Source organism: Equus quagga, chromosome 3, assembly GCF_021613505.1.
Source record: "Equus quagga isolate Etosha38 chromosome 3, UCLA_HA_Equagga_1.0, whole genome shotgun sequence".
NCBI lineage: Eukaryota > Metazoa > Chordata > Mammalia > Perissodactyla > Equidae > Equus > Equus quagga.
Window position 1 is genome coordinate 73,166,158 of NC_060269.1, and position 110,704 is coordinate 73,276,861.

The 110,704-nt window shown below is 37.6% G+C and overlaps 2 protein-coding genes across 5 annotated transcripts in view; both read left to right on the forward strand.

The window, feature by feature from the left end:
- Positions 1–4,845: 4,845 nt before the first annotated feature.
- SLC9B1 (solute carrier family 9 member B1) lies at positions 4,846–72,227 on the forward strand. The gene is made up of 13 exons (XM_046656837.1): positions 4,846–4,907; positions 21,391–21,480; positions 22,081–22,150; positions 23,798–23,936; positions 43,774–43,944; positions 45,104–45,246; positions 46,363–46,490; positions 61,358–61,533; positions 65,171–65,277; positions 66,114–66,263; positions 69,782–69,890; positions 70,426–70,562; positions 71,947–72,227. Exons 3-13 carry the CDS (start codon positions 22,082–22,084, stop codon positions 72,157–72,159), a joined length of 1,542 nt encoding a protein of 513 aa, XP_046512793.1. The 5' UTR covers positions 4,846–4,907; positions 21,391–21,480; position 22,081; the 3' UTR covers positions 72,160–72,227.
- Positions 72,228–106,682: 34,455 nt separating this feature from the next.
- Positions 106,683–110,704, forward strand: part of LOC124237121 (atherin-like) — a 28,358-nt gene continuing 24,336 nt past the window's right edge. For all 4 annotated transcript variants that reach the window (XM_046656423.1, XM_046656424.1, XM_046656425.1 and 1 more), the window contains exon 1: positions 106,683–110,489. In XM_046656423.1, the coding sequence (XP_046512379.1) occupies positions 109,950–110,489 (540 nt within the window). In that variant the 5' untranslated portion in view covers positions 106,683–109,949. The remainder of the gene's footprint in view (positions 110,490–110,704) is intronic.

Sequence of the window (110,704 nt, forward strand, 5' to 3'; positions counted from 1 at the left end):
TGCCACTTACCCTTCTAGTTAATATAAAAATAAAAAAGTAATTGTGGCCTGATTTTTTTTGGTCCATATATCCAAATTCTAGACTTCATAGGCTGGTGCTTCTGTCTCTCTTGTCCCTTTAATATTTACTTGTTAAATTTTTTGGCTTGGTTTTCCTGGTGTTGTGGGGTGTTTTTTTTTTAACCATTTCCATCAATATGTGTTTATTAAAGTACAGAAGCCTACCTCTTAAATGATAAAGGGAAGGTGAAGGATGAGATTTGGAAATCTCGTTGCCTGTAGAGCTGGGATGACCAGTGACAGGGAGGCCTGATCTGTGTTCACTCTAATAACAATCGTAATAATGGCATTTGGATAGCCCTTTACATTTTGTGCTATGCTTTTATTTTCTCATATCTCATTTGACTTTGTAACTAACTTTTTCAGATGAGGAAACTGAGGCTCAGAGGGGTTAAGGCTCTTGGCCATGGACACAGCCTAGTAAGCGGCAGCATTATTACACTGTTCTGATACTGAGGCTCACGTTTTTCACTGCAGAAGTTTGCCTAAGTGTTTACACTCCATTATATCCAAAGTGATATCAAAGAAAAACTCTGCTAGGTAGAAAGTAATGGCTGGGTGCAGTCCTCTTACAATGCAAAAATTGTTTGTATATGTTTAAAATCCAACAGTTAATGAGATTAGATATTTATCTACCATCCACTGTGTTAGGTAATTCAAAGAACTCGGAAATGATTATGAAATTTAATCTGGTAGGGAAATAGATGGAAATGCAAGTCATTAAGAGACATTTCTTGGACCGTCTCCCACATACCTTATGTGCTTACACAATACCCTGAATTGACTAAATTCTATATGCAGAGGAGAATGCAGTACCAGTGACATAGCGGACTCTCAGTGAATATTTGTCAAATAAAAGAATGATAATAGTTAAACAAGCAATTACAGTAGTAAGGTGGATGCTGTGAGAAGGGGTAGATGCTATGATAAGGATGCATCCTGGGGGCCGGCCAGGTGGCATAATGCTTAAGTTTGCACACTCCCCTTCGGTGGCCTGGGGTTCACAAGTTCGGATCCCAGGCATGGACCTATACACTGCTCATCAAACCATGGTGTGGCAGCATCCCAGATACAAAATACAGGAAGACTGGCACAGATGTTAGCTCAGTGGCAATCTTCCTCAAGCAAAAAGAGGAAGATTGGCAACAGATATTGGCTCAGGGCCAATCTTCCTCACCCCAAAAAAAAAAAAAAAAAAAAAAGAATGCAAAGTGAAGAGAGCTTCCACAAGAAGGACTTCTTACACTGACATAGAGTTTGCTGAGCAAAAAGCAGGGGTGTGGGGTTAGAAGGCAGCATACAGAATGTAAAGTCTCAGAGATGTGATGCATGGCAAGTTTGAAGAACTGAAATTTCATATGCCTGAAGTTTAGAATGTCAAGTGAAGAATGAAGAGATAGGCAGGGACAAGGTTAGCCCTTATTACAGAGGGCTCTGTAAGCTATGTTTAAGGAATTTGGACATTTTTCTTCTATGGGAAGCCATTGATGAATATTAAGCAGGAAGTTCTCATAATTGCCCTACATTTTAGAAGATTACTCTGGATTGTGGAAATTACACTGGGGAGGACCAAGACTGGAGGCCCTTATGGTGTTTTGGGGGAAAGGTGCTTATGGCCTGGACTGAAATAATGGCAATTTATATGGAGAGAGATGGACAAAGTTTTTAAATATTTAGGAGCCTGATTTAACATGATCGAGTAACTCAGTGGATGTCAGCAAGGAGGGGTAGTGCATAGAAGGAATGACTCCTCGGTTTCTAGTTTGAGCAACTAGGTAGATGGTGGCTCCAATCTCTAAGACAGGAAATTCTCTGAAGAAGGAATAGGTTTGGTGGGGAAAGGTCTTGAATTCAGTTGTGCGTATGTTGAGCTTAAGATACTTGTAAAGACAATCAGGTAGAGATATCCAATGAATAGTTAAATATGCTAGTCAGAATCTCAAGAGAGCTTCTCTAGGCCAGGCTCATTAGCATACTGGTCACCATTAGAGCCACAGGAGTGAAATACATTGCTTAAGAAATGTATGGAGAGCAAGAAGAGAAGAGGGCATAGGGCAGAATGCCGAGGAAGTCTAACATTTCAGTGCGCATTGAGGAATGGACAGAGGAAAAGAAGCCTGTAAAGAAGACCAAGAAGGGACAAGCAGAGGGAGAAGGAAGACAGAGCAAGTGACAGAATGATGTAAGAATTCCAAAGGGGAAGACGACTGCCAGTTTGGTGGTACACCTGCAGGAAGCTTTCCTTGGAGTGACCCTCAAGCGATAGACAGATATCATTTACAAAGAAGAGATGCGGTGGGAAGGTATTCCGAGCAAATAAAAGAAAACAAATAATGCGTGGGAGAACATGTAACAGTTTAATTGACTGAAATGCAGGGTCCAGAGAACTCAAGAGAAAGCTGACAAGATAGTTTGTGCCATGTTGTGGAAAACAGATTCTGGGTAAGTTGTTGGCAACTGTTCTATAGGTGAGAAAAACCAATGTGTTTGGTGCTAAGGGAAAGAGAATAATATAAAGCATACTCTGAACCGTGGAATGCCATTTTATTGTGGAAACAAGATCTAGGCACTTGAAAAGAATATAAATTCAAGATAATATCTGATTATTGAGAACAAACACCAAATACTATAGGAATTTTAACAGTAGCAAAGTCTATTTGAATTGGAATAGTAGTTTTGCCCAGAGTTGTATTTTTCTGATTGAACAATAATGCCAGCTAGTCATTATCTTAAAAAAGAAAAAATAGATCTAGTTTGAATGCTCTTTATAAAGAATATTCTGTTTGTGGGTATGACTCTCAAATTCATTTGTTAAAAGATTTATACTGTAGTTGTTTTTAGTTGATGACCTTTGATGTAAACTCAGACTTGTCTGAAAGACAGCAACAGTTCCAAAGACTTCAAAGGAATACAGCCTCACAAACACAGAATTGATGCACATGTTTACCGAACATTCATTTAATAAATATATGTTAAATGACTATTATGTGTCAGCGATGTATAGTGGCTGAGGACGTGAACTACACATTGAAACACACCTGAACTCCAAACCCAGTTCTACCACTCTCAATGGGAGGAAAAAAGTTGCAGTCTCACTTAGAATAGTTTCTTTTTTTTTTTTCCCAAGGAAGATTAGCCCTCAGCTAACTGCTGCTAATCCTCCTCTGTTTGCAGAGGAAGGCTGGCCCTGAGCTAACATCCATGCCCATCTTCCTCTATTTTATGTGTGGGACACCTACCACAGCACGGCTTGTCAAGCGGTGCCATGTCCACACCCGGGATCCGAACCAGTGAACCCCGGGCCGCCGAGGCAGAACGTGCACACTTAACCACTGCACCACCGGGCTGGCCCCAAGAATGGTTTCTACTTAGTGCTGTACGCATTATGATTTTTTGAAGGAAATTTCAGTTATTATGTATCCAATTAGTAGTGCTACTGCCAAATTTAATTGGTATTTCTTAAATCTATAGGAGGGAGAGATGAGGAATGATTTTAAAGTGTTTAGCTAAGCCTCAAAGAGAATCCACTTTTAGAGAGCTAAAAATTGGCCATAAATTTTTGCTGAATGATATGTGGCATAGTCACTAGATGTCACTATTGCACAACATTGCTCCAAAAAGATAAGCCCAAAGTACAGTATATAGTACAACACACCAGGGAAAGAAAGAAGTTGTTTTTATCAAGTGATATACATGTATACATACATGACGTTTACATAAGATGTGACGTTCCCACACAGCATATATTGGAATGCTCTTACCCTGTTTCTTTACTGTAAGAGAATAGAAGCATGGACTTAAAACTGATAAAGCCCTTAGGTCACCTACCATCCTCCCTCCCTATCGCTTTTTATAGCTGTGAAACTGAGGTACAAGGAGGTGAACTGGCAAGAAACTCAATCAATACTATGTGGCAAGTTAAAAGCAGAGAGCTTAATTGCCCAACTCTTTTGACAATACCACAGTATCCATTATTAATATGTACAAAGAGCCTTTCTAATAAAACCAGGTGAAAACAGGACCTCTAAATCTATCAAAATTTTACACTACTTTACAAGCAAAACTTAGCAATATGATAACAGTACATATTTCTAATAAAAATGACCAATTGAGGACCATAGCTTTTGCTATGGTCTGTACAATCATCTTACTTTACCCCCATAATAACACGATATGTAGTATGTATTTATACTCTACCTCATTCCAAAAAGGATTTTAAGAAGCTTATTGAGGGGCCGGCCCTGTGGCCGAATGGTTAAGTTCACGCGCTCCACTTCGGCGGCCCAGGGTTTTGCCAGTTCAGATTCTGGGCGCGGACATGGCACCGCTCATCAGGCCACGCTGAGGCGGCATCCCACATGCCACAACTAGAAGGACCGACAACTAAAATATACAACTACATAGTTGGGGGACTTGGGGGGCAGGGAGCAGAAAAAAAAAGAAGCTTATTGAAATAAATATAGCGTAAAATAAAATTCAAAAACTGAGGTGATCATAAATGTAAGGTACTGGAATATAAATCACTCTGAAGTCTCCTTTTTGTTAGCATACAAGTAGACTGCCATGATGTCCAGTAAACTCACACTTGGTTGGCTGTCCTCAAATTTAATTCTGCTTTCTCTAGCTGTGAGTACAAAATAAGAAACATAGGTAGTACTGTGCCCACTAAAAGATGATGATGGATGATAATGTACCCGAGATCATGCAACTAGTATATTTCTGATTTCAAAACCCTCATTCTTTCCATTATGACAACTATCTAGACATATAGTGAGACGTCTCCTAACAGGATACTGTCACTGGAACCCTTAGACATCTGGATTACCAGTTACTTCTGAGTTATACAGGTAGGCTTTTGCTTATATCAAATTTCTCTCAAATAATTGCATAGAGCTATTGATAAGATGTTTTTCTATCAATTTTTTTCTATCAAAAATTGACCCCTAAAAAAACCCAGTTATTAAGAGACAGGTAAAATTCATGAGTTTATCTACCTTTTAAATTACAAAATTTATACTATATTAAGGAAATAGGCATTTTAAAAATTGGTCAGAGAAGAAAGTGGACAGGCACAGTATTAAAGAAGAGAGAAAGGGGCAATGGGGAGAGAGCTAAGGCCGATATATCCTGTCCATCCTGCTTCTGACCCCACATCACTCAAGTGTCTGGCTTTTCTTCTTCAACTTCCTCCATTAAAGTGGTACCAAAATTCTACCCTAGCCAGGGTCCTAGTTCTTCAAAACTTCCACTCCTAAGTTTTTGTTCTATAAGAGTAGAACCTTTTCCTAAGTTGTCCTGTTGATTCCTTATCTGTCTTTACAGCATAATCATTAAAGATCTTAGTCTTTCCATAATTTGCTTTCTTTTTCTTGATGTATTTGAAAAGCCTATTCTTGGTGTTAGAATCTCTTACTCTTCTGCCAAATATGCCTTTCTTGTTAACTATGCAGAGTGTTTTTTATTTTTGTTGTCATTTCAAGCATCTGGCACTTTTTTATTCTCGGTTCACTCAATGTTTATTCCACATATATGTATTAAGTGCCTACCATCTGCTAAGTACTATCTAGATAAAGGGTAAAACCAGATATGGTCCCTCCTCTCATGGAGCACACAGCCTTCCAGTGTTGGAATAGGCCCACTATGACCTCTTTTCCACTGCTTGCAACCAAAAACTCTTGATAAAATGCAAAGGGAACTACCTGAAGACTCTGAAAAGTAAACAGCAGCAGGTGGATTGTGAAGAAAAGTCAAAACCACAAGGGTGAATTTTTCTTGCTCTTGCATCTTTGACCTGAAGGCAGACCCCAGTCATGCAACTGTGCAAGGACAGCAGAGGAGGCCAAAACTATAATAGAAAACCTGTTTTTATGGCCTGAAGGTCTGGGAAAATAGACCCTACAGTCTAAAGAGAGTGTGAGGAATCCTTATTGTTGTTTTTTTTCTCTGTAGCAGCTTTTCCCCAAGGGAAGCCACATTTATGGCATTATGGGCAGCTAAATGCAGAGAAAAACCTCATTTTCTGATTAGCGAAAGCAGGAAAAATGACCTTGAGAAATAGAGTATGTGTCAGAGGTTGGGGAGGCATGGATTCAAGACAAGAGAAAGCTAGGGAATGGAGCTCCTTAATTCTATGTATGAATCCATCCAAGTATCTTTAGGTCACCTCCAGCTGTGCGTGCATCAGACAGGCCAAAATCAGCATAGCAATGGCTTTACGAACTGAAGTAAATGTAGAAAAGAACCATTGCCCCAGTCACAGACTAACCCCTGAGTGACTCATGCATGGGGCAGACCAAAGGCAACATAGCAAAGGCTTTTGAAACAACTGAGGTTAGGACCATTGCCTACAGAAAATAAGAGAGAGTTTATGGTCTGCATCTAACCAAGTTGATTGCCTGCTAAAACAAACAAAAAATGTTTAAATATTCCTAGAGGATTTTAATAGGATCCAGAGTCTACACAACAAAATGTCCAAGATTACTCAGAAGTACTTGACATATGAAGAATCAGGAAATTATTGTCTTACGGGGAAAGAAAATCAACAGATGCCAAGCCAAAGTGACACAGATGTTGGAATTATCAGACAAAGATGTTAAAGCAGCCATTATAACTACATTTCACGTGCTAAAGATAGGCATAGTTGTAATGAGTGGGAAGATACTCATTCACAACAGAAAAATAGAAACAGTGAAAAAGAAGCAAGTCAGAGTGACGTCAGCATCATGGCAGAGTGAAATGTTCCCTTAGTCTCCCTTCTAAGTTACAACCAACGAACATTCATTAACCAACAGAAGATTCCATATAAAGTCCAAGAGGACCCCTGAGAGATATATACAGCCATACATCTGTAGATGGGGGTACTGGATCCCTGGGAAGCAGTGGAAGGAGGTGAGCAGATCCCCTTTCCCTCCCCAGTGGCAGTGATCTAGGTTGTGGGTCCTCACACAGCAGCCAGTGCATAACTGTAAGAGGAGTGGGGGAGCAGGCAGGCCTGCATGCAAACACTCTTGCTTTTAGAGTTGCAGCCCAGCCTTTGGGAATGCTCCACAACAAGTGGTTTGGCTCAGCCACTAAGCACAGCAGCCCAGGCAAAATGCCCGTGAGTGCAGAGTGGGTCCACATGTGTAAAAGAAAGAGCCCTTCTCCTCCCCTCCCCCTAGTGCAACAGCTCAGCTGGACTCCGGCCCAGGCAGTGGTTCCACACCACAGTGCCTGCACGTGCATGTGTGACCCACTAAGTGGCTGCAACCAGCAGGCAAACACAGAAGACTCCTATCGGCACAACTTCCAGCAGACTTGGCAGGTTTATAAAACACAGCTTCTGCCCCGCCAGGGGTGGCAAGTGGAATCCAGCAAAGGATCACATCATCAAATACCATGAAGAACTACAGTAACACTCCAGAGCAGAAGGAAAATGACAAGTCTCCAGAAACCAATCTTGAACTCACAGAAATTTACAATCTAAATGACAGGGAATTCAAAATAGTTGTCATAAAGAAGCTCAACAAGTTATAAGAAAACTCAGAAAGATCAATGAACTCAGAAATAAAATTAATGAGCAGAAAGAATTCTTCACCAAAGAGATTGAAACTCTAAGGAAAAAATCAAACAAATTCTGGAGAGGAAGAACTCAATGAGATGAAAAAACAATCTACAAACATTAAAATACAGATCTGACATTATGGAGGAAAGAATTAGTAATTTAGAGGACAGAAATATAGAAATGGTTTGGGTGAAGGAGAAGAGAGAACTAAGATTTAAAAAAAAGAAGAAACTCTTTGAGAAATATCCAACTCAATTCGGAAATGCAACATAAGGATTATAGGTATTCCAGTGGGAGAAGAGAGGGAGAAAGGAGCAGAAAGCTTGTTCAAAGAAATAATAGCTGAGAATTCCCCAAACCTGGGGAAAGAACTGGACTTATGAGTATATGAAGTCAATAGAACTCCCAATTACATCAATGCAAAACGACCTTCTCCAAGGCATATAATAGTAAAACTGGCAAAAGTCAATGACAAAAAATATTAAGAGCAGCAAGAGAGAAGAAAATAACATACAAAGGAACCCCCACCAGGTTTTCAGTGGATTTATTAGCAGAAGCCTTACAGTCTAAGAGAGATTGGAATGATATATTAAAAATACTGAAAGACCAAAACTTTCAGCCAAGAATACTCTATCCAGTGAAATTATCCTTCAGATATGATGGAGAAATAAAAGCTTTCCCAGGTAAATGAAAGCTGAGGGAGTTCATTGCCACTAGACATCCCTTACAAGAAATGGTCAAGGATGCCCTCATACCTGAAACAAAAAGGCAAAGGTTTACAAAGCCTCGAGCAAGGAGATAAATAGAGAAAATCAGAAAATTGCAGCTATCAAAACAGGTTAGCAAAGTCTTAATTATAACATAAGAAATAAATAGAAGGAAAGCACCAAAAATAACTATAAACACTTCACTTTAATCACAAACCCACAACACAAAACAGAATAATTTATGACAACAATAACTTAGAAGGGGAAGTGGAACGGGTTGGAACCTACTTAGGCTAATGGAGATAAGAGGCTATCAGAAAATGGACTATCTTATCTACAAGGTCTTTTATACAAACTTCATGGTAACCACTAAACAAAAACTCAGAGCAGAGACACAAATCATAAATAAAGAGAAAACTAAGAAAACCATCACAGAAAACCACCAAACTGAAATGGCAGTCAGAAACACTAGGGAAGAGAAACAAGGGAAATATAGAACAACCAGAAAACAGAGATAAAATGGCAATATTAAGCCCTCGTATATCAATAATCATTCTAAATGTAAATGGATTGAATTCTCCAATCAAAAGACACAGAGTGGATGGATGGATTAAAGAACAAGACTCAACAATATGCTGCCTCCAGGAAACACATCTCAGCTCTAAAGACAAACACAGGCTCAGAGTGGAGGGATAGAAGATAATACTCCAAGCAAATGGCTATCAAAAGAAAGCAGGTGTTGCCATACTTAGACAAAGTAGACTTGAAGATAAAAAAGACAATGAGAGAGAAAGAGGGACAGTATATAATGATAAACAGGACATTCCACCAAGAGAACATAACACTTATGAATATATATGCATCTAACACAGGAGCACCAAAGTATATAAAGCAACTATTAACAGACCTAAAGGGAGAAATTAACAGCAACACAATAAAAGTAGGGGACCTCAACACCCAATTTACATCAACGTATAGATCATCCAGACAGAAATTCAACAAAGAAATAGTGAACTTAAGTGAAACACTAGACCAGACGGACTTGACAGAAATGTATTGAACAGTCCATCCAAAAACAGCAGAATACACATTCTTCTCAAGTGCACATGGAACATTTTCAAAGATAGACCACATATTGGGAAACAAGGCAAGCCTCAATTAATTTAAGAAGATTGAAATCATATCAAGCATCTTTTCCAGCTACAATGCTATGAAACCAGAAATCAACTACAAGAAAATAGCTGGGAAAGTCACAAATACATGGAGACTAAATAACATGCTACTGTACAACAATTTGATCAATGAAGAAATCAAAAAATACCTGGAGACAAATGAAAGAGAAAATACATTGTACCAACCCTTATCGGTTGTGGCGAAAGCAGTTCTAAGAGGGAAATTCATAGCAAAACAAGCTCAACTCAACAAATCAGAGAAATCTCAAATAAGTAATCTTAAACTATACCTAACAGAACTAGAAAGAGAAAAACAAAGCCCAAAGGCAGGAAAAGGAGAGAAATAATAAAAATTAGAGCAGCAATCAATGAAATAGAGGCCAAAAAGCAGTATAAAGGATCAATGAAGTTAAGAGCTGATTCTTTGAGAAGATAAACAAAATTGACAAACCCTCAGCCAGACTAAGAAAAAAAGAGAGAAGGCTCAAACCAATAAAATTAGAAACGAAAGAGGAGAAATTATAACAGATACCACAGAAATGCAAAGGATTATAAGAGAATACTATGAAAAACTATATGCCAACAAATTGGACAATCTGGAAGAAATGGATAAATTGTTAGACTCAAACAAGATCCCAAAACTGAATCAAGAAGAAATAGAGAATCTGAATAGACCAATCACAAGTAAAGAGATTGAAACAATAATCAAAAACCTCCCCCAAAAAACAGAAGTCCAGGACCAGATGGCTTCTCTAGAGAATTCTACCAAACATTCAGAGAAGATTTAGTACCTGTCCTTCTCAAACTATTCCAAAGAATTGAAGAAGATGGAAGGCTTCCTAACTCATTCTATGAGGCCAACATCACCCTGATCCCAAAGCCAGACAAGGACAACACACAGAAGGAAAATGACAGGCAAATATCACTGATGAACATAGATGCAGAAATCCTCAACAAAATATTGGCAAACCAAATACAGCAATACATTAAAAAGGATCATTCACAATGATCATGTGGGATTTATTCCAGGGATGCAGGGATGGTTCAACATCTGCAAATCAATCAGTGTGATGCACCACATTAACAAAATGAGAAATAAAAATCACGTGATCATCTCAATAAATGCACAGAAAGTATTTGACAAGATCCAACATCATTTATGATAAAAACTCTCAATAAAATTGGTATAGAAGGAAAGTACATAATAACATAATACAGGCCACCTATGACACACCCACAGCCAAGGTCATAGTCAAAGGATAAAAACTGAAAGCCATCCTTCTGAGAACAGGAACAAGACAAAGCTGCCCACTCTTGCCACTCCTATTCAACATAGTACTAGAGGTTTTGGCCAGAGAAATTAGGCAAGAGAAAGAAATAACAAGTATCCAAATTGGGAAGGAAGAAGTGAAACTCTTGCTGTTCGTGGATGACATGATCCTATGTATAGAAAACCTAAGGAATCTACCAGAAAGCTATTAGAGATAATCAACAATTACAGCAAAGTTGCAGGGTACAAAATCAACTTACAAAAATCACTTGCATTTCTATACACTAATAATGAAGTAGCAGAAAAAGAACTCAAGAACACATCCCATTCACAATTGCAACAAAAAGAATAAAATGTGTAGGAATAAGTTTAATTAAGGAGATGAAAGATCCAGACACTTAAAACTACAAGACATTGTTAAAGAATTTGAGATGATATAAAAAAATGGTAGGATATTCCATGCTCATGGATTGGAAGAATAAACATAGTTAAAATGTCCATATTACCTAAAGCAATCTCAAGATTCAATGCAATTCTAACCAGAATCCCAATGACATTCTTCACAGAAGTACAACAAAGAATCCAAAAATTTATATGGAACAACAAAAGACCCCCAACAGCCAAAGCAATCCTGGGAAGAAAGAACAAACCTGTAGCTATCACAATCCCTGACTTTAAAATATAGTACAAAGTTATAGCAATCAAAACAGCATGGTACTGGCACAAAAACAGATACATAGATCAATGGAATAGAATTGAAAGCCCAGGAATAAAACCACACATCTACAGACAGCTAATCTTCAACAAAGGAGCCAAGAACATACAATGGAGACAGGAAAATATCTTCAATAAATAGTGTTGGGAAAAAAGGGACAGCCACATGCAAAAGAATGAAAGTAGACCATTACCTTACACCATACAGAAAATCAACTCCAAATGGATTAAAGGCTTGACTGTAAGACCTAAAGCCATAAAACTCCTGGAAGAAAATATAAGCAGTATACTCTTTGACATCAGTCTTAGCAGTATCTTTTTGCATACTGTGTCTACTCAGGCATGGGAAACAAAAGAAAAAATAAACAAATGTGACTGCATCAGACTAAAAACCTTCTTCAAGGCAAAGGAAACCATGAACAAAACAAAAAGACAACCCACCAACTGGGAGAAAGTATTTAGAAATCATACATCTGACAAGGGGTTAATTTCCAAAATATTTAAAGAACTCATACAACTCAACAAGAAAAAAATGAACAATCCAATAAAAAAATGGGCAGAGGATATAAACAGACATTTCTGCAAGGAGGATATACAGATGGCCAACAAGCACATGAAAAGATATTCAACATCACTACTTATTAGGGAAATGCAAATCAAAACTACAATGAGATATATCACCTCACACCTGTCAGAATGGCTATAATTATCAAGACAAAAAAAAAATGTTGGAGCAGATGTGGAGAAAAGGGAACCCTCATACACTGCTTGTGGGAATGCAAACTGGTACAGCAACTATGGAAAAGAGCATGGAGATTTCTCAAAAAATTAAGAATAGAAATACCATATGATCCAGCTATCCCACTATTGGGTATTTATCCAAAGAACTTGAAACAACAAAGAGATTTATGCACCCCTATGTTCGTTGCAGCATTATTCACAATAGCCAAGACGTGGAAGCAACCCAAGTGCCCATCAATGGATGAATAAAGATGTGGTGTATATACACACACACACACACACACACATATATATATACACACAGGAATACTACTCAGCCATAAAAAAAAAAAAAGACAAAGTTGTCCCATTTGCAACGACATGGATGGATCTTGAGGGTATTATGTTAAGCAAAATAAGCCAGACATAGAAAGAAAAACACTGCATGATTTCACTCATAGGTGAAAGATAAACAAACACGTGGATAAAGACAACAGATTAGTGGTTACCAGAGGGGAAGGGGGTAGGGGGGTGGGCAAAAGGGGTGAAGGAGCATATATATATGGTGATGGGTAAAAATGACACTACTTTTGGTGAGAACGATGCAATCTATATAGAAACTGATTAATGATAATGTACACCTGAAATTAGACAATGTTGTAAACCACTATGACCACAATAAAATATTTTTTAATCTATAAATAACTTATACAACAGGGAAATGGTTAAGTATATTAGAAAACAATCTGAATGAATTTCATGTAACTACTAAAACAACTGTGATTAGAACATAGGAGATATAGTATTATAAAATTTGAGTCAAAAGAATGTTTACCATGAAAAAAAGAATCACTGTTGAAATTCAACACATCATGATAGTTTTGATGTTTCCAGAAAAATAGAACTCCTTGACACTCTGTAACTGGTTTGGTAAAAGTCTCTGCCTGTGAGGAAACGCCTTCCAGCCCCATTTACCATTAGCTCCCACATTCTTGGGATATCATTCATTGAGGTTAACATTAGAATATTTTCATTGTAGTTATGCCAAGACAGACTAAACACTTAGCTGGGTAAATTCTATGACTTTTAGTTCCAGGATCTTTATGGTGTTTCCCAACTATATGTCAAAGCCCTCATTTCTTTTTCTTTTTTTCTTTTCTTTCTTTTGTTGTTTTTTTTTTTTTTTTTTTGCCAAGATGTTTTACAGTAATCACAGCGTGCAAAATATGCTTGGTCATCCCAGTGAGTTTCCATAAGTAAATGCTCATAAATAACTGCTACACTGTAGATATTCAGAAGAGTATTTTGTATAAACCAAAACTTAGTAATAAGGTTAAGTGCTAAGAATAATCTCTTAAATAAATGCATCTGTTTGGGTCTATAAAAGCTCTATAAAGCTCAAGATTTTTGGTTTGTTTCATTTTCATATAACTAGTTCCTTTCCCAGAGAGGTGAAGAAACAGGCAATAAGAAATTTATTGCAGAGCTCTATTTCAGCATGATCCTAATTATCCCTTAAAACCTGCTGCTACTTTGTATACTTCCATGTGTTCTTCTTTGTGGTTTCTGAGTGATGATATATCAAGCCATATACATAAAGAAACCCCATAATCCTTACTGGGGAAATTTAGAATTATTTATCAGGGCTTTTATAATAGCTATACAAAAATTACTTATGAGTAAATTATGTTTGAATGATGTTAACCTTTGAAATGTGTAGTTTCTCATGTAAGAATAAAAGAGCCTTTGTGTTTAAACTTAAGTATAAAAAAAGAAGGGAGTAAAAAATTTTGAACTAAAAAAATACAGTAATTAAAAAATTCATTGGATAGACTCAAAAGCAGAATGGCAATGAATGAGGAAAGAATCCATGAACTTGACGATAGATAAATAGAAATTGTCGAATCTGAAGAAGAGAGTGAAAAGAGATTGAAAAATGAAATAGCTCCTCAAGGACACTATTATGGAGTCTACAGCCTAATGAGGCAAACGCATTAATCAATCACTCTAATAAAGGCATAATTACAAACTGAGATCAATGTTCTGAAGAAAATGATCAAGGTACCCTAAGAGTGTATAAAGACTGGACCTGACTTCACCTGGGTGCAGAGGTGATGTAATAGATATTTCTCGGAGGACGTGGTCCTTGAGCTGAGCGATGGAAAAGGGTTAACCAAATGAGGGGGAGATTGGTGGTGAACAGAGTTTCAATTAGAGAGGAAAAGCAAGTGTTAAGGCCCTGCAGAAGGAACGTGGCAATTTCAAGGAAGTGAAAGAAAGAATGGCTAGGAATTAAAAAAAAAAATGGTTGAAGAATGGTATGAAGTTAGCCTAGAGAGGGAGCCAGGGACTACATTGTGCAGAATTCTTTAGGTCATCGCAAGGGACTGAATGCTTGTGTCTCCCCCATTTTCATATGTTGACATCTTAACTCCCAATTTGATGGTATTTGGAGGTGAGGCCTTTGGGAGGTAATTAGGTCATGAGGGTAGAATCTATATAAAGAGATTAGTGCTCTTATAAAAGCGATGCCAGAGGGCACTCTGGCTCTCTTTTTGCCACATGAGGATACAACAAGAAGCTGGCAGTCTGCAATCTGGAAGAGAGCTTTCCCCAGAACCCAACCATACTGGGGCCCTGACCTCAAAAGTCCACCCTCCAGAACTGTGAGGAAAAAATTTCTGTTGTTTATAAGCCACCGAGTCTATGGTACTGTGGTAGAGTAGTCAAACTCAGTCATGCTGAACATTTTTGTCTTTATCCTAAAGCCAGTGAGGAGTATTGGGACTCTCAGGTAGAGAGCTGGTAGAGGATTGAGGCACAGAACCTTCAGGATCCCCAACTTTTAGCAGCCGAGCAGAGAAGGATGAGCCTAGAAAGGAGACAGAGAAGGAATCAGAAGAAAGATAGAGGGGAAATGAGAGAGTGATTTAACAAGAGCCAAAAGTAGAATGTTCCATCATGTCATATGGTCACTTGTAGATTATTTGTGACCTTAGCTGGATTTATTTTGTGGAGTGAAAGGAGTAGAACCTCAACTGGAGAACACTGAGAATGAGTGATTCATGGGGAAAAGGACACTGTGGTGAGAATCAGCAGCTCTCCAAAAACTTTATTGGTAAAGGGAAGAGGACAGATGGGGCAGTAGCTAAATGAGGATATGGCTTCTGGGAGGCTTTATTAAGATGAACTCATTTAAAAGTCATTGGGAAGGATCTAGTTGAAAGGACGTGGCAGAGGAGGATTAGTTGATACAGGCAGGGAAGGATCCTTTACCGTATGAAATTCTTGAGAATACAGGAAGTAATATAATCCAAAATACAAGTGGTCTTATTGCCTTAGATAGGAGGAAGGACACTTCCTTTACCGTAAGAAGAGAGAAGGAGAGGAAGATAGGTTTGTAGATGGAAATTGGAGGTAAGGCTATCTACTGAGAATGATGGGGAATATGTGGGAGATCCGTGGTTTGAGAAGAATAGAAAAGGTTTGGCATAGTCGCTAGGGAAAGTGAGTTGACAGAGAATGTGTGTGTTAGGATTGGTACATTTTAAAGGCCCACTTGAGGCTGTTAGTTATGAATTTATGGTGATTCCAGGTTACTCTAGTATAGCTTTCTATAGCAGTATCCAGATGTTCAGTTAAGTAAATGGTGAAATGGCATAATAGAGTTGGTGCAGAGTTGAGATTTTTCTAGAAAGGTGTGACAACAAAACAACAACAAACATATTTCAACGGAGTTTGGGATATTGGTGTTGTTTTGGGGATGATGGATCATAGATATTGAATACAAAAGGAAGTGATGAACAGAAAGGGCTAAAAGTCTCATTGCACTGCACATCCTGATAAGGCTGAAGAAGAATTGGAGATGAAGTGAATGTAATTGAACAAGCAAACTGAAAGAAGTTAAGGTAGTATTCAGAGAGGTGGATGCTTCAAGTCATGATTATTGATAATAGAACATTTCAGATGGAAGGATCCAGCATGGCCTTTCCTTTATGGAAGGGAAGTAGAGAGCTGAGGAACCAAGGTAGTTGATGAATTATCCATGTATAGTTAAGACTCACAAGATTACAAATTTTGGGGTGAGGTGCTCATATCTTTGGTGAATAATGGAAAGGGACCAAGATGAGGTCAGTAAATAACAGTGACTAGAAGAGGGAGAAGGGGGTATTGTCAAATTACACAAGCTTCAAAGAAGTAAAATTTTAAAAACTAGTGTTTAGAAATAGCAGTGAGTTGTCAGAATGAGTTAAGCAAATCAACAGCTATTATGTAAGAGGACTGTGGGGGAAAAAGTGCTTTCAGATAGGACACAGAATTTGAGAGAATGCCCTGAGAAGAGGTTGAGAGTTTGTAATTGTCTAGCAGAAGTTCCAGAGTGCTCAGTAAAAAGGGTTGGATAAGAGGCTATGAAATGATAGCCAGAGTTCTTAACACCTTTGTAAATGATTTCCAATGAGCTATTTCTAATTAATTTTTGCCTTCTATGACTTATTCGTTATTTATACTCTATTTTCTTTTTTCTTTTTTTTCCTTTTTTGAGGAAGATTAGCCCTGAGCTAACTGCTACCAATCCTCCTCTTTTTGCTGAGGAAGACTGGCCCTGAGCTAACATCCATGCCCATCTTCTTCTACTTTATATGCGGGACGCCTCCCATAGCATGACGTGCCAAGCTGTGCCATGTCTGCACCCGGGATCCGAACCGGTGAACCCCGGGCTGAGGAAACGGAACATGTGAACTTAACTGCTGCGTCACCGGACCGGCCCCTATACTCTATTTTCAAGTTTATCCTAAGGCCCTTATTTTTTTTTATTGAGTTCATAATAGTTTATATCGATGTGAGATTTCAGTTGTACATTATTTCTTGTCTGTTCACCACATATGTGCTCCCCTTCACCTCCTGTGTACATCCTCCACCCCCTTCCCCTGGTAACCACTGAACTGTTTTCTTTGTCCACGTGTTTGTTTATATTCCACATGTGAGTGAAATCATCTGGTGTTTGTCTTTCTCAGGCTGGCCTATTTTGCTTAGCATAATTCCCTCCAGGTCCACCCATATTATTGCAAATGGATGAATCTGTCTTTTTTTATGTCTGAGTAGTATTCCATTGTATCTATATAGCACGTCTTCTTTATCCAGTCATCAATCGATGGGCACTTGGGTTGCTTCCATGTCTTGCCTATTGTGAATAGTGCTACAATGAACACAGGGGTGCATATGTTACTTTGGATCGTTGATTTCAAGTTGTGTGGGTAGATACCCAGTAATGGGATAGCTGGGTCATATGGTAGTTCTATTTTTAGTTTTCTGAGGAATCTCCATACTGTTTTCCATAGTGGTTGCACCAGTTTGCATTCCCACCAGCAGTGTGTGAGGGTTCCCTTCTCTCCAAACCCTCTCCAACATTTGTTATTTTTAGTCTTAGTGATCATAGCCATTTTAACAGGAATAAGGTGGTATCTTAGTGTAGTTTTGATTTGCGTTTCCCTGATGATTAATGATGTTGAACATCCTTTCATGTGTTTACTGGCCATCTGTATATCTTCTTTGGGAAAATGTCTGTTCATATCTTCTGCCCATTTTTTGATCCAGTTTTTTTATTGTTCAGTTGTGTGAGTTCCTTATATATTAGGAAATTAACCCTTTGTCAAATAGATGATTAGCAAATATTTTCTCCCAGTTGGTGGGTTGTCTCTTTGTTTTGATTCTGGTTTCCTTTGCCTTGCAGAAGCTCTTTAGTCTGATGAACTCCCACTTGTTTATTTTTTCTTTTGTTTCCCTTGTCTGAGAAGACACGGTATTAAAAAAGATCCTTTTTGGTTCGATGTCAAAGAGGGTACTACCTATTGTGTCTTCCAGGAGTTTTATAGTTTCAGGACTTATCTTCAAGTCTTTGATCCATTTTGAGTTTATTTTTGTGTATGGTGCGCCATAATGGTCTACCTTCATTCTTTTGCATGTGGCTGACCAGTTTTCCCAACACCATTTATTGAAGAGACTATCTTTTCTCCATTGTATGTCCTTGGCACTTTTCTCAAAGATTAGCTGTCCATAGATGTGTGGTTTTATTTCTGGGCTTTCAGTTCTGTTCCATTGATCTATGTGTCTGTTTTTGTACCAGTACCATGTCATTTTTGATCATTATGGCTTTGTACTACATTTTGAAGTCAGGGATTGTGATACCTCCAGCTTTGTTCTTTTTTACCAGGATTGCCTTAGCAATTCAGGGTCTTTGGTTGCCCCATATAAGTTTTAGGATTCTTTGCTCTATTTCCATGAAGAATGCCATTGGCATTCTGGTCGGGACTGCATTGAATCTGTAGATTGCTTTGGGTAGTATCGACATTTTAACTATGTTTATTCTTCTAAAGCCCTTGTCTTTAATAGTTCCTTTTCTAAAATATAAAAGCCAAAAAGTGAGATAGATATTTGATAGATTTTTTTCTCTTTTTAAAAATAGATTTAATTTATTATAGCCATTTTCTAAATTTTAGCATCTAAACCTGTGAGAGCTTTGGTCTATGTCCGGCACAGTGTCTGACATATTGTAGGCACTTTAGTTTTAAGTGTGGGCTCTGGAGCCAGTCTGCCTGATTTGGGCCCCTACTCCTTTTTTTATAGCTATGTGACCTTGGAAATGACAGGAAAGCATGGACAATAGGAGTGAGCCAAGGGGAAATGGTAAGGTATCCCTGATCTGGAAAAACAAGTGAGGCTACCATAATTTATTGGGGACATCATCTAAGGCAAAATCTCTGGAGAACTATTCCATAGGAACCAGCACAAACTGAGGCAAAACTGAGTCTTACGAAGCAGTCTCAGCTGAGCTCAGTCTCTGGTTTGCTTAATGGGATTAGCACTCCCTCCCTCCACTCCACATAGTCCTCTCTGGAGGAAGCTATCATCTGGACTCTGTAACAAAGCTTTTATACACAATATCAAGCTTTCAATAAAAATTATTGGCCATGCCAGTTAATAGACAATAAAAGCCAAGATAGGAGATAGAAAATAGATTCTTCAAATAAAGTGAATTTATCAAGACCTGGGTACAAAGAAAATAAACCAAAATTACTTATATTTCTGTATACCAGAAAAAAACAAATAATGAATTTTTTAAATGATACTATTTTGGTAACATCCAAATAAACATCAATACCTAGAAAGAATCCTACCTAGAAATGAGCCTAATGAAAGATGTGCAAGTCCTCTACACTAAAAATTACAGAACATTTTTAAGACAAAGAATATCTCAATGAATGGAGAGATATACAATGTTTAAGGATTGGAAAACTCAATACTGCTAAGACATCAGTTCTCACCAATAGTAGATTCACTGAATTGTAGAGTCAGTGCAATTTCAGTCAAAATTCCAGCAGAGAGAGAGTGTGTGTGTGTGGGGGGGGGGGGGGCTGAATTGACAGCTTGATTCTAAAATTTATGTAGAAATACAAAGAGCCAAAGAGTCAATCCAACTCTGAGGAAAAACGAAACTGGAGAATTTACAGCACCCGATCTCAGTACCTATTATATGAGCACAAAGGTAGTACTGGCGTAAGGACAGAAAAATAGGCCAGTTGTGCAGAATAGAATCCAAAAATAAATTCACATAGATGTGGTCACTTGATTTACAACAAAGGTGACACTGCAGTGCAATGGGTAAAGAATGATCTTTTTAACAAATGGTGCTGAGTCAATTAGATATCAATCTGGGAAAAAGTGAATTTTCATCTCTTCCTCATGCTGTACGTAAAAGTCAATTCCAAATGGATCATAGACCTAAATGTGAAAGGCAAAACACTAATGCTTCTAGAAGAATATATAGAATATCTTTATGATCTCAGGGTTGGCAAAGATTTCTAAAACAATAAAAGCTCTAACCATAGAGGAAGGAAAGGTTACACTGGACTACATTAAAATAAAAACTTCTGTTCATTCAAAGACATCATCAGAGCGAAAAGACAAGCCACAGAGTGGGAGATGATACTGGCTACTTATATATCCAATAAAAGATCCATTTCTAGAATACAGAAATAAAGAACTCCAACAAGTCAGTAAGAAAAAGATAGCAAATACGTTTAGAAAAATGGGCAAGTTGGGGCCAGCCTGGTGGTGTAGCAGTTAAGTTTGTGTGCTCCACTTCAAGGGCCAGGGGTTTGCTGGTTCAGATCCTGGGTGTGCACCTACACACTGCTTATCAAGCCACATTATGGCAGGCATCCCACATAAAACAGAAGAAGATGGGCACGGATGCACAAAGACTGCTTGACACAGTGTCAAGCTTCTCTGTAGCTGCTCACCATCTAGGTTTTGGAGCTCTGATGCATGGCCTGCTTGCTTTTATTCCAAGTCCTCTAATTATGACATCGTCGCAGATCTTAAAATATGGTGCCTGGTGCCTTGATGTTGCTGCTTATATGATTCTTGGTGTTATATCTGCCTGCTCCTAGTCCATCTGCCTACTTATATCTCACAGTTTCTCCTCTTTCAGATGTCACCGTGCTCACTGTAACATCATCTTGTTTACTTTCATCAGTACTTAATCACAATCTGAAAATATTGTTTTTTGTCTTCCCCTTTCCCCCCACAAGAATATAAGCTCTGTGAGCAGAACCTATTTTTTGCTGCGACTTCAGAACACAGAAGAGTAGGCATTCAAAAAGTACTGAGTGGATGTGCTTTGAAACCTGACCTCATGACTCCCATGTGCAGGAGCTCACAGTTTTTAATGGCACTAACTCTCAGCCCATCGTTTCAGAACTTGACACTGCTGAGGTGGCTCTGCCACCCTCCTTGTTCACCGAGCTGTCACTTAGCTCCTGCACTAACAGTTAATGACAGGCATTCTTACAAGGTCATAATTTTGCTATTTCCTTTAACTAAAATGGAATTTTACTTTAATGGAACTTAGAGATCTAATTTTTTTCATGAAATTTTTAAAGTAAATGTTATTTTCTGTTTTAATGTCCTAAGTTCAGTTATGATCCCTTATAAGATTTTCCACACTAATATTTTCTTCATTAAAGTGAGACAATATGTGTAAAGCTCTTAGCACATGCTGGGTACTCCCGTGTTAATGATCTTTTTCATTATTAAAATTGTTTGCCTTTTTAAAAAAGTATAGATACTTGTAACCCTAGGAGACTTGATTTTATTGAGTACCTAAAAATTAAAACTTAAAATCTTTAATTCTGTCTTCAACAGTAACTCAAGAATTGAAAGATATTTTTAAGGCAAAGATACTCTCCTGACACTCAAAGGCAGCAAAATTCACAGAGAACGTAGAAATAACAGGTATTTTAAAATAAAAGTTTCCAGACCTAACCCTTCTCTTGATGTGGTTCTAGTTCATTCTTTTTTGTTTTTCTAGTTCATTTTATTCAAAATAAAAGCTATTTTATTTTGTTTAAATGTTGGGCCTACAGACCTTTCAAATGGACCACATATGAAGACAGCATGTATCAGTAACTTATAAATGTAGGTATTGATATAGTTAATCGTATTTAATTTTAAATTTTCTTGGAGTTTCTTGTGCAGGAGTGTGAGTAAAGACAGAGTAAATCAGTGGTGGAAATTCTCTCAAACATACAAGTTCAGTACATGAAATAAATAACTGAGTTTTCTGATATGTGCTTTTAAGATGTGGCCCAACATTATGAACTATTGAGAAGTATTAAATTTCTGTGTGCTAATAGTTTTCAAAACCTATGCACATGACTTTGGTTAATTTAAAATGAATATTTGGAGCTGTTTTGACTATAAAGATATCTGACCTATGATACAACTTTATGATTAAAAAAGTCATTAAAAATTAATCTCACTTAACCATGTTTGTTTTCAGATGGATTTATACTTTTGTTTTTTCTTTCAAATTATTTTTCTTTTAAATATTAGCATGTACACCACAGAATCAAAAAATGAACATTTGGAGGATAAAAACATCCATTCATCTACAACTCCTCAGGTAAAAACTTAAAACTGCATTGTAATATGTAACATAAAAATCAATCTTATCTTAAAATTTATCTGTAAGTATACTTATTAGGTTTCTTTTATATATCTGGTTAAAAAATGAGAAGTGATCATTTTAAAATAGCTAGTTTTAAAAAAGTCCTAAGAAATGAGCAAAAGGAATGCAAAGATGGGAAGGGGTGACTACAGATCGTTTTAGAGGTCAGAGGGCAGATTTTAGGAATAATGGAAATATGGTTTATTATTTCTTGCCATGTCCATGAAAAACTCAGTAATTTAGACTAAAGGAGGTAAAGACAAATCTGAATTAATTAAAATGTTGTGCTGTATATTTGAGGAGACCCAAATTTTTACTTTTGCAAGTATACCAAATAATTCATTAGACCTCTTGTGGATCTAGTTTTACTAAATAATAATTACTCAGAATTATAAATTGCTTATTTTTAAAAATAGAGGTTTCTATAGTTCTTAAGGGCCCAAAACTCCTTTTAAATATTTAAATCGATTCTAATTCTATTGATTCTAATTATTTTATATATCTATAAAGACTTCATCCTAGTCTGTCAATTTATTATAAATTCTAAAATAATATGGCTTTTCTGTATCTGACCTTTCACCCACTCTGATCAAAATCCACCTTTGTGTCTTTACCTTGGCCCTTTTGTATAGTGACAGACTTTCAAAAAAAAGTCTCTACACTAGAACTCCACCAGACATGATCAGGTTTACAGAACTTTGATGTTGAAGAGCTACATAATGCTTAGGCCAGCAGCTGTGGTGCTCCCTAGTGATTACATGCTTCCTCTTCCCTTCCTTAATCTGTCCATGCTCTCTAGCCTTTGTTACTATGTCTTGTGACAATGTGATATTCTCTCTCCACTGCACTCGAAGTATCATCGATACACTCGAAGTGCGGGCCCGTGTGTGTGCCCATACATGCACGCACGCACACCCCCCCCCCCCCCAAAATTTGAAATGTCATTTCCAGGGCTAACTCAACTCTATTTTGTTTTTGACCTTGGGAGAAGCCTCACAATATTCTCACAAACTCAAGATGTCTTGTTTTTCTAAATCAGCACTTTTATAACTACACTACCTACCATTAAAAGCCTGGAAGATTGAGGCACACCCATGAACTATGTAAACATGTTATCTGTAAGTAATAGTGGAAGCATGAATTTTTAATTTCTGAAGGACAGGTCTGTTTTTCTCATTTTTCTTTCAGTTATATAATTTTTCAAATGTAATGAGTCCAAGTAAAATTATATTTTACCTCCTTTCCAGTTTAGTTGTATTTTCATTCCAGAAACGTTTTGTTGAGTAATCTTCAGGAGTTAGACAGAGGAGAAAGACTGTTACTTCTTCTCCCCACTATGGGCTCACTTCTTTGGTGTGCATAAATCACAAACGAAAACAGCAGGGCCGCAGGTCTGCAGAGGGCTGGTCCGGGCGCCCTGAAGTGCGCGCTGCTGCGACGTCCTCGCCTGCGTGCTGATCCCGAGCAGGGATGTTCTTTTGTGTGTGTAATTCTGCATGGTGAGAGTAGTACATGAATTTAATTATGAGATTTTGTGGTTTCGTACATTCATAAAATTGTGTGGAAAGCAGATTTTTTAGAAGATTTCCTGTTTTACTTCAGATCCCAAACGACAGTAATGCTAGTGAACGTCAAGAAACTAAGGACACTGTCTTGCCAGAAATAGAGGGAGCAAAACCACAGATGGAGAAGGAGAGTTCTTGTCCTCCACGAGGAGCAACGAATAAAATTATTACACAAGGTATGTGAAATAAGAAATGCAAATGGAGAGGCAATGAGAAATATAGTTGATAAATATTAAAACACAAGCTAGCAAAGATGCTGCTTAATCTATACACTCCAGATCAGATGATCAGCTCTAGTATAAGCAATATGTGGACAAGAAAAAATATTTCCTTGAATCTGCTGAAAATAGTAATAATAATTGCTTAACATATCTATATTTTAATGGTTCTCATGACTTTAAATGTTAAATTTTAGGTATTAGAAACAATATTTATTAAAGATTTTTATTTAAAATCTACCTTTGACATTTAGTTTTGAATTAGCTAGAAGGAACATTATACTTCTGGCAATATTAAGGTTCTTATTAAAATTAGGCCCCAAATTTTAAAATAGCTGCTGCCTTGTAAAGACGTGTACAAAGCTTACTTTCTCACTACAATTTGAAAGCATCTCATTGTCACCAAATATTTATAAGAGATTTTCTTGATTTTTTCTAGATATTCTATGTGATTAAACTTGAGAGATTTTGACCTCCAGACGTGCAGAACCTATAGAAAACAAAAATTAGATTAAAATATGATGCAAGATATATAATTGAAGTTTTAAAATTTTATTTTCTTATGTGCTTCTTGCTAACTTTAAACTTTTGAAAGCAAATTTTATTGTTTTTTCAATTAATAAAAAGTAAGTAAAGGTTGCTTTTTAATTGACATCAGTATTTTTAAGGCCCTGAATCTAAACTTAACTTGAGCCTCTGCCAATCTTCCTTGTGATTGGACCCCTTTGTAAATACAACTTCTGCATATAGGTCTTACATGCACGTTCCCATGACCTCTCATGGCGGTTTCTGTAGAGCAGTTGTTAGGAGTAGGGCTTGTGGAAGAGAGGAAAGTGCATTGGTCACCAAAGATTACCCATTGAGGTTGAGGGCTGCAGTTTGCTCAGGCACTGACTAAGGAGTTTATAGCACCAGTATTGAAGATGCAAACTTAGATACTTAGATCTATAACCCATTTCCCCTTTTGTTTTCTTTCACTTTTGATGCTGCAATTTTAGAGAAATTTATGGGAAAAGGAGCTTCCATGTTTCTCTCCTGAGAGTATATATTCTTATACTCTTTTTCAATCTGTCCCTGTCTCTTTCACACATGCACCCAACGTTCATGCTGAAGAAACCCTTAGGGGCTGGCCTGGTGACACAGTGGTTAAGTTCACACGTTCCACTTCTTGGCAGCCTGGGGTTCGCCGGTTCAGATCCCGGGTGCAGACATGGCACCACTTGGCAAAAGCCATGCTGTGGTAGGCATCCTACATATAAAGTAGAGGAAGATGGGCATGGATATTAGTTCAGGGCCAGTCTTCCTCAGCAAAAAGAGGAGGATTGGCAGTAGTTAGCTCAGGGCTAATCATCCTAAAAAAAAACAGAAACAAAAACAAAAAAACTTTCCCAGATAAACAAAAGCTAAGGGAGTTCATCGCCACAAGACCCCTTTCCCCTTTTAAGAAATGCTCAAGGGGCCAGCCCGGTTGCATAGTGGTTAAGTTTGCATGTTCCACTTTGGCAGCCTGAGGTTCACCAGTTCAGATCCTGGGCATGGACCTACACACTGCTTATCAAGCCATTCTGTGGCTGGTATCCTACATATAAAGTAGAGGAAGATGGGCACAGATGTTAGCCCAGGGCCAAGCTTCCTCAGCAAAAAGAGGAGGATTGGTGGCAGATGTTAGCTCAGAGCCAATCTTCTTCTTCAAAAAAAGAAATACTCAAGAAGGCCCTCATACCTGAAAAAAAAAAAGAAAGAGTTTACAAAGCCTCGAGAAAGGAGATTAATAGGCAGACAAAATCAGAAAATTGCAGTTATCAGAACAGGTTAGCAAATAATTATAACATTAAAGATAAAGGGGAGGAAAACATAAAAAATAAATATAGTCTCATCATTTTAGCCACAAATTCAGAACACAAGACAGAATAAGTTGTGACAATTATAACTAAGAAGGGGCAGGGGGAAGGGATGGAATTGACTTAGACTAAGGAAATAAGAGGCTATCAGAAAATGGACTATCTCATCTATGAGATTTTTTAAGCAGACCTCATGGGAACAACTAAACAAGCAATCAGAACAGAGACACAAATGATAAATATGAGAAAACCATCATATAGAACTACCAAACTGAATTTGTAGTCCAAAATACATGGGATGAGAAACAAGGCAAATATGGAACAACTGGAAAATGTGTGATAAAGTGGCAGCATTAAGCCCTCATATATCAATAATCACTCTAAATGTAAACGATTGAATTCTCCAGTCAAAAGACACAGGGTTGCAGGATGGATTAAAAAACAAGACCCAACAATGCACTGCCTCCAGAAAAACACATCTCAGCTCTAAAGACAAACACAGGCTCAGAGTGAAGGGATGGAAGATGATACTCCAAGCTAATGGCAAATAAAAGAAAGCAGATGTTGCCATACTTATATCGAAGTACACTTCAAGATAAAACAGGCAATGAGAGACAAAGAGGGTCAGTATATAATGATAAAAGGGACACAAGAATACATAACACTTATAAATATATTTGCACCCAACACAAGAGCACCAGAGTACATAAAGCAACTATTAACAAACCTAAAAGGAGATATTAACAACAACACAATAATAGTATGAGACCTTAATACCCCACTTACATCAATGGATAAGTCATCCAGACAAAAAATCAACAAGGAAATAGTGGAGTTAAATGAAAAACTAGACCATATGGACTTAATAGATATATAGAGAACACTCTATCCCAAAACAGCAGAATACACATTCTTCTCAAGTGCATGGAACATTCTCAAGGATAGAACACATGTTGTAAAACAAAGCAAGCCTCAATAAATTTAAGAAGATTGAGATCATATTAAGCATCTTTTCTGACCATGATGCTATGAAACTAGAAATCAACTATAAGAAACTATAAGAAAATAGCTGGGAAAGTGACAAATATGTGGAGACTAAACAACATGCTACTGAACAACCAGTGGGTCACTGAAGAAATTAAAGGAGAAACCAAAAAATAACTGGAAACAAATGAAAATGAAAATACAACATACCAACTCATATGGGATCAGCAAAAGTGGTCCTAAGAGGGAAATTCATAGCAATATAGGCTCACCTTAACGAACAAGAAAAACCTCAAATAAGAAATCTTAAATTACACCTAAAGAATTAGAAAAACAAGAACCAACAAAACCCAAAGTCATCAAAAGGAGAGAAATTTTAAAAAATTAGAGCAGAAATAAATGAAATTGAAACCAAAAAACCAGTAGAAAGGATCAATGAAAGTAAGAGCTGGTTCTTTCAGAAGATAAACAAAATTGACAAACCCTTAGCCAGATGCACTAAGAAAAAAACAAGGCTCAAATCAATAAAATTAGAAATGAAAGAGGAGAAATTACAACAGATACCACAGAAATGGAAAAGATTATAAGAGAATCCTATGAAAAACTATATGCCAACAAATTGGACAATCTGGAAGGAATAAATAAATTCTTTTTTTTTTTTAAAGCTTGGCACCTGAGCTAACAACTGTTGCCAATCTTCTTTTTTTTTTTTTTCCTGATTTTTCTTCCCAAATCCCCCCTGTACATAGTTGTATATTTTAGCTGTGGGTCCTTCTAGTTGTGGCATGTGGGACGCCACATCAGCATGGCCTGACAAGCGGTGCCATGTCCACACCCAGGATCAAAATCAGCAAAACCCTGGGCCACCAAAGCAGAGTGCATGAAGTTAACCACTTGGCCATGGGGGCGGCCCCCTGAATACATAAATTCTTAGACTCATACAACCTCCCAAACTAAACCAAGAAGAAATAGAGAATCTGAATAGACCAATCACATGTAAAGAGATTGAAACAGTAATCAAAAACCTCCCAAAAAACAGGAGTCCAGAACCAGATGGCTTCTCTGGAGAATTCTACCAAACATTCAAAGAAGATTTAATACCTATCCTTCTCAAACTATTCAAAAAAATTGAAGAAGACAGAATGCTTCCTAACTCATTCTATGAGGTCAACATCACCCTGATCCCAAAGCCAGACAAGGATAAAACAAAGAAGGAAAATGACAGGCCAATCTTGCTGATGAGGATAGATGCAAAAATCTTCAACAAAACATTGGCAAATCAAATACAGCAATACATTAAAAGGATCATACACCACAATCAAGTGGGATTTACTCCAGGGATGCAGGGATGGTTCAACATCTGCAACTCAATCAGTATGATGCACCACATTAACAAAATGAGGAATAAAAATCACATGATCAACTCAATAGATGCAGAGAAAGCATTTGACAAGATCCAACATCGATTTATGATAAAAAAAAAAACTCTCAATAAAATGGTTATAGAAGGAAAGCATCTCAACATAATAAAGGCCATATATGACAAACCCACAGCCAACATCATACTCAATAGGGAAAAACTGAAAGCCATCCCTCTGAGAACAGGAAGAAGACAAGAGTGCCCACTCTCACCACTCTTATTCCACATATTACTGGAGGTTTTGGCCAGAGCAGTTAGGCAAGAAAAAGAAATAAACGGAATCTAAATAGGCAATGAAGAAGTGAAACTCTTGCTGTTTGCAGATGACATGAGTTTATGTATATAAAACCCTAAAGAATCCATTGGAAAACTATTACAAATAATCAAAGGCTACATCAAAGTTGCAAGGTATAAAGTCAATTTACAAAAATCAGTTGCATTTTTATGCTCCAATAATGAGCCAACAAGGAGAACTCAAGAATAAATCCCATTTACAATCACAACAAAAAGAATAAAATATCCAGGAATAAACTTAACCAAGGAAGTGAAAGACCTATACAATGGAAACTATAAGACATTACTGAAAGAAATCAATGATGACATAAAGAAATGGAAAAATATTCCATGCACATGGATTGGAAGGATAAATATGGTTAAAATGTCCATACTACCTAAATCAATCTACAGATTCAATGCAATCCCAATGACATTCTTCATAGAAATAGAAGTTTGATGCAGTCCCACTTGTTTATTTTTGCTTTTGTTGCTTTTGCTTTTGCTGTCAAATACAAAAAATTGTCACCAAGAGCAAAGTCAAGGAGCTAACTGCCTATATTTTCTTCTAGAATTTTTGTGGTTTCAGGTCTTATGTTCAAGTCTTTAATCCATTTTGAGTTAACTTTTATGTATGATGTAGATAAAGGTCCAGTTTCATTCTTTTGCATGTGGCTGTCCAGTTTTCCCAACACCATTTATTGAAGAGATTGTCCTTTTCCCACTGTATATTTTTGGCTCCTTTGCATATATGAATTGATGGGTTTATTTTGGGGCTCTCTATTCCATTCCATGGATCTGTGTGTCAGTTTTTGTATCAACACCATACTGTTTTGATTACTATAGCTTTGAAATATAGTTTGAAAACAGGGAGTATGATGCCTCCAGATTTTTTCTTCTTTCTAGCCTTTATTTTTGAAGGATATCTTTGGCTAGCAAGAAGAAGTGTATCTTGTTGGCTATAGACTTCATGTTCACAGGCTTTTTTCCCTTTAAGCTTTTGAAAGATGTTCTTTCATTGTCTTCTGGCTTCCTTTATTTCTAATGACAAGTCAGCATAATTCTTATTGTTGTTCCCCTGAACATAATATGACTATATTTTCTGGATGATTTGAAGTTTTCTCTTTTATTTTTGATTTCTACAGCTTAATTATAATGTAAGTAGGTATAGTCTTCCTTGTATTTATCCTGCTTGGGGTTCACTAGGCTTTTTAGATCTGTGTATTGTCTTTCATTAATTTTGGAAAATGTTTAGTCATTCTCTCTTTAAATATTTATTCTGCCCCACTCTCTCTCTTCTCTCCTTCTGGAACTTCAATTATGCATATGTCACACATTTCATATTGTTTCATCGGGTTTTTTTCTTTTTAAATTAATAGACTTTGTTTTTTTAAGTAGTTTTTTTAGGTCTACAGAAAAATTGAGTGGGAAGTACAGAGTTCCCATTTAACCCCTCACCACCACCCCACCCCACTCCACCCACACACAATTTCCCCTATTATTAACATCTTGCAGTAGTGTGGTACATTTGTTACCCAAAGTATACATTATTATTGAACCCATTGATGAGCCCATATTATGCATTATTATTAAAGTCTATAAATTACATTAGGATTCACTCTTTGTGTTATACATTCTGTGGGTTTTGACATATGTATAATGACATGCGTCTACCACTACAGTATCATACAGAATAGTTTCACTGCCCTAAAAATCTCCTGTGCTCTTCATATTCACCCCCCCTCCCTCTGGAATCCCCTGGCAACCACTCATCTTTTTATTGTTTTCATAGGTTCATAAACTTTTAAAAATCTCTCTTTATTCCTAGAGAGTCTCTCATCAAAGACCTCCATCTTCCTGCTTCTACCTAATGTGGTTGCTTTCCAGGTCTGTGAAGGACTGTCATTCTAGGGCTTCCTTTCAGTGCTCTCCTGGTTTGGAGTCAGTTTCCAAGATAAAAATCCTTCATCTTTCCTGGTTTCCTCCTGGCTTTGCTAGCAAACATGCTCAAGTAACTGCCTTAAAAAAGAATACAGGAGAGTTAAACTTTCAGAGACCTCACATAGATGAAAATGTTTTTATTCTGCCCTCACACCTGATTGGTTGGAAATATAATTCTAGATTAGAAATAATTTTTCTTAGAACTTTGAGAGAGTTCATCTATTATCTTCTAGTATCTAGAGTGGCTACTAAGAAATAGTTTGCAAATCTGTTTATGATTCCTTTGGAAATGGCTTTTTTTTAAACTATCTAGAAGATTTTAGGATCTCCTCTATATCCTTATGTTACAGCATTTCACAGTGATAAGTGTAGTTATAGATCTTTTCATGCTTTGTGTTGGGCACTTAATTGACTCTTTCAATCTGAACACTGAGAAATGTGCATATTATTTCCTTGACGGTTTTCTCCTCTCCCCTTTTTTTCTTTGTTCAGTCTTCTAGTCAGATATGGGACATCCTGGATTAGTTTTCTCTCATATTTACCACCACCTTACTTTTATATTCCTCTCTGTTCTAGGAGATTCCCTTTACTTCGTTTTCAGTCTTTCATTTTTCCAGTTTTTCATTTCAGCAATCATACTTCCTTTTTGTCCAAGAATTTTTCTTATTCTCTAATTGTTCCTTTCATATGGTATTCTATTCTTATTTTTTGTATATTCTCAAATCTCTGAGAGTGTAATTTTAAAATTTTGTTTTATTGTATTCTTGTCCTTGAATTATCTGTTTCTTCTGAGGTCAGTTTTCAGTTTGTTTTACTTGAATTTTCACCTTCATGCTGCTCATTGTCTTTTTATGCTGGTGATCCTTAGCTGTCTAATTTAAGAAGAAAGTCTCAAGGGCTTACATGGATATACAGTGCTGTTCTGAAGGTAGGACTGTTTTCTTGTGGAGTCCCTCCTCTGAGACAGTCTTCTGCCTAGAACAAGACAGGACGAAGCTTTATTGACTGATGGGCTTTGGTTTGTGATGAATGGACATGGAGCTGACTATGAGGATGTGAGCTTTCCACATGCCAAGACGAGATCTTCTCACTCTGGAACTGCAACAATCATTCTTGAAGCTTTAGATCTCCCTTGAATAATCCACTCAATTATTTACAGTATGATAAATGCTACCAGTCTCTTAAGCACAGGAATGGAAAGAGGAGCAGAGTTGCTGACTGGTGTGTTGTGTCATTTACAAACCCTTGATTAATTTCCCTCTTGTGAGCTCCTTTACTCACTCCTGCCTTTAGCTGTATACTATCTCTAAGCCCAGGGATTCTTTCACTTTCCATTGTCAGATGGATTTCTGTAGCTACCTCACATATTCAAGACTGCACCTTTCTCCACCTATTTCCATCCTTCAACCTGGCTTTATCTGTTTTCACCTCCCAGAACTGTGTGACAACCACTCTCTCTCTCCTCCAATTCTCTTCATGGTGATATGTTTATACCTTGTTGTATTTCTATGCTTTTATTTTGGTTAAGTCTTGTGTGCCCTCTCTGCCATCTTGAACTAGCTTAGTTTTGTTCTTATTTCCTTCTCTCCCTTCACCCCATCTTTTTCACTTAATCAAAACTTCCATTCATTTGGTTTATCTGCTCTCAGCTTGCTATTGGGCAAGACAGCAAATAGATTAATTTTAAAGGAGGTTCTTGTTTATTCAAATAAATATCTAGTTAGTAAAATTCCAGGAAATATGACTAACTATAAGAAAAAGTATATGGGGCAGAGAAAAATTTTATAGCCTTGCTGAAAGAATGACATTAGGAAGAATGGAACCGAAGGAATCTTCATAGGGCCCTCACGGTAATTTTCTGCCCGAAACAGCCTCCTCTTCACTTATAACCAGGTGTAATCTTCTATTTCAGCTGTTAGAATGGGATCTGAGAAACTACAGCCCATGGACCAAATCCAGTCCCCTACTTGTTTTATAAAGTTATATTGCATAAAAATGGCAAAGTTGAGGAGTTGTATCAGAGACCATATGATTCACAATGTCAAAAATATTTACTATCTGGCCTTTTACTGATAAAATTTTCTGACCCTTCTCCTAGGAGATCATTCCTGTACCATGCCTTCTCTTTATTTCTTCATTCAAGAATTGAGCTGTAATTTTATAAGTAACCTTAGGGTCCCAATTTTTCATCACCTCAGAAATAACTTGGGTGGACATCATCAGATCAGAGACTCTTTGGACCTTAAATCAGCTGAATTCCATCTTACTCCACTCCCTCACCCAAGAACATAGTAACTAAGCTTGTTTCATATACTCTCATTTTTAAAATAGCAAACACTTGATATTCGTCAATTTGGATTTTTCCTTTCTTCTTGAATTAGTTTTGGTAATTTGTACTTTCTATAAATTATTTCATGTAAGTTTTCTAATTTTTTGGCTTGAAGTTATTTATAATATTTCCTTGGCATTCCCTTAGTTTCTGTAGGATCTGTAGTGATGCTTTCTCTTTAATTCCTGATTTTGGTAATTTGTATCTTCTCTCTTTTTTCTTGGTCAGTCTAGCTAAAGATTTATCCATTTTGTTGACTTCTCAAATAATCAATTTATTTCATTGATTTTTCTAATGTTTTTCTGTTTCCTATTTAATTATTTTCCACTCTGATCTTTTTTGTTTCATATATCCTATTTACTTTTGGTTTGGTTTACTTATCCTTTTCTAACTTCTTCAGGTGGAAGTTTTGATTGTCAATTTTAGATTATTCTTTCTAATATGTTTTTAAAGCTATACATTTCCCTCTACATATGTTGCATTCCATTAATATTAATATGTTGTGTTTTAATTTTTATTCACTTTAAGGTATGTTGAAATTACCCTTGTGTTTACTTCTTTGACTCATGATTATTGTTTGCATGCTAAATCTTTTCCATACTTTGGCATTTAGCCTGTTTGTTTCACTTGAAGTCCGTTTCTTGGAGACACTGTATAGTTGGATTTTGCCTTTTTTTTTAAATCCAATATGACAATCTTTGCCTTTTGATTTTAGTCAATTCACATTTAATATAGCTACTGATGTGGTTGGAGTTATGTCTACCATTTTGTTATTTGTGTTCTATACATATCATGTCTTGTTTTTGTATTCTTACTTTACTGGTTCTTTTGTGTTAACCAAATATTTTTAGTGCACTATTTCAATTTCTCTGTTGATTTTTTAGCTATATTTTAGAGGTCTTAGGTTTAGTGGTTTCTCTGGGGATTATAATAATTGTCTTCAACTTTCACAATCTACTTCAATTTAATGTTAACTTAATTCCAGTATTATATAGCAACTTTGAGCCAATATACCTCTATATGCTATAAACTCAACAATATTTTCTTATACTTATTGCTCTTAATAATCATGTTTTTTAAAAAAATTAAGGACAAAATAAGAATATATATATATATATATACACAATCTTTTATACTTAGAGATTTACTTACCATTTTCAGTGCCCTTTATTCCTTCTTGTTGGTCCAAATTACCATCTTGTGTCATTTCTTTTCAACTTAAAGCAATTTCTTTAGTATTTCTTTAGCAAGGATAAATTCTCTCTATTTTCGTTTGGGAGTATCTTTATTTGAGCTTCATCTTAAAGTATAGTTTTACTGGATATGGAATTCTTGATTAACAGTTATTTTTTTCTGCACTTTTGAAGTGTCACTCCACTGCCTTCTGGCCTTCTTTTTTAATGAAAATGCTGCTATTAATCATATTATTGTTCCCCTGTACATTAGGAGTAATTCTTTTGCTACTTCCAAGATTTTCGCTTTGTCTTTGGTTGTCAGCAATTTGAGGATCATGTCTCTAGGTGTGGATCTCTTTATTCTTATCTCACTTGGTATTTGTTGAGCTTCTTATATCTGTACATTAATGTTTTTTAATTAAATTTGGGAAGTTTTCAGACATTATATTTTCAAATATTTTTCTCCCCCTTCAATCTCTCTTCTCCTCCTGGGACTCCCCTTATGCATATGTTAGCACTCTTGATGGTATCCCATAGATGTCTGAGGCTCTGTTCACTTTTCTTCATTCCTTTTTTCTTTTTGTTCTTCAGATTGATTAATCTCTACTGATCTAGTTTCACGTTTGCTGATATTCTATTTCACAAGCCCAAATTCACTTTTGAGCATCTCTAGCAAATTTTTCATTTCAATCACTATACGTTTCAATTCCAGATTTCCATTCTTAAGTAAATTTTATCTCCGTAGTGATATTCTCCAATAAATTGTACGTTGTTGTCATATTTTCATTACTTGAACATATTTATGATAGCTGTTTTGAAAACTTTGTCTGTAAATCTAATATCTGGACTCATTCACTCAGTGTTTATCGACGGCTTTTCTTCCTGAGTATGGGTCATACTATCCTATTTCTTTGCACATCTAGTAAGTTTTGATGAAAATTAAAGATTTTAATTACACATTATTGCAACTTTGGATTCAGTTTTATTTTTTAAGGTTTTTATAACTTGCTTGTACTTCAACTGTGGAATCTTTCTGCCCCATGGCTTGCAGCAGCTGATGTCTCTGAGTAGTTTTTGTTTGTTTGTAGCCTATCTTCCTAGGAGTTTTCCATTTGTCTGCATAGCTTAGTAGTCACCTAATGATTTGGGGGAGACATCATATTCAAGCAATAAAGTTTCCGCCCTCTGCCAAGTATTCTGTCAGTGAGTTGAAGAATGCATTCAAAGTTGCTACTAGAACTCAAGTCTCCTATCATTTTTTACTTTTTGTCATACTCTCTTGAGTCTTCCCTGCATTTGCATACTTTCCCAATCAGCCATGGATATGTGGAGAATTTATCTCAACCTTTCTATGACTCTCTTATATCCAAGATCTCCCAGTTAAATTTTGGTTAATCTGCCACTTGCCTGAACTTGGACAGGAACCTCAAACTAGCAAAACTTTATGTTTTCTCTGTCCATTCCCAAACTAGTCTACCACTTTTAGCCAGCAAAGTCATGAGTTATCTCCCTCCACTCCACATCAAACCCACCCAGCCTCCTCTGGTAGCAAAGCTGCTGATTTTTACATTCAGATTCATGCTGATAAATCTAGAGTTTTTCCCAACTGAGCTGGAGGTGGAGAGAAGGAGGGGAGTAATGGTAGCAATCCCAGGCAGGAAGGCTTCAGATTCTCACTGATCCTACCAGACATCTAGCATTTTTTTTCAAGAATAAATACTTCTCAATTTGATAACTGTAGTTTCTCAACATTGTGTCTAAGTATCTATTCATTTTTATTTAATCCTGCTGAGAACTCATTTTGCTTCCTGTGTCCAAATCAATACAGAATTAGTTATGGTTTTAATCAGTTTGTAAATTTTTAAGCCAGCTATCATCTCAAAAATTATCTTTTTTTCATTCTTTCAATTCTGGTTTTGGAACTACTATTAGATGTATTTCACACCTTTTCCAAAATCTAAATATCTCGTGTTTTCTATCTCACTTTTCATTTTATCCTATACTCTAGGTAATTTTTTCATATCTAGCAGGTTGCCGTATTTCTCTCTTTAGCTGTATGTAGACTGCTGTTTAAGATTTCTAGTGATTATTTAAATTTTGGTAATTTTTAAAGTTTCTTTCTAGATGTTCTATTTGATTATTTTACAATACTTGGAAGTATTTCTTTTCTTATGTCTTTATTCCTTTTAGATTGCCTTGAGTTTCTTTGAAAATACATATTTTATAGTGGCTATCTAGTAGTTCTATTAGCTGAGGTTTTTGGATATCTAATCTCGTTCTTTATTGTATCCATCATCTTTTGCTCACAGAACATTACTTCTTATTTTGTAAGTTTTTATTTTAAGTTCAGATTCAGTGGAGATTTATCTTTGGGACTTTATGCAGTAGGGCATCAGGAGTGTCTATTAGGGATATTTTGAACTAGCATCTGCTAAGTATCCTAAAGATAGTTCCATGAGATGACACTTTTCACACTAGGTTTATGGTTTTGGGGTTCCCAAACCATGCAAATCATATAAATCTGAGCCCCTAGCCATAATTCAATTGAGGCTTATTTTATGCATGAATTCACAAATTATTTTATGTGTGAATTGCCACCCAGAGACCAGCTAAGACAAACAAACTGCCTTGTCTTCTCTCTTTGTCAATAGAATCACATTTTCTGGTCCATTCTTTTAGTAAGAGTTCAGTCCTTCAAGTGTTCTAGTTTTGTGCAGTGGCAGTAGTCAGAGGGGAGGAGACAAGAATCTTAGTTCTAACCTCTAGGCTTGAGTTTGTCGAAATCCTCTTTTACCCTTGACAGTTCTATGCAGCCAAAAAGGGGTCACAGCTTAAGAATGCACTTAAGCTGTTTTAAGAACCTGAGAAAGCATTAGAAGTTGTGATTCATAGTAAATGAAGGTAGCCATTTAAGTTGCAGATGGCAATTTACAGGGCAACCATCTACCCTTTACAGAAACCTATGGATTCCCCTGTAAATTGGCCTTTCCTTAGCATCCAATTGCCAGAAACAGGATGTCTACTACCTTGTGCTTACTCACCTTGTCCACCCCCACTTCCTACACATAATCTAAGATACTTTATATTTTCCCAAAGACCAGGGTTACTTTTTTTTCCAGCACTTATTCCCTTTAATAATTTATACCAAATATCAACTGAATTATTTTTCAATACAAAGATTTAGTCTACTTGTGTTAAAAAATTTGGCACCCTGTCACTGTGATCTTCAATAAATTTGCGACTTCTTATCACAACCAGCCATCCTTTTATTCGTGATAGAAAACCTGTTTAAAATATAAAATGAAGTCAATATCATCATATTGCCATGACATTTTTAAAATGTCACATATTATGAGAAACATTTGGCACTTTAAAGGATTCACATATACTTTATTTTTTTAATTCTTTATTGAGTTAATGATAGGTTACAATCTTGTGAAATTTCAGTTGTACATTATTGTCTGTCAGTCTTGTTGTAGGTGCACCCCTTCACCCTTTGTGCCCACCCCCCCCCTTTCCCCTGGTAGCCACTAAACTGTTCTCTTTGTCTACATTTTTTAATTCCTCATATGAGTGGAGTCATACAGAGATCATCCTTCTCTATCTGGCTTATTTCACTTAACATAATTCCCTCAAGGTCCATCCATGTTGTTGCAAATGGAATGATTTTGTTCTTTTTATGGCTGAGTAGTATTTCATCGCATATATATACCACATCTTCTTTATCCAATCATCTGTTGATGGGCACTTAGGTTGCTTCCACATCTTGGCTATTGTAAATAATGCTGCAATGAACATTTGGGTGCATAGGACTTTTGGGATTGCTGACTTCAAGCTCTTTGGATAGATACCCAGTAGTGGGATAGCTGGATTGTATGGTAGTTCTATTTTTAATTTTTTGAGGAATCTCCATACTGTTTTCCATAGGGGCTGCACCAGTTTGCATTCCCACCAGCAGTGTATGAGGGTTCCTTTTTCTCCACAACCTCTCCAACATTTGTTACTATTTGTTTTAGTTATTTTTGTCATTCTAATGGGTATAAGGTGATATCTTCGTGTAGTTTTGATTTGCATTCCCCTGATGGTCAGCGATGACGAATATCTTTTCATGTGCCTATTGGCCATCCGTATATCTTCTTTGGAGAAATGTCTGTTCATGTCTCCTGCCCATTTTTTGATTGGGTTGTTTGAATTTTTGTTGTTGAGTTGTGTGAGTTCTTCATATATTAAGCCGTTGTCGGATGTATGACTTGCAAATATTTTTTCCCAGTTAGTGGGTTGTTCTTTTGTTTCAATCCTGTTTTCATTTGCCGTGAAGAAGCTCTTTAGTCTGATGAAGTCCCATTTGTTTATTCTTTCTATTGTTTCCCTTCTCTGAGAAGACATGGTGTCCAAAAATATCCTTTTAATACTGATGTCAAAGAGTGTACTGCCTACATTTTCTTCTAGAAGCCTTATGGTTTCCGGTCGCACCTTTAGGTCTTTAATCCATTTTGAGTTTATTTTGGTGAATGGTGAAAAAGAATGGTCAATTTTCATTCTCTTACATGTGGCTTTCTAGTTTTCCCAGCACCATTTGTTGAAAAAACTTTCTTTTCTCCGTTGTATGCCCTCAGCTCCTTTGTCGAATATTAGCTGTCCATAGATGTGTGGTTTTATTTCTGGGCTTTCAATTCTGTTCCATTGATCTGTGCACCTGTTTTTGTACCAGTACCATGCTGTTTTGATTACTGTAGCTTTGTAGTATGTTTTGAAGTCAGGGAATGTGATGCCTCCAGCTGTGTTCTTTTTTCTCAGGATTGCTTTAGCAATTCAGGGTCTTTTGTTGCCCCATATGAACTTTAGGATTCTTTGTTCTATTTCTGTAAAGAATGTCACTGGGATTCTGATTGGGATGGCATTGAATCTGTAGATTGCTTTAGGTAGAATGGATATTTTAACTATGTTTATTCTTCCAATCCATGTACATTGAATGTCTTTCCATCTCTTTATGTCATCATCCATTTCTTTCAGAAAAGCCTTGTAATTTTCGTTGTATAAGTCTTTCACTTCCTTAGTTAAATTCACTCTGAGGTATTTTATTCTTTTTGTTGCGATTGTGAATGGTATTGTGTTCTTAAGTTGTTTTTATGTTAGTTCGTTATTAGAGTATAGAAATGCTACTGATTTATGTAAATTGATTTTATACCCTGCAACTTTGCTGTAGTTGTTGATTACTTCTAAAAGTTTTCCAATGGATTCTTTGGGGTTTTCTATATGTAAGATCATGTCATCTGCAAAGAGCGAGAGTTTCACTTCTTCCTTCCCTATTTGGATTCCTTGTATTCCTTTTCCCTGCCTAATTGTTCTGGCCAAAACCACCAGTACTATGTTAAATAAGAGTGGTGATAGAGGGCATCCTTGTCTCGTTCCTGTTTTCAGGGGGATGATGCTCAGTTTTTGCCCATTGAGTATGATGTTGGCTATGGGTTTGTCATATATGGCCTTTATTATGTTGGGGTAGTTCCCTTCTATCCCCATTTTGTTCAGAGTTTTTATCATAAATGACTGTTGGATCTTATCAAATGCTTTCTCTGCATCTATTGAGATAATCATGTGGTTTTTATTCCTCAGTTTGTTGATGTGGTGTATCACATTGATTGATTTGCAGATGTTGAACCATCCCTGTGTCCCTGGTATGAATCCCACCTGATCATCATGTATGATCCTTTTGATGAATTGCTGAATTCGGGTTGCCAAACTTTTGTTGAGAATTTTTGCATCTATGTTCATCAGCGATATTGACCTGTAGTTCTCCTTTTTCATGCTGTCCTTGTCAGGCTTTGGTATCAGTGTGATGTTGGCCTCATAGAATGTGTTAGGAAGTGTTCCATCCTCCCTAATTTTTTGGAATAGCTTGAAAAAGGTAGGTATTAAATCCTCTCTGAAAGTTTGGTAGAATTCCCCAGGAAAGCCATCTGGTCCTGGGGTTTTATTCTTTAGGATACTTTTGATTGCTGTTTCAATCTCTTTCCTTGTGATTGGTCTGTTCAAATTGTCTGCTTCTTCTTGACTAAGCTTTGGGAGATTGTAGGAGTCCAAGAATTTATCCATTTCCTCTAGGTTATCCATTTTGCTGGCATATAGTTTTTCATAGTATTCTCCTATAATCCATCATATTTCTGCAGAGTCTGTTGTTATTTCTCCTCTTTATTTCTGATTTTGTTTATTTGAGCTTTCTCTCTTTTTTTCTTTATAAGTCTGGCTAGGGGTTTGTCAATTTTATTTATCTTCTCAAAGAACCAGCTCTTTGTTTCATTGATCCTTTCTACTGCCTTTTTTGTTTCCATAGCATTTATTTCTGTTCTGATTTTTATTATTTCTCTCCTTCTGCTGACTTTGGGCTTTGTTTGTTCTTCTGTCTCTAATTCAGTTAGGTGTAGTTTAAGATTGCTTATTTGGGATTTTTCTTGTTTGTTAAGATGTGCCTGTATTGTGGTGAATTTTCCTCTTAATACAGCTTTTGCTGTATCTCATATGAGTTGGTATGGCATATTATCATTTTCATTTGTCTCCAGGTATTTTTTGATTTCTTCTTTAACTTCTTCAATGATCCATTGCTTGTTCAGTAGCAATGTTTAGTCTCCACATACTTGTGCCTTTCTCAACTTTTTTCTTGTAATTAATTTCTAGCTTTATAGCATTATGATCAGAGAAGATGCTTGTTATTATTTCAATTTTTTAAAATTTGTAGAGGCTGGCCTTGTTTCCCAGCATGTGGTCTATCCTTGAGAATATTCCATGTGCACTTGAGAAGAATGTGTATTCTGCTGTTTCTGGATGGAGTGTTCTATATGTGTCTCTTAAGTCCAACTGTTTTAGCTTTTCATTTAATTCCACTGTTTCTTTGTTGATATTCTGTCTGGATGATCTGTCCATTGATGTGAGAGGGGTGTTGAGGTCCCCTACTATTATTGTGTTAGTTTTGATATCTTCTTTTAGGTTTGTTAATAGTTGCTTTATGAACTTTGGTGCTCCTGTGTTGGGTGCATAGATATTTATAAGCATTATTTCTTCTTGATTAAGTGTCCCTTTGATCATTATATATTGACCCTCTATGTCTCTCTTTACCTGCCTTATCTTGAAGTCTGTTTTGTCTGATGTAAGTATTGCGACACCCACTGTCTTTGGTTTGCTATTAGCTTGGAGTATTGTCTTCCACCCCTTCACTCTGAGCCTGTGTTTGTCCTTGGAACAGAGGTGTGTTTCCTGGAGGCAACAAATTGTTGGATCTTGTTCTTTAATCCATTTTGCCACTCTGTCTTTTTATTGGAGAGTTCAATGCATTTACATTGAGGGTGAGTATTGATGCATGAGGGCTTAATGTTGTCATGCTGTTGCTTGTTTTCCGGTTTTCCTGTGTTTCCTTTGTCTCTCATCCTGTGTGTTTTAGCCTACCCATTGACTTCTGCAATTTCTTATTCTGTGCTTCTTAGATTTTTCCTTATTTATGTTTTGTGTCTCTGTTCTGTTTTTTAGTTTAGTGGCTACCCTGAAGTTTGTATTCAGAATCTCGTGTATAACATGGTCCATTTTCTGGTGGTCTCTTACTTCCTTAGCCTAGACTGATTCAGTCCCTTTCCTCCTACCCTCCTAAATTATTGTTTTCATCTCTTTTTCCAACTTGTGTAGTGAGTTTGTGATTAGAGTGATAAGATTGTCTTTGCTTTGGTGATGTCCTTCCCTTTATCCTAATGCTATAGTTGAATATTTGCTATCCTATTCAGATTCTATCCATTTGTCTCCCTACTCTGTGTTTTGTGACCCCCTTCTCCCTTTTTTTCTTTTTTCAGATATGAGAGCCTTCTTGAGGATTTCTTGTACTGGAGGTCTTGTGGCTATGAAGTCCGTTAGCTTTTGTTTGGAAAAGATTTAATTTCTCCCTCATATCTGAAGGATATTTTTGTTGGATAGAGTATTCTTGGCTGAAGATTTTTATCCTTTAAAGTTTGAATATGTCATTCCAATCTCTCCTAGCTAGTAAGGTTTCTCTAGAGAAATCCGCTGAAAGTCTGCTAGGGGTGACTTTGTAGGTTATTTTCTTCTGCCTTGCTGCCCTGAGTACTCTTTCTTTGTCATTCATTTTTTTTTTTAAAGATTTTATTTTTTCCTTTTTCTCCCCAAAGCCCTCTGGTACATAGTTGTATATTCTTCATTGTGGGTCCTTCTAGTTGTGGCATGTGAGACGCCGCCTCAGCGTGGTCTGATGAGCAGTGCCATGTCCGTGCCCAGGATTCGAACCAACGAAACACTGGGCCACCTGCAGTGGAGCGCGCGAACTTAACCACTCGGCCACGGGGCCAGCCCCTCTTTGTCATTCATTTTTGCCATTTTTGCTACTATGTGCCTTGCGGTAGGTCTTTTTACATTGGCAAATCTAGGAGATCTGAAAGATTCCTCTGCACACATTTCTCTCTCAATCCCTAGATTTTGGAAGTTCTCTTGTATTATTTTGTTGAGCACACTTTCTGCTCCATTTTCCTTTTCCACGCCCTCAGGAATTCTGATTATTCTTAAGTTGCATTTTCTCACTGAGTCAGCTATTTCTCAGAGATTTTCTTCATTTTTTAAAATTCTTAGTTCTCTTTCTTCCTCTGTCTGGAGCCATTCAGCTTGTCTATCTTCAGTTATGCTAACTTGCTCCTCTATGGTGTCTACACGGGCATTCAGGGAATCCGTATTCTGTTTTATCTGATCCACTGTATTTTTCTTCTCTAGTATTTCTGATTGATTCTTCTTTATAGTTTCAATCTCTTTTGTGAAGTAACTCCAGAACTCATTGACTCAATTCTCTATATTTCCCTTTACCTCACTGAGTATTTTGATGATAGCTACTCTGAACTCATTTTCACTTGGTTTACCTATTTCCAAGTCCTCAGGACATACTTCTGTGTTTTTATTGTTTTCTTTTTGGATGGAGCTTTATAAATTGCTGGATGGTAGAGGAGCGGTTTTTGTGCATGGTGCTATTCTTTGGTTGCAGTTACAGCCTGTCGCCATTAGATGGAGATTGAGAGTGACATGTTCTGAGCCCTCTGCCTTCAGCCGTGATGGTGGCGTGCAGCGTGGGTTGGGGGAGGATGGGCACTTTCTCTTGTGTGCAGACCTGGATTTTGTTCAGCTCTTGCTCTCTGGTTTCCTGGGGCCTTGGCTTGATGGTGTCCCCCCACGTGCAAGCTTTCCCTGTTAGAGGGTTTCCACTGCCCCAGCAGTGGGAGTCCTGGACAATCCCGTGGACACGCGGCCCCTTCCCCGCTCCTTCCCTCCCCGGTGGCAGTGATCCCAGTCTCTAGGGGAGGGAGTGAAGTTCTCTCTTATGCCATTCCAGCTCCTCTGAGGGTGGCTCCAGCCTCTCTGCCTTCCATCGTTTGACTGCTGTGGGTCTCTGATGATTTCTGTTATTAGGATATTTTTTTTGTTGGAAAACAGTTGCTCTTTTTGGTTGTAATTTGGAGGGGAGAGAGTCCTGGGTGAGCTCACTCTGCCATGTCACTGATGTCACTCCTAGTTTAAATTATTTTTTAAAATAAAAATGCTTTGATTAAAACTTGTCCCATAAATTGACAGAGATTTTGGAATATATGTTATACAGATATTTCTTCAATCATACTAGCATGCAACATAAGCCTATGCTATGTATCATTGTATATGATACATAGTATTATGGCTAGTAATATATTTGATATTAATATGACATTAAGTAATAAGGCAGTTGATAAAATAGAATTTATCTGTTATATGTATATATCTATGTCTATATAGATGTATAGATATGTGCTTTTTTATATTTCAGGAGTTATACTTTTTATGATGTGGTGTATAACCTGGTCACTCTCAGGCCCTGAAGTTCTCCCTGGTGGAAATTTATTTGGAGTGCTAATTATCTTTTATGGTGCCATCATTGGGGGGAAACTTTTGGAACTCATTAGAGTACCTTCTGTGCCTCAACTTCCACCTCTTCTTGGTAAGTGTATAATTAGCTCTTATTTCTTTGTTATTGACTATATGTAAATTATCAACATATTCTATTCAGAGTAGATATAATTTAGAAATATTTCAATGTAATATGACCCATATACCTTTTTATATATGTATTTACTATATATGTGTATATATGGCTCTTTTGTAGAGTATTTATTCTCTCTATACACAAACATATTTTTTTCTGAAATATATTTTAAAGGATTTAAATATACTCAATAAATTATTCTTTTTGCTGTATTATTTAGCAAGATTTTTTTAATTAATTTTATGTATTATAGAAAAGGAAAAATTTAGAAATGACTGAATTTTTCTGTAGATAACCTAACTCAAATACAGTTACAAGATATAAATATTATAATGACTAGGACAGCAAAAGGTCCTGTAGGTTTTGGGCATCTCCACTATGCATATTCATGGGTTCATCCTCTGGCTAACCAGAATTGTGCTCTATTTCTTCATTGCCTTTATTATATAAGTCTCCAGCTGGACAGAGGAAAATTAGTGGAAGAACTTCCATCAGAGGTGTCTCCTGTCTTCTAAGTATTGAGTACATCCAAATATTCAGTACATTGTCAATAGAGATAATTTCTCCACCTTATTTCCAACACCCTTTCTATGTCCATACCACTCTTTCAGCACCTCCTAAGTATTCATTGAATCTTTTTTCCTCCTCTCCAAAACTTCTACTGTTGCCCTGGCTTAGGCTGTTTCTGCATATTCCATGGACTATGGCAGAGCCTTCTAATTAGTTTCTCCTCCAGTTTTATGTCTATCTAATTCACCAAGACCATCACATAGAAAATTCAAGGTTCATTGTGTCATTTCCCACCTAAAACTTGGCCATGGTGCCTTCTGCTGCCAGAGCAGGGGTGGGGTATCTTTCTGCAGTCTGGCCCCTCCTGCCCATTCTCCCCGCCTGTCCTCACCCTTTACATTCCAGCAACACTGAATTACTTGTACCCTATTGAGAAATGTCATTTCTTACCTCTCTTCCTTTCTTTATGCTGCCTCCTCTACTTGTATGTAACCTGTCCTTCTATAGAGACATAGTGTGTTTGAAGAGGGGAAATTAAACATTTCTGTTTTCTCTCTTGGAAAAATGAACTGAATCAGATATGCTTTGTTTTCTTTCTTTTCAGGGATGTTACTGGCTGGCTTTACCATCAGGAATGTTCCATTCATCAGTAAGCACGTCCATATTAGTAACATGTGGTCTTCAACTTTAAGAAACACTGCCCTTACCGTTATCCTAATACGAGCTGGGCTTGGACTCGATCCACAGGTAGATTTTCAGTTATACCTTGAGTAAAGCTATTTTAAATATTAAAAGCTGGTGGAAAATAAAAAGAGGCAGAATTTTTATTATGGCTGTTCCAAGTGGAGTCTGTAAACAAAACTAAAATAAAGAACAAAAATTTTGCAGAAATATTGGCACCTTAATTTCTGCTTCTGGTCATATTATTACTGATCAAAAGAGAAACCACTGTCCGTCTGATGCCTGTTGGAGATAGTCTTTAATTACTTGTGCAAAGACAAACATCCCTATGCATCATTTGTCTTATTTGGGAGTTGTGGCTTTTCTATGGAGAACTACTTCTCAGTTAACAAAGGACAAGGTCATCCCATAAAAAGTTTTTGCTTTTATTTTGTTTTATTTTTTCAGAGAGATTAAGAATTTCAATGATATTTTTGTTTTATGATTTTTTCTCACAGAAGTACATTCGTGATTATCTTTGCATTATTGTAAAAGCTAATCTTTAAAAATATTTATTAAAATACTACTATAAATCTATTTGGACTTTAAAAAGATAACTATTCATGAATATAACAGCTACTCAGATAAATGTGGCAAATGTTTAAGTGTAGTGGAAATATCTCAAGAGCATAAATAATTATAGACAATGATAATCTACTATATTCTCCATTAGAAAATTTGAAACAATGAGAAAATTTTAAAGTTCTCCATTTTAGTTAATTATGTAGTTTTTAAGTGATTTTCTCTTTTGGCATGTTGATATTTTCTATTTGTAATTATTAAGTTAATTAAACAGTTCATCTTTAAAATTTGACTGATGGAAATAAACCTGTAGGATACTTTCATTATGCTATTTACTAAGAAGATTAAGGAAGGTAGAAATAGTTGTTTAATCACAGAGAATTTGATCTTTTTTAATAATTAAAATATCTTTTATAAAATATGAAAATAGTTTATATTCTGATCTATGATGACATATAAAATGAGCTGTATTAGCATTTCAAGCCCAGTGGGACCATTTGGGAGATTTAGTTTAGTAAAAGCTTATTACTCAAAAAAGACTGTATATTTCAATATAGGCTTAAATAATTTTCTAGTTGGCCATTATAAATTTGTCTAAATGTGACTGTGTTTGTATTTCAGGCTTTGAAGCATTCAAAGGGACTTTGTTTAAGAATGTCTATGGGTCCATGCCTTATGGAGGCATGTGCAGCTGCTGTTATTTCCCACTTCCTTATGAATTTTCCCTGGCAGTGGGGATTTCTATTAGGGTAACTTTTTCTCATTTTTCCCTATGAAAATATTCAGTTAAGGATGCCTGGTTTAAAATTATTGAAATATTCAGAATATTGTGTAGAAAAGTTTCTCATTAAAATTCTTTTCACAGTGGTAGAAAACCTTGGAAATCAATTGGTCAGAACCAGAGCCAGGTCCTAAATCTACCATATCCTTGACAAACATGCCTAGTCCCTAAATGTTTAATGCCAAGATAATTCACTTCATCAGTTTATTTCTTCTCCCCTACATTGTAATCAGTCTCTATTCCTTGACCTGATGGCCTCTTCCTTATACACTATATGTATTATATATATGAGAGATATTTTATATAGATACAAGTTCAGTTTTTAAATTTTTAAGTTCAGTTTTTAAAATTCTTTAAAGCAGCTAGAATTTATTATGTGTTGGAATCTAGATACATTTTTTTCCACATGAACAGGTAGTAGTCTCAACACCAATTGTAGAAAAGTCCTTTCTTCTCCCACTGATTTGAAATGTCAATTTTATCATGTAACAAATCCCATAGATTTGTTTCTATGCTTCGTATTCTATTTTCTTCCAATCTATTTTGTCTATTTTTATGTCACTATCACACAGTTTTAACTATTTTACCTTAACAAAGCAGTGTCTTTTACATTAACTTGGTTTTTCATTCTAAGCTCTTATTCTCCCAAATGAATTTTAAAATCACCTAGTCAAGTTTAATGGAAGTCTTGAGAGATTTTAATTGGCACAGCGCTGAGTTAATAAATTAACTTGGGAGACAGATGACTTCTTTATAATATTTGGGCTTTTCATCCACAAATGTGAAACGTCTCTACAATTATTCAGCTGTTATCTTAAGTACTACAATGTTTATAATTTTTTAAAGGTCTAGACTATCTTCATAGTTTTTTTCTTAGGTATTTTGTGTTTTTTATTGATTAGTGAGTGGAATTTTTTTCATAACATTTTCTAATTAGTTTTAGTTTTTGCAGATAGACAAGAAAGCTACTGATTTTTTAAATTACTTTTGTTGAGGTATAGTTTATGTACAATAAAAAGAGCACTCATTTTTAGTGAACATTTCAATGAGTTTTGACAAATTTTTATATCCATGTAACCACCAGCACAACTGAAATGCAGAATATTTTCATTACCTCCCAAAATTCTCTTGTGTCCCACCCTAGTCTATTTCCACATTGGCCCCAGGCAACCCTTCATCTTTCTTCTGTCACAACAGATTAGATTTTTTTAGAGTTTTAAATAAATGTAATTATACAGTGCACACTCTTTTGTTTTTGGCTTCTTTTGGTCAGCAAGTTGTTTTGAGATGCAGCCATATTATGACTAGTAGTTCATTCCATTTTATTGCAGAGTAGTATTTCATTGTATGAATATACTACCGACTTTATCCATTCACTCATTGATGGATATTTGGATTGTGTCCAGTTTGGGGCTATTACAAATAAAACAGCTATGAATAATGCATTCAAGTCTTTGTGTGGACATTTGTTTTCATTTCTTAGGGAGATAACTGGGAGTAGAATTGCTGGTTAGACAATGTTTAATTTTATTAAGAAACTGTCAAACAGTTTTCCAAAGTATTATAGTATTTTATATTCCCACCAGCAATGTATGAAATTCCAGGCCATCTGTATCCTCTACAATACTCCATAGTGTCTGTCTATTTAATTTTAGCATTTTTTACTGGATGTGTAGTGGTATCAGGTTGTAGTTTTATGGTTATTCATCAAATTTGGAAATTTTTCAGGCATTATTTCTTAAATATTTTGTCCCCCATTTCTTTCTTCTTTTTCTGGAACTACAATTACAGATGTGTTGACTGCTTGATATTATTCTGTAGGTCCCTGATACACTGTTAATTTTTTTTTTGGTAACTCTGTGCTCTGTGCTTCATTTTGGATATATTCTATTGCTATGTCTTCAAGTTCACTGATCTTTTCTTCTGCAGCATTCAATCTTCTGTTAGTCTTATCATGTGAAATTTTCAATTCATGTATTGCATACTTTTAATTGTTACAAGCCATCAGACATTTTTATTTTTTCCAGCTTTATTGAGATATAATTGACGTATAACATTATGTAAGTTTAAGGCATAAAATGTGTTAACTTGATACACATATATTGCAAAATGATTACCAACATAGCATTAGCTAGCACCCCCATCTCATTACATAATTATCATTTCCTTTTTGTGATGAGAACATTTAAGATATATTCTCTTAGCAACTTTCAAGTATATAATACAGCTATATATATAGCTAATATAATAGTGCTCTGGTAGCACTATTAGCTATAATCACCATGCCACACATTAGATCCCCAAAACTTATTCATCTTATAAATACATATATGTATGTATATGTACCATATCATCTTTTTTTTAAAAAAAAGATTTTATTTTTTTCCTTTTTCTTCCCAAAGCCCCTCAGTACATAGTTGTATATTCTTCGTTGTGGATCCTTCTAGTTGTGGCATGTGGGACCCTGCCTCAGTGTGGTTTGATGAGCAGTGCCATGTCTGCGCCCAGGATTCGAACCAACGAAACACTGGGCCGCCTGCAGCGGAGCACACGAACTTAACCACTCAGCCACGGGGCCAGCCCCCCCATATCATCTTTATTCACTCATCCATTGACAGGCACTTAGGTTGTTCCCTTTAATTAATTTTTGTGCATGGTATCAGATACACAAAAGTTTCATTCTTTTGCATGTGGCTGTCCAGTTTTCCCAACATAATTTATTGAAGAGACCTTCTTTTCTCCATTGTATATTCTTGGCTCCTTTGTCGAAGATTAACTGTCCATAGATGTGTAGCTTTGTTTCTGGGCTGTCAGTTCTGTTCCATTGATCTGTGAGTCTGTTTTTTCTGCCAGTATCATGAGGTTTTAGTTGCTGTAGCTTTGTACTATATTTTGACATCCGGGAGTTGAAATCAACTTTGTTCTTTTTTTCTCAGGATTGCTTTGGCTATTTGGGGTCTCCTATGGTTCCATATAAATTTTAGAATTCTTTGTTCTATTTCTGTGAAAAATGTTGGGATTTTGATAGGGTTTGCACAGAATCTGTAGATTGCTTTAGGAAGTATGGACATTTTAACTATGTTAATTCTTCCAATCCAAGAGCATGGAATATCTTTTCATTTGTGTCTTCTTCAATTTCTTTCAATTTCTAGTTTTCGTTATAAAGGTCTTTCACCTCCTTCATTACATTTATAGGTATTTTATCCTTTTTGCTTGGATTGTAAGTGGGATTGTTTTCTTAAGTTATTTAATAGTTTGTCATTAGTGTAAAGAAATGCACCAGATTTTTGTGTATTGACTTTAGATTTTGCAACTTTACTGAATTTGTTTATTAGTTCTAACAGTTTTTTGATGGAGTCTTTAGAGTTTTCTATGTGTAATATCATGTCATCTGTAAATAGTGACAGTTTTACTTCTTCCTTTCCCATTTGTATGCCTTTTATTTCTTTTTCTTTTTCTTTTTGCCTAATTGCTCTGGGTAGGACTTCTGATACTATGTTGAATGAGAGTGGCAAGAGTGGGCATCCTTGTCTTGTTTCTGTTCTTAGAGGGATATCTTTCAGTTTTTCACCATTGAGTATGATATTGGCTTTGTGTTTGTCATATATGGCCTTTATTATGTTAAGGTACTTTCCTTCTCTACCCATTTTATTGAGAGTTATTATCATAAATGGATGCTAAATCTTGTCAAATGCTTTCTCTGCATCTATTGAGATGATTCTATGATTTTTGTTCCTTATTTTGTTAACGTGATGTATCATGTTGATTGATTTGCAGATGTTGAACCATCCTTACATCCCTGGAATAAATCCCACATGATTGTGCTGTGTGATCCTTTTAATGTATTGTTGTATTATGTTTGCTTGTATTTTTTTGAGGATTCTTGCATCTATGTTCATCAGCGATATTGGTCTGTAGTTTTTGTTTGTGTGTGTTGTCCTTGTCTGGTTCTGGTATCAGGGTGACGTTGGCCTTGTAAGATGTGTTAAGAAACATCCCCACTTCTTCAATTTTTTTGAAGAGTTTGAGAAGGATAGGTGTTAAATCTTTGAATGTTTGATAGAATTGAGCAGAGAAGCTATCAGGTCCTGGGCTTATGTTTTGGGGGAGGCTTTTGATTACTGTTTCAATCTCCTTACTAGTCTATTCAGATTCTCTAGTTCTTCTTGATTCAGTTTTGGAATGTTGTATGATTCTAAGAATTTATCCATTTCTTCTAGGTTAGCCAATGTGTTGGTGTATAGCTTTTCATAATATTCTCTTATAATCTTTTGTATTTCTGAGGTGTCCATTGTAATTTGTCCCCTTTCATTTCTGATTTTATTTATTTGAGCTTTCTCTTTTTCTTAGGGAGTCTAGCTAAAGGTTTTTCAATTTTGTTTATCTTTCAAAGAACCAGCTCTTAGAATCTTTGATCTTTTCTCTTGTCTTTTTAGTCCCTGTTTTATTTATTTCTGTTCTGATTTTTATTATTTCCTTCCTTTTACTGACTTTGGGCTTTGTTTGTTCATCTTTTTCTAGTTCCTTTAAGAATAATATTAGATTGTTTATTTCAGGTTTTTCTTGTTTGCTGAGGTAGGCCTGTATTGCTATAAATTTCCCTCTTAGTACTGCTTTTGCTGTGTCGCACATATTTTGGCATGTTGTATTTTTGTTTTCAAGTGTCTCCAGATATTTTTTGACTTCTCCTTTGACTTCTTCATTTATCCAATGGTTTTTCAGTAGCATGTTGTTTACTCTCCACATATTTATGACTTTTCCAGCTTTCTTCCTGTAGTTGATTTCTAGTTTCATACTGTTGTGGTGAAAAAATGTTTGATATAATTTCAACCTTCTTAAATTTATTGAGGCTTCCCTTGTTTCCCAATATATGGTCTATCCTTGAGAATGTTTCATGTGCACTTGAGAAGAATGTGTGTTCTGCTGCTTTTATTTTTTATTTTTTTTAAAGATTGGTACTTGAGCCAACAACTGTTGCCAATCTTTTTTTTTTCCTGCTTTTTCTCCCCAAATCCCCCCAGTACATAGTTGTATATTATAGTTGTGGGTTCTTCTAGTTGTGTATTCTGCTGCTTTTAGATGGAATGTTCTATATATATCTATTAAGTCCAACTGGTCTAATGCTTCATTTAAGGCCAGTGTTTCCTTGTTGACTATCTGTCTGGGTGATCTATCCATTGATGTAAGTGGGGTATTAAAGTCCCTTACTATTATTGTGTCAATTTCTTCCTTTAAGTCTGTTAATAATTGCTTCATATACTTTGGTGCTCCTTTGTTAGGTGCATGTATATTGATAAATGTTAGGTTTTCTTGATGGATTGTCCCCTTAGTATTAGATAATGTCCATCTTTGTCTCTTGTTATTTTTTTGTCTTAAAGTCTATTTTGTCTGATATAAGTAGGGCTATACCTGCTTTCTTTTGGTTGCCATTTTCTTGGAGTATCATCTTCCATCCTTTCACTTTGAATGTATGTTTGTCTTTGGAGCTGAGATGAGTCTCATGAAGGCAGCATATTGTTGGGTCTTGTTTTTTAATCCACCCAGCTACTCTGTGTCCTTTGGTTGGTGAATTCAACTCATTTACATTCAGGATGATTATTGATATAGAGGACTTAATACTGCCATTTTATCTTTTGTTTTCTCATTGCTCTGTATTTCCACTGTTTCTTTTTCCTTGTGTTTCTGTCTTCCATTTTACTTTGGTGGTTTACTGTGATATTTTTCTCAGTTTTCTGTGTTTTTTATGTTTTCTGTCTCTGTTCTGAATTTTTGATTCGTGGTTAACATGAGGTTTCCATAGAAGGTCTCATATATAGGATAGTCCTTTTTCTGCTGATAGCATCTTATCTCCATTTGTCTATACAGGTTTTCTCCTTTTCTTCTTCCCCTTCTATGTTTTTGTTGGTACAAATTATCCCTTTTTATATTGTGAGTGCATCACCAAATTGAAGTGGTTATAGTTATTTTTAAAGCTTCCTTTTCTGTTTTAACTTTTATGTTATAATTAAGTGCTTATTAATCTATTCTAACATAGAGTTGTGTTTTTCTGATTCTATTTATGACCTTGCTCAAAGTTTTGTACACCTTTGTCTTTTCAGTTCAGGTAGGAGAGCTCCTTGTAACATTTATTGTATGGCAGGTCTAGTGGCAATGAACTCCCTCAGCTTATGTTTGTCTGAGAAGTCCTTTATTTCTCCTTCATATCTGAAGGATAACTTTGCTGGATAGAGTAGTCTTGGCTGACAGTTTTTATTTTTCAATATTTTGAATATATCGTTCCACTCTCTCCAGGCCTGTAGAATTTCTGATGAGAAATCTACTGATTGCCTAATGGGGATTCCCTTGTAGGTTTTTGGTTATTTTTTCCTCTGGCTGCCTTTAATCTTCTTTTTTTGTCATTGACTTTTGACAGTTTCTTCATCATGTATCTTGGAGAAGGTCTTTTTGTGTTGAGATAATTGGGTGTTATATTAGCTTCATAGATTTGTACATCCAGTCCTTTACCAGGTTTGGGAAGATCTCAGCTATTATTTCTTTAAATAAGCTCTCTGCTCCTTTCTCCCTCTCTTCTCCTTCTGGGATGCTCATTATGTTGCCCTTTCTAATGTAGTCAGATAATTCTCATAGAATTTCTACATTTTTTAAAATCTTAGTTCTCTCTCTTTTTCCACCTGAATCATTTCTAGATTCCTGTCTTCAAGTTCACCAATTCTCTCTTCCATATGGTCTGTTCTATTTCCAGTGCTTTTTATGGGTCTGTTTCTGGACTGTCTCTTCTTACCCAGTGGCCTATTTGTCATCTTCTGTGTTAATTACTGTAGCTTTATAATAAGTCTTGATATCTTATAGAACAAAACACTCACTTTTATTATCTTCCTCAAAAGTGTTTTCATTCTTCATAACCCTTTATATTTCCATGTAAATTTAGAATCACTTTGTAAATCTCCACCAAAAATTAACATTTTGATTGAAATTATATTGAATCTATAGATCAATTAGGAGACAAATGATACATTTACAATATTGAGTTATTCAATCCACGCTCATGGTCTGCCCCTCTATTGATTTATTTATTCTCTAATTTTTCTTAATCAGGTTTTTTTCCCCCTGCACAGAGGTCCTGCATATGTTTAATTAGATTTATTCCTAGGCATTTGATAGTTTTCAAAGATATTATAAATAGTACCTTTATTTTTTTACATTTTTATGATTTGTTGCTCATATTTATTTATTAATTAATATTTCATTAATATAAATAAATAAACATTAATTTATTTATTTTCCATATTGCTTTTGTCTCCAGCAACCTTGGTATACTCATTAACTCAAATTTTATCTGTAGGTTGCTTTGGCTTTTCTACATGTACAGCCATATTATCTATGGATAATGACAGCTTTACTTCTTCTTTTCCAATATATATAGACAATCTATTTTTCTTTCCTTATGGCACTGATTAGGACCTTCAATATAATGTTGATTAGAAGTGGTGATAGTAGGCATCTTTGTCTCAATCCTATATTTGTTATAAGTATTTTGTAGCTTCCCTTTATTAGATTATGGGTTCCCTTATATCCTTAGTTTGCTGAAAGTTTTTATTGTAAATAGGTGTAGAATTTTATCAAATGATTGTTTTGCTTCTATTGAGATGATATGAGTTTTCTCATTTATTCTATTATAGTGAATTATGTTCATTAACTTTCTAATGTAAGCCAAACTTTCATTCATAAAATGGATCCAATTTGGTCATCATACTTATAATTTTCAACTTTCCTGTACCATTTTGTTTTAGATGTATACCTTACTAACAACTCAGAGCTGAACTTTTTCAGTCCAGTCAGAGAGGCTCTGTCTTAAACAGATCCATCCATCTAATTCATTAGAGATCAATTTAATGCTTTCATTTTACTTATTAAAATATACTTTCTTATGATTTTCATTCTTTTTCACTTTTCCTACCTTTCATTGGATTAACAGCATTTTCTTTGTTTCACTTTTGTTTATTCCTTTACTATTTAGAAATTAGAAAGTCATTCCCCTAGTGATTACCTATAATTTTGGAAAACATGCACTTAAATTTATAGCATGTTTTTACTTTTCTCCACTCCCTCATATATTCTCTCAACAGTTGATGTAATCTAGAGCCTTAGTCTGAGATTATTTTTAAGTTTTCTTTACAATAAACACTTTTATAGATTTATCAATGCTTTGCTGCTCATCATTGTTTCTTGCAACGATAATCATAATAATTATAGTAGTAGCAAACATTTATATAATGCTTGCCATGTGCCAGGAACTTTGTGAAGTGCTTGACAATTAGTAACTTATTTAATCCTCATAACAGCCCTGTGAAGTGTTCCAAATTTTTTTGTATGTAAACTGAGACAAAGAGATGATACCTGGTTCTCCTAAGGTCGGACAACTAATGGGTGGATCCAGAACTTTAGTTTTAGAGGCTTTATTCTTAATGTCCATACAATCCTGCCTATATCCTTTTATTTCTGATCTCCTTTCTTTTCTACTAAGTTGTTTTCCCGGTGAGTTGATCTTCTAGTTCTTTTAAAACTGATCAGTGGATGATAAACTGCATCACTGAATGTCTGAAAATGACTTCCATATTTCTTAGTATTAAATTTTAGGTTCAAAATTATTTTCCCTCAATACTTTAAACATATCATTGTTATCTATTTGCATTAATTTGCTCATGGGGATTTTCTTATCAAACTAATTCTTAATTCCTTTTTTAGGTAGTCTAATCTAATTTTTTTCTCTTTGGAAGCTTGGTTTTCTGAATTTTTCCTATAAAGAATTTCTTGCTATGCAAAGTATGTTCCTCAGCCGGAAACACTAGTATCACCTAAAAACTTGTTAGAAATGCAGAATCTTGGGCCCCACCCCAGAACTTTGAAATAGAGTCTGCATTTTAATGAGATCCTAATGTAATTTTGTTTGTGTATTAAAGTTTGAAGAACACTCTCAGATAGGTCTTTTTTCTGAGTGAAATTGTTCAAACATGAAACAGAGTAGAGAGAATAATATAATGAACACCTAAATACCCTTAACTTAAACTTAACAATCCCTAATTAATATTAAAGTAAATTACAGACATGATGATATTGCACTCCTGTATCCTGCAGTATGCATTTCTAAAAGGTAAAGGCATTTTTTAAAACTAAATTAAAAACAATTCCTTTATATCCTTTGGTGGGTCTTTTTATTTTTTTATTTATTTTATTTATTTTATTTCAGTAACATTGGATTATAACATTATATAGTTTTCAGATGTACATCGTAATATATTTAGAATTCTGTGTAGATTACAGCATGTTCACCACCCAAAAACTAATTAGAGTCCATCACCACACGTGAGCCTAATCACCCCTTTTACCCTCCCCCCTCCCCCCTTCCCCTATGGTAACCACCAATCCAATCTACATTGCTATGTGTTTGTTTATTGTTGTTTTTATCTTCTACTTATGAGTGAGATCATATGGTATTTGACTTTCTCCCTCTGACTTATTTCACTTAGCATAATACCCTCAAGGTCCATCCATGTTGTTTTAAAATTTATTTTACTCAATATTTGATGAGATCTTTCAATCAGAGGATTGTGTGTTTTTTCACCAAGTCTTGGATATATCTTTGGTCTCTCCTCAGTTGTCTTTTATTAAGTCCTTTTGTAATTCCCTCCTCCATATCTATTTTTTCCTTAGACTCTTCACCTCTTGTCTTTTTGCAGTACACACTGGAAAATTTTCTCTAGTTATTAACTCACTCTTCAGCTATGTTTGTATCACCTATTTCTTTCTTTAATTTTTGCATTGATTAATTTCTAAGAGCTATAGCTGAAATGTTATGGATTGATGCACTATACTTTCATGATTCTGAGGATATTTACAGTTATTCTGAAGTCATGGTCTGGTTTCTCTCTTTCTAGTATATCTCTTTCCTCAGGGATAAATTTTTCCCATTTAATGAACATAGTATCTCAATTCAAAGTGTTGGCTTTTCCCAAATATTTGGTGATACTTTAACAGGTGCTCATTTTTGTATTTGAAACTCCCTATTAACTTGTGATTTCTTTATCTATTTGCTATTGCCCTCTTTCAGGGAACAGGCCAGTCACATTGCCAAGCAAGGTACCTTAGAAGCTCAGGCTGAGATTAAGATTCTTATGCAAGTGATTTATTGAGGGGGCTCTCAGTAGAAACGTCTAAGTGAAGGAAGCCAGATAAGACTGTGGGAAAAGTTAGTGGTTCCCAAACTTTGCTATGCATTAAAATCACCTGGGGAGCTTTTGAAAATCCCGAGATTAAGAGGAATGATGTCAGCAAGATAGCAGAATATGAAGCCCCAGGCTCTCCTTCCCCCACAGAGACACTGACTTAACAATATAAGGACCAGGTTACCTTTGTGAGAACTCCAGAAACCACTTGAGAGGTTACAGCATCCCATGTAAACACAAGGCCAAGAAGAGGCACACTGAAGCAATTTGGACATTTCATTGCACTTACTCACCTTACCCTATACCCCTTCCTGCACAGCAAGGGGCAATCAGGAGAAAACTCCCAACTCAGGACTTCCCCCTCATGAAGGAAAGAAAAAGCTGGAACATGTGTCCTACATGCTAGCTTTTTGAGGGGCTACCCAAAGGACTGGTTTCTGTCTTACCTGACACCGAGCACTGACAGAAAAGTGAGTGGCACACTTTGGATGCCTGAGGTCCACTGAAAACAAAGGTGAGTCCTATGGGTTGTTACAGTTCCAGAGATATTGCATTACTTCAGATAGACATCCAAGGGTGCTCCAGAGTAGAAAACAGCAAAACTCTTCAGCTGGAGATAACACACCCGAGCCCAGAGAAGACACATCCCAGAAAGGTTTGAGAGGTCAATAGATTCTCTAGATAGTCTTATTGGTGAAGACATTTCCCTAGTGAAAACAATCCATAAAGACTGGGAGAGGTAGCCGTTTTTTCAAATAAGAAATTTAACAAAAAATAATAAGGCATACAAAGAAACAGGGAATCATGGATCAATCAAAGGAATAAAATGAATCTCCAGAATCCTACCTTAAACAAATGGAAATGTATGAATTACTCAACAAATAATGCAAAGTAACCATTGTAAAGATACTCAAAGAGCTAAAAGAAATCAGGAAAATGATGCATCAACAAAATGAGAATACCAACATAGATATAGAAACTGTAAAAAAAAGAAGAGCCAGAAATAAATTCTGGAGCTGCAGAATACAATAACTAAGTTGAAAAATTGACTAGAGGAGATCAACATCAGACTGGATCAAGCAGAAGAATTGGTGAACTCAAAGACAGGTCATTTGAAATTATTGAGTCAGAGGAGCAAAAAGAAAAACAAACACAAAAAAGTAAGGGGATCCTAAAGGACTTATGGGATACCGTTAAATGGACAAGTCTATGCATTATGGGAGTTCCAGGAGGAAAAGAGAGAGATAAATGGTCAGAAAGCCCATTTGAAGTAATAATGGCCAGAAACTTCCAAATTTGAGGAAGGAAATGTACATACAAATTCAAGAAGCTGAAAGAATCCCCACTAAGATAAAACTGAAGAGACCTACACTGAGACACATATTCAAGCTGTCAAAAGTCACAGAAAGAGAGAATCTTGAAAGCAGCAAGAGCTCCCACAAGATAACAATTGGATTTCTCAGCAGAAACCTTGCAGGTCAGAAGAGAATGGTGTGATATATTCAAAATACTGGGGGAAAAAACCTGCCAACCAGGAATATTACAACCAGCAAACCACACGTAAAAGCTTCATGACATTGAATTTGGCAATGATTTCTTGGATATAACACTAAAAGCACAGGCAACAAAAGCAAAAACAGACAGATAGGACTGCATAAAATTTAAAAACTTCTGCACAGCAAAGGCAACAATTAACAAAGTGAAAAGACGACACACAGAATGGGAGAAAATAATTGCAAACCATATATCCGAAAAGATCAATATTCAGAATATATAAAGAACTACAACTCAACAATTAAAAAAAAGAAACCTTGACTAAATAGTGGGCAAAGGACTTGAATAGACATTTCTCCAAAGAACATATACAAATGGCCAACAAGCACATGAAAGTGCTCAACATCTATAATCACTAGAGAATGCAAAGCAAAACTACAATGAGGGGGCCAGCCCCTTGGCCAAGTGGTTAAGTTCATGTGCTCCTCTTCGGTGGCCCAGGGTTTTTCCAGTTCGGGGCCTGGGGGTGGACATGACACCAGTCATCAACCCATGCTGAGGGGGCATCCCACATAGCACAACCAGGAGGACCTACAACTAGAATATACAGCTATGTACTGGCAGGCTTTGGGGAGAAGAAGAAGGAAAAAAAATAACTATAATAACTATAATGAGATATCACCTCAAACCCATTAGGTTGGCCACTACCAAAAAAAAAAAAAAAACCAGAAAATAACAAGTGTTGACACAAATGTAGAGAAACTGGAACACTTGTGCACTGCTGTTTGGAATATAAAATGGGCAGCTGCTATGCAAAACAGCTTGGAGTTTCCTCAAAAAACTAAAAATAGCATTACCATATAATCCATTAATCTCACTTCTGGGTATATATCCAAAAGAATTGAAAGCAGGATCTCAGCAAGGTATTTGCACATCCACGTTCATTGCAGCATTTTTCACAATAGCCAAGAGGTAGAAGCAGCCCAAATATCCATTGACAGATGAATAGATAAAGAAAATGTGGTGTATATGTACAATGGAATATTATTCAGCTGTAAAAAAGAAGGAAATCTTGTCACATTCTACGACATGGATGAACCTTGAGGAATTTATGCTGAATGAAATAAGCCAGGACAAAAACTACTAGAGTCGTCAAAATCTTGGTAACAGAAAGTAGAATAGTGGTTTCCAGGGCTTTGGATGAGGGGGACAAGGGTCATTGTTCAATGGGTATAGAGTTTCAATTTTGCAAGATGAAAAAGTTCTAGAGATCTGTTACACAACAATATGAATACAGTTAACACTACCGAACCGTACACTTAAAAATGGTTGAGAGTAAATTTTATATTATGTCTTTTTAAAAAACTTTTTAAAAATTCCAGTACTCTAGTCGAATTCCATCCTAAATCAGGTCAGAATGTCTTGAAACGGGAGCCAGGCGTTAGTACTTTTCAAAGGTCTCCAAGTACACAGTAGGCAACCTCTAGGACGGCTCCCACTGACCCCTGCTTTCTGATATTTACACTTCTGTGTAATACCCTCTTCTTGACTGTGGGCTGGACTTATTGACTTGCTTCTAACGGACAGAATGGAGCAGAAGTGATAGGATGTACTTGTAAGATTAGGTTTGAGAAGACCATGGCTTCTAGCTTGCATGTTCTCTCTTGCATTCTCTTTGATTGCTTCTCTGAGTGGGAGCCGGCTGCCATGTCGTGAGCAGCCCTGAGGAGAAGTCCCCATGGCAAGAGACTGAAAGCCTGCCAGCAGCCATGTGAATAAACTTGGAAGCAGGTCTTCACCCACCCACCTCGTGAGAGACCTTGAGCCAGAGGCATACAGCTAAGCCACACCCAGATTCCTGACCCACAGAAGTTGTGAGATAATAAATGTTTGTTGTTTTAAGCTGCTAAATTTGGGGATGATTTGTTATACAGCAACAGATAAAAAATACACCAGGTCATTCCAATGTGCAGTAAAGTTCAGGAACCACTGAAGTAGGCAAATATGTGTTTTCAGAGAATTCTAGACTCTTCTTGAGTACACAGGGCAATCTTGAGCGTAAAATGTACCAGAGAGGTTGTACAGCCAGGGGAAAAGGCGCTAACCTGTAAGACCCTCACATCAGTCAGTCATTGGCAGGAGCTATCCGGAAGGAGGGTAGGAGGGTAGGGGTGGGGAAACCTAGGCATCCCCAAGTAAGCTCTTGTCATGGGGGGAGGCTCCTGGAAAGCTGCAGGTGTCAGTAGTCAGCAGCCAACAAGCAGCAGCTGGGGGATGTATGCACTGGCCTGGTAAATGGGCTCTGGTGGGGCCCCAAGAGCATCTTTCCATGGGGTACACCTCAGCCTTTATAAATTGAATGTGGAAAAGATGAGGCAAGGTTCTGGATGAGATATACTGACAGAAGGTATTCTGGGCAGGAGTTTCCCTATTCCTCATGGATGTCATCAACCACTCCAGGAATTTTCTCACTCGCCTTCATAACTTAGGTGCCCACAGTCACTATTCGTTCTTTGGGGCAGACACCTCTGTCCCTTATTGGCTTGTTCAAGAGGTAGGAATGGTAGAGAGTACACTTGTCTGGCCATCTTACAGTGGTACTCCAAATAATCACCCATTTGATTTCCTCAGAGGTCCCTCCTGCTCCCAGCATCTGCCGTTTCTGGGCTTGGAGCATTTTTAGAAGTACACCATATCTTTGTAGCAATCTTTACTTATGCACATTTTGGCTTATGGTTTCCTTTTTCGATCCTAAACTCTCTGTCTCTTATCTTCCTGGGATACACGTAGCTTCTTGTCCCTTGAGGACTCCTCTCTTTTCTCCAGTTAGGTTATGGATTTTTCTATTACTTTTCTATCTTTATCTCAGAGGATTTAGGGATGGCAGCAGAGGCTGCAACTGTGCTCAGCCCAACATCTTGGATGAAATCTCTATAAAATTTTAGCCAGCACTAAAAAATACGTGAAAAGTTTTACCACCATTAAATGACATTCACTCAAAAGCAGAATTGTTCCATTTGAAGTTGCTGTAAAGGTTAACATACTTGTAAAATTTAATATAAAACACTATTTGGTTAAAAGGATGTTTTAAAATTGGTTTTCAAAGTCTTTCTCTCAGTTTTGTACTAGGCGCTGTCTCTCCTGCTGTTGTCGTCCCTTCCATGCTGGTTTTGCAAGAAAAAGGATATGGTATTGAGAAAGGCATTCCAACCTTACTAATAGCTGCTAGCAGTTTGGAAGACATCCTGGCTATCACTGGATTCAATACATGCTTGAGCATCGTCTTTTCCACAGGTGAACAAGAAAATACAGCAGCTGCCGTAGCGTCATAGCTCTTTCTGCGTTAGTTCTTCAAACAAGGTTTCCAGCTTTACTGCTCCATTTATAAACCATGACTTATTTACGTTTAACATCTTTTATTCTTTGTAGAAAGCTCATTCTAGACCAGGGAAGAAATTTCAATGGGTTAAGAAACCACTGCTTAACACAAATGATTTCATTTTAATAATCATATATTTCAATTAATTTTATAACCTATATTATTACCATTTATCTGATCATATTACTTTGGAATGTTATCACAGTTTTTGATAGAAAATTTTAAGCAGCAATATTATTAGTACTACTAATATATTTAGTAGATGTTTTTGAAATGTACCTTTTTGGCCATCATTATAAATAACTGGTTGCTCTATTATTAAGACAACTTAAGTATACAGGGCGTGGACAATTGTGTGCCTTTTTGGTAGTGGTGGGACAATATCCTGCACCAATTCTGAATCCAAAGGTGATATTTAGTCTTGAATATCACTCTGCAGAAATTGTGAAAGTAAACATTTCCAAATTTAGTAATGTTTTAATTATCTGCAATGTTTGAAATTGTCTTCTGTATTATTGAAGCACCAAAATATTTTTAAGTTGAAGAGTAGTATATATAGTTTCTCTTAAAATCATAAGATGTAAATACATAAGAAGGAAAAAAAGGAAAAGATAAAAACAAAATATGCAATACTCGTGACCCCAAGAATAATAATTCTGAATATTTTGATGTAAATCCACCCAGACTTCTCCCTCTTTCCTTCTCTCTTTCCCTCACACTCTCTTTCTCTTCTCTCTCAATATTCTTATGAAATTATTGAACATGGACCATGTTTTCTTGTAACCTGAGTTTTTTTGCACTTAACTTTATATCACAAACACATTTCTTTTCAGTAAATATATTTCTATGACATTTTTAATGGTTGCATATTATTTGATTGGCTGCATCATAATTACTTAAGCCGTTGAAAATTGAATTTGACTCCAATATTTCCTATTAAAATAATGCCTGGTTGAACATCTTGTAGCTAAATAGTTGTACCTACTTAATATTTTCTTAATCTTAAAAGTGGAATTGTTGAGCTAAAAAGTATATAGAGTTATAAGCTTTTTAAAACATATTGTCACAATATCATTTCCTACCAGGGTGCACAGACTTACCACTTTCTCTTCATTTTCTTCAAAATAGGTATACTAGTCTTTCTTACCTCTGCTAATTGGAGAGGTGGAAGATGAGGCCTCTTCAAATGGGAGGTTTTATAAATTGCTTTTCTTGAAATCTTTTGCCTGTTATCTTATAGATGTATTCATCTTTTGTTCTTTTAGATTTGTCAGGATTCTGCATAAAATTAAGAATTATAACCCTTTGTTTTATATCCTATAGTTTTTCCAATTTGTAATTTGCCTTTTAACTTTATCTCTTTTTTTGCCATTCAGAAGTTCTAAATTTTTTATTGTCTAATCTGGCAGTCTTTTCCTACGTGACTGGTATCAGTCATTATGTCAAAAAATATTTTTTGTGCTGCTCTTCCATTGTGCCAAACACTGTGCCAAACTCTGAGGATAAACAGTGAACAACAGTATCGGCTTTTATTGAGTAATTGCTCGGTACTTGCTCCAAGTTCCATAGATGTCCCCACTCATTTAATAGTCACAATAGCTCTATGCTTATTTTACAGATAAGAAAACTGAGGAACAGAATTAAGTAACTTGCTCAAAATCACAGATCCAATGAGTAGAGGAGCCAAGATGTGAATCTGGCAGTCTGACCCCAGACCCGCACTTCTAAGCTCCACCCTGTACTGCCCGCTGACACAGCAGACACAGAAGACCCATGTGGCCGTGTTCTCCAGGAGTTTATATTAAACAGATAATTACAAAGGTGATGAATATCACGTAGGATAGGATGCTATGGGAACATGCTACAGGAGACCAAACCTAATTTGAGGAGAACCAAAAAAGTGAAAAACCCAGCAGGTAGATGCTCAGAAAATCCTCTCCCACCTCCTGACCATATAAACTGTCACTGAAAATTTCACGGACTTTCAAGGTTTTACACAATAGATCTCCAATACGTGTATATTTTGGAATATGGCGAATGTTGAGATCTAACCTTGTCTTCTGAGTCAACTGGCGTTTTTGTCATTGTATAATGTCCTTCTTTATCTCTTGTGGCAGTATTTAATTTAACATCTTTTTTGTCTGATATAAGTATGACCACTCCTGCTTTTTTGGTTACTATTCGCATGGAGTATCTTTTTCCATTCTTATAGTTATAACAATCTATTCTAAAGTGGTAACAACTGAACTTCATCCTCCTCGCTTTATGTTATCAACACCACAAATTATATTTTTATGTTGTGTATCCGCTAACATAATTTTATGGTTAGTTATTTTTTACGCTTTTATCTTAAATTTTATAACAAAATTAAAAGTGATTTACTCGCCACTGTTACAGTATTGCAGAATTCTGAATTCATCGACATACTTACCTGTACCAGAGGTTTATATTTGTCTGCTTTTGTGTTGCTATCGAAGGTCCTTTTATTTCCACTTGAAGGATTCCCTTTAACATTCCTGGTAATGCAAGGCCAGTGGTGATGAACTCCCTCAGCTTTTGTTTATCTGGGGAAGTTTTCATTTCTCCTTCATTTTGAAGGACAATTTTGTGGAATACTACTCTTGGTTGGCAGGTTTTTTCTTTCAACACTTTGAGTATACCATCCCACCCTCTTCTGGCCTGTAAGGTTTCCACTGTGAAATACCCTGGTAATCTTATAAGTGCTCCTGTGGATATGATGACTCACTTTTCTCTTGCTGCAACTTCTTAGTTGGTTTGTAGACTGTCATAAAGGCTTTCGGACTGTATATTGTTAAGTTGGTGTCTCTGTGGGGGATCGAGGTTCTGGGGCTTCCCATTCCACCATTTTGCTGTTGTCACCCCTTATTTTTATTGTTTTTAATGAAAAAATATTTCTAAAATACATATATTTACATGCTGCCTTGACCTAAATTCACAGAGCATAACTGAACTTTTTTGTGACCCAGGATCATTTTTTTAAGCTTATTATAATAAGCTACAGATATGCATACATAAAATATACTGGAAACTCAATTGACCCTTGAATATTCCTAGGATTGACCCTGGAATAAATCTTTTTTATGTTGTTGTTTTATTGTTCTTTTTATGTTTAAATCATTTGTATCTTTGTCTTAATAGTACATCAGAGAAGAAACATTACCAGCCAGGTGCTAGGTGCCAGAGGTGCTCCTTTGTCGGTCTCTGTCCGTTCTTCTACCTCACCTGGTGCTTCAGGTTGGGTGTGTAAGGGGACTACTTTGTGGCTTATCACTTCTTTGTTTTCTGGCCTATTTATTCAATGAACATTTCCCAGTTGTGTATAAATATAAATTATTTGAGAGTCCATATTTAATTTATCAAATAAATCTGTGTATATTTTCACATATGTAAATATTAAAAGTCTATTTTTGTATATTTGTTCTATAAAATATGTGCCTTTCTTCAAGAAGCACCTTGATTTGATTTTCTGCTGTGTTGGGCGTGTTAGAATGTTTCTCTGTGAAATGTTTTCCTGCTTGTGTGCTCTTACAGGTGGTATACTGGGTAACGTCATAGCCTCTTTTTGGGACGTACTTGTTGGTGTGCTGGTTGGAACTCTTTTGGGATTTTTTCTTCGATATTTTCCAAGTGGAGATCAGGTGAATAAAAAATTAATCTATTTTCTAGAAGTGTAGTATTAGACATTTCTTTCAAAAATTTGAACTTTTGGAAGATCTATAAAATATTAAATTTAATATTCAATTCTCTTTCCCAAAAGTAGCCTTCAGTGACTACTCTGCTTAAACCCAAGTTGTGATTGGTGCAGGGCAATGGCAATTTGGCAAATAAGGAATATCAGGAAAATGTACTCAACTCAGAGCACCCTCTCCATTCCACCCCACCCCTTCTTCACTAACTTGCCTATTGACTCCTGACAGTTTTTCCTAACCTTTTTTCCCCCAAACTTTCCCTTGAACATTTTTGGAGATATAGATTCCCATTTATCTCTCCATATTCCCTGATTAAGTTCACTCCTGCTCCCTTTGACTATGGCAACACTGACAGGTTCAACCCTTTCCTGCCTTACAGCGTGTGCATCACTCTTGTATTCCCGCAACTTCCATGTTTCCCCCTAACCATTGTCTTAGCTAAAGAGATATTCAGAAATTTATTTTTAATTCATTGGATATGTTATATGGAATTACACATTATATGGGTCTCTTTTTTTTTCCTTCTTCACTTCGTTAAAATATTGTAACCATTTTACTGACATTAGTATCAAAGATGTGGCAGATGATGAGACAATAATTGAAAGTTTGGTCACGATACTAAGTCTGCTAACATTTTTGGTGAAGAAGAAAGTCAAACTTTTAGACGTTATTTAATATAAAATATAGAGACATGGTATCAAAGGGTCAATCATACATGATAGATAATGCAAATAGTGTATTACATATTAATGTAAGTTAGTTTCTAAATATCTGTCTGATTCTAGACGAGGCTTTCATTGAAGAGGGCGTTCCTGCTCGTGAGCCTGTGCGTGTCTGCTGTCCTGGGCGGCCACCGCCTGGGTCTGCACGGGGCCGGAGGGCTGTGCACGCTGGTGCTGACTTTCATCGCAGGGATGAGTTGGTCCAAAGAAAAGGTGAATATTTTTAATCCACCATTTTTTTTAAAAAAAATAACTGCATTTTTTAATATTTATAATGGACATTTAGGAAATCTCCTTGTTCTAGTTGGAAGGTGTTCCAGAAGTTAGTGTCTCCAAGGAAATGAAATATTTAGGGAGAAAAAGGACCTGGAAATACACTAAAATGCAATCAGAAATTGAGTTATCACATCAAGCCTCATTCTTTTTCCAAGTTTTGCAATATGATTACATAACTTTTATTGATTTAACTATTTTATTCATTAAAATTTTAGTTATACAATTAATACATGAAAACATGCTCATAAAAGATTCAAACAATACAGAGGGTGCACATATAGAACAAAATGTAAGATTCCTCTTCCCACACCGCTCCAAATAGCAAACCCCCTTCTCAGGGTTAATCATTTCCTCTTCTCAATCCTTTATTTATAGACATTTAGATCACTGCTGTTTTTTGTTGTTACGAACAGTGCTGCCACGAGCAGTTCAGTTTGCGTGTCTTCTTGCAAATGTGCGAGCACTTCTCTAGGAACAGATTCCTAGAACTGGAATTGCTGAATTTAGACATGGTATGTTTCTGTTTTGATGACTACTGCCAAATTATCCCTTCGAAAGATTTTATTTTTTTACACTACTTACTGTCGCCAGTGTAGAAGAGTCCCCAATACCTCAAACCATCAACAACCCTGGATATTATCACTAGCTCTCCTTTTTTTTTTACAATCTTATGGTAAGAACCTATATAACATTGTTATTCTTTATTTACATTTTTCTGATTAGTAATGAGGTAAACTTCTCTTCATATATTCTTTTTTAACTACCTGTTCATATTCTTTGCTCATGTTTTGATTGGTTTCTTTAGCTTTTTGTTCCTAATTTATAGAGTTTCTCTGTATGTTAGGGCTACTAATCCTTTGTTATATACATCTTGTGTATAATTTTTGCTTATCTTCAACTTTGTTTCTGATGTCTTTTTTTTCTCTTCTTTCCTTTTCTTTTTCTTTTTCCTTTTTTTTGGAGGAAGATTAGCCCTGAGCTAACATCTGCTGCCAATCCTCCTCTTTTTGCTGAGGAAAGCTGGCCCTGAACTAACATCCGTGCCCATCTTCCTCTACTTTATATGTGGGACGCCTGCCACAGCATGGCGTGTCAAGTGGTGCCATGTCCACATCTCGGATCTGAACTGGCAAACCCGGGGCCGATGAAGTGGAATGTGCACACTTAACCGCTGCGCCACCAGGCCAGCCCCTGATGTCTTTTTTTTAATGCTTTTTTTTTTTTTTGGTGAGGAAGATTGGCCCTGAGCTAACATCTGTTGCCAATCCTCCTCTTTTGTTTTTTTCTCCCCACAGCCCCAGTACATAGTTGTATATCCTAGTTGTAGGTCATTCTAGTTCTTCTACGTGGAACACGACCGCAGCATGGCTTGATGAGCAGTGCATAAGTCCATGCCCAGGATCCAAACCAGCAAACCCCGGGCCACCAAAGCTGAGTGCATGAACTTAATCGCCCGGCCACAGGGCTGGCCGCTATAATGTCATTTGTATGGAAGTAAAATTTCCTATAGTCAAATTTGTCAGTTTTTCCTTTTTGGTTTTGGATTCTGTATCTTTTTTAAGAATAATTTCTTCACCCAAGATTATAAGATTATAAACATTATAATATCTTCTGTATTATCACCTAATACTTTGGTAGTTTTTGTTCATTTTGTTTTTACATTCAGTAATTTAATCCATCTGGAATTTATTTTTTTGACTGCTGTGAGGTAACGATATACATGTGTGTGGTTAGATATATATATGTATTCATAGACATATATGCATACATATAATAGATACATATTTATATGAACATATATTGGATAGTCAATTTTTGCCAAATTATTTATTGACTAATTTGTTGACATTAATTTTCAGTGATTTTTTAAATGCCTCTTTTAACATGACCTAACCTTTCACGTACATACAAGTTCATTTCTGGAATCTATTTAGTCCCACTTATCTATTCTTATGCCAATACCACTCTATTTTAAATCACTGTAGTTTTATATCTCAAAATCTAATATAAAAGATTCTCTCTCATTGTAGTTATTTTTAAAGTATTTCTTGGCTGTTACCACCCATATTCTTTCTTAGATAGATTTTAGAATCAGCTTGGGAAGTTCCCTACTCAAAAATCATATTGGCATTTTGTTTAGTATTCCAATAAAATCCTAATTATAAAAGAAATTAAATGGTTAATAATAAATTACAATTAGATAAATGAAATGAAAACTACTAGAATTCTTTTTTTATATGATAAGAAAATCAAACAGTAAAGAATAAATAGATTTTAAAGATTAAAAGTAACAAATAGGAGAGGACAGCCCCACGGCATAGTGGTTGAGTTTGATGTGTTCCGCGTCAGCGGCCCAGGTTCACGGGCCCAGATCCCAGGTGTGGACTCACACCACTTGTCAGCCATGCTGTAGCAGCAACCCACATACAAAACAGACGAAGGTTGGCATAGATGTTAGCCCAAGGCTAATCTTCCTCAAGCAAAAAGAGGAAGATTGACAGCAGATGTTAGCTTCCTCGGCAAAAGCAAAAAAGAAAAACAGTAATAAATAGGATAATGTGTTATAAAGAAGAAAGAGTAATATTGTTTTTTCTTTTTTTTCCTTTTTTAAACTTTACTTTTATAAATGGCAATCAGAAAATTCAATCATAAGGAGAATAGTTATGAAGATAGCTTTAAGCCCCAAACAAAAGATATCAAGGTTTTGTGTATCTTCTATAGAGAAAGGATAAGCCCAGACCGAGACAAAAGCCTCTGCACCCTACTCCTGGAGGAGAGCCGGGTGCAGTTCCGTCAGCAGGGGCCTCTGCTGTCACCACATCCTTGGGGGAGTAGCACTGGGAGGGACTCAGTCCCAGAAAGGGAAGCAGGGCAGCAACCAAATAAGAATCTATTCTATGTTTTTGGTTTGGTTTTAGGGAAAAAATAACTTTGAAATTTCCAACATGGGTCCTTTGGAAGCAGGCCTAACAGATTACCAGAATTTTCTTCCTAGTAGCTAGGGACTCATGAGGATTCACTTTCAGGGAGCTGAGTTCCAGGATAATTGTTAGGAGGGTGTTCCCAGCTCCCTTTTGAGTGAAATGTTGGCGTGATGCTGAGTCTCTTCTCCTCAGGGTGATACAGTTCCAACTCTGTTCAGTTACCTGACAGACGAAAACCAGAACTCTTACTGACCCATCAGAACATGTCTGGAACTCCAAAGACTTACATGTTCCATGACAAAATTACCAAATAATATTTTTATTTTATAGCTTTGTAGATTGCTTTTAATCAAATTTTACCTAAGTATTTGAGTAAAAGAATTAACCTACTCAATTTTTATTAACTTTTAATGTTTCTTCTACAAATAAAATATCTTAAGTTTATTAAATGTTAAGAGAAACTTTAAATTTCTGAAATGCAGTTATTTTTATGTGCCACGATGACTAAACATGCGTTACTCTTTTCTGTAGATGAAAGTCCAAAAGATTATTTCAACCGTGTGGAATGTTTTTCAACCCCTTCTCTTTGGTCTGGTCGGATCAGAAGTATCTGTTGCATCTCTTAAGTCAAATGCTATTGGTAAGAGTGACTAGAGGCACAAGAAATATAAGATTTGAAAATATTTAAGAAAACTACGAATAATTTGTGTTTTACTTACAATGTGTCCTTGAATGCTAAAAGGGCTTTGGGAAGCTCATGTGGCTGTAGCAACAGCTCCATCTTCCTTCACCCCGTGTGCACCATTTGCAGACAGCCCTGAGTCCGCCCGCATGTCTGGAGGAAGTGGAGACTAGGATTCTTTTCTGAGGGGAAATATTAGATACCATCAGCCCCTTTTGAATACTTCCATTTATAGTAAAAGTTCAAAGTCTATCAGGTCAGAATTAAATAAATGTAATCTATCTTATTTTTCATGGTACCTCTACCATCAGATAATCTCTTGCACTTTACCTAGAAGCCTCAATCAGATTTGTGATTATTATTTTTACTTAAATAAAGACAAAGGAAATAGTCTTAAAATACTTTCAACACTTTTACAAATCACATCTCTAGGCATAAAGAATGACTTCTTGCCAAATATTTTGTTATTTGTGTTTGTTTTTATCTGTTGTAGGCCTTTGTGTTGCCACCTTGAGTCTGGCGTTACTGATTCGCATTTCTTCTGCATTTGCATTGGTGTGTTTTGCTGGCTTTAGTTTCAAGGAGAAAATATTCATTGCTTTATCCTGGATGCCCAAAGCTACGGTCCAAGTAAGGACATGTTAAAGCCATTCTAATCATGTCAATGTGGATGAAGTTTGAAAATTCTAGATGAAAAACGTTACTCCACTCGAAAAATGTGCGCTATTAGCTCAATTGATCATAACTATCATTACATTTAATGTAATCTTTTGAAATCTGTTTTAAAATCAATTCTTATGAAATTGAAAAATGTACTTTTAATGACAAATAATTCCTAAACTTATGAAAACATTCTTTCTATTTCCCAGAATATAAAATAAGAATATATCTGAAAATTGGAATTTTTACATTTTGCTGAATATTGTAGAGCTAAATGTTATGATTTTAAAGTAGAGACACATTGATTCTTTTAAAAATATCTCTTTACTGCCCCTGATACCCACTCCACCACACAAGAATGGACACATTGTTTTTAATTGTCCATTTCATTTGGACGACTGTTTCATTAATGACTGAGTCTCCCCAAGAGCCTGAATGGGAGGGACAGGCCCAGTGTCTGGGTGTTTGATTACTTTCTCCCTAGCACTTGACACAGTGCCTGACACACAGGAGGTACATAGTAAATAAGCATTGTGTGCCTCCAAAAATGAATGACGACTGAATGAATGAATAAAGGAAAGGAAGGGGAGGCCTGTGCAGGTTTGCCCTCTGATTCAACGATATTCTTCTCCTACTACAAAGTATTGCTACTTATTGCTAACCTTTTTAACCTGGCAGCCTAACGCCTTGATTTCCTGAGATTCTTTTCTCCATTGTTATTCCTAAACAGAAGCTTGTGAGTTTCCATGCCACAAAATTCTCTGTGTGCCTTGGTTAGAAAAGCAGGTCCATGGGCCAGGCTGGCTGCTTGGAGTGCCATGCCACAAGTCACTCTCAGGCCCAGCTTTTAGATTCCAACCTCTCGTCAGTTTTCCTGCATCACGCTGTTTCCCAAGTAGGAAGAACAGGGGAAAATGAGCAAGAAAGTCCTAGAGAACCAGGAGAAACCTTAGTATTTTGTGTTGTCTTGTTGCAGCCAAGAACCAAGTGGTACATGGTAAAGGCAAGTTAGCAAGACCCTGGTTCAGTCAGAACGCTCAGTTCTGAGTGACAGGAGTACCCCAGGCAGACATTTGAACAGGGACAGCTGAGATGACAAGAGTGCAAAATCAGCCCCAAATGTCTGCATGCTAACCTGTCACTATTACACTCTTCCTCCAAGTACATTTGCTAGGAAGAACATAGAATTGATGAACAATTCGTGAAAATTCCTCAGCACTTTGTCTTGTCTCTATTCTAAGAGTTTAGTGCTAAGTTTTGTTTGTTGATTTTAACAAAGCCATTTACTTTTATTATATGTTAACACTGTTTAACATTTTTCTTTATGCCTCATCCTTCCCACCCCTAAATGCAGGCTGTATTAGGTCCTCTGGCTCTAGAAACAGCAAGAATCAACGCACCCCATTTGGAAGCATATTCGAAGGATGTGATGACAGTAGCGTTTTTAGCCATCTTGATCACAGCTCCAAATGGAGCTCTAATTATTGGCATACTGGGGCCCAAACTTCTTACACGCTGTGATGCAAGCAAAATAAAAATGGAATTGACAGAATTAAAACTTCATTAAAAAGTTTATTTTCCATCACCTGTTTCTTTTAATGAATTATCTTACATGAGAGAAAAATAAAGTACAAATATGTGGAGAGTGTACGTAGAACCAAAGATTTAATAAATATGTGATTTCACTACACAGAGCTTCCCTATGGTTTTTTTATTCTAAAGTTAATTTAATAAAAAAATATAAAACAGGGGCTGGCCTGCTGGCGCAGCGGTTAAGTGCGCACGCTCCACTTCAGTGGCCCGGGGTTCCCTGGTTCAGATCCTGGGTGCAGACATGGCAGCGCTCATCAAGCCGTGCTGTGGCAGGCGTCCCACATATAAAGTAGAGGAAGATGGGTATGGATGTTAGCTCAGGGCCAGTCTTCCTTAGAGAAAAGAGGAGGATTGGCAGCAGATGTTAGCTCAGGGCTGATCTTCCTCAAAAAAAAAAAAAAAAAAATATATATATATATATACATATATATATAAAAAACAGAATGCCCTCCCAGTATTTTTATATTTCAAGAACGAAGTAAATCTGTAAATACCCTAGGAAAGTTTAAAGTAATCCACCAGTCTGAATTTGCTGTCATAATACAAATTAAGTGTAATAAAAAATTAAATGAACCTAATGACAGAAAGGTCAAATAGTGTAAGTCTCCAAACAGGAGGAGAGAACTCTCTATCAGTTCAATAATTCAGTTACAGAGATCACCTGGAAAAGAAAAAAGAATGACAGGAATAAAACACACCAACTTTAAATGGGTCAACTAAATAGATTTTAAATTCTGGTTTTAGTAACTATCTGAATAAATAATATGTTAAGTAAAAGTACTTACTTCTAGTAAAGGTAGACTAGTAGTTATACTTACCTTACTTCTGAAAGATCCTTTTAAATGACAGTCTGATTCAGTAGTTTTTAAATGAAACTCTATCTGTAGTTTTTATTTTACAGTTATAAAATTAAATCATGAGTGGAAATAAACTGATTTTTCAATAGTGTAAAATAGTGTAGGAATTAAAGTTGGCTTGCAGAAATGAAAGATTCATAGCCTATTTTCCCTGTGAGATTGTCTTCTCAGCAGCACAGAGCCACCATTCCATTCAGGCTGATGAAGTCTGCTGTGCTAATACAGAATCCATCATAAGCAAGATGCAGTTTCAGTGGATTTCAAGAGTCTTCATTTTAAAGTTACTTCATATGAAAGCTTCTCAAATAGCCTTCGTGAATGGCCTCTTAGGAATTACTCTGACTTCCTTGACAAACGCCAAACGCAGGGACCAAACGTTACTTTGGTTTCTCTCTTCTCTCTTACAAGCAAGGTATTAGAACAGCACCGAATAGGAAATTTACAGATAAATTTGCAAAGTGAAGCAAATATAAAGTAAGGCAATCAAAACTATGTGTCTAGTCTTATTAAGCTGAGATCTTTCACAAAATGTATCACTAAAACTGCCAAAAGTTCAAGCACACCCAGATAATTCTGGGAGAAGATAATACAGCGACTGTTCTAGTAACATTTTCTTCTACACTTTAGCAACTTAGCACAGAGTCTATGCCTCATTTTCCACTATTTTAATTGTACTACTAAAATTCTAAAAACTTAAACTGTACCCGTATTTTGACTAATGTTTAAATCACAAAGGCATATCATTTTTACTAATAACAAAATGAAAATATATTTATATTCACAGCTATTTTATATTCACAAGAGAATTAGATTTTAAAATCTTTTTTTTAATTGAGGTAACATTGGTTTATAACATTGTATAAATTTCAGGTGTACATAATTGTGTTTTGATTTCTGTGTAGATTACATCATGTTCACCACCCAAAGACTAACTACCATCCATCACCACACACGTGCCCAGTCCCCCCTTTCACTCTCCTCCCTCCCTGCCTCCCCTCCAGTAAACCAATCTAATCTCTGTATCTATGTGTTTGTTTGTTGTTGGTGGTGGTGGTGGTGGTGAGGAGGATTGTCCCTGAGCTAACATCTGTACCAATCCTCCTCTATTCTGTCTGTGGGACGCCACCACAGCATGGCTTCATGAGTGCTGTGTAGGTCCACACGCAGGGTCCAAACCAGTGAACCCCAGGCTGCTGAAGCGGAGTATGTGAACTTATCCACTACACCACCAGGCCATCCCCTGTTTGTTGTTTTTTTATCTTCTATTTATGAGTGAGATCATACAGTATTTTACTTTTTCCATCTGACTTATTTCACTGAGCATAATACCTTCAAGGTCCATCCATGTTGTCACAAATGGCCAGATTTCATCATTTCTTATGGCTGAGTAGTATTCCATTGTGCATGTATATCACATCTTCTTTATCCATTCGTACCTTGATGGGCCCTCAGGTTGTTTCCAAGTTTTGGCTATTGTGAATAATGCTGCGATAAACATAGAGGTGCATGTGTCTTTACGCATTCATGTTTTCATGTTTTTTGGATAAATATCCAGCAGTGAAATAGCTGGATCATATGGTATTTCTGTTCTTAACTTTTTCAGGAGTCTCCATACTGTTTTCCAAAGTGGTTGGACCAGTTTGCATTTCCACCAGCAGTGTAAGAGAGTTCCCTTTTCCCTACATCCTCTCCAACACTTGTTATTTCTTGTCTTGTTAATTATAGCCATTTTGATGGGTGTGAGGTATATCATTGTAGCTTTGATTTGCATTTCCTTAATAATTAGTGATGTTGAACATCTTGTCATCTGCCTGTTGCCCATCTGTATATCTTCTTTGGAAAAACGTCTGTTCAGATCTCTTGACTGTTTTTTAATTGGGTTGTTTGGTTTTTGTTGTTGAGATGTATGAGTTCTTTATACATTTTGGATATTAATCCCTTGACAGATGTACGGTTTGCAAATATCTTCTCCCAATTGTTAGGTTGTCTTTTTGTTTTGCTGGTGATTTCTTTTGCTGTGCAGAAGCTTTTTGGTTTGATATAGTCCCATCTGTTTATTTTTTCTTTTGTTACCCTTGCCTGATCAGACATGGTACTTGAAAATATGCCGCTAAGATTGATGTCAAAGAGTGTCCTGCCTATGTTTTCTTCTGGAAGTTTTATGGTTTCAGGTCTTACGGTCAAGTCTTTAATCTATTTTTAGTTAATTTTTGTGTATGGTGTAAGATAATGATCTACTTTCATTCTTTGGCATGTAGCTGTCCAGTTTTCCCAACACCATTTATTTACTTATACTTTTTTTTTGATGAGGAAGATTGGTCCTGAGCTCACATCTCCTGCCAATCTTCTTTTTTCTTGTCTCCCCAAAGCCCCAGTACATAGTTGTATATCCTAGTTGTAAGTTATTCTAGCTCTTCTGTGTGGGATGCTGCCACAGCATGGCTTGATGCGTAGTGTATAGGTCCGCATCTGGGATCTGAACTGGTGAACCCCAGGCTGCCCAAGCAGAGCACACAAACTTAATTACTTGGCCATGGGGCTGGCCCCCCAACACCATTTATTGACCAGACTTTCCTTTCTCTCTTGTATGTTCTTGGCTCCTTTGTCAAAGATTAGCTGTCTGTAGATGTGTGGTTTTACTTCTGGGCTTTTGGTTCTGTTCCATTGATCTGTGTGTCTGTTTTTGTGCCAGTATTATGCTGTTTCAATTACTACAGGTTTGTTGTTTCTGTTTTTTGGGTTTTTTTTTTTCTCTTTGATGAGGAACATCAGCCCTAAGCTAACATCTGTGCCAGTCTTCCTCTAGTTTGTATGTAGGATGCTGCCACTGCATGGCTTGATGAGCAGTATATAGGTTCATGTCCAGGATCCAAACCTGCAAACCCCAGACCGCCGAAGCAGAGTGTGCGAACTCAACCACTATGCCAACTGGCTGGCCCTTAGCTGTGGAGCATATTTTGAAGTCAGGGATTGTGATACCTCCAGCCGTATTCATTTTCTCAGGATTGCTTTGGTTATTTGGGGTCTTTTCTTGTTCCAAATAAATTTTAGGATTCTTTTTTCTATTTCCGTCAAGAATGTCATTGGGATTCTGATTGGGATTGCACTGAATCTGTAGATTGCTTTAGGTAATAAGGACATTTTAACTATGCTTATTCTTCCAATCCCTGAGCATGGAATATCTTTCCATTTCTTTGTATCTTCTTTGATTTCTTTCAATAATGTCTTATAGTTTTCAGTGTATACATCTTTCACCTATTTGGTTAAGTTTATTCCTAGGTATTTTATTCTTTTTGTTGCAATTGTAAATGGAATTATATTCTCAACTTTCCTTTTTGCTAGTTCATTACTAGTGTATAGAAATGCAGTTGATTTTTTTTTTTTAAAGAGTGGCACCTGAGCTACCATCTGTTGCAAATTTTTTCTTTCTTTCTCCCCAAAGCCCCGCAGTACATAATTGCATGTTCTAGTTACATGTCCTTATAGCTGTGCTATGTGGGACACCACCTCAGCATGGCTTGTTGAGTGGTGCCAGGTCGGCGCCCAGGATTCAAACCAGCAAAACCCTGGGCAGCTGAAGTGGAGAGTGCAAACCCAACCACTCAGCCATGGGGCTGGCCCCAAAATGCAATCGATTTTTGCATGTTGATTTTGTACCATGCAACTTTGCAGTAGTTGTTGACTGTGTCTAATAGTTTTCTGGTGGATTCTTTAGAGTTTTCTATATATAGAATCATGTCATCTGCAAACAGAATTTTGCTTCTTTCTTTCCAGTTTGGATACCTTTTATTTCCTTTTCTTGCCTAATTGCTCTAGACAAAACCTCCAGTACTATGTTGAATAAGAGTGATGAGAGTGGGCACCCTTGTCTTGCTCCTGTTCTCAGAGAAATGACTTTCAGTTTTTCACTGGTAAGTATGATTTTGGCTGTGGGTTTGTCATATATGGGCTTTATTATGTTGAGGTACTTTCCTTTTATACACATTTTATTGAGAGTTTTTATCATAAATGGATGTCGGATCTTGTCATATGCTTTCTCAACATCTATTGAGATGACCATGTGGTTTTTGTTCCTCATTTTGTTAATGTGGTGTATTGCATTGGTTAATTGGCAGATGTTGAACCATCTGGGCATCCTTGGAACAAATCCCACTTTGTCATGGTGTATGTTCCTTTTAATGTATTTCTGTATTTGATTTGCTAATATTTTGTTAAGGTTTATTACATCTATGTTCATCAGTAATATTGGCCTGTAATTTTCCTTTTTTGTGTTGTCCTTGTCTGGTTTTGGTATCAGGGTAATGTTGGCCTCATAGAATGAGTTAGGAAGCCTCCCCTCCTCTTCAATATTTCGGAACAATTTGAGAGGATAGGTATTAAGCCTTCTTTGAATGTTTGGTAGAATTCACTAGAGAAGCCATCTGGTCCTGGACTTTTGTTTTTTGGAATGTTTTTGATTACTGTTTCAATCTCTCTACTTGTGATTGGTGTATTCAGATTCTCTATTTCTTCTTTTTTTTAACTTTTTTTTTTAAGAATGGCACCTGGGCTAACATCTGTTGCCAACTTTTTTTGTTTTTCTTTTTCTCCCCAAACCCCTACAATACATAGTTGTATATTCTAGTTGTGAGTGCCTCTGGTTGTGCTGTGTGGGACACCACCACACCATGGCTTGATGAGTGGTACTAGGTCTGCACCCAGGCTCCAAACCAGCAGAATCCTGGGCCACCAAAGCAGAGCACACAAACTTAACCACTTACCCATGGGGCCAGCCCTGCTATTTCTGCCTGATTCAGTTTTGGGAGGTTGTATGAGTCTAAGCATTTATCTATTTCTTCTAGATTATCTGATTTGTTCATGTATAGCTTTTCATCTTATTCTCTTTTAATCCTTTGTATTTCTGTGGTATCCAGTGTAATTTCACCTCTTTCATTTCTGGTTATTTATTTGTCTTCTCTCTTTTTGTCTTAGTGACTGTGGCTAAGGGTTTGTCAATTTTCTTTATCTTCTCAAAGATTCATTCTTAGTTTATTGATCCTTTCACTGTTTTTTTATTCTCTATTTCATTTATTACTGCTCTGATTTTTATTATTTCCTTCCTTCTACTGACTTTGGGCTTTGTCCATTCTTCTTTTTCTAGTTCTTTTGGGTGTAGTTTAAGATTGCTTATTTGAGATTTTTCTTCTTTGTTGAGGTGGGCCTGTATTGCTATAAATTTCTGTCTTAATATCGCTTTTGCTGCATCCTGTAAGAGTTGGTATGATGTATTTTCATTTTCATTTGTCTCCTGGTATTTTTTGATTTCTCCTTTGACTTCTTCATTGATCCAATGGCTGTTCAGTAGCATGTTGTTTAGTCTCGACATATTTGTGATTCTCCCAGCTTTTTTCTTGTAGTTGATTTCTAGTTTCCTAGCATTGTGTTCAGAAAAGACAGTTGATATGATTTCAATCTTCTTAAATTTATTGAGGCTTCCCTTGTTTCCCAACATATGGTCTGTCTTTGAGAATGTTCCACATGTACTTGAGAAGAATGTGTATTCTGCTGTTTTGGGATGGAGTATTCTATATATGTCCATTAAGTCCAACTGGTCTAGCTTTTCATTCAGTTCCACTATTTCCTTGTTGACTTTATGTCTGGATGATCTATCCATTGATGTAAGTGGCGTGTTGAGGTCCCTTTCTATTACTGTGTTGTTGCTAACTTCTCCCTTAGGTCTGTTAATAGTTGCAATGTATACTTTGGTGCTGTTGTGTAAGTGTTATATCCTCTTGGTGGAAAGTCCATTTTATCATTATATACTGCCCCTATTTGTCTCTCATTGTCTTTTTTATCTTGAAGTCTACTTTGTCTGATATAAGTATGGTAACACCCACTTTCTTTTGTTTGCCATTAGCTTGGAATATTGTTTTCTATCCCTTCACTCTGAGCCAATGTTTGTCTTTAGAGCTGAGATGTATTTCCTGGAGGCAGCATATTGTTGGGTCTTGTTTTTGAATCTGTCCAGCCACTCTGTGTATTTTGATTGCAGAATTCAATCCATTTACATTTAGAGAGATTATTGATATACTCTATAGAGAGATATTAGTACTGTCATTTTGTCTCTTGTTTTCTGGTCATTCTATATTTCCATTGTTTCTTTTTCCTTGTATTTCTGTTTGTTGGTTTTCTCATTATTTAGGATTTGTGACTTTGCTCTAATTTTTTGTTTTGTGGTTACCATGAAATTTGTATAAAAGATCTCATAGAACTTAATCGTGGTTCTGTCACCCAGAGATGATCACTGTTAACATTTTGGTTTATGTCCATATTCATTTTTAATTCTACTTATTCATACAGATTTTTTCATTAACTTATACTGCACCATCTTTTATAACATTCTTCTTTTACTTAATAGATCTTGAACATGTTATAACTTAATATTTCAGTGTATGTATTTACCATAATACTTAATAGCCCCCATTGGAAATTTAAGTTATTTTCAATTTACAATATTCTAAATCTACTCTTGTACATATATATATATAAAAGATCTCATAGCTGAGATAGTCCATTGTCTGACAGCCTCTTATCTCCATTAGCCTATGCACATTCCATCCCTTTCCTCTTCCCCTTCTATGTTTTTGTCATCACAAGTTGTTCTTATTGGTGATATGAGTTTGTGGTTAAAATGAAGTTTTTATAGTTATTTTTGATGCTTTCTTTCTTTTATCATTTATGTTATAATTGTTTGCTAATCTATTCTTATATAGAGCTATAAGTTTCTGATATTGTCTGTCTATTTATCTCCTTGCTCAAAGCTTTGCAAACCTTTGCCTTTTCATCTCAGGTAGAAGGATTTCCTTCAACATTTCTTGTAGGGCAGGTCGGGTGGCAATGAACTCCCTCAGCTTTTGTTCATCTGGGAAATCTTTTATTTCTCCATCATATCTGAAGGATAATTTCGCTGCATAGAGTATTCTTGGCTGACTGTTTTTTCAGTATTTTGAATATATCATTCCATCCTGTCCTAGCCTATAAGGCTTCTGCTGAGAAATCCACTGAAAGCCTGATGGTGGTTCCTTTGAAGGTTATTTTCTCCTGTCTTGCTGCCCTTAATATTTTTTCTTTGCAATTGGCTTTTGACAGTTTTACTATTATATGCCTTGGAGAAGGTCTTTTTGCATTGATGTAATTAAGGGTTCTGTTGGCTTCATGTACTTGTAAGTCCAGTTTCTTCCCCAGGTTTGGGAAGTTCTCAGCTATTATTTATTTGAACAAGCTCTCTGCTCCTTTCTCCCTCCCCTCTCCCCCTGGAATACCTATTATCCTTGTATTACTTTTCCTAATTGAGTTGGATATTTCTCAAAGAATTTCTTCATTTTTTAAAACCTTTTTCTCTCTCCTCCTCCACCTGAAGCATTTCTAGGTTTCTCTCTTTGAGGTCACTAATTCTCTCCTCCATAAAGTCTGCTCTAATTTTTATGCTTTCTACATTATTTTTTATCTCATTAATTGTGCGCTTCATATCCATAATTTCTGCTTGGTTTTTTTTGTTTAGAGCTTCAATCTCTTTGGAGAAATATTCCTTCTGTTCATTGATTTTATTCCTGAGCTCATTGAACTTTCTGAGTTTCCTTGTAACTCAATGAGTTTCTTTATGACAGCTATTTTGAATTCTCTGTCAGACTGTAAACTTCTGTGACTTCAGATTTGGTTTCTGGAGAGTTGTCATTTTCCTTCTGCTCTGCAGTGTTACTATAGCTCTTCATGGTGTTTGATGAATGGATCCTCTGCTGGTACATTTGTGGTGGTAATCACCTTCTTTTACTGGGTATGGCTTTTGTTACTTTAGTTCTGGTCACTTGGCTCTTGTGTTCCTCCACTGGCTCTCTGTGGCCTCAAATGCTGTTGTCTCTTGCACCACCTGTGATGCTGTTCCCCAGTTGTCTGGAGGTGTTGGTTGCACCACTGCCGGGATTGCTGGGTTCAAGGGTGTCACTGTCAGACGTAGGGGCCCAGGGACCCAGGGACTTGTATGCAGCACCGGCTGCTGTTGGAGTTGGTGTTAGGGGTGCCACTTGTGGAGGCCAGGTGCCCCTGCCCTGTCTGCTTACAGTTGTGCAGGTTGAGCTGCTGCCTCTGCTGCTGCTCCACTGATTGTCACAGGGCAGGGCCACCGCTACACTGCTGCTGCTGCCCCTGGGGCTTTCGCTTGCATGCGTGTGCGGGGCTACCACCGCCACTGCCCCGTGGGTGTTCACATGTGCATACATGGGCTGCCCCCAGCCCCTGCACCCTCCCTGGGTGTGCTCACATGCACACAGGGCCACCGCTGCTGCTTTCAACTCCTCCCAAGTGTTTGGGCATGCACAGGGCTGCTGCATTTGGCTGCATGGGGCTGGGCCGCCCTCACCTCCACTCACAGTCACGCAGTCTGCTGCATGGGGATCCACATCCTGGATCGCTGCCACTGGAGGTTGGAGTGGCAGCTGCTCCCCTAGTTCCACTGCTTCCTGAGGGTCCGGTCCACTCACCTTCAGATGTATAGCTGCCTAGATCCTTTAGGCATCCTATTGTGCTTTGCAGGGAATCCTCTGTTGGGTAATGGATATCTGTTTGATTGTAATTTATAGGGGAAGGACAGAGGGAACCTCTCACTGTGCCATGATGCTGAAATCACTTCTTTTGTTAAGTGCTTCTTTTGCTAAGCAAAAGAGTTTTCTCTTCACATAGTTGAATGTATGAATCTTTTCCTTTATGCTTGTAGATATTGATTTGTGGTTAGAAAAGAGTTCACTCATTTTCCCCCCAGTACTTATATAGTTTTATTTTTTACTTTTACTTCTCTGATGCCTTTCAAATTTATTCTAATACATGGTGTGAGGTATGAATTTAGTATTATCTTTTTCCAAATGGTTATCCAGTTATCTGATACTAAAGTTTGGTAGAGTTGCCAAAACAAATTACCACAAACTGAGTGGCTTAAAACAACAGAAATTTACTCCCTCACAGTTCTAGAGGCTAGAAATCCAAAATCAAGGTGTCAGCAGGGGCTGCAAAACCTCTAAAGCCTCCAGCAGAGGATCCTTCCTGCCTCCTCCAGCTTGTGGGGGCCCCAGGCACTCCCTGGCGTGTAGGTGCAGCACTCCAGTCTCTGCCTTCACCCTCACACGGTATTCTCCCTGTGAATCTCTGCGTTATCCTCTTTGTGCATGTCTGTCTCTGTGTCCAAATTTCTCCTTATTATCAGGACCCAGTCCATTGGATTAGGGGCTCAGCCCACACCAGTATGGCCTCATCTCAACTTAACTAATTATATCTGCAATCTTATTTCCAAACAAGGTCACATTCTGAGGTACTTGGGGTTAGTAGTTCAACGTATCTCTTTGGGGGGACACAATTCAACCCATAATAAGTACCATTTATTAAAATAGCTATCCTTTCCCCTGCGGCTTGAGAAATCTTCCTCATTATATATCAAGTTTCCATATATCCTTAAGTCTATTTCTGGAGTTTTATTCTATTCCACTGATTTCTCTATTCACCCAATAATACCAGAATATTTTCATTTTGGTAGATTTATAGTATGTTTTCATATCTGGTAAACCTAGCTAACTTCAATGCTCTTTTTTTTCCCTAGGACTTTTCTTGCTTATTTATTTTCCTTACGAATTTTAAGATGAACTGTTTTTCTCCAGAATGTAACTCTTGTATATTACTCTGCCTGCATCTTGAGGACAAAATGCACAGCACAGTATTCAATCCAACACCCAGTGCACAAGGCGAGACATGTGGACGTGGTGTTTGCACTAGGGAACATAAATGCTTTTTATGAAAGGATTGAATAGGCTATGTTTAAGTGACTTCACTCGTCCTGGGGAAGGAATGACTGTTGCATTTAACACATTTGATAGTGCATTAATTTGCCTGTTATACTCTGGTAAGCACTTTTTTGTTAATGCTGTATTATTTTTTAATATAAACTGAATATTCTTGCTGTGCTTCTTGCCAAGTGAAACGTACACATAAAAATTACTTCATGGTGTAGGAGTCTCTAGGTTATGGATAAGCATCTATATCATCTTCAGTTAGTAGTCTAGTCCCAGGTGTAAAATACTGCTCCCCAGTGCTGTTTGTTTGTGTGTCCTGCAGTGGACTTTAGAATTATGAAATACAGGAAGTAGAAGACACTTGGTGACCATTTAGTCTAACCTCCTTCATCTAGATGAGAAAACTGAAGCCCAGGTACATTGTTACTACCCAGTGCCCCAGCCTGGACCTCAAGTCCACCTCTCTCCATTGCTTTCTGCTCAGAGAATCCTCTGAATTTCAGTGGCCCTCATTGACCACATCATCATTTGCTGTCCTCTCACCAACAAACCCCCAATTGTTCACTCTGTATCCACTTATCTCAATTTTTCCTTTCATTGACAACCTAGTACTTAAAATTCTGTTGGCAACAATTAACATGAATTCCAATCAAGTCATCATCAGATGTGTACTGCCCACAGGGAGGGAGTGTCATTTGGTCTCCAAAACTCCTTTTGTCTGAGGGCAATTCCTGCAGAGGGACTCAACTGTGAGCCCTCAACAGACAGCACTGGAAGCGGAAAAGTGAACAAGTACCTTAGTCCTCAAGAGGGATCTGGGCTATACACCACAGAATACACAGCTGCCCACCACTTGTCCATTTGGGTCTATTGCTTCATATAATTTCACTCCATCTAGGAAAAACTCCTCCAGGATTCTGGTCCACTTCTTTTTTTTTTTTTTTTTCAGTAATTTCCTTCTTTTTCCTTTATTATTTTTTTTATTGAGTTATTGATAGGTTACAATCTTGTGAAATTTCAATTGTACATTAATGTTTGTCAGTCATGTTGTAGGTGCACCCCTTCACCCTTTGTGCCCACCCCCCACCCCACCTTTCCCCTGGTATCCACTAAACTGTTCTTGGTCCATAATTTTAAATTCCTCATATGAGTGGAGTCATACACAGATTATCTTTCTCTCGCTGGCTTATTTCACTTAACATAATTCTCTCAAGGTCCATCCATGTTATTGCAAATGGAATGATTTTGTTCTGTTTTGCAGCTGAGTAGTATTCCATTGTATATATGTACCACATCTTCTTTATCCATTCGTCTGTTGCTGGACACTTAGGTTGCTTCCATGTCTTGGCTATTGTAAACAGTGCTGCAATAAACATTGGGGTGCATAGGACTTTTGGGATTGCTGACTTCAAGCTCTTTGGATAAATACCCAGTAGTGGGATGGCTGGATCGTATGGTAGTTCTATTTTTAGTTTTTTGAGGAATCTCCATACTGTTTTCCATAGTGGCTGCACCAGTTTGCATTCCCACCAGCAGTGTATGAGGGTTTCCTTTTCTCCACAACCTCTCCAACATTTGTTGCTATTAGTTTTAGATATTTTTGTCATTCTAACGGGTGTAAGGTGATATCTTAGTGTAGTTTTGATTTGCATTTCCCTGATGATCAGCGATGATGAGCATCTTTTCATGTGCCTATTGGCCATCAGTATATCTTCTTTGGAGAAATGTCTATTCATGTCTCCAGCCCATTTTTTGATTGGGTTGTTTGATGTTTTGTTGTTGAGTTGTCAGAGTTCTTTATATATTATGGATATTAAGCCTTTGTCAGATATATGACTTGCAAATATTTTTTCCCAGTTAGTGGGTTGTTTTTTTCTTTCAATCCTGTTTTCATTTGCCTTGAAGAAGCTCTTTAGTCTGATGAAGTCCCATTTGTTTATTCTTTCTATTGTTTCCCTTCTCTGAGAAGGCATGGTGTCCGAAAAGATCCTTTTAATACTGATGTCAAAGAGTGTACTACCTACGTTTTCTTCCAGAAGCCTTATGGTTTCAGGTCTCACCTTTAGGTCTTTAATCCATTTTGAGTTTATTTTGGTGAATGGTGAAAAAGAATGGTCAATTTTCATTCTTTTACATGTGGCTTTCCAGTTTACCCAGCACCATTTGTTGAAAAAACTTTCTTTTCTCCATTGTATGCCCTCAGCTCCTTTGTCAAAGATAAGCTGTCCATAGATGTGTGGTTTTATTTCTGGGCTTTCAATTCTGTTCCATTGATCTGTGAACCTGTTTTTGTACCAGTACCATGCTGTTTTGATTACTGTAGCTTTGTAGTATGTTTTGAAGTCAGGGATTGTGATGCCTCCCGTTTTGTTCTTTTTTCTTAGGATTGCTTTAGAAATTCGGGGTCTTTTGTTGCCCCATATGAATTTTAGGATTCTTTGTTCTAATTCTGTAAAGAATGTCATTGGGATTCTGATTGGGATGGCGTTGAATCTGTAGATTGCTTTAGGTAGAATGGTCTGGTCCACTTCTTTTGCTGTGGAAATTTCTGAAAGGAACATTTGTGGAATGAACTATAGCCACTGAGCTCTGCAGCTCTTCTGGCACCTCAACTGATCATCTCCCTCCCACACTGTCCAGAGCACTATTTGTCCTACGCGCCTCTCACCCTCAGATAGCACTTCTGCTGGCTTCTGGTAGGAGTCACTTATCTGGTGGAGTGACCCAGATCATTAGCCCTGAGGAATCTGAACCCAGCTCACCATTCCTCCTCAACTGAATGTAGAATGCCATGCTCAGCCAGGCCTCCTACACTTGTCTACTTAAACTGAGCTATCAAAATTGAACGAGAGATCCCCCAGCGGACCACTTGAGTGCCAAACACATTCCTTTCTGCTTCCATTTCATAACAGCAGAAATTGCAGAGATAAGAAGCAAAAACTCCCCAAGCAGATCACTGCGGATGATGGTAAATGTGCCCTTTTCTTCCACCCTTGACCTTTTTTCTGCTGAGACATGGGACATAGGACCATACAATGGTCATTGATCTATGCTGGTGCCCCTCCCTTATAGATTCAAAGGGCTTCCAAAGGCCTTTCCATCGCTCTATCAGTTTGGCATCTTCTAGTTGTTATCATTTTGCGATTGTGATGGGATCACTGAATCACATTGTCATGTGTCCGCTGCTGCAACTCCTGTGATATGAAGTGCCTTGTTTGGTCCGATGCAATGATGTGCAGGATCCCGTGCTGGTGATCAAACGTTCTGTAAGCCCTTGGTTAGTGCTGCTGATTTAGGCCATGTGAGCAGTGATGGGGTTCAGGGCAGGCCGCCCCGAGATGTGCCACTCTGGTATGCAGATTATTTCGAGCTAACGACAATAAAGTCTCAGAAGACTCAGGAGGAACATTTGGCCTTCCCCGAAATTGCCTAAAAAAATTTATGATAGAAGGAAGGAGCTAATATCACAAGATAACTATAGTACAATGTAAAATGGGTGTGATAGGAAAGGCACCAACAAGCCCGTCTCATCAAAATCCGGTCTCTCAGGCCACATTCTCCATAGGCGGCCCAGTAAACAGATGTCTAACAAACATTTGCTGTTCCATCTCCATGTGAGTTGCCTTCTTCCCCTTTGAAGTCCTAAACTACTTCCCCCAACATCCTTCTTTGTCCTTAGTTGAGATGATATTTAAGGGGGCAACTTTGGCCATTGTGGCAAGTTGCTCAGTTTCCCTGGGTTTCTCCCTTGTATACATCTTATTAAACTTTGTTTTGTTTTCTCCTGCTAACCTGCCTTTCTAATTATTTGACCAGCCATAACAATCTCAAGGAGGGGACGGCCAGTGGCACAGCAGTTAAGTTCGCATGTTCTGCTTTGGTGGCCTGGGGTTTGCCAGTTCTGATCCCGGGTGCGGACATGGCACCACTTGGCACGCCATGCTGTGGGAGGCGTCCACATATAAAGTAGAGGAAGATGGGCACGGATGTTAGCTCAGGGCCAGTCTTCCTCAGCAAAAAGAGGATGATTGGAAGCAGACGTTAGCTCAGGGCTGATTTTCCTAAAAAAAAAAAAAAAAATCTTAAGGGAAAAGGGGCAGGGGGGAATGATCCCTCTTCCCCTGCAGCAGGAAAGACAAATCCATATTAGAATAAGTTTCAGTTTCAGTCAAGATGAATTGCTCTCCCTCTTGGATGGAAGGGGTTCAACGTATTCAACTTGCCGCTCTGTGACTACATGGTCTTCTTGAAGGATGGTGCGTATTGAGGTTGTTGCTCTCTGTTGCTGGCAGATTGGACATTCAACAGCAGCAGTAGCTAGACCAGCCTTGGTCGATGGCAATGTCTGCTGTTTGGGCCTCTGCATAGCCTCCACCCCTGTCACTATTTATGCACCAGCCCGGTCACAGTTTATGCACCAACTGTGCCAGTACGGAGGCGGCCAATGGAAGAGGCTGGCTGACATCAACTGACTGAATCATTTTGTCTGCTTGGATGTTGGCAGATACCCTCTGTAGGAGTTAACACGTGAATACAAAGATCTTCATATTTTGTGTCTATTCCCATAGGTCTCTCCGTATGCTTCTTCCCAGATGTCTGTTATCTCTAATCTTCCAAACTTTCTCCTGCCAACCTCTAACCTACCACCCAAGACATTTGACCATAAATCTGAGTACATTCTTACCTTGGGCTACTTCTGTTTCCATGCAAAATGAATGACAAGGTTCACAGTTCAAAGTTCTGCCTACTGGGAGGATTTCATCTTATTGCTATCTTTCAGAGCTGAAACAGGCAGTCATCCATTTTGGTTTACATCCACATCCTGAGCTGACCTCCAGTGAACCAAGTTTATCTTTTTTTCTCCTTAAGCAGCATGGGAAATACCATGCAGCCACAGTTGCAAGCTGAGAGAGAGAAATTAGTGCAACAGTTTTTGGTGACATGGGGACCTGGAACACCTGCTCCTGTTGCTTACTTGTACCCTATAGTTCTTGTCATGCCTGCTCCTGGGTGTGCTACATCCATCTTATAAAGGATTGCTACTAAGCCAGCTTGTCCTCATAACTTGGTAGGTGTAACCAAACCAAGCTCATGATAAGAAGTTCTAGATAGAAAGTCACTTACTGCCCATTGTCAGGTGGTATCCACTAGCATGCCTGGAACTCTTAAGGTACATAATGATGTTATATGATCATATAGTACACAGTTATTAGCAGACAGCACGGCCTTAGCAGAGAGCCCCACAGGAGCATGGAGTGATTCTCCTATTGCCATTTTCAAATGGCAGGGTGCTTGCACTGCAGCTTGCACCTGCTGCAGGGCCCATTCCTGCTCCAAGCTCCAGTCAAGGCTGGCAGCCTTCTGTGTCACTCAGCAAATGTATCAGAACAGTATTCCTAAGAATGGAATATGCTGCCTCCAAAACCCAAAGAGGCTTAGGAGACATTGTGCTTCCTTCTTCATGCCAGGAATGTGGCATGCAATAACTTGTCCTTTGTTTTAGACTGGCCACAGACCACTGGACCCCCTAAAATCTTCACTGATGTGGCAAGTCCCTTAATATTCAAAGAGTTTTCTCTTACTCTCAGGGATGCACGTGTGCTGGATGTCCCACGTACTTGCTACTTCTTACTCACCCAGTCTATTTTAACTGATCAATTTAATGGGCAAATGTGATGTTCTACATAACGTCCAGACAGGCCAGGCGTCTTTGGACTGTCATGTGACAGAGGGTAGAGGAACTGACACAGACCTTGGACAGACTGTAAATGTGTGCTGTCGTGCTTCCGGTGAATGTGAACCGCTTCTGGTAAATTTCCCTCCAAGTGCTGCCCCAGCTGTGTTACCACCTACTGATCTGTAATCTTCTCACTTTCATCCAATTTTAAACATGTTCTAATTTTTATTGTAAGTTCCATGAAGTATTTGGAAGTGTGTTTTTGATTTCTAAAAGGTATGGATGTCTTCTGAGCAGCCTTTCGTAACTGATTCCTAATAGCAGCGCTTTGTAGTCTATGCGTCAATTTAAAAATGTGATAGCTTTAAGTCTAATATCTGTCAATTTTTGTAAATATTTCAGTTATGTTTGAAAAAATAGGAATTCTCTAATTGTTGATTATATTGTCTACATAGTCTTACTAATTTTATGTCCATTTAGTCAATTACTGAAAATGATGTATTAAAAATCTCTCACTGTATTTGTGAGTTTGTCAATTACTCTTTGTAATTTTGTTGACTTTGGCTTTACTTATTTTGATTATATTATTAGGTATCTACAATTTTACAATTAGTGTATCTTCCTGGTGAATTTTTACTTGTACTATTATGTAGCCTAAGGGAGTGAGTTGGAGCGATCTGGAGCCAATCAAGGAAACAGTTGTGGCCTTGAGGTGGCAGGAGCACACACGTGCTTGTCTGGGTGATACTTTGACAGGTTTGCATGCTGGGGAAAGCCATCCAGAGGCTTAAGGCATGGGACCACCATCCCCAAGGGGAGAAGGGCGAGGGGACTCCTGCAGGAGAGAGGCCTCAGAGAGGAGGTGTTGTGTCTAGTGGCTTATGTGTGGCGTCCCTCAGCAGCGTAGCCGGGAGTCTCCAGGTCAGGAGATCCCCAAGGGCAGCAGCAGCTTAGAGCCCTTACAGCCTAAGGCTTACCATACCTGTGGCAAGTAGATTTTGGGCACAGTTTCACAGGGTCTGTAAAGCAGACAAGCTCTAAATGGCTAAAACTCTGCTTGTTGGGACTATGTTTAAGACAAATGGCTATGTCAAATGTTGGTGTGGTCACTGGCCTTTTGAGCTAACGGGTCTCGGCCTGCTGTGAAGAAGTCAACAACCCAGGGCCGGTGCACAGAGGCTGTCTCTGCCGTGCATCCGTGACATGCAGGGGCTCTCCTATCCCTCTTTTTGCTCCCCATTATTCTTATATTTTACTCATTTTTTTAAGGTTTATTTTTACTGGTATTATTTTGGCAAAACTTCAGTTTATTGTAGTCTATCTTACTACTTACTTATTATTTAAACTGCTCTAGTAGGAATTTGACTACAGTCTTTGCTCCCACTTAACTAAAACTGCTCTAAGGTCATCAATGACCTTCATGTTATCAAATCCAATTAATGTTTTAAATTTTCTTCTTGTGTACATACACACAATTTATATAATTTCAAAATGGGATATTATACATGGAATTTAGTAAAGTATTTCTTTCCATTTTTTCTGATGCTTTCTCCCCCTTCGCCTAAATTCCCATCTTTGTTCCATATCCTCTCTGCAGCCAAATGATGTCTGTTGTCCCAGGAGAGCAGATTGTGCTCATTTTTCTCCATGCTTACAAAATCAAACGCAAACCTACTCACACACACCCACCACAACCCAAGAGTGCACGTACACGCAGAGTAGGGATTAAACATGTCACAATGCATTTCACTTTTTTTTCACTACTGCGTAGAAATACTGTCAACTAATACGACTCTAATTTGTGTTTTCCATCAAGATCAATGTGGAAATTAAAAAACATACACCTATGTTCATACATGCTGACTCTATTTCTATAGGATTTCTGGGATTAAGAGTGTATTTTTTCCCAAATGTTATCAACTTGTTTTCCAAAGACTGTAGCAATCCCTATTTCTTACCCCCAGTGCACGAGAGCACCTGCTCCCCCCGCTCCAAAACCCTCACCAGCAGCGTGATGCTCTTCTTGGTTTGTGACTGTCTAATGGGGTATAAAGTGACAACCCTCTAATGCTTGATTCACATTGCCCTGATTGCTAGCGAGTCTGAGCACAACTGTATACATTTTGGCCATTTAGATTTACTCTTCTGTGCTTATGTCTTTATATTATTTATTTGCTCATGTTTTTGTGTTGTTTGCTTTTTCTTGTCCATTTTAAGTGCTGATTGTATGGTACATATTATCATTATATATTACATAATACATATTATTATAGGACAGATGTTAACTCTTTGTAAGCCACATTGCAATTTCCCTCATATTTATTACGTGTTATAGATATTCGACTTTCTCTCTTTTGTCCCATAAGTGCTAGTTTTTGCCACATAGGTTTCCCGTCTTTACTCTTTTATCTCTCTCTCCCCCATTTCCCCAGTCTCTCGATTTAAAACGATAAAAAAAATCACTTTATGTGTTACATCAAAGTCCTTAGCACAAATTGGGGATCCAATTCTGTTTCCTCTTTGAATTGAAACACCACATTTGTCATATATTAAATTTTCACGTATATCTAGAGACTCAATTCTTTTCTATCAATTTGGCTTATTCTTATTTAATGCAATTATTTTTCTTGTCATATTGATTGACTTGATTCCAATGGCTTTATAGTGTGTTTTGATATCTGGTGAGTGAAGTTCCTTTCAATTGTCTTTTTTTTGGTAGAATTTTTTTGACTTTTCTTCTATGTGAATCTTAAGATAATTTAATCCAATTTTTAAATGCTCTTGTGATTCTAGTGTGGATTTTATTGAATTTATATATTAATTTTAAGAGATTTATATTTTTACACTAGTATTTTTTTCAAGTGTTTAAATCTTGTTCAGTTGCTTTTAGTAACATTTTTATAGTTTTTTTGGTATAGGTCTCACACCTTTCTTGGTAAGTTTATTTTACCTTTATTATTATTTTTTTGCTATTGTGGATGAAATATTTTTCCCATTAGTATTTCAAGGTGCTTATTGCTATTAAATTTTGTGTATTCCTCTTGTTTCCAAATATTTTACTAAAATCCCTGTTTAATTCTGTTTTTCCCCATTCTCTATGGTTTCCCAGACATATAATCACATCAACAGAAAGTTTCTTATTTTCCTATATTTGTACGGATTACTTCATTTTTTATTCTTGTCACATCACTAGATGGTCCAAGGTAATCTTTAATATTAAGTAATGAGACTTGCCGTTCCTGCTGGCTCCTGATTTTGATTGGAACAGTAGATGATTTTAAATATTTGTAGACTTTTCATAAATAACATTTATTGTGTTTAAACAGTTTCCTTCAATTTCTGTTTTACTCAAGAATCTTCGTAAGGAATAGTTATGGAATCTTAGCAAAAGCCCTTTTAGCATTTTATTGATATGATCATGCTTTCTCTTCTTTAATCCATTTATGTAATTGATTGGGTTAATAGATTTACTGAAATCAAAAAACCCTTGAATTTCTGGAATACAATCCTCTTTGCCATAGTGCATTACCCTTTTTTCCATTTTTTTCTTACAATGCTGTGTTTTTATTTAGCATTTTCATCCATCTGTATACATGAGATTGGTCTACAGGTTTTTTTGTCTTGTGTTTATCAGCTTTTCATGTTAGTGTTATACCAGCTATCTGAAATAAATTGAGGAGTTTTTCCTTTCCGAAAATTTGGGATAATTTAAACAACATTGGAATTGATCCTTCTTGCAACCCTAGTACTTTCAAAATTATGTATTTAAAAACTCACTTTTCCATTCTTATTTGATAACTGGTCTATTAACATTTTAAATTTTGTCTTGGGTTACTTTCGGTCTTTGATGTTTTTCTCGGAAATTATCCATTTCCTCTAGATTTTCCAGTGTGTTGCATCTAGTACAGAGCATTTTAAAGTGAATGTATTTCTGTCTTCATCTTTTATTTCACTTCTTGGCAGCATTCAACAGAGTTGAAGACTCCCTACATCTAAGTTTTGAGTTTCTTAAATTTGTTAAAAGTATATTGATTCCCATTTTTACTGTAATAATGTGATAATGCACAGAAATCTATGATAGATACAAATGGAAAATTACAGGAAATTTGAAAATTTGGTGAATTGTTTGACATTTTTATTTTCTCACCAGTACAGGGTTCATCTCTGTAATTCAGCAATTTCCTACCCTTTTCTCCTTCTCTATATTATTTTGGAAAATTACAGCCCTATAACAGAGATCAGGAATTTGTTAACATTGTGCCTGACCTATCTGACAATAGTGTTCTCCAAGAGAGTCACTTTGTAAGCAGAGAAGCATTTAAACCAAAGGAAAGTTAGAGAGTGATGTCATCTCTGACTGAAAGACAGAGACAGGCCTCTCGGAACAAATTTTCAATGTCCTTCAAGATGGTAACTAATATAAAATTGCACAACATGATTGCTAAGAATTAATATGAACTGTCTACTTTTTATATTAAAATAATGCTTGCTACAACATGACTTTGCTGAACTGCGTTTCTGTAAAAGATAAAAGTAGTTGGAAATCTGAACGTGATGAAATGAAGTGAGCTTCCAGTAAAAGACTCTATGACAAACTAAAGCACGACCTCAGACGATGCGGCAAAGCTAAAGAAACGGAAGAGAGCGGCGACAGGAGTCTGCCACACCAAGCTGCTGGTGCCAAGGGACAGCGGCCAGCAAGGCAGCAAGGCAGGGTGGGAACTGCTGCCGAACGGATTTTAAACATGATTTTTAATCATCCCCAAGGTAGAGGAAGTCATTTTGCATGATTTATACTTAGGTTTAGGATAGAATTACTGGTCCTATATTGAGTGTTCCTCATACTTTAACAAATTAAATTATGTAGTGAATTGCAATCATTAAAATGTTTCAATTGAATGGAAAAAATTTCTATAAGCCTCCAACTATCAAGGAATGAGTCAAGATATTTTCTGTATAGGGGCCGGCCATGGCCGAGTGGTTAAGTTTTCGAGCTCCACTTCCGCGGCCCAGGGATCCGCTGGTTTGGATCCTGGGTGCAGCCGTGGCACTCCTCAGCAGGCCATGCTGAGGCGGCGTCCCACATGCCATGACCTGAAGGACCCACAACTAAAAATACATAACTATGTACCGGGGGGGCTTTGGGGAGAAAAAGGAAAAATAAAATCTTTAAAAAAATAAGATATATTCTGTATAAATTTTCCACCTGGATGTACCATTTGAAGTGGAAAGTGGTATCAGCAAACGCTTCTTAAAAACCATGTACACCTTATCTTGACTCGATCCATCAGCAAACATCACTGGGGCGATGTGATCACAGTGACGCTCTCGGGGGCGGTGGTGTGCGGGACCCTATATTAAATCCTCTTCAGCTGCTACACTTTTAATTTTCACATTGAATTTATTTTTCGGTTCCCTCTTCTGCTGTCAGCTGTCACATTGTATTGTTTTCCTGCCTCTAGCAGGACCCTGTTGTGATTTGTTCAGCAGCGGGTATCAGCCAAACTTGCTAGAATTAACTGTGAAGTCAGAATAAGCAGACTCTAAGAGGGGGACCTGCGGAACTCACTTTCAATAAGGCACGTGTGTATCGAGTAACATCCCTGCTGGTCTTTCCAGATGGGTGCTGCCGCCACAACTAAATCCCAAACGGGTGAAGTGCAACGACTTAGATGTTTCTGGTAGGTAATAAAATATCCACCATAACTTAAGAAACTTGTTGAACAGAGTTCTAAAACTCCCTTTACAGAAGAGTCTGATGGCAGATTTCTAATGGGAGGCTATAGGATCACAGGAAGGCAGGCAAAACTATAGAGATCAGCAGCTGATCAGGCTTAATTAGCTTCCCATAAACATATTACCGTATTAGGTTACAAAATACAACAGCAATTTAATGAATCATCATATGAGGCATTGAACTCAAAGCTGAACGTTAATGTGCTTTCATAATGCGACTTGCTTAATTACCCCTGCGAATGACTCACCACGGCCCGAGCCTGCGCCCCAGCTGCGGCTCCTGCGATGGGGCTTCACAGTGGTGCTCATTTGCTGAGTAAGGCAATGAGCAGCTCCCTGGGTAAGAAGCAGGCCTTAAAAATATCATGTGACACAGTAACAACACAGCTGTTTCTGGAAGGTTCTAGAAACCCAAGATATGTACTTCAAGAGCTAAGTTATCTTCTATTTATCAAATCAGATGCAGTTGGTTATTAGATGTCAATTTTTTAAGGCAGACATGATAGAATTCTGTGAATTTACAAGAGGAAGTGACGGCAACTGATAATAGTGCTCATGTAAAAGAGTTATTAAAATAACAGCTTGCTACCAGCCCCAGGCTTCTGAAGAATTTGCATGGGTGGAAAAAACATTTGGGCACAGTTCTTTAACATATTGTAGCAACTGAAAATGTTGGGAGAAGGGCTGGCCCGGTGTCGCAGTGGTTAAGCGCAAATAGTCCGCTTCGGCAGCCTAGGGTCTGCCAGTTTGGATCCCGGCTGCAGACATAGCACCGCTTGGCAAGCCATGCTGCGGCAGGCGTCCCACTATAAAGTAGAGGAAGATGGGCACGGATGTGAGCTCAGCGCCAGTCTTCCTCAGCCAAAAGACAAGGATTGGCAGCAGTTAGCTCAGGGCTAATCTTCCTTAGAAAAATAATAAAATGTTGGGAGAAAAAAACTTTATTCTGAGAGTATAACCTTCTTAAAGTTGTTACAATGACCTTTTATGAGAGTGTTTTCAATTTTTAAAATGTTCTTACGTGACAAAATTTAAAGTTAATAATTTCATTTTGGTATCCCCTTTTTTAGGAAATTTTCCCGTCCTGAGGATCCTGGGAAATCTAAGTATGGGACCCACTGGAAAATGTATAAACGCACGCTGCTGGCAGCGGCCAGGGCTGATTTTAAAGGTGAGTATTTCATGAACAGACCAAGATATTAAAACTTTTGGTCAGGAGGATTTTTCCCCAAGTCTTGTGATAACTGTGGGAAAACAGCTGGTTGAACTGACAGTGAAGCTCCTTAAGGATGTTGGAAAAGAGGCCTCAGGAAAAAATACCCAGAGCCGAAGGGAGAGCAAGGCGCCATTTCTCCCTCCTCACAAGCAGGGGAAAGAGCAAGAATTTTGGACACACACCTTTAAAACTTCTCAGGACAACTACATTTCTAACCCTAACTTTAAAGTTCCTGCTCGCGGTCACGACAAGTCAAGGTCACACCATAAAGCCTAGGGGCGGTGCGTGTAATGAATCGACAATCCAGGCGTCGCGCACTCAGAGCCCCGTGGGGGACCTGTGAGTGCTCAGTGCCCATCACCTCTGACTCTTCTGCAAGAGCCAGGACGTCTGCCTCCCCCACCTTCTTCACAGGAGAGCAGGGCAGAGGCAGCCGGCTGGACTGTGCCTTTCAGAGACAGACTTAAGGACAGATGTTAGCATACAAATTATAAGATGAAACTAGACTCTTGGGCTAAAACATTACAAGTTTTAACGATTCTCAGCTAAGTTTATTCCGCAAACTTATTTCATTTTGTTGGTTTACACTGTTCTAAAAAGAAGTGTTCATATAAACACAGGGGTTTTTTTTTCTTTTACAGATTGGCACCTGGGGGGCCGGGCCGTGGCCTAGTGGTTAAGTTCACCCGCTCCACTTCAGTGGCCCAGGGTTTCGCTGGTTCGGATGCTGGGCACAGACATGGCACCGCTCATCAGGCCACGTTGAGGCTGCGTCCCACATGCCACAACTAGAAGGACCCCCAACTAGAATATATAACTGTGTACTGGGGGGATTTGGGGAGAAAAGGAAAAACAAAATCTTAAAAAAAAAAAAAGATTGGCACCTGAGCTAACATCTGATGCCAATCTTTTTCAGTGTTTTCTTCTCCTCCCCAGAGCCCCCCAGTACATAGTTGTATATCCTAGTTGTGGGTCCTCCTGGCTGTGGCATGTGGGACGCTGCCACAGCGTGGCCTGAGGAGCAGTGCCATGTCCGCGCCTGGGATCTGAACTGGAAAACCCCAGGCCTCAGAAGCAGAGAACCCGAACTCAACCACTGGGCCACAGGGCCGGCGCCCCTTTATGTTTACTTTTAATTGACCTTCAAATGCAGCTCATGAAGTGTTCTTGCCACCCCACCCTACCATCACTCAATCAAACGACTCAAGGTACTTACAACCCACAAATGAACAGACACAAACAAGCCTTTTGCACAGTAAACAAATCTTTAATAATGTAAATAAGTGTTCCTTGTTGGAACTTTTTACATCCAGTTCACGTCTTTTCTGAAATTGAGATACATATTTATCAGACAACAATCCCTATAAAACAAAGAGTTTAACTCTGAAAACTCAAGTAATTCTTGAGAGCAGTATTTTTCTTATTGATCTAAAAAGAATGGAGTGTCGAAAGCCAAAAGGGGAAAAAAAAATCACTTCAAATGATCAAAACAGAAAAGAACTTAAAAATATTTACTAGGGTAGAGAGAAAAACTCAAAGTACAGATTCTGTTGAAAATGTTGATACTCAAAGAAGTAACTTTGGACACACTGCCAAAAACAGATTTTCTCAATTAATTAAAATCAAAAGTGTTGGTTTTATTGTAGGAAAATACATCAATTCTTTGAAGTCAAAATGAAAGAGTTGCACAATTTCTATATAAATGACTGTTTGAATATACAAAGTATCAAATATAAAAGTAGTGTAGCAAGAAAATAAATTGGCAGAAATAATTATTCAACCAGTAGCAATAATTAAGACCACCATTTGAAACATCTTCTATACACAAAGAATGAAAAAACACTGTTGTAAGATTTTACAGCACACAACTGAATTTAATCCTAATTCATAACTATTATACTTCTTTCTTCTTCAGTATTAGTGGACCCACATTATCTCCTGTCAATTCATTGTGTTTATTATGTGAACCATCACAGGCAGGAAACTGGAAAGGAAAACGAATGACAAGTGTTATTTTAAATATGATTCAACAAGTAGAAATATTTGTGAAATGCTCTTATAAAGAAAGCACATTACTTTGAAAACAAAAACAAAAACCCATCAGATAGCTTCCCTGAGTAATAGACATAGTCTACATTTAACCTAACTACGTTCCAGTACCACAGCAAAACGAACCATTTTCAATAATCATTGGGTTTACATCTTAAATAAAAAGCTTTGATTTCATGAGAGTCAACAAAACAGGTTTAAAAGGGGATCAAAATAAGCTCCTGTTCTCTGTGGAGCTCTAAATTTAAGCTCACCTCTTCATTTATTTAAAAAGAATGTAATTTAAATTCAAAATATTTTATACTGTTTTCTTACTATAAAACACGTATACTATAATGTTTTTGAAAAAATTTTTAAAAAAATCCACTCATGGATTAATGATAATTAACATTTTGGTATATTTTTCCCTCTGCATTTACTATGTGTATTCTTTTAAACAAAACTGGGATCATACCTTAACATGTTTTTCTTACTTGTATTATATCATGCGCTCATGTCATTATTCTTTAAAAATATAATTTGTAATGGCTTCCTAATATCCCATCATTTGTATCACACCTTTAAGCCTATCTATTATCAGATATCTAGATTGTTTCTAAAATTTTATTACGAAGGATGCTGTGATAAACATTATTGTACTTAACTCCTCAAATAACCTATGATCAAAGCAGTAGAAAACAGATCTCATCAACTACTTACAATACTCATCGCTCCTAACTCCTCCTTTTAATTTCCACATTAAAAATCACCCATGGGGCCGGCCCATGGCTGAGTGGTTAAGTTCGCATGCTCTGCTTCAGCAGCCCAGGGTTTCGCTGGTTCGAATCCTGGGCGCAGACACGGCACGCTCGTCCAGCCATGCTGAGGCGGCATCCCACATGCCACAACTAGAAGGACCCACAACTAAAATATACAACTATGTACCGGGGGACTTTTGGGGAGAAAATGGAAAAATAAAATCTTAAAAAAAAAAATCAGCCTTAATTATAGCTGCCATTTACTAGCTCATAATATATATATAAGGCACAAGACATCCATCATCCCATCAAGTCCTCAAAAATCTGTGATGTTGATATATTATATGATTTAACAAAAAAACCCCTGAAGATTAGAGATTAAAGTTTAATTTGCCTCATCGAAGTCATATTGTAAGTAGAAGATATCAGCTTTGAACACGATTTATTCAGACTCCAAAGCATATGCTCTTTTCCACGAAACCTTATGTCCTATCTCAAAATGTAAGTATATTTTACATTAACTACATAGGACTGTAGTTACTGTTACTCTACTAACTGCTGAACCTGGTGAAAACATATTTCTATCCTTCCTTGCTGCTCTAACTCTTCTAATGTAGGCAGTATCAATCAGAAAATGCAAACTTTAATTTAGGAATAGACTTTTGGTACTGAATACCACGGAAAAATCTCCCATCTCATAGAACCTCAAAACTGGGGATTTAAGAAGCAGAACAACTTTAACTGCACGAAACGTTAGTGTCCGCATAAATGGACATCTTACCGTCTTAGAACGCCAACACCTACAATAAGCTGCTTTGGTAAGACACAAATCTTCAATGTTTATTTCATTCACCACTTTGGGGTTTTCTTTTTGTATTTTAAGATTAATCAAGCTATCCTTCTGTTGTTTTTTCTTCGGGAGGAATGGACGCACTGCAAGGTAGCCGAGTAGCGCAAGGACACCGAGAAAGGGCAGCAACCGGAGCCATTCTGAAACTGAACAGGCACAGATGGGTCAGCGTGCAGTGCGGCCACTGGGCTCAAATACCTGCCTCTTCTCCAGCTGCTTCTTTCCCTATTCTTTACTTACTCTGTAAAACTGTCAATGAATAAGATAATCAAGCCACCTATACCTAGGACCACCTTGTTTAATTTGTGGGCTACTCTGAGACTTGTGAAACTGGAGAACAAGTTTCAGAACTAGGTCCTATATCAAATATCCTACCTCATTATCTTTATTAAGTATATTTGTGTTTATTTCAGGAATTATGATCACCATAATTATAAGCAAAACTCAATGTGTGATATGTTATAGGTTTATAAAATGTTTCCACCGTGTCTAAAATCATACAATAGACTATCTTTATTTTACCATTGATAGATAACTTCAGACAGAACATGTCTTCAATGCTTTAATTGACATCTTTTAGTAAGGCATAGTGATTCCTAAAGAAACACCTAAATGTTAAAAGCTACTATTTTTAAAGAACTAATTGAAATTTTCATATACCGAATGCTCTCATCGTTGGACACACCTTATTCCTAAGTGTTCACTACGTGCCGTCTGTTGTGCTCAGCACTGACTTGGGGGATGGGGAATATAGATGCTATAAATGAAATGGTCCCTATGCCTGTGAAGACACACACACCAGGAAACCAAGATAAACATCTCAGCATGCATTTATCAGATGTGGCTAGTGCCCTACCTGCTGGGCTCTTAGGGACCCCCTTCTGTCCTTAAGCAGCTATCACTTGACATCCTTCAGAGTGCCTACCTGACATCTTGCTCAGCACTATGTAGAAACAGCTCAGCAAGAAAAAAACTGAAGATTATCTGCCAAGGCATGGTAATAAACGCTAGTGGTAAATGAAGAGACTACGCTAAGAGGCAACTGCATTATCTGACGCCGTGTCAGCGTAGACACTGTATTCGGCAGCTGCTGTTGTTACTCTCATTTTTCACGTGGGTAAACTGTGGCTTAAGCAGGTTTAGTCCAGGACAGTAAGACCAAAGCTCACTCTCAATCACCATGAATTAAACCAACAGGCCTAAAATTTTCTCTCTTCTCCTCTTGGTAAAACTACTCTCCAAAGATAATTATTCCTACCATTTAACTATTGAAAGAAAGACAGGCTTAACACCAACTCTGCCAAAATGAAACTATTTTTGATACAGCACCATGCCAAAGGTTTGTTAGGAGCTCTAAATGAAACCTATCTACACACGTATGGCACTTGGAAGAGTCCCCGGCGAAAACCAGACAGACAATGAAGAGTAGCTTTTATTAAGAGATTATGGAGACTGGTAGCAACTCCTCTGAAAAAATATTTTGCTGACTCAATTTGACCATGCTACATGGTAGATATCTTTGGGGATCTAGTCTTTTAGTCAACAGAATGAAGCTCTGTAAGGATACGGATCTTGCCTGTCATGCTGGCTGTTCTATTCTCAAACCTGACTGGGGACACGCCACATAGATCCTTGCAATGAACTGAAGTTCTGGAAATGACAAACACCTGTTTCTTGATAGGGAGGTGTCTATCTACAGATCTGTGCTATCCAACATGGCAGCCACTAGCCACGCCGTTGTGATTTGCAGCTGGGATTTTGTTTTAATCAATATGGTAAAATGACAGACACAGAGACAACTGCCTTGAAAGAAAGTTTATTACTCACAGTTCCCAAGAGGAGGGGGCACCCCATGCCACACAGGGCCACATGGGCAAGTACCAGGGTTGGTGAGGAGGAAGGAGAGAGGAAAACAGGGGCACAAGCCTTTACTGTGGTTTCCAGACAAAAGGCAAGGTAGGGCAGGATAAACAGTTTAGGACTGGATAGCCTGAAGGATTTCAGTGGGCTCTAAGCTGTGGCGTGGTCTCTAACTCTCTCTCCCTGGCCCCAGGTGATTCAGGGCAGGGAACCACTGGCTGGGTGAGTGACCTAGACAGAGGAGAGGAGGTGGCTGTGGCTTTGGACTGGTTGGTTTGCACATGAAAGACGTGCTCACAGGCAAGTTGTTTGCTGTCTCCAGGAACTAGCTAGTCCTGGTGCGGGCAGGTTCTCCTTAGTCAGCAGGGCCCCCAACATGTCCAAAGCATCATAAAATACAGAAAATAAAAAACATGATTAACACATACATGTGGCTATTTAAATTTAAATAAATTGATATTAAGCAAAATTCAAAATTCCACTTCTAAGACACACCAGTCACTCTTCAGCAGCTCCACAGCCACATGACAGTACAGAGGATACTTCCATCCTCACAGAAAGTTTGGGATGGTGCTGCTATAGACATCGTTTCTGTAAAGCCCCATCTCCAGCACAGCCGGGCTCCTCAGACAGCGTCAGCTCCCACAAACAGCCCCACCTTCACGCACCTGCAGCCACAAAGCCATTACCTAGTAGCAGCCTCCCTGTGTTCTTTGTGTAAGGAGTTCCTCCGGTCTGCCATGCCCCTCTCCCTCTGGTCTACCTGACTCATTTGTGCGGACCCTTTAAGACAGGGGTCAAATAATGCCTCCTCCAAAAGTTCTTCTTGGTTTCACAAATCAAAGTGAATCACTTCCTCCTGTGCTTCCAGGCCCCTGTTCCTCATGTTCATCACACTGCTATTATGTTTATCAAGTGGACTCTTCCACCAGCCTGTAAGAAAAGGAGCCGTGGACTGCTCTTCCTGGAACAGCGCAGACACCCCTAAGTGCCTACGGCGGGATATAATGAATGAACGCAGAGCACACGTCAGTCTTTCTCCTTCACCACACTGTAATGATTTATTTACTTCTAGATCAGGCAGTGAATATCTCAGATTGCTAGTGGCCCCGACATCCAGTAGAATATCTTGAAATAGCAGTTACTCAACAAATGTTTGTTGAATGTAGAATAACCTTAAGTATTATTCTGTATGTTACAAAATTAAAAAGTCACAAGAGGGTAAACAACTCAAAGTCAAAGAGTAAATGGATGTGATGTAAAGACGAAAACCTCAACTTAGATTCTTAAATTGAGCATGTCCTATCTGAACCCACAAGTCTCCAGGAACAAATGGTGTGAATACTATTTTAAAATCTACTTCAGAAAATGTTCTTTCGACACAGTCCCGCGGTAAGCCCTACTCTACAGTAAGACAGTGGTGAAGGCACTACTGTCTCTATGGCAAAGGAATGACTTAGCGGGCTCAGTGCAATCTACTTTCTAAAGACAATAAACTTCAATTTAACTCCAGAAAAGCTTTATAAAGGAAAATAATACAGCCTATAAAACTCAGTTAAAATCACTTTAAGAATATTTATTAAGGCTGATTTTTAGTGAAGAAATATGAAATACAGAACAAGAAATTTTTTAAAAACTTTTAAGACTGAGCTATTTCCTATGAACCCGTGTGATGTATGTTGAACTATTACAGGTATTTTAGACACTGTGAAGCGAAGACTATTACCTACTCCTAGGTATAATGTATATTTTGTACAGTATATTTTTTATTTTTATTGTTTTAGGATTATCAAAAACAGCATTTATTTTAGAAAATTTAGAAAAGTATAAAAAATAACTTTTAATCCTACCAGTCAAAAGTTGGTAATATCTTATTGTATTTCTACCTTGTCTTTTTTTTGGTGTGCAATATAAATACATATCCTTTAAATCGTTGAAAAACAAAACTGAGACCATATTGTATATAGTCTATATCCTACTTTTTTCACTTAATATTCTATCAGAAGCATGTCCCAATTTCTTAATATCCTTTGGGAAGATGCGTGCACCTATCATGTCCCCCACTGCAAGAGATGACCTACAAGAGCGGGGCCTTCTCTGTCTGGGTCATCGCCGCATCCTCAGTGCTTACTCAGTAATGCCTGGCTCAATTTATTTTACTTTATACTGAAGCATAATTTATGGTGCAGCCTGTTGAGCTTTCATATACTTGGAGTCTGGGTTCTTTGGTCTGCAAAACAGGAATAACAATAATGCATTCATTTGTTCGACAATACAAGTACCCACCACATTCCATATATGCACGAGGTGCCAGGGATACAGGCTAATGGGTCAGGTCCCTGCTTTCATGGCGTAGATGTCTTAGAAGGGGAAAGCACAAAGAACAAGTAAACAAATAAATAATGCCAGACTGTAACAAGAGCCATGAAGGAAATAAACAGGATGATATGAAAGGGAAAGACTAACCTAGGGGCAGAGTGGTGGGTGGGCCACAACTTTAGGTAAGGGGGTCAGAAAGGTTTCTAAAAATTGGACCTTTAAGCCAAGACCTACAGAATGAGGAGAAGCTAGGGGCTCAAAGACTTGAGAAGAACTTTCAAGGCACAAGGAATATTACATGCAAAGACGCTTCCAACTTCACAGGGTTGTTGGGAGGAATGAGTAAATGGAGTTGGAACTGCTCTGTAAAGACTATAGAGCACTATGCAAAAGAAAGCTTTCTGCCTCGAAGCTACAGTCATGTAAACAGCTGCCTCCTCTCCCAGTGCACAAAAAGATCCCTAACTCCCTATCCTCTAACAGATTTACATAAATCACGACTTCGGTAAACGCTGGCTGAATTGAGTTTGTGCTCCATGAAACCAGGATCTGAGGTAACGTCTATTAAGTCTAGGCCTGTTTGTCTTTGTTCATGGCTTATACATGACAACAGTGTAAGTTAAAATACAGGAAGACCGTTTAGAGTACTCAAGAAAAAAACTTTAAGCCCCTTCAAGAACTATAAAACCTCACAGAGGTGATGTGACAGGTACTGAAGATACAAAAATTACAAAGACAGAGTCCCCAGCCCAAAGGAGCTTTTGATCTGGTATGGAATATAGATCTATAAAAAAGGATTACAGCACTGTATAGGATGTGCGATCATAAACGAGCAATGTAGAGGAAGAGTGATTAACTCTTTGCAGGGACGAGAAAAGACTACAGGGAAGACGGGACACCTAAACACGTTTCTGAAAGATGAGTAAGAGAACAGGAGCCCATAGGCAGATGGGAGGAGGAGTTACATTACAATGGAAGAAATGGCAAAGGAAACGCAGAGAGAGAGAACATATGTGAAAAGTCTGGGAAACTAAGCACCATGGTATTGCAGGAAAATAGTCAAAGAGGAGAGGGACAGTAGAAAGACCAGGTGCCAGATCATAAAAAGCTCTGATACACAACAGGCAGGTAATAACCTACCTGTACATAAAAGGGAACCACTAAAATAGCTAAATATTAAAATCTGAATACTAATCTGAATATAGAAATATATTCTGAATATTTATAACAAATATCTCAATTAAATGTCAAAAGATTATTCACTTAGGAAATCACACTGGTATGAGATGGAAGACGCATTAATGGAGAAACACAAGGAAGAAGAGGAGAGCTGGCGGTGGGAGACAAGAGGCAAGACAACCTCTTGGAAACTCACTGCAATAACCTAGAAGAAAATAACGTGGGCTTAAGCTAAGGCAGCGGCTGTTAAAGCAGAGAGGACAAATGGATCCCCTCCAATTGCCTGGCAGTGTGTGTGCGTGTGCGCACACCCTTCTGAGTAGATGGGCCAGAGCTTTCACTAGGATCTCAGAGCACACTGTGATCAACTCTCACTCGACCTGAAATTTAAGAACCACTGACTCAGTAGTCAAATCAATACGATTTGGTGATTGATTAAGTATGGAGCATGAGGTAATTGGAGGAAGTGAAGCTCCTTTACGATCCCCAGATTTCTAGTTTCATTATCCAGATGTATGGAGGTTCTGGATTTTAATTAAAGAACAAAACAAAACAATCTCAGAAGGGCAGCTTTAAACAGGAAAAGACAGCGCAATATTGTAGGAAAAAGAGAAAACCAGGTGTCAACATCCTTAAAGAATGTAAGGGAGAGATTAAAGGTCAACAGACAACAGCAAATGGCAAGGGATCCTGATGGATGGCAGAGACACAGCTTTCTCTGAAAGAGTGGAACGGTTCCAGAGTGGAGGCGGCTCTGCAGAGCCTGAAAGGCGCAACCGTCTCTGTTCCTTCATCTGAGCAAGACAAGGAGAGAGACCAGAGAGCTCTGGGCAAGCGGTTTCCTGAGGGAGAGCTTTGTTTCCCCGGAGCAAGGAGGTGCCTCTATGAGAAGTGTCAAGGATTTTAGGAGATGAGCCAGAATTAGAAGACGAAAGTGAGAGAAGATCAGGGGTTGGAGAGCAAAAGAGATGCATTTGGGGGGATGGAACTAGCTGACAACTATGTTCAATCATTGAAACACCCAGTTAGGCAACATTTTGTTTCCTCATTTGAATGTAAAAAAGTTGAATTTCCTCAAATTTTTTCCCTTAATTCAAAATGTTCACTTCTGATAGAACTTTTTCCTCTATCGGTGAAATTTTCCTGTTTCCAATTTTTTAAAAAATTATGTTTCTAATTTTAAAAAGGCAGATCACACTCGTACTATTACTACTGAGTAGGATTCTAATATTTATTTTGCAATGGTATTCTATTTCCCACTATTAAGATAAAGAATAAGACTAAAGAGGTGGAGGGGAGAACCGAAACCCTCAGAGAAACAAAATCTAGACAGCAAAGAACACTTCAAAGTCCCTGAGTAGCAAGCAATTTTAACACATTTTCTGAAAGTAGACACTGTTAAAAGAAAATGTCTCCTTAGAGAAAGAGAGCTAGAGTCAAGAGGAGGCAGATTCAATCTTCTATAGATAGGCTAACTGTCACCCCCTATTCCAGATCAAGATATATAAACAAAAACGACAATCAAAAACTTTTTAAAGTACACTATTCCAGATCAAGATATTAAACAAATACTATGATAAAAACATTTTTAGAAGCACTCATAGACGCACAATGGATCTCATGGATCTCTATTCTAAAAAACTAGGACGGATTTTTTTTCCTTTTCAAAGGGTTGCATACAATGATACCACAAAAATAATACTGGCAACTTGGTTGCCGATAATTTTATAACATATTTTCTTATGTATCATTTACAACTAAGACACAGAAATGACTTCTATTTCTGAACCGTAAAAAGTAAAATATTTTCAACGGATGGCTTTACTATTACCACTTAAAACCTAATACAGACTACTCAGGACCAAAGGGCCAATAAAACGAAACTAATAATCAATTTTAAGATCTTTTTTCCATTCATTATTGTGAACAGAACAGCGTCAAGGTATCTAAAACATTGCCTGGCCCATAGTAAGTGCTCAATAAATACCTGATGACTTGAGGAATTTCAAATTGCAAAGTAGTTACAGGAAAAGAAAATGTCATAATGAGATCAAAATTGTCTCCACAAAGGCTAGTATAATCTTTATTTATTTATTTATTTTGCTGAGGAAGATTCACCCTGAGCTAACATATGTGCCACCCTTCCTCTATTTTTTAGTATGTGGGCTGCCAGCACAGCATGGCCACTAACAGAGCGGTGTAGGTTTCAGCCTGGGCACTGAACCCAGGCCACCAAAGCGGAGTGTGCTGAACTTAACAACTAGGCCATGGGGCTGGCCCTAATTACACTGACTTTTAAATATAGTTGGTCTAACCAGGAAGTGGGAAAAAAACTTTTACAACTTATAGTAACTACGTAAATATTTTCCCAAATTCTCAAAAAAAGTTTTCTAGAATAAAATTTTTCAATCTTTCAGAAATAACCTTTATTATTTATACGTTAATAAACACAACTCTTTCATTTGAAGTTAATGATTTATTATACTTTCCTATTGAGAAAACTCACCTTTTATTCCATTTCTTTGAAAAAAATTGAGGTACAATTTTACATACAGTAAAATAAAGAGATCTTAGGGGTTTAGCTCTGAGTTGTGACTCTAGGGTCCACTGAGAACCTGTAAAAATATGTAAAATATTTCCATTGCCCCAGAAAGTATTCTCCTGTCCCTTTCTAGTCTATCGCCCTCCCACTGATTCCTATAACCAAAGCTTTGTTCAGTCAACATAAGGTTTTTGAGATTCATCCAATGGGTCAGCAAGCTGTTCCTTTTCATTGCTGACCAGCACTCCATTCTACGAATGTACCATAATCTGTGCAGACACTGGGCTGCCCCCAGCCTGGGGCTACTATAAAGAAGGCTGCTAGGAACAAGCTTGGATTATAAGGCTTTTTGTGGCTATGCTTTCAACTCTGTTCCACTTCTAAATTTTTCGTTCAAAATTGGCCCTTTCTGGATAAACAAAGTGAATGCCCTCAAAGCTGTCGGCTTTGGCATCTTTGTGCTACTCTGGGAAAAATCTTATTACAGTCTAGGATTCACTGCTTTGTCTTTAGGAGTAAAACTTACATTGCAAAGAAGCACACTAGTTCAAGTGGGGGAGAACTGCTATTCTCGAAGTTTCATAGCTAGCTTTTAAGTCTAGAAGTAAACTGCTTTCTGACTTTTGAATGGGAAGATTTGTTTGTTGTTCTATTTTAAAAGTTTATACGACAGGGAAAGCTTTTCTAAAGGTCAAAGTATTAAAACAGACTATATTTCCAAAGAGCAGAATCATCCAAATTTATCTTAAAAGCCTCACTTTTAAAAATGTGACCTAAACAAAGATAGTTAAGTTGTTTCTGATAGATAACGATTGTCTGTAAACACTGCATGGCAATTAAGGATCTCCAAGTGTTTACTAAGAATGCAGAGTCATCATGAGTCAGTCAGTTTTTAAAAACCACTGGATCTATATAGCGAAGAAAACACAGATAATGTGAACTGTAACTCTTTTTACTCTAATTGTCATAGACAGAAGATGAAAATATTTTTGATCTCCTAGACATTTTAAACAATTTCTGAAAAGTTATCTTCCCAGTTTTTGCTTCAATAAAAGTCTAAGTATGGGTTCTACAAGTAGCTCATTCAAGAGAGCCAAATGTCATTTGCTACTACAATCTGTTCCGAAGGGGAGACTCAGAATGGAAAGTGGTTATCCATAGTGCTCCAAAATAGATTTTGCAACTGTTATACTATCATTGTCCAGCAGGAAACAGACTATTTTATTTTTTTCATAAAGCACTTACTACAAACATGTTAATGTTTCCTAAACAAACAATACAATGAGAACTAAACTGAAGACACAACGTATTGGGACTTAAATTAAATACGTACTATTAAGATATTTATCGGTCGTCGTTATTTCTGAGAATCAGTCCTCATGTTAAATATTTAACAGCTTTAAAGAGGAAGTTGCTATATATTATTGATTGAAGGGGGGAAAAGGTTTAGGTTAAGTTTCCTTAATGCCTCTTGTAGGAATTAAATATTTGTTGACAGTAGGGATCTTCAGGGAAAAAAACCCTACACTTCTAAAATCTTCCAGCCATTAAATAAAAAATCATACTTTCTAATCGGCTTCAACTACACTCTATTAACAGAAAATTAGAGCTAATATAAAACCAGCCAGCCTCAGAATCGATACACATAATTCAGGTTACACTGGACTGGGGTGGGAGGAAGGAGATTTTTTCTTTTCTTGACTGTAAAAACTCAGCAGTTAATTTATGCAAATTAAGAAGGTAGGTTGGCAACTGGGAACAAGTGTCACAAAATGCTATTCATTGGACCCAGTATTACCATTTTAGTCAATAGATATAAGGGTATAATTCAAAGAGAAAGAAAACAATTGGTTTATGGCTACTTACCACTGAACATTATGAATCAAAAAAATACATATATAAACATTACAAATTTCCAGCTGCAGGGGAACGATTAGGCCTCCTGTAATGTTAATCTAAAATAGATTATACAGTTGTTAGAACAAGATGAGGAAAACATTAAAATATGTAAAGTACTTAAGTAAAAGAAATGATAATGGGAAAAGTCAACATTTTACATAATTGCTGCAATTCTATCAGAATAAACTAGTAGGATCAAAAGAAGACTTTGACGTTTATAAACACTTGATTTGAAACAGTTTTTTCATGTTACTTTTATGTTGCTTCTGATGTTTCAATGTTTCTTTTAATGTTTATTATTCGGTACCATGCTTTCTACCAAACCCTTTCAACATGTGAAAATGTGAAAACCTCACAATCCATTTCTCAACAGGGCAACTGTCTCTGACCATAATTCAGTCACCTAGTTCACCCCGTCTACACCTACCTACCACCAGACTGCCTTTTTAAAAACATTTCTGAGAAGGGCTATCTCCCAAGGCACCCTATTTGTTTGGGGAAAGTATTCTCTCATTAAAACAAAAACATCATGTTTGTACTGGAGCCGAAATCCATCTCCAAATAACGGTCACTGATTGGGTCCTGGTTCTGTCTTCTGGTCTGCAGACAGAGCTTCTTCAGTCGGCCTTCCAAATGCTGTATTTTAAGTCAGCGACCACAGATCTCCAGACTGCTCCAGGCTAAGCAACTCTGTTTGCCTCAAAATTATCTTAATTCATGCTTACACTCCCTGGCGCTCAGGACGCAGGAGCTCCACGTCTGCTGGGGCAACATGGTTTTCTTCCCTCACCATCCTAGTCAGTCTGAGCCTAGTATGCAAACATCTCACTTACATTGTCATGCCCAGAACCCAACAAAATCTTCCAAGTGTTGATGGCATCCGGGAAATTTTCATCGTTTGGATGTGAAATGCCGAGTTGTGGATCTTTTTTGCAAAGGAGAGAGCTTAAGTACAGAATGTTACGTGTATTCATTGCATCTCACTTTCTAAGGCTGGCGCGTCACGGCAGCCTTTGAACACGCTCGGGCTAATGCATCCTTCCTCCACCTCGAGCCACTTCGGCTGCCTCCACGCCACCTCAAACGCCCTAGGGTGGGTCAACTCTCTCCTACAGGAGCGCAGGTTATCTTCCAATTTTGTTCCTAAACCAAACTGCCACGTACGTAAGCCGCGTCCGTCCGTTCTCGCCCACGCGCCGCGAGCGCCGCCCCGCCGGGAGCCGGGCCTCCCCGACCCCGGCGCCCGAGGTGACGACGACTCCTCCCGCTCCACGACGAGCGAGCAGCCTGCCGAGGGCGGCGGGAAGGAGGAGAGGAGCCGGCGCAGCCCGCCCAGCCGACAAGCGCCACCAGCGAGCGCCGAGGCGAGGCGTCACGCGCCCCGGCCGGCCGCGCCCCCGCCGCGCGGGCTCACGGGCCACGTGCCCCGCCGAGCTCCGCCCTGCCCCTCGGCCCGGGACTTCCAGACGCCCCCACCCCCGCATTGGGAAGGATGGGGAGCCGTTGACGGCGGGGTTACCTGTGAGCCGGGCGAACCCGGAAATGCTCTCGGGGACCGGGAGCCGCTTAAGGTACGCGGGGAGCTGCACCTTGACGATGCGAGCCACGCTCTCCAGCACCATCCTCGCGCGGCGGCCGCTGCTCTCCGAGCCCCGCCGCTCCCCCGCCGCGCCTGCGCCTGCGCCGAGCGTGGAAGCGGCCGGCCGGCTCCGGGCCTGGGCGCGGGCGCGGGCGGGGCCGGGGTCGGGGCCCGGGAAGAGAGGCGACCTGCCGGGCGCCGATTGGC

Coding starts and splice junctions, on each gene's coding strand:
- SLC9B1 (XM_046656837.1), top strand. CDS start 22,082: ATGTACACCACAGAATCAAAAAATGAACATTTGGAGGATAAAAACATC. Junction 46,491..61,357: donor CAGTGGGGATTTCTATTAGG/GTAACTTTTTCT, acceptor TCTTTCTCTCAG/TTTTGTACTAGGCGCTGTCT. Junction 66,264..69,781: donor TGAGTTGGTCCAAAGAAAAG/GTGAATATTTTT, acceptor TCTTTTCTGTAG/ATGAAAGTCCAAAAGATTAT.